This window comes from Trachypithecus francoisi, unplaced genomic scaffold (genome assembly GCF_009764315.1).
Source record: "Trachypithecus francoisi isolate TF-2019V2 unplaced genomic scaffold, Tfra_2.0 Lachesis_group4, whole genome shotgun sequence".
In the NCBI taxonomy this organism is placed as follows: domain Eukaryota; kingdom Metazoa; phylum Chordata; class Mammalia; order Primates; family Cercopithecidae; genus Trachypithecus; species Trachypithecus francoisi.
In genome coordinates this window covers 150,406,865-150,549,432 of record NW_022681469.1, presented here as the reverse complement: position 1 = coordinate 150,549,432, position 142,568 = coordinate 150,406,865, and the positions used below count along the sequence as shown (strand labels likewise).

The following is a 142,568-nucleotide window of genomic DNA, read 5'->3' as shown; positions in this document are numbered from 1 at the left end:
ATAGACACTGAAATTTGAATTTCATTTTTACTTATTATTATTACTTTTGAGACAGGGTCTCATCTCACTCTGTCACCTAGGCTAGAGTGCAATTTCATGGTCGTAGCTCACTGCAGCCTCAAACCCCTGTGCTCAAGCAATCCTTCTGCCTCACCCTCCTGAGTAGCTAGGTCTATAGGCGCATGCCACTACACCTGGCTAATTATAAAAATACTTTTGTAGAGATGGAGTCTTGGTATGTTGCCCAGATAGGTGTTGAACTCCTGGCTTCAAGTAATCCTCCCACCTCAGCCTCCCACAGTGCTAGGATTACAGGCGTGAGCCACTGCAGCCAGCCTGAAATTTGAATTTCATTAGTTTTTACGTGTCAAAAAATATTCTTCTTCTTTTGGTTTTTTTTTTCAACTGTTTAAAATGTAAAAATCAGCTGGGCATGGTGGCTCACAGCTGTAGTCCCAGCTAATCAAGAGGCCAAGATGGAAGGATCACTTGAGCCCAGGAGTTTGAGGCTGCAGTGAGCTATGATGGCACCACTGCACTCCAGCCTGGGTGGCAGAATGAGATCCTGTCTCAAAAAAAGTAAAGTAAAATAAAATGTAAAAATCATTCTTACTTGTGAGCCATACAAAACCAGGTGGCAGGGTGGATTTGGCCTGCAAGCCATAGTTTGCTGACCCCTGACTTAAAAGATTTTTTTCCCCAGGTCAACTTTAAATGGCATTATTCTGCCAACTGCATTGGTTGGAAATCATTTGAGCAGTGGGTTGGTCAGCTGCTTTGAGTCTGTTTTTAACCACAGTCTTTTCTAAATATAGATTACTTACATCATCTGTGTAGCCTTCTATTTGACATATTAGTCTCTGATGGGAGGCTGGTCTAGGCAATCTTGAGGATCCCTTTCGCCCTAAGTCTAGTCCAAAGATTTTATAAAAAATAAAGGCCAGGCATGGGGGTTCATGCCTGTAATCCCAGCACTTTGGGAGACCTAGGTGGGAGGATTGCTTGAGTCCAGGAGTTGAAGACCAGTCTGGGCAACATAGCAAGACCCTCATCTCTTCAAAAAAAAAATTTTTAAATTAGCTAGGCATAGTGGTGTGCACCTGTAGTCCTAGCTACTTGGGAGGCTGAGGCAGGAGGATCGCTTGAGCCCTGGAGTTGGAGGCTGCAGTGAGCCATGATTGTACCACTGCACTCCAGTCTGGGTGACAGAGTGAGAACTTGTCTCAAAAAATAAATAAATAAATAAAAATTCGTTTTGACTCTCTGTCCTCTGCAGCTTGTACAGCAGTATGCTTCCCACAGTTTCTTCCTGTACCTTCACCATTTTCCCCTTCTCTTTCCCAGACTCAAGTCAGGACGTAAAGGTGGTGGTCCTGCAGGCTCTGTCCTTAGAACTCTTCTCTTCTCCCTCTTTCTATTCTCCCTGGACTTTATTTTTATGATTTTTTATTTTCTTGAGACAGGGTCTTACTCTGTGGCCCCATCCTGGTGCAGTGGTGTGATCTTGGCTCACTGCAATCTCCACCTCCCAGGTTTAAGAGATTCTCCTGCCTCAGCCTCCTGAGTAGCTGGGACTACAGGTGCACGCCATCCTGCCCGGCTAATTTTTATTTTTTTTAGTACAGCTGGGGTTTTGCCATGTTGGCCAGGCTGGTCTTGAACTCCTGGCCTCACGTGATCCTCCCGCCTCAGCCTCCCAGAGTGCTGGGATTACAAGTATGAGCCACTATGCCCAGCCTCTCCCTGGACTTTAATCAGACCACGTCTTCAACTAGCACCTCTACATTGGCAATGTTATGTATGTTAAGCTGTTATATTTAGCTCTGATCTTTCTTCTGAGGCTTAAAGCCTTTCCCAGTATCTGGAAGTTAAAGTCTAAACTCCTTAGCCTGGCCCTAGCACCCTCTTAGTCTGAACTCCTAAACAAGCCACGGGATAGCTTCCAGCAGGTCATCTGCTTCCTCCTCCTTGTCTTTGCTCATGCTCCTCCCTCTGCCATCACAAGCCTCTCCCCTTGTCTCTACCTCCCTTCCTCTCCTCCCAGCACTTGCCAAATCGATGCCCTGCCCTTTGACAACCCACTTAGAGGGCCACTTACCTGTCAGATTCAGCTCAAATACCTGTGCCTCCTTGAAGCCGTCTTTTTTTTCCTTTTAGTTAGAATCAGGGTCTTGCTCTGTTGCCCAGGCTGGAGTGCAGTGGCATGATCTCAGCTCACTACAGCTCCACCTCCTGGGTTCAAGTGATTCTTCTGCCTCAGTGTCCCAAGTAGCTGGGATTACAGGCATGTACCACCACGCCCAGCTAATTTTTTGTATTATTATTTTTAGTAGAGACTTGATCTATGTTGCCCACACTGGTCTCGAACTCCTGGCCTCAAGCAATCCTCCTCCTGCCTTAGCCTCCCAAAGTATTGGGATTACAGGGATGAGCCACTGTGCCCAGTCTGAAGCCCTATTTCATAGATAAGGCAAAACATTTTTCCTATGTGCCCACAGAACCTTATGCACACCTCTGCTTTAATGCTTGCTTCCTTGCTACAATTAGGTCAAAATATATATATATATTTATATATATATATGTGTGTGTGTGTGTGTGTGTGTGTATAACTAAAAGAAAAGAAAGAAGGCTTCAAGGAGGCACAGGTATTTGAGCTACTCAGGAGGCTGAGGCACAAGAATCACTTGAACCCGAGAGGTGGAGGTTACAGTAAGCCGAGATCGTACCACTGCCCTCCAGCCTGGACAACAGAGTAAGACTCTACCAAAAAAAAAAAAGAAAGAAGAAATTGGTGTAGTGTGGGAAGTAAACAAAAAGGAAAAACAAATGAATCTGTGAGTATACTCTTTTGTGGCCTGCACTGACTTCGACACAAATTAGATCAGCTTGGTAGGCAAGGTGGGATCTTTTCATAATTGTATTTGATGTCTTTAAATGTATTTATCTTTTAAATACATTTATCTTTTTTTCTTGTAGGAGGAAAATTCTTCCAACAATGGTCTCCCACTCAGAGCTAAGGAAGCTGTTCTACTCAGCAGATGCTGTATGTTTTGATGTTGACAGCACGGTCATCAGAGAAGAAGGAATCGATGAGCTAGCCAAAATCTGTGGCGTTGAGGACGCGGTGTCAGAAATGTAGGGATAGCATTTATCCACTTTATGAAATGATAAAGACTTTCTAAAGAGTGACTGTTTTGGATGAAGTGCTAGACCCTGGCTATGGAACATGAGCACTAGGCTTTTTCTTTCATCCCTTAGAGTTTAATTTGACATATTCATTCGTTTATATAAATATTTATAGCAAACAAACATGGATAAGACATGTTCTTAGCTTGATCAGGGGAATGATGACCACCACTAACCAAAAAAGGTGGCCTGAGGGGCGGGACCCAGGTGTCCAGTGGCTTTGTGTCATGGTTTAAAGTGTGGCCTTAGTGGTTCCCTATAAAGGTTCAGAGTCTCTTGGTGGATCCTGGAGCAGAGCCACTCCCTCCCTCCTGCCCTCCCGCCCTGCAGCTGGGCACCTCCCTCTGCAGTCCCAGTCCCCCAGTCATGCACTATGTCATTTTTTTTTTTCGAGACGGAGTCTCATTCTGTCGCCCAGGCTGGAGTGCAGTGATACAATCTCGGCTCACTGCAACCTCTGCCTCCCGGGTTCCAGCAATTTTCCTGCCTCAGCCTCCCAAGTAGCTGGGATTACGGACGCGCACCCCCAGGCCCGTTGAATTTTTGCATTTTTTTGTTTGTTTGTTTGTTTGTTTGTTTGTTTGAGATGGAGTCTCACTCTGCCACCCAGGCTGGAGTGCAATGGCCGGATCTCAGCTCACTGCAAGCCCCGCCTCCTGGGTTTACGCCATTCTCCTGCCTCAGCCTCCCAAGTAGCTGGGACTACAGGTGCCCGCCACGTCGCCCGGCTAGTTTTTTGTATTTTTTTAGTAGAGATGGGGTTTCACCGTGTTAGCCAGGATGGTCTCGATCTCCTGACCTCGTGATCCGCCCGTCTCGGCCTCCCAAAGTAGCACTTACAGGCTTGAGCCACCGCACCCGGCCGAAGTTTTGCATTTTTTTAGTAGAGATGGGGTTTTGCCATGTTGGCCAGGCTGGTCTCAAGCTCCTGGCTTCAGATGATCTGCCCACCTCAGCTTCCCAAAGTGTTTGGAATTATAGGCATGAGTCACTGCACACTGGCCTCTTAATGTTATTTTCTTTTTCTTTTCTTTTTTTTCTGAGACAGTTTCACTCTTGTTGCCCCGGCTGGAGTGCAGTGGCGTGATCTCGGCTCACCGCAACCTCCACCTCCGGGTTCAAGCGATTCTCCTGCCTCTGCCTCCTGAGTAACTGGGATTACAGGCATGGGCCACCATGCCCGGCTACTTTTGTATTTTTAGTAGACATGGTGTCTCTCCATGTTGGTCTGGCTAGTCTTGAACTTCCACCCTCAGGTGATCCGCCCGCCTCAGCCTCCCAAAGTGCTGGGATTACAGGCGTGAGCCACTGCGCCCAGCCTGTTAATGTTATATTCAAGCAGTCCTTCGAAAATTTATTCCAAGGCCTTGCTCCCATTGCAGCAAAGCCTGTCTGTTGTACAGTGGGGCTCTTCGTAGCATCTTCCTGTTGGTGGATGTTGTGCAGACCTGGAGCAGTAAGGCATGTTAACCTCGAGGACATCGAACCTGGCTGGCCTGACTGTTGGGTCTCCCTCCTAGGACACGGCGAGCCATGGGCGGGGCAGTGCCTTTCAAAGCTGCTCTCACAGAGCGCTTAGCCCTCATCCAGCCCTCCAGGGAGCAGGTGCAGAGACTCATAGCAGAGCACCCCCCACACCTGACCCCCGGCATAAGGTAAGAGGAGCCCCTGCTCCAGGTGTGTTTCAGCACCAGTGTTGGGAGGGGAGGGCAAGTCCTCCTGAGAGCATCTAACTATTGCTTTAGAGCGCCCTCTGGGTGATTTAATTATTTTCATTTTTATTTTTTAATTTTATTATTATTTTTTAAATTTTTATTTATTTATTTTTCAAGATGAAGTCTCACTCTGTCAGTCAGGCTGGAGTGCAGTGGTGCAATCTCAGCTCACTGCAACTTCTGCCTCCCAGGTTCATGCGATTCTCCCACCTCAGCCTCCTGAGTAGCTGGGATTACAGGTCCCTGCCACCACACCTGGGTAATTTTTGTATTTTTAGTAGAGATGGGTTTCGCCAAGTTGGCCATGCTGGTCTTGAACTCTTGACCTCAAGTGATCCACCTGCCTGGGCCTCCCAAAGTGCTGGGATTATACCTGTGAGCCACTGCACCCGGCCTACTATTATTTTTTTTAGAGTCAGCGTCTCATTCTGTTGCCCATGTTGGAGTACAGTCATGGCTCACTGCAGCGTTGAACTCCTGGGGTCAAGTGGCCCTTCCACCTTAGCCTCCTTAATAGTGGGGACTATAGGTGCATGCCACCATGCCCAGCTAATTAAAAAAAAAATTTTTTTTTGAGAGACAGGGTCTCGCTTTGTCACCCAGGCTGGAGTGCAGTGGCATGAACACAGCTCACTGCAGCATCAACCTTCTGGGCTCAAGGGATCCTCCTGCTTCAGCTTCCTAAGTAGCTGGGACTACAGATGTAGACCACCATGCCTAATTATTTTTTAAAAATTTTCTATAGACACAGGGTCTCACTATATTGCCCAGGCTGGTCTTGAACTTGTGGGCTTAAATGATCAATTTTCCCACCTCAGCCTCCCAAAATGTTGGAATTATAGGTTTGAACCACTATACCCAGCCTTTAAAATATTTTTTGTAGAGATGGGGGTCTTGCTATGTTGCCCAGGCTGTTCTCAAGCTCCTGGCCTCAAGTGATTTTCTACTTTGGATTCCCAAATTGCTGGATTTAAAGGGGTAGCCTGTGTGGTTCTTTTGGTACTTACACATGGTCTTGTCTGGCTGGTTGTGTGGTCCTGTCTGTTTCCGCCTTTCCTCTTTCTCCAGGAAAATCTAAGTTTTCCTTGTTTGTCCTCATCTTGTGTTTTCCTGGGTCCATGGACAGAGTAGAGTTCTGGAATGGTTTCCTGAAGTAGCCAAACTCTACCCATTGATTTCTTTTTTTTTTTTTTTTTTTTTGAGACGGAGTCTCGCTGTGTTGCCCAGGCTGGAGTGCAGTGGCTGGATCTCAGCTCACTGCAAGCTCCGCCCCCCGGGTTTACACCATTCTCCTGCCTCAGCCTCCCAAGTAGCTGGGACTACAGGCGCCCGCCACCTCGCCCGGCTAGTTTTTTGTATTTTTTAGTAGAGACTGGGTTTCACCGTATTAGCCAGGATGGTCTCGATCTCCTGACCTCGTGATCCGCCCTCCCAAAGTGCTGGGATTACAGGCTTGAGCCGCCATGCCTGGCCTCTACTCATTGATTTCTAAGTGCATTTAGAAAAACATATATAAGGCCGGACGTGGTGGCTCGTGCATGTAATCCCAGCATTTTGGGAGGCTGAGGCGGGCAGATCACCTGAGGTCAGGAGTTCAAGACCAGCCTGGCCAACATGGTGAAACCCCTTCTCTACTAAAAATGCAAAAAAAGTTGGTCAGGCGTGGTGGCTTGCGCCTGTAATTTCAGCACTTGGGGAGGCCAGGGTGGGCGGACCACAAGGTCAAGAGATGGAGACCATCCTGGCCAACATAGTGAAACCCTGTGTCTACTTAAAATACAAAAATTAGGCCGGGCGCAGTGGCTCAAGCCTGTAATCCCAGCACTTTGGGAGGCCGAGGTGGGCGGATCACAAGGTCAGGAGATCGAGACCATCCTGGCTAACACGGTGAAACCCCGTCTCTACTAAAAAGTACAAAAAACTAGCCGGGCGAGGTGGCGGGCGCCTGTAGTCCCAGCTACTTGGGAGGCTGAGGCAGGAGAATGGCGTGAACCCGGAGGCGGAGCTTGCAGTGAACTGAGATCCGGCCACTGCACTCCAGCTTGGGCGACAGAGCGAGACTCCGTCTCAAAAAAAAAAAAAAAAAATTAGCTGGACATGGTGGCGCGCGTCTGTTGTCCCAGCTACTCGGGAGGCTGATGCAAGAGAATCGCTTGAATCTGGTAGGCGGAGGTTGCAGTGAGCCGAGATCGTGCCACTACACTCCAGCCTGGTGACAGAGCGAGACTCCATCTCAAAAAATAAAATAAAATAAAGTAGCTGGGTGTGGTGGCAGGTGCCTGTAATCCCAGGTACCGTTGAGGCTGAGGGAGGATAATTGCTGGAACCCTGGAGGCAGAGGTTGCTGTAAGCCGAGATCGCATCACTGCACTGCAGCCTGGGCAACAGAGCGAGACTCCATCTCAAAAAGAAAAAAAAAAAAAGAAAAACATATAAAACTAACTACCCAGGCAATATACCTTGTCAAATATGCCTCAGGCAAATGCATTCAGGAGAAGAAAATATATCTTAGTTCCCTCTTCATGTTTCCTTTTTTTTTTCTTTTTGTATTACTCAGTGTTTGGTATTTTGTATTTTATTTTTGCAGGGAGCTGGTAAGTCGCCTACAGGAGCGAAATGTTCAGGTTTTCCTAATATCTGGTGGCTTTAGGAGTATTGTAGAGCATGTTGCTTCAAAGCTCAATATCCCAGGAACCAATATATTTGCCAATAGGCTGAAATTCTACTTTAATGGTAAGACGTTAATGGTAACATATTCCCTTTCTTAGCAGTTCTATTATTCAGTATTCTGGGTAATGTCTGTTGGAATGCAACTTAAACAGTCACATCAGAGTTAAATATTGAGATGAATGGTCCTCTTAATTGATGTCTTTTGCCCTTTGGTACCCTTTGCTCAGCAAAGTAGACTTAGGTTATCACCTGTCCTAGCTTTATTATCTATAACATCACCTGTCTGTACATAAATGTCTGCATTTAGTGAAACATTAATTCCTATGAAGTCCCCTATGACTTACTTTGCTGTATGTTATATTTCAACTTTATGGGCACTTCTATGCATTTGAAGCAATTTAGACTCGAGAAGGAGACTTGGCTGGGCACGGTGGCTCATGCCTGTAATCCCAACACTTTGGGACCCTGAGGCGGGAGGATCACTTGAGGTCAGGAGTTCAAGACCAGCCTGGCCAACATAGTGAAACCCCAACTCTGCTAAAAAAAAAAAAACACAAAAATTAGCTGGGCGTGGTGGCGCATGTCTATAGTCCCAGCTACTTGGGAGGCTGAGGCAGGAGAATCACATGAAGCTGCGTGAGCTGAGATCACGCCACTTCACTCCAGCCTGGTGACAGAGTGAGACTCTGTCTTAAAACAAAAGCAAAAACAACAACAACAACAACAACAAGACAGAGACTTTAAAAGGGAGACTTTTGTTAACGGATTACTGAACTACAGCCCTTGGGGAAGCCTCCTGTCCCCTCTGTTCCATAGCATTGCCACAGAGTTGTTATATTATCTCAGATCTCCAGTTATATCAAGGGGTGACTGATAGTGATATTCTTTTTTTTTTTTGAGACAGAGTCTCATGTTGCTCCAGCTGGAGAGCTGGAGTACAGTGGCTCCATCTCGGCTCACTGCAACCTCTGCCACCTGGGTTCAAGCGATTCTTCTGCCTCAGCCTCCTGAGTAGCTGGGATTACAGGTGCCCACCACCACACCTGGCTAATTTTTGTATTTTTTTTAGTAGAGTCAGGGTTTCACCATGTTGGTCAGGCTGGTCTCAAACTCCTGGCCTCAGATGATCCACCTGCCTCGGCCTCCCAAAGTATTGGGATTATAGGCATGAGCCACCGCATGTAATAGAACATTCTTGAGTGGTCTAGAGATAGAGATCATTGAAAAAAGAAGTCAAGAATGAGTGTGGTAATTACTGTAACAACAGAAATAATTGATCAAAAATAAGCTGGAATTTCCTCTTGGGTGACATAATATATTAACATTTTAAATTTAATATATTAAGACTGGGTGCGGAGGCTCACGCCTGTAATCCCAGAACTTTGGGAGGCCGAGGCAGGCTGATCATCTGTGGTCAGGAGTTCGAGACCAGCCTGGCCAACATGGCAAAACCCCATCTCTACTAAAAACACAAAACTTAGCCAGCATGGTGGCATGCGCCTGTAATCCCAGCTACTTGGGAGGCTGAGACACGAGAATGGTTTGAACCTGGGAGGCGGATATTGCAGTAAGTGGAGATCATGCCATTGCACTCCAGCCTGGGCAACAGAGTGAGACTCTGTCTCAAAAATAAATAAATTATAATTAATTTGATATATTACTATTGTATGGTGTTGTGCTACCTCAACAAAGTTTGAGAATTACTGGAAGCTTAAAGGATACAACAAATTCACCCGTAGGTATTTATGCCCTAATAGAGGCCATCTCTACAATTGATCCTTGTAATTTAAAAGCAAAGGTTGGCTGGGTGTGGTGGCTCACACCTGTAATCCCAGCACTTTGGGAGGCCAAGGCAGGAGAATCACATGAGCCTAGGAGTTCCAGACCAACCCGGGCAACATACCAAGACCCCATTTCTATAATCATAATCACAATCATAAAAGGAAAAAAAGCAAAGCTTGTTTATTCCCAGGAACAGGTGTGGAGCTCGAGGCTGTGCAACTTTACCCAGGGCCATTTTTTGCCTTCTCAGTGACATTTAAGTGAAGATATCATCTATGCAGAAAGCTGTCACTGGTAAGATACTTCTGTGGGTCTTTAACCCTGTTTTTACTGCTCTTTTAAGGTGAATATGCAGGTTTTGATGAGACACAGCCAACAGCTGAATCTGGTGGAAAAGGAAAAGTGATTAAACTTTTAAAGGAAAAATTTCATTTTAAGAAAATAATCATGATTGGAGATGGTGCCACAGACATGGAAGCCTGTCCTCCTGCTGTATGTATTAAGGATGCTAATATTTTTGCAGGTTGTACTTTTTTTTTTTATATATTTATTTATTATTTCTTTATTTTTGTTTTGAGACGGAGTTTCGCCCAGGTTGCCCAGGTTGGAGTGCAGTGGCATGATCTTAGCTCACTGCAATATCTGCCTCCCAGTTCAAACCATTCTGGTATCTCAGCCTCCCAGGTAGCTGGGATTACAGGCACATGCCACCATGCCGGCTAAGTTTTGTATTTTTAGTAGAGACGGGGTTTCGTCACATTGGCCAGGCTGGTCTTGAGCTCCTGACCTCAGAGGTGATCTGCCTACCTTGGCCTCCCAAAGTGCTGGGATTACAGGCATGAGCCACCACGCTCGGCCGTACTTTTGTTTTCACAGCTGATTTATCCTATAATCCCAACACTTTGGGAGGTCAAGGCAGAAAGATCACTTGAGCACAGGAGTTTGAGACCAGCCTGGGCAACATAGTGAGACCTCATCTCTACAAAATAAATAAATAAGATAAAATAAAAACAGCTGATTTAGAACTATGTAAGATTTAAAACAGGAGTTAAACAAAAACAACTCTCATTACAAGATAAAAATGAAATAATAAAAACAAATTCAATCTTGTTTTGTCAACTTTGTGCAAACCCAAGGAAAGTTATGAAGAAGGAACTAAAAACCTTTTCAAGCTTTTAACAATGCCTTATCCCTGTAGTATGGGCAGCATCTTTTAGCCTAGGTGTGTGCTCAGTAGGTTGGTTTCATTTCCCCAAATAATACCATCAACAACTCATAACCGAGATTTTAACGTCATTTTATACTTTATATACTAGTTCCTCATACATTACCTTATTTAATCCTCATACCAGCCCTATGAAGTCAAATTATTATGTTTTGTTTTGTTTTGTTTTTCTTAGACAGAGTCTCACTCTGTCACCCAGGCTGGAGTGCAATGGTGTGCTCTTAGCTCACTGCAACCTCCGCCCTCTGGGTTCAAGTGATTCTCCCACCTTAGCCCCCCAAGTAGCTGGTACCACAGACGCATTCCACCACACCCAGCTAAGATTTTGTGTTTTTGGCGAGGCAGAGTTTCACCATATTGCCCAGGCTGGTCTCGAACTCCTGAGCTCAAGCAATCTCCCCTGCCTTGGCCTCCCAAAGTGCTGATATCACAGGTGTGAACCACCATGCCTAGCCAAATATTGTGTTCTTCTTACTGATAGGGGAACTGAGGCTTGCAGAGATTATATGATTTACCTGTAACATATCAGAGCATTTTATTTTTATTTACTTATTTATTATTTTTTGGAGACAGGGTCTTGCTATGTTGCCCAGGCTGGAGTGCAGTGTTGTGATCATAGCTTATCACAGCCCTGAACTTCTGGGCTCAAAGGATCCTCCCACCTCAGCCTCCTGGGTAGCTGGGATTACAGGTGTGCATCACTGCATCCCACACTACCACAGCATTTTATTCCTCTGAACTAACTTCATTTTCTGAGACTAGCAGAGGTTTTGTTTATTTTTTGGGGTCTTGCTCTGTCACCCAGGTCAGAGTATAGTGGCGCAATCTTTTTTTTTTTTTTTTTGTTGAGACGGAGTCTCGCTCTGTCGCCCAGGCTGGAGTGCAGTGGCCAGATCTCAGCTCACTGCAAGCTCCGCCTCCCGGGTTCACGCCATTCTCCTGCCTCAGCCTCCCGAGCAGCCGGGCGCAATCTTAGCTCATTGCAGCCTCGACCTCCCAGACTCAAGCAATCTTCCCATCTCAGCCTCCTGAGTAGCTGGGACTGCAGGCGCATGCCACCACACCTATCTAATTTTGTTTATATTTTGTAGAGATGAGGTCTCACTATGTTGTCCAGGCTAATCTTGAACTCCTGGCTTAAGTGATCTTCCTGCCTTGGCCTGCCAGAGTGCTGGGATTATAGGTGTGAGCCAACATGCCTGGCCAGGGATTTTATTTCTAAGCATTTTAAAGTCAATGTGCGTGCGCTCTCTCTCTCTCTCTCTCTCTCTCTCTCTCTCTCTCTCTCTCTCTCTCTCCATATATATATATGGAGAGATTTTATATATATATAAAATCAAATGCTATATATAGCAAGTGTCGTAAATATCAAATGGGTCCATTTCACGTAGGGCTTTGCCTTTGTCATGTCATTCTAACGTAAGAAAAACTACACCAAAAATATAGTGTGGCCAGGCGCGGTGGCTCATGCCTGTAATCCCAGCACTCTGGAAGGCTGAGGCAGGCAGATCACCTGAGGCCAGGAGTTTGAGACCGGCCTGGGCAACATGGTGAAACCCCATCTCTACAAAAAATACAAAAAAATTAGCTGGGCGTGGTGATGGGTGCCTATCATTGCAGTTACTCAGGAGGCTGAAGCATGAGAATCACTTGAACCCAGGAGGTGGAGGTTGCAGTGAGCCGAGATTGCATGACTGTGCTCCAGCCTGGATGACAGAGTGAGACTCCATCTTAAAATATATATATATATATAGTGCTGAAGTTTTTTTTTTTTTTTTTTTTTTTTTTGAGACGGAGTCTCGCTCTGTCGCCCGGGCTGGAGTGCAGTGGCCGGATCTCAGCTCACTGCGAGCTCCGCCTCCCGGGTTTACGCCATTCTCCTGCCTCAGCCTCCCGAGTAGCTGGGACTACAGGCGCCCGCCACCTCGCCCGGCTAGTTTTTTGTATTTTTTAGTAGAGACAGGGTTTCACCGTGTTCGCCAGGATGGTCTCGATCTCCTGACCTCGTGATCCACCCGCCTCGGCCTCCCAAAGTGCTGGGATTACAGGCTTGAGCCACCGCGCCCGGCCTAGTGCTGAAGTTTTTACTCCTAGTTTCCTGAGATCTAAAATAGGGATTGTCTAAAAAAAAAAAAAAAAAAAAAATTCATACTCTTTGTGAATGATGAATGAAAAAGGGTTAAAAGGAACCTTTTTGGCCAGGCACGAAGGTGACTCATGCCTGTAATCCCAACCCTTTGGGAGGCAGAGATGGGTGGATCACGTAAGGTCAAGAGTTTGAGACCAGCCTGGCCAGCATGGCAAAACCCTATCTCTACTAAAAATACAAAAATTAGGCCGGGCGCGGTGGCTCAAGCCTGTAATCCCAGCACTTTGGGAGGCCGAGATGGGTGGATCACGAGGTCAGGAGATCGAGACCATCCTGGTCTACACGGTGAAACCCTGTCTCTACTAAAAAATACAAAAAACTAGCCGGGCGAGATGGCGGGCGCCTGTAGTCCCAGCTACTCGGGAGGCTGAGGCAGGAGAATGGCGTAAACCCAGGAGGCGGAGCTTGCAGTGAGCCGAGATCGCGCCACTGCACTCTAGCCTGGGCGTGAGTGAGTGGCCTACTGCCACTCACTCCGTCTCAAAAGTGAGTGAGACTCCGTCTAAAAAAAAAAAAAAAAAATTAGCCAGGCATGTTGGTGGGCGCCTGTCATCGCAGCACTCGTGAGGCTGAGGCAGGAGAATCTCTTGAATCTGGGAGGCGGGAGATTGCAGTCAGCTGAGACCGCGCCACTGTATTCCAGCCTGGGCATGACAGAGCAAGACTCCATCTCAAAAAAAATAAAAATAAAAAGTTCCAGCCAGGCTGGTCTCAAACTCCCAACCTAGGTGATCTGCCCACCTTGGCCTCCCAAAGTGCTGGGATTACAGGCATGAGCCACCGCACATAGCCTTTGAATCTTTTTTTTTTTTTTTTTGACAGCATCTCGCTCTCTCACCCAGGCTGGAGTGAAATGGTGTGATCTTGGCTCACTGCAACCTCCGCCTCCTGGGTTCAAGCAATTATCCTGCCTCAGCCTCCCAAGTAGCTGTGATAACAGACGCCCACCACCATGCCCAGCTAATTTTTTGTATTTTTAGTAGAGACAGGGTTTTACCATGTTGGCCAGGCTGGTGTCGAACTCCTGACCTCAGGTGATCTACCCTTCTCAGCCTCCCAAAGTGCTGGGATTATAGGCATGAGCCACCACACCCAACCACCTTTGAGTATTTTTATTGTTAGCTTAGATAATTTATAACCAATGTTGGGGTTGTCTAAGTAATGAATATTGGGCTACTAGTTTAATGAGGAATACATAAAAGTAAAATGAAGAGATTTCTCAGGGAGCTCCCAATCTCATTTTCAAGAAACAACAAAATCAGCCAGAAGTGGTGGCTCACGCCTGTGATCCCAGCACTTTGGGAGGCTGAGGCGGGAGGATTGCTTAAGCACAGAAGTTCAAAACCAGCTGAGCAACATGGCAAAACTCCGTCTCTAAAAAATTACTCAGGGAGGCCGGGCGCGGTGGCTCAAGCCTGTAATCCCAGCACTTTGGGAGGCCGAGACGGGCGGATCACGAGGTCAGGAGATCCAGACCATCCTGGCTAACACGGTGAAACCCCGCCTCTACTAAAAATACAAAAACTAGCCGGGCGAGGTGGCGGCGCCTGTAGTCCCAGCTACTCGGGAGGCTGAGGCAGGAGAATGGCGTAAACCTGGGAGATGGAGCTTGCAGTGAGCTGAGATCCGGCCACTGCACTCCAGTCCAGGCGACAGAGCGAGACTCCGCCTCAAAAAAAAAAAAAAAAAAAAAAAATTACTCAGGGATTGTGATGTGCACCTGTCATCCCAGCTACTCAGGAAGCTGAAGCAGGAGGATCAGTTGAGCTCAGAAGTTCAAGGGTGCAGTGAGCCATGACTGTACCACTGTACTCCAGCCTGGGTGACAGGGTAAGACCCTGTCTTAAAAAACAAAAAAAGAACAACAAAATTGGATGGGTGCAGTGGAACATAACTGTAATCCCAGCACTTCAGAAGCTGAAGCAGGAGGAGTTTGAGAGCAGTCTGGCAACATAGAACGACCCTACAAAAAAATTTAAAAAGTAGCCCAGTAAGTTGGTGCACACCTGGAGTCTCAGCTACTCAGGAGGCTGAGGCATGAGAATCACCTGAACCCAGGAGGCAGAGGTTGCGATGAGCCGAGGTTGTGCCACTGCACTCCAGCCTGGGCGACAGAGCGAGACTCCAATAAATAAATAAATAAATAAAAATAAGAATCATTTCTCTCTCTTTTCTTCCTTCTTAGGATGCTTTCATTGGATTTGGAGGAAATGTGATCAGGCAACAAGTCAAGGATAACGCCAAATGGTATATCACTGATTTTGTGGAGCTGGTGGGAGAGCTGGAGGAATAACATCCACTGTCACACAGCTCCGAATACCTTCGGATGGATTTTTACAAGTGATACAGGTTGATACTGTTTGCTTACAATTGCCTATTACCACTTGCTATAGAAAGTTGGCACAGATGATCTATACTTTAAGCTACAGTTAGGACTCCTAGAAGATTGCTTTTTTTTTTTTTAACTGTAGTTCCAGTATTAGATGATGACTATTGATTTCCTGTAGAGTTTTGTAATCTGAATTCTTTCTGTATATTCCTAGCTATATGTCATACAAAGTGTTTTAAGGGTGGAGAGTCAAACAAACACTTTTACTCTTAGAAAGATGGATTTGGCAGCCTTCGGTGAATATTGGTTTCCCTTTGGTATATCAATAAAAGTTTATCCATGTGTCAGAATGGATTTGTGGAATTTGCAGTTCTGCATCTCGGATATTGGAATACCCAATATTTCAGGTACTGTGTTGAAGCATAAACAGCCCCAGGCAAGAAACAGGCTTAAGACTCTGCTTAGTGCTGGACACAGAGTCCTCACCCCATGAGCCCACTCCCACTTCCTGAAGCCCTGGGGCCTTGAAAGTCCTTTTTTTACTTCTTGGGATTTGTCATATATGAAATGTTACAAAGGGTTTTTTTTTTTTCCTCCAATATAACAATAGAGTCTTAAACAAAAGTACTGATTAAAAATGGATATTTGGGCTAGGCACGGTGGCTCACGCCTGTAATCCCAGCACTTTGGGAGGCCGAGGTGGGTGGATCACAAGGTCAGGAGATTGAGACCATCCTGAATAACACAGTGAAACCCCGTCTCTACTAAAAATAAATACAAAAACTAAGCCGGGCACGGTGGCGGGCGCCTGTAGTCCCAGCTACTCGGGAGGCTGAGGCAGGAGAATGGCGTGAATCTGGGAGGCGGAGCTTGCAGTGAGCCGAGACCGTGCCACTGCACTCCAGCCTGGGCAACAGAGCGAGACTCTGTCCAAAAGAAAAATGATATTTGGGCTCACGCCTGTAATCTCAGCACTCTGGGAGGACAAGGTAAGAGGATCACTTGAGGACAGGAGTTCGAGACCAGCCTGGGCAACACAGCAAGACCCTGTCTCTACAAAAAATAAAAACATTAGCTGGGTGTGGTAACACACACCTGTAGTCCCAGCTACTTGGTGGGCTGAGATGGGAGGATTCCTTGAACTCAGGAGTTCGAGGCTGCAGTGAGCTGTGACTGCGCCATTGCACTCCAGCCTGGGTGACAGTGAGACCCCGTCTCTTAAAAAAAAAAAAAGGATATTCAAAAATCACATAAAGTAAAAGAAATAAAAACAAGTTTTACCAATCACAAAGGCCAACATTTTCCCCTAAATGAATATTAATAACTTCTATCAGCTTATATAAACTATTTCTTTTTTATAGATGACTTGGAAATACTTGAAAGCCAGGTTTACGTTTGTTTTTAGCAGAGCCAAGCAAGGGAAATTTCAGAACATGCTTTGAATGTGTGAGAGTCTATACCCTCCCTGGAGGAAAAATGGGGGGAGGGGAAAGCCACGGGGTTAGGAAGTGGATACTGTTGGATAATTCAGTAGAAAAAGCCATAAGGTTTTAATATTGAGAATTAGTGGAAAAATTTATCATTCAACCAAATTTGGCCAAATAAATAATTATTCAGCCACATAAGCAAATCAGATGAATCAAATTTCCTTCCAAATCAATTTCTGAAGGAGAGACATGAAATAGGTTTGGCAACATTTAAATGAGATTCCAAACAATGAGGCCGTTGTTCCCAACTGTGAATGCCTCCTGGCCGCTCTCCTAGAAACTGTTTTGTGGTGTTTGCACTTTTCAGTAGTGCCAAGCTCTGGGCAGGACCAGGCATGCCAGGACCTTGAAAAGTGCTGCAAAGGGCGTCAGCCTCTGCACCGCCTGGTGCGCATGGCAGGGACAGGCCACTGGTGGGCGGGTGGGAGGACCGAGCCCCCACTGGTTTTCACTGTCTGACCGTCACAGCTGCTACTGCCCCATGGGTTCTTCTTGCCCGCGGCCCAGATACAGCCCATTTCTCAAGACTGGTGAATTGCAATAGAGACACAGATTAATTCATGCAGAACCAGCCAAACAGGAGGGCGGAGCTTTATTCTTACATCAATCTCCCCAAAAATTCAGAGGTTAGACTTTTTCAAGGATACTTCGGCAGGCCAGGGGATTCGCTTCTGGCTGGGGCCATGGGGTGGGGTGGGGTGAGGTGGCGGGGTGGCGGGGGTGGGGGCAGGAGGTCATCGGGTCCAGGTGGAGCCACTGATGGTCAGAAATGCAAAAACCTGGGCCCGGCATGGTGGCTCATGCCTGTAATTCCAGCACTTTGGGAGGCCGAGGTAGGCAGATCACTTGAGATCAGGAGTTGAAGACCAGCCTGACCAACACGGTGAAACCCTGTCTCTACTAAAAATACAAAAATTAGCAAGGCGTGGTGGAAGACACCTGTAATCCCAGGTACTTGGGTGGCTGAGGCAGGGGAATCACTTGAATCCAGGAGGCAGAGGCTGTAGTGAGTGGAGAGATCATACCACGGCACTCCAGCCTGGGCGACAGAGTGAAACTCTGTCTCAAAAAAAAAGAAATGCGAAAACCTGAAAAGACATCTCAAAAGGCCAATCTTAGGTTCTACAGTCGTGATGTAACCTGCAGGAGTAACGGGGAGTTGCAAATCTTGTGCCTGCCCTCTGGAATAATCACTGGAAACGATGTTTATGTGTACACCTTGGCAGAATTTAGGCTTCTCTCATCCACCTAGCCTGGTGGTCTCTCACTAGCTTTATGAAGGCGGTTGAGTTTTGGGGAAGGGCTACTTTTTTTTTTTTTTTTGAGACGAGTCTCACTCTGTCACCCAGGCCGGTGTGCAGTGGCGCGATCTTGCCTCACTGCAACCTCCGCCTTCTGGGTTCAAGTGATTCTCCTGCCTCAGCCTCCCGAGTAGCTGGGATTACAGGTATGTGCCACAATGCCCGGCTACTTTTTTTCTGTGTTTTCAGTGGAGACGGGGTTTCACCATATTGGTCAAGCTGGTCTCAAACTCCTGACCTCGTGATCCTCCCGCCTCGGCCTCCGAAAGTGCTGGGATTACAAGCGTGAGACGCCGCACCCCACCAAGCTATTATCATTTAAGCTATAAACTAAACGTCTCCCAGGTTAGCTTGGTCCAAGCCCAGCTATATGATTAAGGGCAGTTTGAAGGCTAAAGGCAAGATGGGGGGTGGTTAAATTACATCTCACTTTGTTAGAGTTTTTGCAGACGTGGTTTCATTTGTATGTGTGTGTCTGTTTTTTGATTGATTGTTTGTTTTTGAGACAGAGTCTTGCTCTGTCATCCAGGCTGAAGTGCAGTGGCACGATCTCGGCTCACTGAAACCTCCGCCTCCTGGGTTCTCATTTTTCTTTTCTGGTCCCTCTTTCACAAGCATGCAAAGGTGGTTTCAGAGCACATCCACAGGGCTGTGGGCTGAACATAAGGTGGACATGAATTTGGCTCAGAGGGATCTGATCCTCTGATAAATACTGATGGCCGCGTGGAACCCATTATAGGAGGGGCTGGTCCCACAGGCTGCCCAGCTCTCAGCAAACCGCCCAAAAGCTGCTGTCTCAGACAATCCCTGCTTTGGTGTGTTGGAGGAGTGAGTTTGAAATTATGCAAGAACTGCACTAACCCCTTTCATACTTTTTGAATTCTGGACTCACTGGAAACAGCTACGGAACAGCTCTCCCATGAGTCACGCCCATGCCTACACTAGGATGGACTCAGAAAGGCATGGCTGATTGTCCGTGTGACGCCATTGTTCATTCCGATTATGAACACCGCCTATGTAAACAGAAAGAGCTAAGAATTGGGATCATGAAGCCAAGAGCAGAAATTTGTCAGGGTATTAAGGTGAAACAATAAAAGGCCTTTAAAGCTTTTATATGCTTTAAAAAAAAATGACTTTATGCCCCCGCCCACTCCATTCTCTCCTGATTTAACTGCTGCTTATTTTTTATTTTTATTTTTTTGTTGAGACAGGGTCTTGCTCTGTCGCCCAGGCAGGAGTGCAGTGGTAAGATCATAGCTCACTGCAGCCTGGAACTCCTGGGCTCAAGCGGACCTCCTTCTTTGACCTCCTGAGTAACTGGGACCACAGGTACACACTACCACACCTGGCTAATATTTAAATTTTTTGTGGAGATGGGGGTCTTGCTATGTTGTCCAGGCTGGTCTTGAACCCCTGGCCTCAAACGATCCTCCGTTCTCAGCCTCCAAAAGTGTTGGAATTGTAAGTGTGAGCCACTGCGCCCAGACCTAACTGCTGGTTTAATGATTCTTCCATTTCTCTCTCTTCTACTGGAGACAAGTGTGTCTCCATGGCACCTAGGGAGGCCCACTGGGGCTGCTGCTCCCAAGGGCAAGGCCAGGAGTGAGCCGCAGATTCCAGAGATTGGCCTCAGGAAGCAGTAACACAAAATCTGATGGCTTTTGACCCTACGACCTCAGAATCTTTATGAGCAGCTTCAGAAAACCTAACCATGAGTCACAGTGCTTATTTTCACATTTTGCAAGGTGTTTTCATGTCTCATGTGATTCTCACAGTCCTAAGGTCAGCAGTATAGAAACTGCTGTCTTCTTTATTTTTTTTGAGACGGAGTCTCGCTCTGTCACTCAGGCTGGAGTGCAGTGGTATGATCTGGGCTCACTGCAACCTCTGCCTCCCAGGTTCAAGTGATTCTCTTGCCTTAGCCTCCCAAATAGCTGGGATTACAGGCACCAGCCACCATGCCTGGCTAAGTTTTGTATTTTTTGTAGATACTGGGTTTCACTATGTTGCCCAGGCTGGTCTCAAACTCCTGGCCTCAAGTGATCCACCCACCTCGGCCTCCCAAAGTGCTGGGATTACAGATGTGAGCCACCGCACCTGGCCCTGCTGTCCTCTTTAACAGCTGGGAAATACCCTCACCAGAGTTAATGACAGCTGTGAGATCACATTCAGAGCTGGAACCTGAGGCAATGATTTCCACACCATTCTTTATCTTGTAAGCATTATTAGAGAGAGAGTTAACAATTTAGCAGGCCAGGATTATCTACCCCAAGTGAATACTTAACACTCTGGTCACAAGTGCTGACATATGAATACAATGGAGAAATTTTACTCCTTGAGATGGACGGCCTGTTTTGCAAAAACTTCAAGTGGTTTTCATCTATTTTTTAATTTTTTTGTAGAGATGGGGGGGTCTCATTAGGTTGGGCTCAGGAACTCAAGATCAGCCTTACAATGTAGCAAGACTCATCTCTACAAATACAAAAATTAGATGTTGTGGCTCATGCCTGCTGTCCGAGCTACTCAGGAGGCTGAGGCAGGAGGATGGCTTGAGCCCAGGAGGATGAGGCTGCTGTAATTACACCACTGCACTCCAGCCTGGGTGACAGAGTGAGACCCTGTCTTCAAACAAAAACAAAACCCCAAAACTGATAGTCTCTATACTTTTTCTTCTCCTTTCTTCCCTTCTCTCTCCCTCTCTCCTTTACTTCTTCCCTTTTTGTTGATTCATCTTATTATTGAACATCTATGATGTCCCAGAAAGAAACTGAAAGTATAAATTTAATAAGAAATACATTTATAGAGCAGGGCACGTTGGCTCATGCCTATAACCCCTGCACTTTGGGAGGCCGAGGTGGGCAGATCATGAAGTCAGGAGTTCGAGACCAGCCTGGCCAACATAGTGAAACCCCGTTTCTACTAAAAATACAAAAATTAACCAGACATGGTGGCGCATTCCTGAAGTCCCAGCTACTCGGAAGGCTGAGGCAGAATAATTGCTTGAAGCTGGGAGGAGGAGGTTGCAGTGAGCCAAGATCATGCCACTGCACTCCAGCCTGGGCAATAGAGTGAGACTTCACCTCAAAAAGAAAAAGACATTTGTAGGCCAGGCATGGTGGGCTCATGTCTATAATCCCAGCTCTTTGGGAGGCCAAGGCAGGCAGATCACATGAGGCCTGGAGTTCAAGACCAGCCTGGCCAACATGATGAAACCCAGACTCTCCTAAAAAATGCAAAAATTAGCTGTGCTTGGTGGCGCAGGCCTGTAATCCCAGCTACTCGGGAGGCTGAGGCAGGAGAATTGCTTGAACCCAGGAGGTGGAGCTTGCAGTGAGCCGAGATTCTGCCACTGTACTCTTGGGTGACAGAGTGAGACCCTGTCTCAAAAAATTAAAAAAAATGAAAAAAAATTTTTAGTGAATTATTATTATTTTTTGAGATGGAGTCTTGCTCTGTCGCCCAGGCTGGAGTGTCGTGGTGTGATCTCGGCTCACTGCAAGCTCTGCCTCCCGGGTTCAAGCAATTCTTCTGCCTCAGCCTCCTGAGTAGCTGGGGTCACAGGCGTGCACCACCATGCCCGGCTAATTTTTGTATTTTTAGTAGAGACGGGGTTTCACTATATTGGCCAGGCTGACCTCGAACTCATGACCTCAGGTGATCTGCCTGCCTCAGCCTCCCAAAGTGCTGAGATTACAGGCTTGAGCCACAGCACCCAGTCAACTCGGTCACTCTTGACACTTTCCAGTTCTACTCCCTGACCCCCCAGTTCCTCAGTGTGGTGGATCCAGAAGTCTGCCTTACACGACTGCCCCCTGGTGACCACCTTCCCATGGGACAGTTCCATGCAGTCTGTTCAGGTGGCCCCCTGACCCTCACACCCCACACAGACTAGGCAGATATGCTGCAGTGACCACCATTCAGTCACTGCAAGACCTCCTGGAACTCGTGACTGCTTGCTTTATTTTTTGAGACAGGGTCTATGTTGCCCAGGCTGGGGTGCAGTGGTGCAATCTCAGCGTACTGCAGCCTTGATCTCCCAGGCTCAAGCGATCCTCCTGCCTCAGCCTCCCAAGTAGCTGGGACTACAGGTGCCCACCACCACGCCCAGCTAATTTTTGTATTTTTAGTGGAGACAGGGGTTTCACCATGCTGGCCAGGCTGGTTTCAAACTCCTGACCTCAGGTGATCCATCTGCCTCAGCCTCCCATAGTGCTGGGATTGCCAGCACGAGCCACCTCACCCGGCCAGCTGCTTGCTTTAAACCCACCAATTAAAGTCTCCACGGGGAAACCTGTTTGGGTGGCGCCCAGGACCCCACTAAAGGCGCTGGCCCCAAGTCTCTTTCTGACCGCCTGTGTGTGGCCTCCAGGAGTATTGTGTATCCCTAGGAACTTTAAGTGATAAACTGGTTTTTTGTTTTATTGTTTGTTTGTTTGGTTTTTTGACAGGCTCTGACTTCGTCACCCAGGCTGGAGTACAGTGATACGAACACAGCCCACTGCAGCCTTGATGTCCCAGGCTCAAGGGATCCTCTTGCCTCAGCCTCTCAGGTAGCTGGGACCACAGACACCGACCATCATACCTGGCTAATTTTTAAATTTGTTGTAGACACAGGGTCTACAGAAATTGCCCAGGCTGGTCTCCAACTCCTGTACTCAAGTGATTCTCCTGCCTCGGCCTCCCAAAATGCTGGGACAGGCATCAGCCACCGTGCCTGGCCAAGTGATAAACTCTTTATTTCTATCTTGGGCCTCTCCTAATCATTGGAGGGCTGCTGTCCATCTTAAAGGCCCTAAATTAAAGCAATGGGTGACCAAGCGCAGTGGCTAATGCCTGTAATCTCAACACTTTGGGAGGCCCAGGCAGGAAGGCTGCTTAAGCCCAGGAGTTTGAGACCAGCTTGGGCAACGTAAGGAAACCCTGTGTCTACAGAAAATTAAAACTTAGCCAGGCATGGTGCATGCACTGTAGTCTCAGCTACTCAAGAGGCTGAGGTGGGAGGGTCACCTGAACCTAGGAGGTCGAGGCTGCAGTGAGCTAAGGTCACGCCATTGCACTCCAGCCTGAGTGACAAAGCAAGACTGTCTCTAAAACAAAACAAAACCACTACTTGATATCAGCGGAAGCTTGTCAGGTAAATATCCAAAGAAAGAGAAGAATATCTATCTCTATCTATCTATCTATGTAGTTTTAGTCACCTAGAAATACAAGCCATTCTAAGAATTTTACTTATAGAACACTAAAAGGGCAGGAAAGTAACTGATTATCTTGCGGTATGGGCTGTCCCAGAGGGAGGCTACTGCCTCTGAGACACTGAGTTAAAAATCTTCCTCCTTTTTTTTTTTTTTTTGAGATGGAATCACACTCTGTCCCCCAGGCTGGAGTGCAGTGGCGCAATACCTGCAACCTCTGCCTCCCGGGTTCAAGTGATTATCCTGCCTCAGCCTCCCCAGTGGCTGGGATTACAGGTGTATACCACCACACCCGGCTCATTTTTGAATTTTTAGTAGAGACAGGGTTTTGTTTTGTTGGCCTGGCTGGTCTCGACTTCCTGACACTCATGACACTCTGCTTGCTTGAGTGTCTGCTGAGTTCCCTGGTGGTTTCTTAGTCTTTTTTGCAGGTTCCTCCTCACCTTGATCCTCTCATCTGACTATAGTCACTCGCTTGGTAAGCTCGTCTTTTTTTTCTTTTTTTGAGACAGGGTCTCGCTCTGTCACCCAGGCTGGAGTGCAGTGGTGCAATCTCAGCTCACTGCAACCTCCACCTCCTGGGTTCAAGCGATTCTCCTGCCTCAGCCTCCCAAGTAGCTGGGATTAATAGGTGCCCACCCCCATGCCCAGCTAATTTCTGTATTTTTAGTAGAAACGGGGTTTCACCATGTTGGCCAGGCTCATCTTGAACTCCTGACCTCAGGTGATCCTCCCGCCTCGGCTTCCCAAAGTGCTGGGATTACAGGCGTGAGCCACCACATCTGGCTGCCTCACTTCAACTTATGTGGACAATTTGCAAATGTGCATCTCCAGGCCAGAAGGCTCGCTTAAATTCCAGACTCATAACCAAGACCTACTTGACATCTCCCCCTGGATCTGTGCAGAGATATCTCCAACTCAGCATGAGTAGAATAGAATATCTGATCTTCATTCCCCCAAATCTGTTCCACCTTCCCCAGCCTTCCAAGTGCTCGGGCCAAAAACTAAAATCACTTTTTTCTTTCACTCACACTCCACAATCACTTGTTCAGGAATTCATGTTGGCTCTACAATCAAAATATATTTAGAATCTGGCCATTCTGCCTACTTATTATTATTTTTTGGGATGGAGTTTCACTCTTGTTGCCCAGGCTGGAGTGCAATGGTGCGATCTTGGCTCACTGCAAACTCTGCCTCCCAGGTTCAGGTGATTCTCTTGCCTCAGCCTCCCAAGTAGCTGGGATTACAGGCATGCACCACCACGCCCCGCTAATTTTGTATTTTTAGTGGAGATGGGGTTTCTGCATGTTGGTCAGCCTGGTCTTGAACTGACCTCAGGTGATCTGCCTGCCTTGGCCTCCCAAAGTGCTGGGACTACAGGCATGAGCCACCGTGCCTGGCCCATTCTGTTTACTTTTACTGCTACTCCTTATTGAAGTTACCACTGAAAATACAGGGCTGGGCATGGTGGCTCATGCCTGTAATTTCAGCACTTTGGGAGGCCAAGGCAGGAGGATCATGAGGTCAGGAGATCGAGACCATTCTGGCTAACATGGTAAAACCTTGTCTCTACTAAAAACACCAAAAAATTAGCCAGGTGTGGTGGCATGTGCCTGTAGTCCCAGCTACTTGGAGGCTGAGGCAGGAGAATCGCTTGAACCCAGGAGGCAGAGGTTGCAGTGAGCCGAGATTGTGCCACTGCACTCCAGCCTGGGTGACACAGTGAGACTCTATCTCAAAAAAAAAAAAAAAGGAAAATGTAAGTCAGATCATGCCTTTCCTCTGCTTGAAAGCCTCCAGCGGATCTCATCTCCCATCTCCCTTATAATAAAAGCCAAGGTCTTTTTATTATTTTTTGTTTGCAGATGGAGTCTCGCTGTGTCGCACAGGCTGGAGTGCAGTGGCACATTCTTGGCTCACTGCAATCTCTGCCTCCCAGGTTCAGCAATTCTCCTACCTCAGCCTCCCAAGTAGCTGTGATTATAGGCATGTGCCACCACATCCGGCTAATTTTTGTGTTTTTAGTAGAGATGGGGTTTTCCACGTTGGCTAGGCTGATCTCAAACTCCTGGCCTCAAGTCATCTGCCTGCCTTGGCGTCCCAAAGTGCTGGGATTTGAGGCGTGAGTCACTGTGCCCAGCCTTATTAATTTTTTGAGCAAGGTCTAGCTCTCTTGCCCAGGCTGCAGTGCAGTGGTGTGATCACAGCTCATTACAGCCTCGACCTCCTGGGCTCAAGCAATCCTCCTGCCTCAGCCTCCTGAGTAGCTGGGACTACAGGCACATGCTACCATGCCCAGCTAATTTTTCGATTTTTTGTAGAGATAAGGTTTCATTCATGTTGCCCAGGCTGGTCTCAAACTCCTGCGCTCAAGGGATTCTTGGGCCTCGGCCTCCCAAAGTGTTGGAATTACTTGTGTGAGCCATTGGGCCTGGACTAGGGTCTTTCTAATGGCCTCCAACACTCAAGGGATCCAGCCCTGTGAGCTCTGAGCTCATGTCCCACCACGCTCTCCCTCATGTCTGCTTCCGCCACTGGCTTCTGCTGCCCTCGGCACATACAAGGCATGACCTTGCCCAGGGCCTCATACTTTGTTCCTTTGGAGGGATTTTCCCCAGAAGCCAGCTGACTTCCTCACTTCCTTCAATCCTTTGTGACAAGCTATTTTGCAAGAGTGACAGGGTCATTCACAGCATGTCTGTCATTCTCAGAACAAATTAAAAAAAACAAAATTCCAAACGTGATATGTGAAAATTAAGAGGATTTTATTGACTTTTCTATGTTCTTGGAGAAAATCATTGACATGTAAAAGTCTGACACTGGGTATGAGATTGACTCACACTTCACACAGGCATCCTTGATTGTGGGGCAGACATGATTGTTCATTTCAACAGGACTTTCACATGGTAACAGTCATGAAATTGGCACACCATATTAAACAATGAAATCAAACAGCTAGACAAAAAGGATGCAGCTTTATGCCAATTTAAATCTCAACATGCACCACCCCTCATCCATGATCTCAGAATGATCTGCTGTGAACTTATTAAAATATTAGCCAGAGAGTGTCTGAGGTCACAAACGATCGTTTACAAAATAAAACCTCTTTTCCTAGTGCTACTTGTTTTGTTATAGAAAAATATCACAAATAAAAATTAGTGCTATTCAAGGTGTTCATTTCAAAATCACATATGATACACAAGTTTCAAGCCATTGTTTTTGTGTCTCACACTGAAACATCACGATACATGATGGGAAACTGATTTACTGATTAAATGTACCTTGTCCAGCTTGGAAAACCCATTGTCTACTATGTGGACTGCTTACAAATGAGAGTGAGTTAAAACATTTTCAGTTATTGGGCACACTTGTAATTTGCTCCTCCTCAGAAACTACTCAGAAAAACTGCTTGAGAAACATGACAAAATTTGTATTTCTTCCTGATACAAGAAATTTGTCTAAAAATCTGTAATTATAAAACAGATTTGTTTTTTGTTTTTTAGTAAAGAAATGGCTAATTGTTTTTGTGGTTGGAATCTTATTTTTAAGATGATTCAGAATTCAATGTGGACCCCTCCTGGAGGGTGGGGAGAAGTGGCTAAGTGTTATAAGGTACACTGGACAATACGGGGGTGTTTCAAAGAGGACAACAGGGCACTGTCACAATCAGTCCAACTGTAATTCTTTCCTTTCTTGTGATTATGTAAATTTTAAAGAAAAGAGGTTTCTCACAAGCTATATACAGCAGCTTAAACCTCAGTGTTTCTTTTTTACTTGATATACAATTAAAATTAATTTATGACAAATACTTGTCACAGAAATGTATGTAGGCACATAGAAACTCTACAGCTTTACTGGAGGGGCGAGGTCTTCAGTGGGATCATGATTCTGGATTCCATTTCCTGAATAAGTGGAACTGAAAATAGGATCAGGGTTACTGCACTTGTTCTTTTCTAAACACATTATGGTAAATGACACTAACACAGATTGTGCTGCTTGAAAACAAGAGAATGTCATAATATACAGGATTAACCTCAAGGGCAGAAATATAGAAGTGGGCCCTGTATCAGCTGGCATCCTACAAGATGCTATTAAAATTACAACACATCAGCTGGGCGCGATGGCTCACACCTGCAATCCCAGCACTTTGGGAGGCCAAGGCAGGTGGACCACAAGGTCAGGAAATCCAGACCATCCTGGCCAACAAGGTGAAACCCCGTCTCTACTAAAAATACAAAACTTAGCTGGGTGTGGTGGTGCCTGCCTGTAATCACAGCTATTCAGGAGGCTGAGATAGGAGAAATCGCTTGAACCCAGGACGCAGAGGTTGCAGTGAGCCGAGATCGCGTCACTGCACTCCAGCCTGGTGACAGAACAAGACTCCATCTCAAAAAAAAAAAAGAAAAAAAAAGGAAGAAAAAATTACAACAGATGCTACCTGGAGATTTGTTTTATTTGTAGGAGGTGGGGAAAGTCTGTATTGTCTTATTGTGAGGAAGAATGGTGACTTCTCAAACGTTCTTTGAGTAAGCAGCAAAATCAAATAAAATTATATAATTATAACATGCAATTATACGTTATATAATCTCTTGAACTGAAAGACAAGGTAACATCTACTTTCTAGGACAAATTACTCTTTTATTTTCTTGGTAGAATATGGGCTGAGATATACTTTTTTTTTTTTTTGAGACGGAGTCTTGCTTTGTCATCCAGGCTGGAGTGCAGTGGCACAATCTCCACTTCCCAGGTTCAAGCGATTCTCCTGCCTCAGCCTCTCAAATTGAGACAGGTTTCATCATGTTGGTCAGGCTGGTGTCGAACTCCCGACCTCAGGTGATCTGCCCGCCTCAGCCTCCCAAAGTGCTGGGAATACAGGCGTGAGCCACTGCGCCCGGCCAGAAATATACTTGCCATGCAACATGGCTGGTACTGATTACCTCTACCAATGCCACTGGGTTACATTCAGCCAACTGTTTTCTTATAAAAATCAAGCAAACAGCGTTTCATAATATACTTATGTATGTGCACATGCATGTATTATGTACCCATGTATACATACTGTACATACAGGAAGTTTAATTTATCTAATTTCAAAATCACTCTTTAACTGATATATTAAGTTCTGATTTGGGATACTCACAATTTTGATGGAAAAGGAAAGCTTAGAAAAAATTTTATTTCTGTAATAAGTTTTCAGACAATACAGAAATCTACAAAAAAAGGTAATGATGTACAATTTACAACATCCAAGGGTCTGAAAACTGTAACAGATGATAAACATATTTGAAAGAATGGATATTCTGCTTTATTGAAAAAAGTCATGTAAGTATTAGAGAAAAATTGACTATCTCCCTTCCCCGCCCAACCTGATGACTCACTATCCTAGTAACACACTATTACAAAAGCCACCTATTAGTGTTAGGCTGAAAGAACATGATTGAAACAGTAAGACAAAAAGCGTTATTTCATGGCTGTTAAGAGATTACCTGTGTAATATACCAGTTCCTCCCAGCCATGTTTGTGCCATGCTGCATTCCGTATGTCTTCCCTGGTCTGAAGATCCCTGTAAGCTTAAAAATAACCACACAGAGAAGCAGACTTAAAACATATACCCTGCATTCTACCCATACATACGTTAAGGTCTTGCTTCACAAGGGCATCTAGTTTTCTCAGGGACTACTTCAGGTGTGTAATATACTGGGCTGGGGAAACACTGAGCAAAATTATATTAGGCCATGTGGGAAAAGCACTTTCAGTTTTTTTTTTTTTTTTGAGACAGGGTCATTCTGTCAGCCAGGCTGGAGCCCAGTAGCATGATGATGGTTCACCACGGTCTTGACCTCCTACACTCAAGTGATCCTCCCACCTCAGCCCGCTGAATAGCTGGGACTACAGGAAAGCGCTACTACATTGGCTAATTGTGTATTTTTTTGTGACCAGGCAGACGTCAAACTCCTGGGCTCAAATCATCAAACCACCTCAATCTCCCAATCTCCCAAAGTGGTAGAATTACAGGGGTGAGCCACCACGCCTGGCCCATTCTTAAGTTAAAAAAATTATTTGCTTGTTTGAGATGGGGTCTCACTATGTTGCCCAGGCTGGTCTCAAACACCTGGACTCTAGTGATCCTCCCGACTCAGCCTCCAAAACTGCTGGGATTCGAGGTGTGAGCCACCACATCCGGCCACAATTCCCTCTTAAGCTTTAAAATCTAGTGAATATAAGATATACCTTTATAAACCAAGTGAACTTCTCCAATAACATGTTAAATTCATGACCAGAAACTGTGAGACCACAGATAAGCAACGTCAGATCAATTTTACTCAACATTTATCTCGCACTACACTTATCTGGGTAGCGGGTGTGTTCCATGTGGTGAAGCCCCAGGATAGGAGACAGGCAAGGTCAGCCGTGGAGAGTGCTGTGGCCCATGCAAGGACACGGTGTACAGGGGAGCAGGGCAAGCAATGGGAGAGCTGTGGGAAAGGTGCAAGTTGACCAGGTGGGTGTTGAAGTTGAAAAGGACATCACTGACGTAGGAATGGGAAGAAAGGCGCTTCAGGTGGAGGGGGATCACCTGTGTCGTGGTACAATTCACAGGTATCTCATCCAGATGCCTTCTTTCCTTTTTACTTTCCTTTTATTTTTTTTGAGACGGAGTCTCGCTGTTTCCCGAGCTGGAGTGCAGTAGCACGATCTCAGCTCACTGCAACCTCCACCTCTTGAGTTCAACCGATTCTTCTGCCTCAGCCTCCTGTGTACCTGGGATTACAGGCATGCACCACCATGCCTAATTTTCTGTATTTTTAGTAGAGATGAGGTTTCACCATGTTGGCCAGGCTGGTCTCTTAACTCCTGACCTCAGGTGATCCACCTGTCTTGGCCTCCCAAAGTGCTGGGATTATAGGCATGAGCCACTGTGCCCAGCCAATATCTTCTTAATTACCTTTTTTTTGAGACAGGGTCTTGCTGTATTGCCCAGGCTGGAGTGCAGTGGCACAGTCATAGCTCACCGTTGCCTCAAACTCCTGGTCTCAAGCAATCCTCTTCATCTTGCTGTTGCTCTGTGAAGCCTTGAGGCCTCCCCACAGGGCAGAGACAGGAGGTCTGCCCTGTGTTCCCCACAGCCTCTGTGATAGCTCCGCCATTCACACCCTGGTGCCTGCCTGTTTGCAATTCCAGGATCCTGCATCTGGGAGGCCCTCTGCGAGCAGCTACAGGTGCTGATGTGAATGGAGCATGCACCTGGCTTGACCTCGGCCCAACAGCCAAAGGGATGGAAACTTCCTCCATCCAATCCGGCCCTTCTAGCACCTGTGCTTATTCATAGATGGGGATGCCTGAGAGGGTTGCACACCATACACAGTGCAACAGTAATAACCAGCACCACACAGGGCTCTGGGGGTTCAGGAGGAGTGATGATGTTCACTACTGGGGAGGGGTGACATCTAGGGCAGGACGGGAAAGACACCAAAGATGGTGCCAAACAAAAGTGGGTGGGGCTGGAAAAGGTGAGGGAGTCCATGTCCTGAGACAGTGGAACCACGTCTACAAAGGCAGGCAGTGAGTATGTGCAGGAAGCTGCCGCTCTGGGTAAAATGCAGGCCTGCCTCTGCCAAGGAATTAAGAAGTCAGTCTACAAAGAAAGGCTGGGACCACTCTGTGGAAGGCACTCTGACTTCCCTGGCCTCCTTCTTCCAGGGGTGCTTGCTTCACCCTTTATTCCTTTCCCCATCATCCCCACTCACTTTCAGCTCACTAACACCATCAATCTATGGACTTGTACTGTGGACCTCGCTAGTTCCGAACAGCCCCGTACAGACTGTCCCTGTGTGACGTCTGGAGTTGCTGTAGTGGTTAAGGTTACTGACTCAAGATGTGCTCTACTGCCCAGTACAACTTAGTAATGAACTCTTAAAACCCAGTAACTCAAAAAGGAAAAAACAGATACCCCAAAGATGGTGCACCATGTACAGCTGCCCAATCTGAGAGAAGAATCCTCCAACGGCTTCATTACCATCCTGTCTGAAGCGGATCGCACGAGCCCTGTAAGAGTGAGGTGATGTTTGTTTAAGACACTGAATTAGATACACCAACGAGAATCAGTAGACTAAATCTTTGCCATACTCAGGGCAGGCTGTTTAAAATGAAGACTTAATTGTTTATCAAATTAGTATCAAGTTATCTAACGCAAATCAAAAGTTATTTACTTTATTATTATTTGAGATGGAATCTCATTCTGTCACCCAAGCTGGAGTGCAGTGACACAATCTCAGCTCACTGCAACCTCCACCTCCTGGGTTCAAGCGATTCTCTTGCCTCAGCCTCCTGAGTAGCTGGGATTACAGGCGCCCGCCACCACACCCGGCTAATTTTTGTGTTTTTAGTAGAGATGGGGTTTCATCATGCTGGCCAGGCTGGTCTCGAACTCCTGACCTCAGGTTATCTGCCCACCTCAGCCTCCCAAAGTGCTGGGATTACAGGCGTGAGCCACTGCACCTGGCCTATTTTTGAGATAGAGTCTTGCTCTATCACCCAGGTTGGAGTGCACTGGTGGGATCTCAGCTCACTGCAACCTCTACCTCTCGGGTTCAAGTCATCCTCCTGCCTCAACCTCCTGAGTATCTGGAATTACAGGCACCCACCATCATGCCCAGCTAATTTTTGTAATTTCAGTAGAGACAAGATTTCCCTATGTTGACCAGGCTTGTCTCAAACTCCTGACTTCAAGTAATCTGCCCGCCTCAGCCTCCCAAAGTGCTGGGATTATAGGCGTGAGCCACCACACCTGGTCTAAAAGTCATTTTAATGTATATGAAATGTAAGCGTACTTTTCTATAGCTATACTAATTTTTGTGAGAAAATGTATAGTATTTAATGATAATTATTAAAAATAAAAACAGCAATCTAAGAATGTATATATAGTTGCACTGGTGATTCTTGAAATAAAATCTAGAACTGGCAGAGGATGGGACCCGTCAACTTAAAAAGCATTGTTTCTCCAGAACACCGAGAGGGGAAGCAAGGCAAACCTGGAACTAGAGCACCCAAGGTGCCACACGGCACTGTACCCAAGGGAGACAGGGACCACCCTGGGGCAGGGCGTTAAAACACAGGTGAAGGAAGCACACCTTCAAAGCAGCTGATGACTCTGAGATCCTGAGAAACACCCCTGCTCTCTGAACCACACAAGGCACTCTGCAACTTCTTGGATGCCAGAGGGAGGAACCATGGGAATGAAGCTTTTTGGTGGTACAACCTCGCTGCCATCACTAGTGCAGGCAAAGCTGCCTCTTGCTTTTTTTTCTTTCTTACCAGAGCAAACCATTCAGAAAATGAGTACCAAAGGCATTCATTATGTACAAAATATGGAAGAAAGTACTAATATACATTGTGCCTCCATGGACAACATCACATTGTGATCAGTTAAAAATTGGCATTTGGCTTAAAACTTTCAAGAATTTCCCACTGCAAAAGGTATCAGCTCTTGAATTTTTTTGAAACAGAGTCTTCCTCTGTCTCCCAGGCTGGAGTGCAATGGTGCGATCTCAGCTCACTGCAATCTCCATCTCCTAGGTTCAGGCTATTCTCGTGCCTCAGCGTCCTGAGTACTTGGGGTTACGGGCATGTGCAACCATGCCCGGCTTTTTTTTTTTTTTAGATGGAGTCTCGCTCTGTTGCCCAGGTTGGAGTGCAGTGGTGCAATCTTGGCTCACTGCAACCTCCACCTTCTGGGTTCAAGAGATTCTCCTGCTCAACCTCCTGGGTAGGTGGGATTACAGGCGCCCACCATGACATCTGGCTAATTTTTTGTTTTTGGTAGGCATGAGGTTTCACCATGTTGGCCAGGCTGGTCTCGATCTGCCCCGCCTTGGCCTCCCAAAGTGCTGGGATTACAGGCATGAGCCACCAGGCCAGTCTACAGCCCTTTATTTTTTTTAGATGGAGTCTTCCTCTGCCATCCAGGAGTGCAGTGGCGGGATCTCGGCTTATTGCAACCTCTGCCTCCCAGTTTCAAGCTATTCTCCTGCCTCTGCTTCCTGTATAGCTGGGATTAGAGGTGTGCACCACCACGCCCAGCTAATTTTTGTATTTTCAGTAGAGATGGGATTTCACCACATTGGCCAGGCTGGTCTTGAACTCCTGACCTCAAGTGATCTGTCCACTCCAGCCTACCTAAGTGCTGGGATTACAGGTGTGAGCCACTGCACCCAGCTCAGAGTCCTTTAATTTAAGCACCTTTCATACTTGCACCAGACACTTTAAAAAAATATTTAGTGATGCATCTGAATTCCTAAAAATGTTTTAAAATGTGCCTATTTTTTCAAAAGCAGTCTTCTGGAATCAAAGGTGAAAAGGAAGGGGCTTCAAATGATGTAGGGAGGTCAGCAGAAGATGCACAGTTAAGGTCTATCAGGAGATGACACACCATGTGCTACCCAGTAAATCCATACCACACCGCCCAGGCTCTAGCCTGAAGTCTCAGTCACATCAGGTTCCCACAGTTGACAAGACTTGGGAAGACAGATTCATTCTAATTCATTCAAAAGAGCTGGCAGCATACAAACAAGGATAGCAACCTACTAATAGTGACAGTGAAAGATGTCACACTCAAGGCACAAGATGCTTGAGTTGGCTTGGCTGAGCATTCTCTTCCTGGAGGCAAACCTCATATATACTGAATGATAACTCAAAAGGGGGAAAAAATCCAAGAAAGAGTGATTTCCTGTGAGTGATGAAGCCAGTCTCCTTTTTTAAGACTGAGACTCTGTCACCCAGGTTGGAGTACAGTGGCATGATCTTAGCTGACTGCAGCCTGCAACTCTTGGGCTCGAGGGAGCCTCCTGCCCCAGCCTCCTGAGTAGCTGGAACTACAGGCTTGCGCCACTAAGCACAGCCAATTTTTTTTTTTTTTTTTAGAGACGGGGCCTTGCTATGTTGCTTGGGCTGGTTTCAAACTCCTGGGCTCAAGCAATCCAGTGTCCTTAAACTCACTCTGCACCTCTGCTCTAATCCACCATGGTCTCAATGCCACGATGGGGACCTTACCCAAGTGCTTGGGTTTCTTTATGGTGAAAAAGGGACTTCTTGCTATTGCCCCCATGGATTATCCACAAATAAGGTGACATCTTTAATCTTTACATTGAGAATAAAGTGATCAATATCTTCACAGAAATTACAAATCTGATTATTGAAATTAAGCAAATCACTTCAACGTGCACTCTAACTCTATTTGGAAGAAAAAAAACCTGGCTTTTATTGATAGTGGTAAATATTCCAGATTACTCATTTCATTCTGAATTTTTGTAATTTAGTTATGGTAGGCAAAGAAAACATACTTGCCTGAGCCTGGTAACAATCAGAAGCCTGTACAGACGAGGTGGTCACCATCTTAGTTACCTATGTGCCAAAATATAAATTGAATGCTAAACTGGCTTTAGAAATAATTTTTTTTTTTTTTTTTTTTTTTTTTTGAGACGGAGTTTCACTCTTGTTGCCCAGGGTGGATTACAATGGTACGATCTTGGCTCACTGCAACCTCCGCCTCCCAGGTTCAAGCAATTCTCCTGCCTCAGCCTCCCAAGTAGCTGGAATTACAGGCATGTGCCACCACACCCGGCTAATTTTTGTATTTTTAGTAGAGATGGGGTTTCTCCATGTTGGTCAGGCTGGTCTCGAACTTCTGACCTCAGGTGATCTGCCCATTTTGGCCTTCCAATGTGCTGGGATTACAGGTGTGAGCCACTGCGCCCAGCCAAATAATTTTTTAAATAACTGAATAACCCCAGTATGTCCCTGTGGATTCCACAGCAAGCGAGTCTTGATCAGTAATGTGCAAAAATTGAACTAGTGAGTGATCCTATTCTGTGAATAGCTACATGATTAACAGCAATAGTCCAAAAACAAAAGAGCAAAAATTGTATATAATAGCAGCATACAACCAAATATGTATTTCTTAGTTTTCAAATGAAAAGAAATTCTAACTTGCATTATTTAGACTTTGATGATCTGAGGAGGAAAGATTCATTAGAAATAAAGATCATAGAACTATCTGTTGGAGCTAGAAGGGATCTTAGAAATTATTTCATGCACAGCAGGAAATTTCTTTTTTTTTTTTTTTGAGACGGAGTCTTGCCCTGTCGCCCAGGCTGGAGTGCAGTGGCAGGATCTCAGCTCACTGCAAGCTCCGCCTCCCGGGTTCACGCCATTCTCCTGCCTCAGCCTCCCGAGTAGCTGGGACTACAGGCGCCCGCCACCACCACGCCCAGCTAGTTTACGCCCGGCTAGTTTTTTGTATTTTTTAGTAGAGACGGGGTTTCACCGTGTTAGCCAGGATGGTCTCGATCTCCTGACCTCATGATCCACCCGTCTCGGCCTCCCAAAGTGCTGGGATTACAGGCTTGAGCCACCGCGCCCGGCCACAGCAGTAAATTTCATAACCGAAAAAAGAGAAAAACGGGGACCGAGCGCGGTGGCTCACGCCTGTAATCTCAGCACTTTGGGAGGCTGAGGCAGGCAGATCACTTGAAGTCAGGAGTTCCAGATTAGCCTGGCCAACATGGCGAAACCCTGTCTCTACTAAAAACAAAAAAATAGCCGGGTGTGGCAGTGCACGCCTGTAATCCCAACTACTTGGGAGGTTGAGGCAGGCGAATCACTTGAACCCAGGAGGCAGAGATTGGAGTAAGCCGAGACTGCGCCACTGCACTCCAGCCTGGGCGACAGAGCAAGACTCTGTCTCAAAAAAAAAAAAAAAAAAAAGAAAGAAAGAAAGAAAGAAAAAGAAAAAGGAAAAGAAAGAAGCTATAAATTGAAGTTAAAAAAAAGAAAAAGGCACAAAGGTACAAGTCCTCTTTTAAAGGTGAGAGTTGTCAAGTAACTCAAACCCAGAGCTTTTTCTCAGCACCATGTGGCCTCCCCTTTGTGGGTAAATAGTTATGAAATGCCAGCTTAGGAAACAGAAATAGCAAGTTGCCAAAGAAAAGTAAGAGTTCACGTAATTACTTAAAAGAAATACACACAAACACCTCCCCCCGAAAAAGAAAAGAAGGCCGAGCACAGTGACTCACACCTGTAATCCCAGCACTTTGGGAGGCCGAGGCGGGTGGATCACGAGGTCAGGAGATCAAGACCATCCTGGCTGACACGGTGAAATCCCATCTCTACTAGAAAAAAAAAAAAATTAGCTGGGCATGATGGCGGGTGCCCGTAGTCCCAGCTACTCAGGAGACGGAGGCAGGAGAAACACGAGAACCCGGCAGGCGGAGCTTGCAGTGAGCCGAGTTCGCGCCACTGCACTCCAGCCTGGGTGACAGAGCAAGACTCCGTCTCAAAAAAAAAAAGAAAGAAAAACAGCAAAACTTAAGGTACAGAAATACGTCATTTCAAAGAAAAAAATGCTCAAAATATTTTTGTTTAATTAGATATAGATGTATGCTTCAGATTATTTTAGGAAACTATCCCAATGTTTCAAAATTACATATATATATTTTGAGATGGAGTCTCACTCTGTCGCCCAGGCTGGAGTGCAGCAGTGCCATTTTGGCTCACTGCAGCCTTCATCTCCTGAGTAGCTGGGACTACAGGTGCCCGCCACCATATCCAGCTAATTTTTTTTTTCTTTTTTGTATTTTTAGTAGACAGGGCTTCACCATGTTGTCCAGGCTGGTCTCGAACTCCTGACCTCAAGTGATCTGTCTGCCTCAGCCTTCCAAAGTGCTGGGATTACAGGCGTGAGCCACCATGCCCAGGCAATATTTTTAGCTTCCAAAGAAATCCCATAATGAAGAAAGTATGGAAACTGGTAAAAAGAAAACACCAACAATCTCACCATCACAGAACCCTAAATGTCACTAGCATTTTTCTTTCCATTTCCTGTCCCAAGCACTAACCAGCTAACCAATGGCCAATAATTTATTCTTGCATCCCTCTTAATTATTCAGGCTTTTCTGAGACAAGGTCTTGCTCTGTTGCCCAGGCTGGAGTGGCATGATCATGGCTCACTGCAGCCTCAACAGCAAGGGCTCAAGTGATCTTCCTGCTCAGCCTCCAGAGTAGCTGGGACTACAGGCAGGAGCACCACCACACCTGGCTAATTTAGTATTTTTTGTAGACATGAGTTTTCACCATGTTGCCAAGGTTGGTCTTGAACTCCTGGACTCAGGGGATCCTCCCACCTCAGCCGCCCAAAGTGTTGGGAGTAGAGGTGTGAGCCACAGCACCCAGCCTATTGAGGCTTTGTATGTCTCTGTCTTTTCTCATAATAGTCAGGATTTCCAAAAACAGTATTAAATCATAATGGTGAAAGGTGGTATTTTGTTATAATTGTAATCAGCATGCTTCTTGTGTGTCGTGTTTGAATTTAAGGTAGCTGCTGGGAGGACACGGAGAGCTTTATCATTTAAATCAGGGCTAGTAAACTGGCCCTCTGGCTAATCCCACCCTCTGTTGATGGACAAAGTTGTTTCTACTTGCAGGATATTATAAAACATGCTGCTATGGTCACTTATGTAAGTGTTTACATGGATGTTTGCTTTCTAACTTGCATTATTTAGCCTTTGATGATCCGAGAAGGAAAAATTCACTTATACACATATGTGTAAGTGTTTATGTGGATGATATCTTTTGGGTAGACACCCAGGAATGAAATTGTTGGGTCATATGTAATTTTTTTTTTCTTTTTTTGAGATGGAGTCTTGCTCTGTCACCCGGGCTGGAGTGCAGAGGCACGATCTTGGCTCACTGCAACCTCCACCTCCTGGGTTCAAGCGATTCTCCTGCCTCAGCCTCCTGAGTAGCTGGGATTACAGGTGCCCATCACCATGCCCGGCTACATTTTTGGTATTTTTTTTTTTTTTCTGAGACGGAGTCTCACTCTGTCACCCAGGCTGGAGTGCTGTGGCCGGATCTCAGCTCACTGCAAGCTCCGCCTCCCGGGTTCATGCCATTCTCCTGCCTCAGCCTCCTGGGTAGCTGGGACTACAGGCGCCCACCACCTCGCCCGGCGAGTTTTCTGTAGCTTTTTTAGTAGAGACGGGGTTTCACCGTGTTAGCCAGGATGGTCTCGATCTCCTGACCTCGTGATCCGCCCGTCTCGGCCTCTCAAAGTGCTGGGATTACAGGCTTGAGCCACTGCGCCCAGCCCGTTTTTGGTATTTTTTAGCACAGATGGGGTCTTGTCACATTGGTCAGGCTGGTCTCGAATTCCTGACCTCAGGTGATCCGCCCCCTCAGCCTCGTGAAGTGCTAGAATTACAGGCGTGAGCCACTGCGTCTGGCCCACACGTAATTTCATGTTTACCATTTTGAGGGACTACTAGACTGTTTCCAAAGTGACCGCACCATTTCACATTCCCATCGGCAATATCGGAAGGGTCCACTTTTTCCTCACCTCACTAACACATGTTATTATCTCTTTTAAGTTATAGCTGTCCCACTGGGCAGGAACTGGTATCTCATTGTAGTTTCACTTTGCATTTCCATAATGACTAAGGAGGTTGAGTCCCTTTTCATAAGCTTATGGGCATTCATGTATTTTCTTTGGTGAAATCCTTTGCCTGTTAAACATTTTTTAAATTTATTTTATGATTTTTTTTTTTTTTTGATACAGGGTCTGTAGCCCAGGCTGAAGTGCGGTGGCACAATCTCAGCTCACTGCAACCTCTGCCTTCCAGGTTCGTGATTCTCGTGCCTCAGCCTCCCGAGCAGCTGAAATTACAGGCATGTACCACGAGACCTGGTTAATTTTTGTATTTTTTGTGGAGACAGGGTTTCACCATGTTGCCCAGGCTGGTCTCAAACTTCTGATCGCAGGTGATCTGCCCACCTCAGCCTCCCAAAGTAGCTGTGAGCCACCTGGCCTAAAAATTTTTTAAACATATTTTTTATCGTGGTAAAAAACACATAACATTGAATTTACCATCTTACCCATTTTTATGTAGTGTCCAGTATATTTACACTGTTACACCACACATCTCCAAAACATTTTGTAAAACTGAAACTCTATACTCACTAAACACCAATTCTGTACTCCCTCTCTGCCTAGCTCCTGGCAACCACCTTTCCACTTTCTGTTTCTATGATTTTGACGACACTAGATACTTCGCATAAGGAGAATGATAGACTACTTGTCCTCTTATTTCACTTAGCATTACATCCTCCTCAAGGTTCACCATATTGCAGCACATGACAGGACTTCCTTGTTTTTTTGCGGGGATGGAGTCACCAGGTTGGAGTGCAGTGGCATGATCTCGGCTCACTGCAACCTCCGCCTCCCGGGTTCAAGTGATTCTCTTGTCTCAGCCTGCCAAGTAGCTGGGACTATAGGCACACGCTACCAGGCCCAGCTAATTTTTGTATTTTAATAGAGACGGGGGTTTCACCACATTGGCCAGGATGGTCTCGATCTCTTGACCTTGTGATCTGCCCGCCCTGGCTTCCTAACGTACTGGGATTACAGGCGTGAGCCACTGCGCCCGATCTAAGACTTCCTTCTTTTTTAAGGATGTGTAATATTCTATGTACAGACCACACTTCCTTTTTATTTTTTTTTTGAGACAGGGTTTCTCTGTCACCCAGGCTGGAGTACAGTGGCATGATCTCAGCTTGCTGCAACCTCTGCCTCCCAGGTTCAAGCGATTCTCCTGCCTCAGCCTCTCAAGTAGCTGGGAATACAGGCACATGCCACCAGACCCGGCTCATTTTTTAATTTTTAGTAGAGATGGGGTTTTACCATGTTGGCCAGGCTGGTCTCAAACTCCTGAGCTTGCGTGATCAGCCCACCTCGGCCTCCCAAAGTGCTGGGATTACAGGTGTAAAGTGCTGGGATTACAGGAGCCATCGCATCCAGCCCACAATTTCTTTATCATCTATTGATAGATATGTCGGTTGCTTGCACCTCTTGGCTACTGCAAATAAAGCTATGATAAACATGGGTATGCAAATCTTTTTGAGATCTGCTTTGAATTCGTTTAGATATATACCCAGAAGTGGGACTGCTGAATCACACTGAATTCCATTTTCAATTTATTTATTTTTATTATTTTATTTTATTTTATTTTATTTATCTCCTTTGAGACGGAGTCTCGCTCTGTCGCCCAGGCTGGAGTGCAGTAGCGTGATCTCAGCTCACTGCAAGCTCTGCCTCCTGGGTTCACACCATTCTCCTACCTCAGCCTCCCGAGTAGCTGGGACTACAGGTGCCTGCCACCACGCCCGACTAATTTTTTTTTTGTATTTTTAGTAGAGACGGGGTTTCACCATGTTAGCCAGGATGGTCTCAACTCAATCTCCTGACCTTGTGATCCGCCCACCTCTGCCTCCCAAGGTGCTGAGACTACAGGCGTGAGCCAGCACGCCTGGTTCTATTTTCAATTTATTTATGTATTTATTTTTGTGAGATAGGGTCTCACTGGGAGTGCGGTGGCATGATCATGGCTCACTGCAGTCTCCACCTTCCCAGGCTCAAGCAATCCTCCAACCTCAGCCTCCTGAATAGCTGAGACTATAGGCATGTGCCACCACCACGCCCGACAAGTTTTTTTTTTTTTTTTTTTTTTTGACAGGGTTTTGCCATGTTGCCCAGGCTGGTCACCAACTCCCAGGATCAAGAGATCCTCCTGCCTTGGTCTCCCAAAGTGCTAGGATTACAGGTGTGAGCCACCACACTCAGCCACTGTCTTTTCAAGTTCTTTACCCATTTTTAATTGGGTTATCTATATTCTTATTATTGAGTTGTAAGAATTCTTTATATATTCTGAATTTAATTTGCTTATCAGATATATGATTTGCAAATATTTTATTCCAGTATATGACTTGTCTTTTTTTTTTTTTTTTTTTTTTTTTGAGATGGAGTCTTGGTCTGTCACCCAGGCTGGAGCACAGTGGCATGATCTCGGCTCACTGCAAGCTCTGCCTCCCGGGTTCACACCATTTTCCCGCCTCAGCCTCCCAAGTAACTGGGATTACAGGCACCCACCACCACGCCCAGCTTATTTTTTAGTAGAGATGGGGTTTCCACTGTGTTAGCCAGGATGGTCTTGATCTCCTGACCTTGTGATCCACCTGCCTTGGCCTCCCAAAGTGCTGGGATTACAGGTGTGAGCCACCATGCCTCGCCTGTGTTTTTAATTAAAAAAAATTTTTTTTGTATCACTGAGAGTAAGGCATTTTTTGTTTTGTGCTGTTTTGAGACAGTCTTGCTGTCACCCAGGCGATATAGTGCAATGGGGTGATCTTGGCTCACTACAACCTGTGTCTCCCAGGTTCAAGTGATTCTCCTGCCTCAGCCTCCTGAGTAGCTGGAACTACAGGTGCACACCACCATACCTGGCTAATTTTTGTATTTTTAGTAGAGACAGGGTTTCACCAAGTTGGTCAGGCTGGTCTCAACCTCCTGATCTCAAGTGATCTTTCCACCTTGGCCTCCCAAACTGCTGGGATTACAGGTGTAAGCCACCATCCCTGCCTTAATTTTTTATTTTTTTTGAGACAGAGTCTTATTCTCTCCCTGCTGGAAAGTACTAGCACAATTATGGCTCACTGCAGCCTTGACCTTTCAGGCTCAGGTGATCCTTCCACCTCAGCCTCCTGAGGAGCTGGGACTGCAAGTGTGCGCCACCACGCCTGGTTACTTTTTGTATTTTTTTTGTAGAGTCAGGGTTTTGTCATGTTGTCCAGGCTGGTCTCAAAGTCTCAAACATCTGGGCTGAAGCAATCCTCCTCCCTCAGTCTCCCCAAAGTGCTGGAATTACAGGCATGAGCCATCATGCCCAGCCTTTTTAGTTTTATGTTTTTGAAAAAGAGTCTCACTCTGCCACCTAGGCTGGAACACAGTAGTGCGATCTTAGTTCACTGCAACCCTGCCTCCTGGGTTCAAGCAATTCTCCTGCCTCAGCCTCCCAAGTAGCTGGGATTACAGGAGTGCACTGCCATGCTCGGCTAATTTTTGTATTTTTAGTAGAGATGGGGTTTCGCAATGTTGGTGAGGCTGGTCTCGAACTCCTAACTTCAGGTGATCTGCCCACCTCAGCCTCCCAATGTGCTGACATTACAGGTGTGAGCCAACATGCCTGGATTATTATTATTATTCTTTTTTGAGACAGGGTCTCACTCTGTTGTCCAGGTTGGAGTGCAGTGGTGCAATCTTGGCTCACTGCAAACTCCATCTTCTGGGCTTAAGCAATTCTCCCACTCAGCCTCCCAAATAGCTAGGACCTCAGGCATGTGGCATCACACCTGGCTAGTTTAATTAATTTATTTATTTATTTTGGTAGAGGCGGTGGGGTCTTGCTATGTTGCCCAGGATTGTCTTGAACTCCTGGACTCAAGTGATTCTCCTGCCTTGGCTTCCCAAAGTGCTGGGATTACAGGCATGAGCCACACTGCACCTGACTAGTCTTTTGCATTTCTAAAGCCTGCTGGGACTTTGATAGGGATTCTGTTGAATCTACAGATCGACTTGTGGAAAAATTGCTATTTTTCTACTCAAACTAGCAAGGAAAAAGAAGAAACTATTACTGATGTGGTATGTATTTGTGACAAAAGTAATGTTTCAGAAAAGATGATATCCAATAAGTATGTAAACTAACTTTATGCAATATTGGTTTTGCTTTTAAAAAAAGGTGCTTACCTTTTAGAAATATATACAGTACTGAAATATTTATGAATGAAACAGAATGCTGTCTGGGATTTAATTCCAAACAATCTGGGTTGAAGGAGTTAGGCCTAAACGAGATTGGCCATGTGTTAACTACTGAAGCTAAGCAATGGATGTGGAAGGGGAGCTCCACTATTCTCTCTTGTTTTGTATGTTTGAAAAATCGCATAATAAAAACATCCAACAAAACATTAGTGTAGTGTCAAGTTATGGTATCATCCTCAGATTTTTTTCCCTAGAATTAACACTATGGCCTAAACTAATCTATTCACAAGACTTAAAAAGTCACCATTCAGTAATATACTCACCAGTAATTGCCCCATTCAATCATGGTTCCTGGCTGAAAACAGATTTAGATTTGGTTTGTTAGTTCTTCTGTGAACAAAAAATACAGAAATAGCAAACCGCAGTAGAAAAAACATTAAGTGACAAAACTAACTTCAAAACCTCTTTTTTTTTTTTTTTTGAGACAGAATCTTGCTCTGTTGCCCAGGCTGGAGTGCAGTGGCTCAGTCTCAGCTCCTGCAACCTCCACCTCCTAGGTTCAAGCAATTCTCCTGCCTCAGCCTCCCGAGTAGCTGAGATTACAGGCACCCGTCACCAGGCCTGGCTAATTTTTTGTATTTTTAGTAAGAGATGGGGTTTCACCATGTTGGCCAGGCTAGTCTCAAATTCCTGACTTCAGGTCACCCATCTGCCTTGACTTCCCAAAGTGCTGGGATTACAGGCGTGAGCCACCGCACCCAGCCAAACCTTTACTTTTTAATTTAACAGAGACAGGGTCTCACTATGTTGTTCAGGCTGGTCTCAAACTTCCTGGCTCAAGCGATCCTCCAACCTTGGCCTCCCAAAGTGCTGGGATTACAGGCGTTAGCCACTTTAATAATGCTGCTACCTGAGGCTTTCCTTCCAGCTCTCAGTACGAAAATTTCTAGAAAGTGTTATAAAATATTATTGCCTTTTACTCTTATCATGTTGTATAATTTGTTCAACAGTCACAGTGTTTATTAGCTGCTCTCATTTAACCACAATAGATGTTACATATTGTACCTTATCCTGCACTTTAGGTCCTTCTTTTTTTTTTTTTTTTTTTGAGACAGAGTCTTGCTCATTGCCCAGGCTGGAGTATAATGGCGCAATCTCGGTTCACTGCAAGCTCCGCCTCCCGGGTTCACGCCATTCTCCTGCCTCAGCCTCCCGGGTAGCTGGGACTACAGGTGCTCGCCACCACGCCCGGCTAATTTTTTGTATTTTTAGTAGAGACGGGTTTCACCTTGTTAGCCAGGATGGTCTCGATCTCCTGACCTCGTGATCCGCCCGCCTCGGCCTCCCAAAGTGCTGGGATTACAGGTGTGAGCCACGGCACCCGGCCAGTTCTTCTTAAAAACAGAAATGTTATTTAGAAAAATCTCAAATAATAAGCATTATGTGTAAGGCCATAAAAAGCAAAAGAGCTTAGCCTTGGTAACAGTGTGAGACTCAGTCTTAAAAAAAAAATATATATATAGAATGCTAAACACACATCACAGAATGTACACACAAGTTCTGTTGTCAGCCTTACAAAGTGCTTGTGCTTCTTCACAGAAAAGCAAAAGGAAAAACTTCTATTTGTGTACTTACTCGGAGTTGGTAAGACCTGAGTTCATATATATTAGGGCCTGATCGTGGGACAGGCTCATTCCAGAAACTGAACTCCAACAGGAGCTGATTCTTCCTGGAGAGAAGCATGTCACTTCTTGCCTTACGAAATTCCAAAAATTCCTTTGAGTGAAAAAAATATGCTCATGAAATCTTCTGATACTTACGTTAAGTCCATTTCAGTAACATTTATGTTCCTACAGAATACTATAATAGGGTAATCAACAAGTCCCAGATGGCCTGAGACAGTCCCAGTTTATATCTGTTGAACTTGCATAATCATTAACAGCATTCCTTTTCATTCTCAAAAGTGTCCAGGTTTAGATGACAAATTACTTGGTCATCCTAATGATTTAGGTGGCAATGCAAACAAATTTAACTTGCTATTTTTAGATTCTTCTAACAGTGTTTGATGGCACATCAATAGAAGTGGCATGCAGACTACAAAAGAGCAGATAATTCAAAAGCTATTTATATTTGTCTGGGAATCTATACAAAAGATTTTCTTTCTTAATGATGTGTGGCTTTTAAATTTCTCCCTACTGACAAGCACCTGCTAGTGAAGGGTGGGTGGAAAGCAAAGTCAGTCCAAGATAAACTCTATGTGTGTGACAGACAGTTCCTGAAGTAGACAGTTTTAGGTCATCCAGGGCTAATTGTGTCTCCCATGCTGACTGATACACCAGTTACCAGTTTTTTTGTTTTTTTGAGGCAGATTCTCACTCTGTTGCCTAGGCTGTAGTGCAGTGGTGTGATCTCGGCTCACTGCAACCTGTGCCTCCTGGGTTCAAGCAATTCTTGTGCCTCAGCCTCCCGAGTGGCTGGGATTACAGGTGTGCACCACCACGCTTGGCTAATTTTTGTATTTTTAGTAGAGATAAGGTTTTGCCATGTTGTCCAGGCTGGTCTCGAACTCCTGGCTTCAACTGATATGCCTGCCTTGGCCTCCCAAAGGGCTGGGATTACAGGCGTGAGCTACCGCACCCAGCCCAGTCACCAGTTTCAAAGTACCACCTTATCAGTTTCAAAGTATAATTGACTTTTATAATAAGAACAATAAGTTTTCTTTTTTTTTTTTTTTTTTTGAGACGGAGTCTCACTCCGTCGCCCAGGCTGGAGTGCAGTGGCTCAATCTCGGCTGACTGCAAGCTCTGCCTCCCGGGTTCACGCCATTCTCCTGCCTCAGCCTCCTGAGTAGCTGGGACCACAGGCACCCACCATCATGCCCGGCTAATTTTTTTGTATTTTTTCAGTAGAGACGGAGTTTCACTGTGTTAGCCAGGATGGTCTCCATCTCCTGATCTTGTGATCTGCCTGCCTTGGCCTCCCAAAGTGTTGGGATTACAGACGTGGGCCAGCGCGCCCAGCCAGAATTATTATTTGAACAGTATTACAACTGTTTATGTTTAAATACAACTTCAGGAGTCCAAACAATAAAATTTCTGTTACAAAAAGTTTATTAACAAAAACTGAAGACAGAAAAGTCATTTAATTCCATACTAACATCTATATATCATTAGTCTGTAAACATTTTTCAAAATCATTACCTTATTTTCTCTGAGTTTACTCATGACTTCTGTGAGGGCTGGATAGCCTCCTTCATACCTCCAGAGGTGGACTGAAATGCATTTTAAAAGATAGTATACATTTAGAATTTCATGATACTACTTGAAAATGTTCTAGATAGGTATAATGTTAACACAGCACAGAACTGTAGGCTGGGTGCAGTGGCTCACACCTGTAATCCCAGCACTTTGGGAGGCTGAGGCAGGCAGATCCCTTGAGGTCAGAAGTTCCAGACCAGCCTGGCCAACAAGGTGAAACCCTGTCTCTACTAAAAATACAAAAATTAGCTGGGTGTGGTAGTGGGCACCTGTAATTCCAGCTACTTGGGAGGCTAAGGCAGGAGAATCGTTTAAACCCAGGAGGGAGAGGTTGCAGTGAGCCTAGATACATATTACTGCGTTCCAGCCTGGGCAACAGAGCGAGACTCCATCTCAAAAAACAAAAAAACCAAAAAAACTGTAATACCCCATGTTTGGCCTATGAGTTACATCATAATGATTCAATAATAGATTCAAACATTAAAAACAATTTTAAAACTGTTTTTGCAATGAATTGTTGAAGAAACTACTTTAATCATAAAATTAGACTGAGACTTGGAAAGCTTTGATGATAAGAACAAGCATTAAATTAGAAAATTACTTAAGTGTTACATAAGGCTTAAGGAAGAAGTGTTTATTCCAAAGACTTCGCTTCCTACCAGCTTGGTCCTGCTCGCCATACCACGTGTTCCAAGTCCCCACCAAAGTACAAGGGTAGTGTTTATCTTCGTGAATCTTTGGCAACACCTCTTGACTTAAAGAGAAGAAACAGCAACACTAATTAAACAACCAGCAAAATTTGAACAGGTGGACAGCACCTGATCAGTAACAGGAAAAAGACCACCTACTCTGTGTTCTAACAACTGACCTTAGCACATCCTCATGATAAAACGGCATGTGGAATTAACCTTTTGGCTGAATTCTGTTGTACTCCAACACCCTGCTGATCAGAAGCTTAGGTTTCTGATACCCCAACTATCTAGAAGAGTTGCTGAACCAGTATAAAGATGATAAAGAAAAACCAAAGGTCCCAGGATTTTGGGAGTTACGTGGCTACTATTTTCCATTTGAGGGGGAGAAAAAAACAACATCACTAAAAAACATTCTGTTGGTTCCAAAGACAGGAAGAATGAGAGGGAAATAGTAGAAAAGAACACGGAAGAAATAAGAAAGATGGAAAGGGAAGAAAGTAATGTTCAAGACAGAGGCAGACAACACAAGCAGCATCAGCAGGCAGAGGTAACAAGAGCAGAAAACAAGCTGTCCTTCAGGAAGGAGCAAGAAGACAGAGCTGGAACACAACAGTCTGGAAGCGACCCTAACCTCCAACAGTCCCCAAGGGCATCAACATGGCAGAAGAATAAAAATTAAAGATACAACGCGAAGCATAAATTACGTTCTGCTCAATTCAATGGGCCAAGGAGATGGGTGGAGTGTCACGTAGTCTCGCACCAAACACACGAACTCATTCCCACTCATTGTGCAGGGACGGGGCAAAGCCATGACAGGTCACGGCAGTGTATGAATTTAACAAGGGTATCAGAGTGGAGCTTGGTTCCACAGAAGCTTTCTTATGGTATAGACTCCAATGTACAGGGAAAGGCAAAGGGAAGAGTGTAACTGATTTATACCAAGAGAAAAGCTAAAACCTGCACACTTTTTGAATAGAAAAATTATGATGAAAAAGTATCACACAAATTCAACAATGGATGCAAAAGGGGATCAAGGGCAAGAAATGGAACCTGTTCACATTACATGCTGACACTGATATTTAGCTAGTGATCACCACCAGACGCTGGGGCTACAGGACTGAGAGTATATAAGTACCACGTGCTAACCGACTGCGCCACTAGACCTCCGTAGGACCAGGGATATATAAATGGTTAACAGAGAAAAGTTCCAAATGGTCTACGTCTAACTAACTGAAAACCCATACATCTTTATGACCCAGTATAGTGACCACATCATGTGTACTTTTGGAAGAGTAGCATTTTACTTTTTAAATTAGGATCTGATATTAAATGTATCTGATGCATGACTCATGAATGTTCAGAAATAACATGGGATCGGCCGGGCACGATGGCTCACGCCTGTAATCCCAGCACTTTCGGAGGCTGAGGCGGGCGGATCACGAGGTCAGGAGATCGAGACCATCCTGGCTAACATGGTGAAACCCTGTCTCTATTAAAAATACAAAAAGAAATTAGCCGGGCGTGGTGGCGGGTGCCTGTAGTCCCAGCTACACGGGAGGCTGAGGCAGGAGAATGGTGTGAACCTGGGAGGCAGAGCTTGCAATGAGCTGAGATTGCGCCACTGCACTCCAGCCTGGGCGACAGAGCGAGACTCCGTCTCAAAGAAAAAAAAAAAAAAAAAAAGAAATAACATGGGATCCATGAAAATCGAAGACAGGGAAAGAGGGATTCTGCTAGGGCAATGTACGTCCAACATTTCCCTTTGGTCGCATGACATGAGCAGGAAGAGACAACCCTGCATTGGAGGCAGTGCCCAGGAAGGAAGCCCAGTACACATGACTCAGGTGGGGTCTAGAGAGGGGTCTGGCAACGGGGCCTAGGTTTTTCACCAACACAAAGTTACACATGGATTTGAAGCCACTCCTCTTTGCTGGGGACCCCAAACCTGCTCTTGGGAGTCCTGGCCTTACCTGAATGGAGATGTAAGGCAGGCAGTACTTGTACCCAGAACTGGATGGGTTGGGCAGAATCCCATTATTGGGACCCCTAAAAACCAGGCAGGAGTTAAGTCTTTATGTTCTGGAAACAGGGAGCTGCTGAAAGTTTCAGAGAAAAAAAAAATGTGATGAAAAAAGAAAGCGGAACTCAAGCAGATCAATCTGACAAACTTTGGGGTAACGTATTGCAGGGCAGCGAAGAGATATAGGTATAGCTTGGAGCCCAGAAAGGTAGTCAGAAAAAAGGCACTTGAGAATGGGGCTCGAGAGGCTTGGAGAGGGAGATGGAGAAGGAAACAAGAGAACCAAAATACATGTCCGATGAAGAATGCACGGCTCTAGGTGACAGACTCAACACAGAGAACTAAGGAACGGGCTGAGTAAAACAAGGTGAGTGGCACGGACAGGGAAGTTGGAAAAGCAAGATGATTCCACGTGCTGAGTGTGAAGTGAGAGCACGACATCAAATAGAAATATGAACAGACAGCCAGAAATCCAAGACAGGAGATGAAGTGATAAAACAGCACAGAAAAGGTAAAATCCAGGAAAACATCAGCATAGGGAAAAATTCCATTTTATGAGAAGAGACTTAGAAATAAACATCTGCTTTAAGGGTATTTTTTAATAAAGAGGTGCTGGAATGAGTAAGAAATTCAATACTATTATTACATTTCATAAGCTATCTTCAAAAACAAAACAATAAACAACAAAAGGTTTTTCTTCTAAAAAGTATGCTAATTATAGGGACAAAATTGTTTGCTTTCTTATCAAAGTAGTAGATATTAAAGGTTAAAAAAAAAAAACCAAAAAACCTTTTTCTTCACATTTGCTCCCAATGGATCATTAAAATACTATTTCTGTTAACTTAAAAGCCAGTAAGCTTAGTTCTCCCTTTCGTCTTAAGTTTACAAATTCTGTAAGCAGGTTTAGATCTCAAATCATAGGAGAATCAGCAGAAGGGACTTGGATCCTGGAGAACAGAGGAGTTGGGAAGAAATGGCAGCTATGTTCAAATACACACAGTACTCTCACAGGGCAGTTTTACTAATGGGAATCAATGAAGGACTCAGAGATGTGAATTCTTATCCCTAACACTCAGAGCTGTCCAGAGATGGAACTTACTTTAGGACAGGCAGTGAGGAAGGTCTGTGGAAAGGACTCCAGCATTGGATAAGTAGATGGACTAGACAGCCTAGCAAAGTTCCTTCAAACATAAGAGTCTGGTAACATTCTAAAGTCTGACAGCCTATGTGATGATTTAGCTGTGTGAGTGCTTAAAATCAAAATGCCTTTGGCAATCCCACACGAAGCTCAGTTTAAGAGCCTCTGAATGTTCAACTTCAAAAGAGAGAGATGAAAAGATCTCTCTCTATGCTATCAATGTTAGTGGAATTAACTCACAAATAAAGTCATTATTTTCCCCAAGGAAAGGAGAGTTTGGTATACACACCAAATTTTGTTGTATGCTTCTAGGCATTCCGGTTTAACATTGTGAACTGAAACAAAAGAAAATTCGACGATAAACTTAGGAACAAACGGAAAAAAAAGTCAACTATGAAGATAGCAAACCTGTCACTCACACTGTAATTTGTATAGATTGCTTGTTTCCTTTTTGGCTAGGAGATTGGAGTGGGCATCTTTTCTTGGATCAACTTTCCGGACAAATAAGGATTTTAGCCAGCTGTCTTCTCGAGATCTATTGCTGGAAGATGTCCACGTCCTATGGAATAACAAAAGTGTTGTCACACAGTACACTGTTTTCATATATCCATCAGTTCACCTGGCAAACACACGGTGAGCAGCTATTCTAGGCACTGTTCCAGAACCTGGGCTACCACAGAATGTCTGCTTTCCATGACAACAGCATGCACTCTGAGAAGCAGAAGCAAAGAAAAATGTAAAATTTGTGGCATTCCTGTAAGAGAGCCCACATTTATCTTTGCAATCTGTGCTATGTGTTTTTCAAAGCAATTTTTGACATAGAAAAAATATACGTGGATACCTAAAGTAGATAAAACCACAGAGACAGAAAGCAGAATGGAGGTTGCCAGGAGGTGAAGAAAGGGGAGGTTGGGGTAAGGAGTTTCAGTTTGGGAAGATGAAGAAATTCTCAAGATGAATGGTAGTGATGTTTTCCCAAAATGTGAATACACTTAATGCCACTGAACTGTATGCTTAAAAATGGTTAAAATGGTTAGTTTTATGTTATGCACATTTTGCCATAATTTGAAAAATATTGCTTGATTTGGAAACAGATAGTGGTGATGATTGTACAACATTGTGAATATAATGCCACTGAATTATGCACTTAAGATGGTTTAAATGGCAAATTTTATGTATATTTTTACATGTTTTACCACAATAAAAATATTAAAAAATACAGGGAAAATGAAATAACTTCTTTAAAAAAATTTTACTCCTCAAGTAAATTAAAAATCAAGATTTGTAAAAATTAACTTTAAAAATCAAGATTTTTTTTAGCTGCCCCCATAAACCTCAGAATACCAACTTTATTAACACATAATTTGCTATTTTTCATCTTATAATTAAATTTCTATTGTGAATGCTTTCAGAAAGTGAGGATAAATTTGACTCAAGTCACAAACTATACTTTACTCATGAATTTTTTTCTTTCTTTTTTTGAGACTGGGTCTCATCCTGTCACCCAGGCTGGAGTGTGGTGGTGCGAGAGCTCACGGTAGCCTCAAATTCCTGGGCTCAAGTGATTGTCCCACCTCAGCCTCCTAAGAAGCTGGGACTAGAGGCATACATCATCTTGCATGGTTAAGTTTTTAAAATTTTTTGTAGAGATGGAGTCTTGCTATGTTGCCTAAGTTGGTCTGAAACTCCTGGCCTCAAGCAATGCTCCCACTTCAGCCTCTCAAAGTGCTGGGATTATAGGTGTAAGCCACTGCAACTGGCCCTACTCACAAATTTCTATGTGCATGTTGAACTCCCATATGCCAGCTAACAGGAATACAAATTTGTTGACCTCCCTAGAGGGCAGTATGGCATCATCCATATCAAAATGGAAACCATGTATAACTTCAGCCCAATAATGACACTTGCGGTTATGTCCTATGGCCAGCTATATTTAGACAGGTGCACACAGTTGAATGCACACAAATATTCATTGCTGTCGTTTCCAGTTTTCTCCTGGCATAGGCCATTCGAATAGCCATTAACGCAGATTGCTCACATAAATTAGGAAATACTCCACGTCAGAAAATATGCACTCAATAAAAAGAATGAGGTAGATTTACATGCACTGATGTGCTGACATCTCCGAGATAAATTCTGTAAAAAAGCCGGCACAGAACAGCACTATATATATGTATACAGAGGGAGCGGTTAAAGAGTGATGACATCTGGGGAACATGACTGGGCCTGGGTGGGAGTAAAGGTTTTTTCTTTTCATTGTATAACCTTCTGAACTATCTGAACAATTTCTACACACACACACTTTTTTGAGAAAGTCTCACTCTGTCGTGCAGTCTGGAGTGCAGTGGCACCATTTCGGCTGACTGCAACCTCCACCTCCCAGGTTCAAGTGACTCTCCTGCCTCAGCCTCCTGAGTAGCTGGGACTACACGGTGTGCCACTATGCATGGTTAATTTTTGTATTTTTAGTAGAGACAGGGTTTCGCCATGTTGGCCAGGCTGGTCTTGAACCCCTGACCTCAAGTGATCTGCCCACCTTGGCCTCCCAAAGTACTGGGATTACAGGTGTGAGCACTGCGCCTGGCCTATTTTTATATTTGAAAAACAGCCAAAATATCTAAAAGTGCATGTTTTACTATCCCTCTACAGGTAAGGTAATTCCCTATAACCACTGAAAATAAGATTTTAAAGAACAGAACCTGGTGAGACTCATCCTCTTCTCAACTTTTTTTTTTTGAGACGGAGCCTCACTGTGTTGCCCAGGCTGGAGTTTAGTGGTGCAATCCCGGCTCACTGCAACCTCTGCCTTCTGGGTTCAAGCAATTCTCCTGCCTCAGCCTCTCTAGTAGCTGAGACAACAGGCGCACACCACAACACCCAGCTAATTTTTTGTATTTTTAGTAGAGATGAGGTTTCACCATGTTGGCCAGGCTGGTTTTGAATTCCTGACCTCAAGTGATTTGCCTGCCTTGGTCTCCCAAAGTGGTGGGATTATAGGTGTGAGCCATTGCGCTCAGCCCTCTTCTGAACTTTATGTAACCATTATCAAATGACAAACTGTATTTCCTTCATCTTCTTGGTTTTTGTTCACATCTACGTACAATAAAATGTACTTTTTTGGCAGAAAGTACTATGAGTTTTGATAAATGCCTAAAGTCATGTAACCACCACCACAACAGTTTCTTCACCCCTTGAAGTTCCTCCTTTTATAATCAACCGCTCTCCCCACCTCTAGCAACCACTGCTGTGTTCCTTGTCCCTCAGTTTTGCCTTTTCTAGAACATCGTATGTATGGAATCATACAGAAGGTAGCCTTTTGAATTCCTGCCCCTTCTTTCTGCACAATCCCTTTTATAACTGGTTATCTTACCTCTGGCCAGTTCTATCACAGCATACCCTTTATACTTTTGTTCTCTTTTTATTTTTGAGACAGGGACTCACTCTGTTGCCCAGGCTGGAGAGCTCATGGTAGCCTCAAATTCACCACTCACTGCAGCCTTGACCCCCAGAACTCTAACGATTCCCCCACCTCAGCCTCCAGATTAGCTGGGACCACATATGCACACCACCATAACTGGTTAATTTTTGTATTTTCTGCAGAGAATAGGTTTTGCCATGTTGCCCAGGCTGGCCTTGAACCCCTGGCCTCAAGTGATCCTCCCGCCTTGGCCTCATGAAGTGCTGAGATTTCTTTTTTTTTTTTTTTGAGACGGAGTCTCGCTCTGTGGCCCAGGCTGGAGTGCAGTGGCGCGATCTCGGCTCACTGCAAGCTCAGCCTCCCGGGTTCACGTCATTCTCCTGCCTCAGCCTCCGAGTAGCTGGGACTACAGGCACCCGCCACCACGCTCGGCTAATTTTTTGTATTTTTAGTAGAGATGGGGTTTCACCGTGTTAGCCAGGATGGTCTCGACCTCCTGACCTCCTGATCCGCCCGCCTCAGCCTCCCAAAGTGCTGGGATTACAAGCGTGAGCCACTGTGCCCGGCCAGTGCTGAGATTTCAAGCGTGAGCCACCGTGCCCAGCTACTTTTGCTCTCTAACTGATCTACACATAGATCTTTTTTGCCTTCTCTGAGATCAGTAATGTGCTGGGATTCCAAATGGCTAGCATAAATGCCCAGAATCTTAGTGCTTCTGGACATAAAGGTCCAGATGCTGATGGGCTAGTATGAACCTATTCTTGGGGATCTCTTTAGAAAAACTAGATGATTTCCTACAACAGTATTTCTAATCTGCTTGGCAGACTTGCTTAAGGACCCAGATACCACCAGGTAAACATTAAGAGGAAAACAGAGAGCAACTCCAAGTATTAAAAGGGGGGACCAGGAATTTAAACAAGGGACAAGAGAAACTCTCATGAGAGCAAATTCCCCAGTACTTCATGAAATGAACATATGGATTTCATAATACAATAATACAAACTCCTATCCTTATGCAGCAACAGTATTTTAGAAGTAGGGCTCTAAATCTCACATGATACTGGCAGCCTTTTTCTTTTCTTTTTTTTTTGCTTAAAAAAATCAGTTTGCTGCTTTACTTGTTTATTTTTGAGGCAGGGTCTCACGGCATTTGCTGGAGTGCAGTGGTGCAATCTCGGCTCACTGCAACCTCTGCCTCCCAGGTTCCAGCGATTCTCCCACCTCGGCCTCCTGAGCATCTGGGACTACAGCTGCACGACACCATATCCGGCTAATCTTTGTATTTTTAGTAGAGACGGGGTTTCGTCATGTTGGCCAGGTTGGTCTTGAACTCCTGGCCTTAAGTGATCCGCCAGCTTCAGCCTCCCAGAGTGCTGAGACTGCAGGCGTGAGCTGCTGCGCCCAGTCTAGTTTGCTGCTTTCTTGAACAAACATTACAGAACAATTTTCTCCCCAATATGATTTTTTTTAAATTTAAAAACCAATTCATAGGATATGATCTCAAATAGGTAGAAACCGGATATAAAGATTTTTGAATGATGTGAACTTACAAACATAAAAAATACAAATATATTGGCCAGGAGTGGTGGCTCATGCCTGTAAATCCCAACTCTCTGGAAGGCCGAGGCAGGCGGATCATCTGAGTTCAGGAGTTCAAGACCAGCCTGGCCAACTTGGGGAAACCATGTCTCTACTAACAATACAAAAAAAAAAAAAAAAAAGCTGGGTGTGGTGGCACATGCCTGTGATCCCAGCTCCTCAGGAGGCTGAGGCAGGAGAATCGCTTGAACCCAGGAGGTGGAGATTGCAGTGAGCCAAGATCACGCCACTCTACTCCAGCCTGGGCAACACAGCAAGACTCAGTCTCAAAAAAAAAAAAAAGAAAGAAAAAGAAAAAGAAATTAATAAAGCATACTCTATAATGATAAAGAAACATAAAAGCACTTTTTCACATCCTTCAAAGATTAAAAAGAAGCAAACTCACTCTAAACAAGAAAAATAACAATACCAGTAAATGCAATTTTCCTTGAAAGTGCATAAGATAAAAACATATAGTATTAAGTGGCATTTGCAGATGTAAGTTGAAGATGCTTCCATTTTGCGTTTACTATATAATAAAATTCCTAAAAATTAAGAAAGCATTAATAGTGGTTTCCCTAAGACAATGATAGAGGGTTTAAAGGGATAGAGGGGAAAGACACACAGCTTTCTCCATATAATGTCTATATTGTGCTTTTCTCTTCTGTATTTTTTTTTTCTTGAGACAGGGCCTCACTTTGTCACCCAGGCTGGAGTGCAGTGGCGTGATCTTGGCTCACTGTAGCCTCGACCTCCTGGGTTCAAGCTATGCTCCTGTCTCAACCCCTCCCAAGTAGCTGGGACTACAGGTGCCCAGCACCACACCCTACTAATTTTTGTGTTTTTTTGTAGAGACAAGGTTTCACCATGCTGCCCAGGTTGGTCTTGAACTTCTGAGCTCAAGTGATCTGCCTGCCTCAGCCTCCCAAAGTCCTGCGATTACAGGCGTGAACCACCACACCCAGCCACATTTCAATAAAAATGAAAGCACATTTCGTCAGTTTGAAGTGTTTTACATATACTACATTTAGAGTTATCTGTTTAACAATATCATGGGCTGGGCACAGTGGCTCACGCCTGTAATCCCAGCACTTTGGGAGGCCGAGGTGGGTGGATCACCTGAGGTCAGGAGTTTGAGACCAGCCTGACCAACATGGAGAAACCCTGTCTCCACTAAAAATATAAAATTAGCCAGCTGTGGTGGCGCATGCCTGTAATGCCAGCTACTCAGGAGGCTGAGGCAGGAGAATCGCTTGAACCTGGGAGGTGGAGGTTGTGGTGAGCCAAGATCATGCCACTGCACTCCAGCCTGGGCAACAAGAGCGAAACTCTGTCTCAAAGAAGAAAAAAGAAACTTACCCATTACTTTAAGGCAATCATATAAAATCAGTGATACACTAAGTAGAAAGTTTTAAGATTTGTTTATGGGACTATGTATAATTTCTGCGTGTTCTTTTTTTTTTTTTTGAGACAGAGTCTTGCTCCATTGCCCAGGCTGGAGTGTAATAATGGCACAATCTCAGCTCACTGCAACCTCCACCTACTGGGTTCAAGCGATTCTCCTGCCTCAGCTTCCTAAGCAGTTGGGAGTACCAGCGCCCACCAGCACACCCCGCTAATTTTTGTATTTTTAGTAGAGGTAGGTTTTCACCATGTTGGCCAGGCTGGTCTTGAACCCCTGACCTCAGGTGATCTGCCTGCCTCAGCCTCCCAAAGTGCTGGAATTACAGGCGTAAGCCACTCACTGTGCCCAGTCAATTCCTGTGTTTATTTTAGATTTTAAGTTCATTAAACAGAAATTGTGTCTACAATTTTTTTTGTTAAATAAATTGTAAAAGCTTAGGAATAATAATTATGAACAATTAAGAAAGGGATATAATAAAAAGTTTCTAAAACTACTGACTAGGGAGTTTCATTTAAAATAAGAAATACTAAAGCAATGACTACTAATAGTTTTAATTATATCCTTCCAGAAATACAGAAGCAAACATAATTATGTATATTTATAGACAGACAGATAATATTTTCAATAATAAAGGATGCCTTTGAAATAGAAATCTCCCCAGTTGAGCATTTATCTCATATTTCAGTAACACCAAAGTCAGCCTGGGAAGCACAGCAAGACCCTGTCTCTACAAAAAGAAAAAGAAAAAGAGTGGCTGGGCATGGTGGCTCATGCCTGTAGTCCTAGCTACTCAGGAGCCTGAGGCAGGAGGATTGCTTGAGCCCATGAGTTCAGTGCTGCAGTGAGCTATGATCGTGCACTGTACTCCAGCCTGGGCAACAGAGCAAGACCCTGCCTCTAAAATAAACAAACAAATAATAATACCAAAGGGGAGATTCCCCTTTGGGTGGGTACAACGAGGTAACGGATGTGAAAATGCTTTGTAATAGAAAAATGCAGAGTAGGGGTGAGACTAAATCAACACAGCACACACACGAGAACCTCTGAGTGGCATCTGCTTGTGAACTTGGGCAGCAATCGTCTTGACAAATGAAAAACAAGCCGGCCCAGAACTACTCCAACCATCAAACTGAAATCTTTGAGTGTCAGGTGATCAAAGCTGCCTAATACACCCAGCCCATCTAGTCTTTCGAGTTGCAGCTATGCCAGCGGCTGCCCAAATGATAAGATCTGGCTTGGGGCTGGGTTCTTAACTGACAGTGACCATCGCCAAGATGTTAGGGGGCACTTTCCAGAGGATAAGGAAGGATGCACTATGCAAAACACTCGACTTGAAATCGAGTCAGCATTCTATGCCGGGCTCTACGGATACAAAGATAAACCAGACGCCAAGCCTGTTCAGTCTCACAGGAAAAACCTATCGGTAAACAGTCAGAGTGGCCACGGATGCTGTAAACTTAAAAATACAATGCAGGAGCTCAAGTGAACCCACCATCAGCTTGGCCTGGGAGGTGCTGGAGGGACTCCAGTAGGGGCATTCTGGCTCTGTTTAGAGGGCAAGCAAGACAGGTGGACAAGGCAGGTGCTAATTCCAGTCAATGGGAACAACATGTACAGGGACATGGAGTCATGATACTGAATGGCACGTCTGGAATGGCAAGTTGTTTAGCAAGGCAGAAGGGCGTGTGGGAGGACAGCGAGATACAACTGGAGGCCACACAAGGGCAACTTTATCCCATGCGGGGTGAGATGCTGTCAAGTTCTCAAAAAAAATCTAAGTTTTGGATGAGCGCAGTGCCTCATGCCTGTAATCCCAGCACTTTGAGAGGCTGAGGCAGGCAGATCATCTGAGGTCAGGAGTTCAAGACCAGCCTGGACAAAATGGCCAAGCCCTGTCTCTACTAAAAAAATACAAAAAAATTGGCCGGGTGTGGTGGTGGACATCCTATAGTCCCAGCTACTTGGGAGGCTGAGGCAGGAGAATCACTTGAACCCGGGAGGTGGAGGTTGCAGTGAGCCAAGATCACGCCACTGCACTCCAGCCTGGGCAACAGTGCGAGATTCTGTCTCAAAAAAAAAAAAAAAAAAATCTAAGTGTCAAAAGCAGCCTGGCAGGGGCGTGGTATATGGCTGCAGCAACAAAGGCCAGGAACATGCTTCCTGGGTGCCCTGGCTGCCATGGCCAGCAGCACCAGGTATGCAGAAGGCACTCAATAAACACTCACTGGATGGTGTGGGGGTTAAGATGGCACTAGGGATGAAGAGAAAGGAACGTATTCAAAAGAAGCTCGTGGGTACCAATCAGGCAGGGAAGAGGAAACTGAAGAAGGGAAAGGACTTAATGCTGAGACCACAGGATGAGGCAGCAGGAGCACGCTGTGCTTCATTCATACGATCATTGTTATTTACAGACTGTGCACTACACCTGTCAGCTACTGATGATGCACAGATGAACCTGGCCCTGACTTCACAGGAGCTCAGTTTGCTGGTGAGGGCAGACAGACAAACACGAACGATCACAATCCAAACAGAGACAAACTCTTCAATGGTGACACAAGGTAGTAGGTAGCTGTTGTGGCAGGGGTAAGGGCAGCCTGGCGACCAGTACTAACGAAGTATGAGTTCAGTGGAAGACTGGAAAGAAGAGGAACAGATGGTCAGGTGGATACCCATGGAAGAAAGGAGATTCTAAGCAGAACCAGTGACCACAAAAGCCACAAGTGTACAAATAGCACCAGCATTTGGAAGCACAGGCCTGGGGGAGAAAGGAGGTTGACAGACCCATGCCAAGAAGAGTCCTGCCTTAAAGCAGCAGCTCCCTGACTCCCCTCCCCACCACCACACTCCCTCCAGCCCTAGTACCCCTGTCTTCCACACTGCTGCTCCAGAGACCTGTTCCCACACCTTTCATTTCCAGAAACTTCAAACCCAGAGTTTAACCACGACAATGAAGACTTTTCTGCCCTGCATCTAGATTTTAAAAATGAACATTTTACCATTAAAACTTTTTTTTTCTCTCTGTCTCTCTCTATATATTTGCTTTTTAATTTCTTTCTTTTTTATTTTTTTTTTCAGACAGGGCATTGTTCTCTCGCATCAACTGGAGTGCAGTGGCGTGATCTTGGCTCACTTCAGCCTCCATCTCGTGGGCTCAAGCAATTCTCTTGCTTCAGCCACCTGTAGAGCTGAGACTACAGCCCTGCACCATCACGCCCAGCTAAATTTTGTAGTTGTAGAAAAGACAGGGTTTCACCATGTTGTCCACGCTGGTCTTGAGCTTCTGGCCTCATGTGATCCGTCAGTCTTGGCCTCCCACAGTGCTGCGATTACAGGTGTGAACCACCGCACCCGGCCCTATATTTGGTTTTAATTTCTACTGAACCAACTGAAAGTAGAGTTTTAGGCCAGTCACAGTGGCTCACGCCTGTAATCCCAGCACTTTGGGAGGCCAAGGCGGGCAGATCACGAGGTCAGGAGATCAAGACCATCCTGGCCAACATGGTGAAACCCCATCTCTATTAAAAATACAAAAAAATTAGCTGGTTGTGGTGGCACACACCTGTAGTCCCAGCTACTCAGGAGGCTGAGACAGGAGAATCACTTGAACCCGAGGGCAGAGGTTGCAGTGAGCTGAGATCGCCCAGCCCGGATGACAGAGTAAGACTCTGTCTCAGGAAAAAAACAAAAAACAAAAAAGTAGAGTTTGGACATAATGATACTTCTCCCATAAATCCTTCAGCATGCATCTCCAAAACACAATGACAGAACCACAATGCTATCATCACATCTGAGAAAAACAATTATTCCATCATATCTAATATCCACTCCCTATTAAAATGTCCCCAGTTCTCCCCAAAATGTCTTTCATTGTTCTTTTGGGTAGGGGAATGGGGGCAAACAGGGAGGGATTAGGATCCAGTCAAGGTCTGTGTTACAGAGCTCTTTCTATTAAGAAAATGAAGACAATGATAGAATTCTTTAGACATGTGACTGGGCACAATGGCTCACACCTATAATCCCAGCACTTTGGGAGGCGGAGTGTGGGAGGACTGCTTGAGGCCAGGAGTTCAAAACTAGCCTGGAGAACAGAGCAAGACCTCCCCACTACAAAAAACTTAGCCAGGTGTGGTGATTCATCCCTCTAATGCCAGCACTTTGGGAGGCTGAGGTGAGAGGATCACTTGAGGTCAGGAATTTGAGACCAGCCTGGGCAACACGGAGAAACCCCATCTCTACTAAAAATGCAAAAATTATCCAGACATGGTGGTGCACACCTGTAAGTCCCAGCTACTCGGGTGGCTGAGGCAGGAGAACTGCTTGAACCTAGGAGGTGGAGGCTGCAGTGAGCCGAGATCACACCACTGCACTCCAGCCAGGGCAACAGACTGACACTGTCTCAAATAAATAAATAAATAAATAATAGCTGGGCATGGTGGTGTGGGCCTGTAGTCCCTGCTACTTGGGAGGCTGAAGTGGGAAGATCCCTTGAGCCTAGAAGGTCAAGGCTGCAGTGAGCCATGATCATGCCATTAAACTCCAACCTTGGCAAAGGGCAAGACTCTACATCTAAGGAAAAAAAAATTCTTTAGTCGTCCCCTTCACTAACAGGTCCGAGCCCACATTCTTCGTAGGAATCCAGACGTGTATTGCTGAGGGTTGAGCTAGGGCAGTGGCGATGGAGAGGGTGGATTCAAGACATACTAGAGGCAGAACTGACAGATTTGGTAAATGATAGATGGGGGGGAAAAAGATGGATGGGCTTGGGGAAGAGAGTCTGGTTTCCGGCCTGGGCCACCACATGGAAAATGTTTCATGACTGAAGAAAAAGTATCCAAGAGAAGCAGACTTCGTGGAAGGAAGAGGAGTTAAATCCTGGGTACAGTAGTGTTCTGAGCACCTGTGAGACATTCAATGTCCAGGAAGCGGCTAGGGATTCCAAGTTTGCTGCTAAGCAGCGCTAAGTGAAATATGCTGGCTCATGTACAGGCAGGGATGAGGCTCCTGGTAGGACGCCCCTCTTGCTTGCTGAAACTGATCCGGCAAGGTCACCCACAACACCCCTGTTGGCAAATTCTGTTTTCTTCCATCATTTTACCTAACCTTTTGGCAGCAGATGGCACTCCCTCCCTCCTCCTGGCCACTGTCACATAACAATGACCTAGCCAGTTCCCCCTCCTACATTCAACCTGTATATGTTGCACGTCCCAGGGCTTGCTTTGCAGCCCTTCACTCGCCACATTCACACCTCAAGCAATCTCACACATTCTGATGGTTTTTTATTTTATTTTAGAGACGGTCTGGCTCTGTCACCTAGGCTGGAATGCAGTGGCATGATCAGCTCACTGCAACCTCCACCTCCTAGGTTCAAGCTATACTCCCACCTCAGCCTCCCAAGTAGCTGGGACTACAGGCGCGTGCCACCATGCCAGGCTAATTTTTGTATTTTTTGTAGAGATGTGTTTTGTCATGTTGCCAGGGATGGTGTCGAACTCCTGAGCTCAAGCGATCAGTCCAGTTCGGCCTCCCAAAGTGCTGGGATTACAGCCTGAGCCACTGCACCTGACTTCCTATAGTTTAAAAAAAGTTTCATTATACAAATTTTTATTTATGTACTTATTTATTATTAGGGACAGAGTTCCACTATGTTGCCCAGGCTGGTCTCAAACTCCTGGGCTCAAGCAATCCTCCTGCCTCAACCTCCCAAAGTGCTGGGATTACAAGTGTGAGTCACTGCACCCAGCCTTTATTGTGAAAAATGCAAACCAAATATGAAACAGTATAATGAAATCCATGTGTCTATTAATATTTAGCATTCCTATATACTGACAACTCCCAAATGTAACCTGTAGCCCAGACACCTCCTTTGAGGAGTCATACAGCCAACTGTCTGTTTGCTTTTCCACTTGAATAGCACACAGCCTTCACAAACTTTACCAGGTCCTAAACTGCTCTGAATTCTTCTTCCCCAGCGCTCCTGAATTACTAGTAAGCTCCCGGATGGTCTTGCACGCCTTATTCACTGACGTCTCTCAACAGTCAACAGTGCCTGGCACATGGCAGGCACTCATATTTTGGCAGAACAAACAACTCCTAGCAAACTCTCAACTCTCAGTGCCAGCGTCCATTCAGCGGGCCACGACCCTTAATTCTGTCTGCCCCCTCTCCCACGTCAGACTCATCATTTAAAAAAGATCAGGCTGGGCATGGTGACTCACGACTGTAATCCCAGCACTTTGGGAGGCCGTGACAGGTGGATCACCTGAGGCCATAAGTTCGAGACTAGCCTGACCAACATGGTGAAATCCCGTCTCTACTAAATATACAAAAATTAGCCGGCTGTGGTGGTGCATGCTACTTGGGAGGCCGAGGCAGGAGTATCACTTGAACCCGGCGGAGGTTGCAGAGAGACAAGACCGTGCCATTGCACTCCAGCCTGGGCAACAAGAGCAAAACTCTGTCTCAAAAAAAAAAATAAACCATGTTATTGAAAGCTCCCTGGCCCATGGCAAGTTTAACACACAGTTCCTCTGGTAATTTAAACTACCCAAAGCAATGAATATGAGAAAGCAACTCTGGGTAAGTTAGGATAGGCTTTGCTGTTTGAATGTGGAAAACAGCACACGCAAACGTCAAGGTGATGAATTTGGACAACCAAACGTCCAATCCCCTGAAGTTAGGAAAAAAAGAAAGTTTACACAAGAGCCCCACGCCTGAACACTCAGTGCTGGTAACTCTAAGTACTTTTAGATCCACGGCCGGCTTTAAATTTCAAGTCAAAGACCTGAGTGCTTTGACCTCCTCCAAGCGTTGACTTCCCCCACCCTCCGCGTAGGGCTGGCCCGGGACGATGCTTTAAGCTTTTATTTCCTACTCACAGCACCTCAGAGGCCAGGGTCACCAACGTCCTCAGCAGAGGCGGTCACCCAGGCTTGGAGCAGCCTCCGGCGGGGACCCAGCAGGCGGCGTCTGGGGCCTGCGGCCTCAGGCGCGCCTTGTCCCTGTCCCCGGCCCCGGGTTGCGCCGGTCAGGGCCCTGCAGGCCAGACCAGCGCCGCGGGGAGGATGTGGCCTCCGCGCCGAGCCTCGGGCGCCTTCTCGGGCGAGGGCGGAGCCGCAGCGCGGCCCGTCCCCGCCGTGACCTTGAGCCCGAGGGCGCCCCGACCCGGCCCTAGGTCTGGCCCCACCGCCCCGAGACCGGGCGGCCACCCGCGGTGGGGACAGGTCCGGGGCGGAGACCCGCGCCGGGGAACCCCGCGCCCTCCGCCTCCCGGCGGCCCCTCCCCGACAGCTCCCGGAAAGGGCGGCGCTGCTCACCGGAGCCTGGGCAGGAGGCTGCAGGGGGCCGCCCGCCGTAGGAGGCCACCGGCCCAGGCCGCTCCGCGAGCGCGCAGCACTCGCACCGCCATCTTGCTCGGCGCCTCGGCTCCCACCACCCGGGCGCCGCCGCTGACGCCGCCGCCGCGCGACCCCTCCCCCGTCCGGGCCCCGACGCGGCCACTGCAGTGCGGGGCGCGGCCGCCAGGGGGAGCAGGGCGCCCGGCCGCGGGGGTCGGTTGGTTGTCCCGGCGCCAAGGTTCGGCCACTGCGGGAAAGCGCGAAGCCCAAGCGTAGTCAGTGCAAGCCGATCACTTCCAGCGAGAGGAGCTCGGTGCCCAGAAGCGCGGGTGCAGAAGGGACAAGGGCATAGCTTCAATGATCAGGGAAAACTCCATAAGGAAAGAGTAACACTGTGCCTAGGGGAATCCAGGTCCTGGGGCGGGGCAAGGGCAGTGGAATTCCCCCCCACACCACCCCGCCAATATCTTTTAAATTTTGTAGTATATGAATATGTTGTCATTTCAAAAAGCCCCACAACGCTCCAGCGTGAGCAACACAGGGACATCCTGTCACAAAAAAAAAAAAAAAAAAAGAGCGAGAGAGAGAAAGACAGAAGGAAGGGAGGGAAGGAAGGAAGGAAAGGGAAGGAGAAAGCAAAAAGAAAAGAAAGTGTAGCAGGAGGAGCCACAGACAAAGCTCCTTAGACACCAGATTAAAGAAGGAAGAGGTTTTTTAATCGGCCGGGAACCTCGGCAGACTCACGTCTTAAGAGGGGAGCTCCCCGAAAAAGAAATACTTGGCCTTTTTAAAGGCTTACAACTTTAAGGGGTCTATATGAAAGGGTCGTGATAAATAGAGCAAGCGTGGAAAACGTAACTGGGGCCTACATGAATCAGCTAACAACAAAAAGTTTTACAATGCTTTTTTCATACAGTGTCTGGAATTTACAGATAACACAAGTAGTTTAGGTCAGGGGCTGATGTTATTAGTATTACTTTTTTTAACTCCTAGGGCTGGGTGGTGATGTCAAGGTTGTCTGGCTATTTATCTTACTTTTTTTTCTTTCTCTCTTTCCTCCTGTCTTGTGAACTAGGCAAGGTGGGGGGAGGAGGGCAGCAGCAGCAGTAGTGGTCTCCTTCCTTAAAGTGAGGAAAAAATTTAAAAACCACCACACACATACACACAAAAAAAAATTAAAGAGAAAGGACTGGGAGGGTTCTCTTTAGATCTTGGGACGGCATCATTCCCATTCATTTCAGCACCGTTGGGCACTGGCCATGGGAGTCCTTGGTACCTACCCTCAAGGCCGTCCGGGTCTAGTGGTGACAGAATGACAATGATGATTGGACCGAGTGTGTTGTAAGTATCAAGATGGACAGGTTCATGAGACGTGAAAGAGGCACGGAAAGAGAGCATGTAACTGGGGGTGGCTGTGAATTAGAGGATAGACGGGGAAAAGGAAAAGTTCCCCAAGGAGCTGGCAGGACATATCAGTCCCAGGGAAAGAAGGGAGGGCATCCCTGGCTGAGGAAATAACTTAAGCAAATGTGTGGATCTGGGTGGCTGACACTGTAGAGGGAAAAATGTATCCTCCAGGAAGACAAAAAAAAACAAAACAAAAAGCTACAAATGTAGCCGGGCCCGGTGGCTCATGTCTGTAATCCCAGCACCTTGGGTGCTTGGGTCGAGGAGGCAGGCGGATCACCTGAGGTCAGGAGTTTGAGACCAGCCTGGCCAACACGGTGAAATCCCATCTCTACAAAAATACAAAAATTAGGCATGATGTCAGGTGCCTGTAATCCCAGCTACTCAGGTGGCTGAAGTGGGAGAATCGCTTGAACCTGGGAGGTGGAGGGTGCAGTGAGCCGAGATCGCGCCACTGCACTCCATCCTGGGCCACAGAGTGAGACTCCATCTCAAAAAAGAAAAAGAAAAAGAAAAAGAAGAAAGCCACAAATATAACCATGAATACTGCAACCAAGGCGAGGGCAGGAGGAAGGGAGCTGGACCCTGGGGGTGGGGGAGAACCAGGAGGAATAGGGGTCTGGCCACCAAAGGGAGCCATTTCCAGGCCCGTGCAGGGCTGCAGAGGCAGAGAGGAAAGTGCCCTCAGGACTGGGTTGTTTGGAGGTCATAAGGTGGGTAGAAAGTGGGAGGTTCCCTGAAGCTGGTAATCTTGGGGGCCAAGGGAGCATCAGGGTTCAAGGGGTGCAGTTTTCTGACTGGGGTAGAATTTGAACATGTCAATATGGTCAGGAGCCACCAGGGAGGACAGAGGTGGACCCTGTGGATGTAGGAGGGCTTTGTCCCAGAGCAGGGAGAGGCACCTGTCCCTTGGAGGCCAGTGGGATGGAGGCCAAGGAACACAAGGATAGGAGGCCAGAGGCTGTGTGGCTGAGGACCTCCTGGCCTCAACTAGTGTATGGTTAGTAGAACGGTGGAGAACCCTGTAAGAAGTACTTTTTTTTTTTTTTTTTTTTTTTTGAGACGGAATCTCGCTCTGTCGCCCGGGCTGGAGTGCAGTGGCCAGATCTCAACTCACTGCAAGCTCCGCCTTCCGGGTTTACGCCATTCTCCTGCCTCAGCCTCCCGAGTAGCTGGGACTACAGGCGCCCGCCACCTCGCCCGGCTAGTTTTTTGTATTTTTTAGTAGAGACGGGGTTTCACCGTGTTAGCCAGGATGGTCTCGATCTCCTGACCTCGTGATCCGCCCGTCTCGGCCTCCCAAAGTGCTGGGATTACAGGCTTGAGCCACGGCGCCCGGCGTAAGAAGTACTTTTTAAGTGGTCCATTTTCAAAAAACAGGCGGACAAGTCTGGGCAGCTCCCTTTCGGATGTGACGAGCCTCACGGTACAGACATCTGGGAAGAGTAATAAAACTCACAGAAGTCAGAGGGGAGGGAGAAAAGTGGCGGGGGTGGCTAATCCATAAAAGGAAAGAAAGCTTCGCCACTGGGAAATCGAAACTTCAAGTAGGGAAGGGGACAAGATATAACCTAATAAGGGGATAATGAAACTTAGGTGATGTCCAGGAAGACTGCAACCCCATATTACTCAGCCTGTGAGGAACCGGGGGCGGGACCTGTGCTATAGGGGATAAATTGCTTGTTGAAACTGCACTGGGTGGGCCTGCCCATCACACATCCAGTCTGGCAGGACCCTTAATAAAAAGTCTCACTTTTGTCCAGGTGCGGCGGCTCTTGCCCATAATCCCAGCATTTTGGGGGACCGAGGCGGGTGCATCACCTGGGGCCAGAACTTCAAGACCAGCCTGGCCAACATGGTGAAACCCCATCTCTACTAAAAATACAAAAATCAGGGGGCGTGGTGGCGCATGCCTATAATCCTAGCTACTCGGGAGGCTGAGGCGGGAGAATCACTTGAACCTGGGAGGCGGAGGTTGCAGTGAGCTGAGATCGCACCGTTGCACTCCATGCAGCCTCAGTGACAGATCAAGACTAAGTCTCAAAAAAAAAAGGCTCAGCCAGGCGCGGTGGCTCACGCCTGTAATCCCAGCACTTTGGGAGGCGGAGGCGGGTAGATCACCTGAGGTCGGGAAGTTCAAGACAAGCCTGACCAACGTGGAGAAACCCCGTCTCTACTAAAAATACAAAATTAGCCAGGCGTGATAGCGCATGCCTGTAGTCCCAGCTACTTGGGAGGCTGAGGCAGGGCAATTGCTTGAACCCGGGAGGCAGAAGTTGCAGTAAGCTGAGATCGTGCCATTGCACTCCTGCCTGGGCAACAAGAAGGAAACTCCGTCTCAAAAAAAAAAAAAAGTCTCACTTTCACTGTTCTTCATGCCTCTAAGTCCATTCTTTGGGTTTGGATGGGTGAGTGTGTTCCTCACACTCCAAGGAGAGGCAGAAGTGAGCTCTCTCCAGGGTATCAAGGACTTGGCCCAGCCCTACAGAGCAGGAGGCCAGGCCTCTTTAAGGGTGGATGAGCTCCTGTGACTGTCACACATGCCCCCATTTTCTCAGCTCTGTTTCGTGAGACACCTGCTTTTAAATTTATTCTGAAATATAGTGTAGCTAGACACTTCTTTGCTGACCTTGCTTTTGTGTTTAGTATTAGGCTGCTTAGGCTGCATTGCTTTTCTCCACTATCATTTTGCTGTGGAGTTCCATTCATTCAGGACTTTTCACTGGGGAAAAGGAGGGTACTCCAATTTCACAGCTGTGTGGCTTCAGATATTTGAAGCCATAGAATAAACATAGCAAGTCTTCCTGGAGCATAAGTTTTATACAAAGACTCTCAGGAAAAAGTTTATGTTAAAATATAAACAAGTATCCTTTATATGTTAACACTTCAATGGTACTTAAGTATCATTTCTATTTTAATACTTCAATGACACTTAGGTATCACTTATATTTTAATGCTTCAATGGTACTATTTTAATACTTCAATGGTGCTTATACATCATTTATATTTTATTTTATTTTAATTTTTATTTTTTTGAGACCGAGTCTCGCTCTGTCACCCAGGCTAGAGTGCAGTGGTGCGATCTCGGCTGACTGCAACTTCTGCCTCCCAGGTTCAAGCGATTTTCCTGCCTCAGTCTCCTGAGTAGCTGGGATTACATGCGTGTACCACCATGCCCAGCTAACTTTTGTATTTTTAGTAGAAACGGGGTTTCACCATGTTAGTTAGGCTGGTCTCCGACTCCTGACCTTATGATCCACCCGCCTCGGCCTCCCAAAGTGCTGAGATTACAGGCGTGAGCCACCACACCCGGCCTTTTTTTTTTTTTTTGCCCAGGCTGGAGTGCAATGCTCACTGCAACCTCCACCTCCCAGGTTCAAGTGATTCTCCTGCCTCAGCCTCCAGAGTAGCTGGGATTACAGGCGCCCACCACCATGCCTAGCTAATTTTTGTATTTTTAGTCGAGACGGGATTTCACCATGTTGATCAGGCTGGTCTTGAACTCCTGACCTTATGACCTGCTCGCCTCGGCCTCCCAAAGTGCTGGGACTACAGGCATGAGCCACCGTGCCCAGCCAAACTCATTCTTTTTTGTGGGAGATACCTGATACTTTCCTATACCCTTCCAGGCTAAGCAGTCCCACAGCCCCATCTGCTGGAGATCTGGACAGTCTAAGATGCTTCCCTTTCACTCACCTACCCTGGCACCAGTTCTACCTTGGAACCTGTTATTCAGTCCCTCACTGCTGTTATTCAGTCCTTCCCTGCACAACTCAGTTTGGGTCTTAGGACCAGTCTTTGAACTGCAGCCTCCCCATCTCTAACATGTCCCCTTCCAGTCCGTTCTCTACAATCATGCACTTTTATTAAAATGCAAATGCAATTTTATCACTCTTTAAAACGTTCAACCACTATTACTTACAGTTCCTTTCACCTATTTCTGAGTTCCACCACTGCTGAAAATGTCGTAGCAATTATCTGCTTCCAGAAGCCCTGGTTATACTTTCAGTCACTTTGTGGATTTTACATTCCCTTTCCTCTGCCTCAAATGCCCTTTCCACCCCATCATCTCTGTCCTGCAGACTCTTGCTTCAACGCTTACTTCCAGCACCAACTCATCTCTCCTGGGAAGTGACCTTCAATTCACCCTCACCCATATCCTGTTTGCCATGGAGGCACCTGTGCATACTTCCCCAACTAGATTGATCCCTGAGGCGGGCAAGGCCTGTGATTATCCTGGAAACCCTGTGCTGACACAATACATGTATCAAGACTGGGCACGGTGGCTCACGCCTGTAATCTCAGCACTTTGGCAGGTTGAGGCGGACGATCACCTGAGGTCAGGAGTTTATCACGCCTGTAATCCCAGCACTTTGGCAGGCTGAGGCGGACAGATCACTTGAGGTCAGGAGTTTAAGACCAGCCTGTCCAACATGCTGAAACCCCATCCCTACTAAAAATACAAAATGAGCTGGGCATGGTGGCAGGTGGCTGTAATCCCAGCTACTTGGGAGGCTGAGGCAGGAGAAGCGCTTGAACCCGGGAGGCAGAGGTTGCAGTGAGCTGAGATCATGCCATTGTGCTCCGGCCTGGGCAACAGAGTGAAGACTCCATCTCAAAACAAACAAACATGTATCAGCTAAGATTTAAATATTCCCCTTTTGGCCGGTCGCAGCAGCTCATGCCTGTAATCCCAACACTTTGGGAGGCTGAGTTGGGCAGATCACCTGAGGTCAAGAGTTCGAGACCAGCCTGGCCAATATGGTGAACCCTCGTTTCTACTAAAAATACAAAAAAAATTAGCTGGGCGTGGTGGTGCACTCCTATAGTCCCAGCTACTTGAGAAGGCTGAGGCAGAACTGCTTGAACCCAGGAGGCGGAGGTTGCAGTGAGCCAAGATTGTGCCACTGTACTCCAGCCTGGGCAACAGAGATTCCACCTCAAAAAAAAAAAAAAAGAAAGAAAGAAAGAAATATACTGCTCAATGCTTCCTTAAGTCAAAATGTAAGTTATCGCGGTGTATTAATGAATAGCAACAAAACTCACTCTCCATCTCAAATGCATGTGGGAGAAGTCCTACAACTTAATGTGTCAGACTTTAAGAATTTATACCTATTAAATCTAGCGTAGGATATAAGAAAAGTGACACAGAATTGTAAAATTTTATTTTCCACACATCAACATTCTTACTAACACAGCTTGATTGAAAGAATTCTGGGCCGGGTGCGGTGGCTCAAGCCTGTAATCCCAGCACTTTGGGAGGCCGAGACGGGCGGATCACGAGGTCAGGAGATCGAGACCATCCTGGCTAACACGGTGAAACCCCGTCTCTACTAAAAATACAAAAACTAGCCGGGCGAGGTGGTGGGCGCCTGTAGTCTCAGCTACTCGGGAGGCTGAGGCAGGAGAATGGCGTGAACCCGGGAGGCGGAGCTTGCAGTGAGCTGAGCTGAGATCTGGCCACTGCACTCCAGTCCCGGCGACAGAGCGAGACTCCACCTCAAAAAAAAAAAAAAAAAAAGAAAGAATTCTGACCATAAGCATGTTATTTCTCTTTGGAACTGGTGAAATCAGAAAAATAAAATATTTATTTTGCCTACATAGGATCAACAATATTCACTTAATGTGGTCTTATCTGTTTATATCAAGAGGCTTTCTTCTGGCCGGGTGCAGTGGCTCATGCCTGTAGTCCCAGAACTTTGAGGCCCAAGGCAGGTGGATCACCTGAGGTTGGGAATTCAAGACCCGCCTGACCAACATGGAGAAACTCCGTCTCTACCAAAAATACAAAATTAGCCAGGCACGGTGGCACATGCCTGTAATCCCAGCACGTGCCTGTAATCCCAGAATTACTTGAACCTGGGAGGCGGAGATTGTGGTGGGCCAAGATCATGCCACTGCACTCCAGCCTGGGCAACAACAGCAAAACTCCATCTCAAACAAACAAACAAACTTTCTTCCTTCCTTCCTTCAAAATAAAGGTTCTAAGATAAATTCAAAATTCTTTTGAATGAAAATAAGGAAACCGGCTGGGCACACTGGCTCAGCCCTGTAATCTCAGCACTTTTGTAGGCCAAGATGGGCAGATCGCTCCCAGGGGTCCAAGACCAGCCTGGGCAACACAGGGAGACCTTGTCTCTACAAAATTTACAAAAAATCAGCCAGGTGTAATGGCATGCTCCTGTGTTCCCAGCTACTCAGAAGGCTGGGGTAGAACGATGCTGGAGCCAGGGAGGTCGAGGCTGCAGTGAGCCAAGATCATACCACTGTACTCCAGACCGGGCAACAAAGCGAGACCCTGTCTCAAAAAACAAAAACAAAACCTTCTATAACAGTGAGCTCACAAAATGCAACAGACTGCTAGGCACACTTAGTGTAATGTGGAAGTATGTTCACTGAAATGAAAATTTGAAACATGACCATAAACTTTTATGAAAAACCATAATATGCCCTTTACTTCCTTTGCTTTTAGCTATTTCACGAACACCACAGAGAAAATGGACACAGTTTGTGATGAAACTTAGAAAAATTTCTTTTTCCATAACATAAACATGTTAATTTTTCCCTTTAGCTCCTTCCTTCCACTCCCGCTTCACTGTGCTGAAGAGATATTGAGTTCTTCCAGATTTTTGCTTAGCTGGGTGGTTTCCGAACTCAACGGACTCTCCAGGTAGGTAGTTCCTGCACAGGGCTTTCCTGTCACTGGATCTATGACTTTTCCAACTTTGAAAACGATCTCGGCCAGTTCATGTTTCACATGCTTTGCTCGTGGAACAGGTAAAGCTCTGAGAAGCACAATATCCCCAACAGTGCACTGCTGAAGGGCATCATGAGCAAAGTAGGTTTTCCGCTTATTAAAATACTGTTGAGAGAGGGAGAGAAGCAAATCAGTAGTTCCCATCTGTGACCTGGTAATGTAATATGTAATATGAAAAAGTAATGCACAGAAAACAAGCCAGGACTTAGGAAAAGATAAGATACTTAAGGAGTCTTCTAGTGTAAAAATTAGAACCTGAGTGATACAGTGACACCCCTTCTCTACCAAAAAAAAAAAAAAAAACTGCCAGGCATGGTGACATGCCTCTAGCACCGGCCTCCTAGGAGGCTGACGGGAGGACCGCTTGAGCCCAGGAGTTTGGGGATGCAGTGAGCTAGAATCATGCCACTGTACTCCAGCCTGGGTGACAGTTATCCTGTGTCAAAAACAAACCCCACAAAATTAGCTGCTTAATTTTTGGAAAACATTTGGAAAATGTTATGCTTAATGCTTAATTTTGGAAAACATTGACATTTCCAGAGTTGATCTCACTAAGCACTCCAGGTCATTCCCTTCAGTACCCTTGCTCTATCAGTTACCATCTCTTCCTATATTGTTTATATTCTTCCTTCCCACTGGAGCCTTCCCTCTAGCCTATAAGCATGCTACCCTCACCACTAGCTGTGAGTCACTTAACCACTCCAAGCTCAGTGTTTTCCACAATAAAATGAGGCTCTAATACCTGTACCTCTAAAGTTATCAAGACAATTCAATGTTATAATATACATCAAGCACTTAGCTCTATGCTTAGCTCAAAGTATTGCAAATAAACTACAAATGGTAACTAGAATCACCTATTATATTGATTGACTGATTCATTGACAGAGTTTTGCTCTTGTTGCCCAGGCTGGAGTGCAATGGCACGATCTCGGCTCACTGCAACCTCCGCCTCCCAGGTTCATGAGATTCTCCTGCCTCAGCCTCCCAAGTAGCTAGAATTACAGGTGCCTGCCACCATGCCCAGCTAATTTTTTGTATTTTTTTTTTTTAGTAGAGATGGGGTTTCACCATGTTGGCCAGGCTGGTCCCTAACCCCTGACCTCAGGTGATCCACCTGCCTCGGCCTCCTGAAGTGCTGGGATTACAGGCGTGAGCCACTGCGCCCGGCCTAGAATCACCTATTCTTTATAACAACCCTGCTGCAGCAGGTATTCCCATTTTACATACGAGGAAAACAAGTTCAGGGAGGTTAAGCAATGTGTGTAGCTGGTAAACAAGAGTCAGTATTCAAACTAAGGTCTCCCAAAGGTCAAGGATCATGCAGTCATTCTTCAGCTTACTCCTGTGTTTCTAATCCTTGATAATGAACAGCATTTCTATCCACCTGTGTGCCGAACTTTGGGTGTGAAACCATCCTCGGCACCTATTCGCCCCCTGGCACAGCAAACAAATCAATGACTCTGTCCTTTCTTCCTGAAATATTTTTTCCACTCCATCCCCACTACATCAACTTTAGTTCAGGTCCTTATTTCCATCCTAGACTTTTGCAGCAGCCTCTTTGCCCATTCCCTTTCCTCCAGTCTTCATCCCTACCCGTGTTTCCAAGTCTGTCTTTCTTTGGGTTCAAGCAGGGATCCCCAACCCCCAGGACAGCAGACTGATACCATTCAGTGGCCTGTGAGGAACAGGGCCGCACAGCAGGAGGTGAGCAGCGTTGAGCCAGCATGAGTATTACCACCTGCGCTCCGCCTCCTGTCGGATCAGCAGCAGCATTACATTCCCATAGGAGCACAAACCCTATTGGGAACTGTGCATGGGAGGGGTCTAGGTTGTGCACTCCTTATGAGAATCTAACTAACTCCTGATGATCTGAGGTGGAACAGTTTCATCCTCCCCTCACCCTGCCTCTGTGGAAAAACTGTCTTCCATGAAACTGGTCCCTGGTGCCAAAAAGGTTGAGGACTGCTGGCTTAAAGGATGAAATCTAGCTACTCAGGAAGCTGATGCATAAGAATTGGTTGAACCAGGAAGTTGCAGTGAGCTGAGATGGCACCACTGAACTCCAGCCTGGGTGACAGAGCAAGACCCCGTCTCAAGAAAAAAATAAGGATAAAATCTAAAACACAAAAGACCCTTCATAGTCTAGCCCAACTGTCATTGTCATTCATTTAAGAATGCCTACTAAATGCCAAGCTCTAGGCTCAATGTTGCCAAACCACTATGTTCCCGTAGAATGTCATGCCCTATCATGGCTAAATGAACTTCCACAAACCACTCATCATAGCTGAAATGACTTCCCCCCACTCAGTCCTTTGGATGAAATCTTTTTTTTTTTTTTTTGAGATGGAGTTTCACTCCTGTCACCCAGGCTGGAGTGCAATAGCATGATCTCAGCTCACTGCAACCTCTGCCTCCCAAGTTCAAGTGATTCTCCTGCCTCGGCCTCCTGAGTAGCTGGGATTACAGGCACCTCGTACCACGTCAGGCTATTTTTTATATTTTTAGTAGAGACAGGGTTTTGCCATGTTGGACAGGCTGCCAGGCTGGTCTTGAACTCCTGACCTCAGGTGATCTGCCTGCCTTAGCCTCCCAAAGTGCTGGGATTAGAAGTGTGAGCCACTGCCCGGCTGGATAAAATCGTTTTTTAGATTCAGCTAAAATGTCCCTTAATCAAGGTTGCTTTCCTACAGCACTCATAGAAGAACGAGATGCTCTGTTCTCTGCTCCCACAGTACTGTTTTTTTTTTTTTTAAGGTGGAGTTTCGCTCTTGTCCAGGATGGAGTGCAATGGTACAATCATGGCTCACTGAAATCTCGGCCTCCTGGGTTCAAGCGATTCTCCTGCCTAAGCCTCCAGAGTAGCTGGGATTACAGGTGTGCTCCACCATGCCCAGCTAATTTTTGTATTTTTAGTAGAGATGGGGTTTCACCATGTTGGCCAGGCTGGTCTCGAACTCGTGATCTCAGGTGATCCACCTGCGTCAGCCTCCCAAAGTGCTGGGATTACAGGTGTGAGTCACCTCATCTGGCCAGTACTTTGCATAGAGAATGACTACAACAGTTAGAGTGGATTGACATTACCTCTGTTTTCTTGGAATGTGTGAACCATGTTATACCCACAGACCAGCAGAATGCCTAGCTCAAAGCAGATGAGAGACAAGACATCTTTAGTGAGAGAGAAAAGTTTTTTTGCTCAGGACCAAGGACATATTGGTGATTTACCAAAGCCATCCGGAAACAAGAATGTTTCTCACCTTTAATAAATAGGGATCCAGAACAAGCCTGGTCACTCTCACTTTGGCAGTCTTTTGCATTTTTGTCCCAATTACCTTCCCCACAATCCATTTGGCATGGACGGATGAACGAACTACAGACATTACTGTGGCTTTGGTCACCTGAAAAGCAAATTCCAAAGGCTCATATTCTGGTGGTTATGATGCCAAATGAATTTTGTCACAAGAACTGTCGAAGTTAGTCCAGAAACTGTTTTTTTCTTTTTTGTTCCCCCCTCCACCCAGAAACAGCTTTTTTCTTAGCGTTCTTGAATCACCATTTTATTATTTCATTTTTATTGAGATGGAGTTTCGTTCTTTCGCCCAGGATGGAGTGAAGTGGCCGGATCTCGGCTCACTGCAACCTCCGCCTTCCGAGTTCAAGGGATTCTCCTCCGTCAGCCTCCCGAGTAGCCGGGACTACAGGCCTGCGCCACCACGCCCGGCTAATTTTTGTATTTTTAGTAAAGACCGGGTTTCGCCATGTTGGCCAGATTGGTCTCGAACTCCTGACCTCAGGTGATCCGCCCGCCTCAGCCTCCCAAAGTGCTGGGGTTAAGAGGTGTGAGCCACCGCGCCCGGCTTGAATCACCATTTTAGAGACGCTTACATGTTCCCCACTACCCAACCTCTCGTCTTTACAGCGCTTACAAAGCGGTAACTTCGCGAAGCCTCACGTTCCCCTTTTGCAAAATGGGCGGGCCTATTTCGCAGGAGTGCTTTGAGAATTTTGACCCACAGAACGCTCAATACCACGGATAAACGCTGGCCGTTACTGGTCCCTTATCTCTCTCCACCCCGCTGGGCCTCCTCTCCCGACAGGCTCACTGTCCGGGTAGCACTCGGAGTAGCCGCCCCGGTATCCCTCTCCCCGCCCCAGCGATGGATGACTTGGGCTGCTTTTGGGATCAGTTCATAATGAGTCCATTCCACCGGGCTTCGGAAAGGTTGGGGTGATTCATCCCTTCGCCCCAGACAACCCGGAGGTCAGACGACGCCATTCCCTCTCAGGGCTCTCACGCGAGGGTGCCTCGGGTCCCCAGCAACTCCTCCCCCAGCAGCAACACCCCGGATCCCCAGCAGCAATACCCCGGATACCCAGCTCACCTCAGCCACTACTATGCAGCCACCTGCCCTGGATAGCGCCGGTCGCAGCGGGATGGCGTCACGCCGTACGCATTGGCTCCGCCCCACACCGCCCCTCTCATAGGCCGTGCGTCTCCTTAGCGGCGGACGGAGTTAAAGGCAGGACCCGCCCCTCCGGAACTCTCCCTAAGACCCGGGGCGGTAGCTGTGCGGGCGGGGCTCGTTGACCTCTCATTTTCTAACGCGCCTATCGAGCGGACAGTGGAGCAGGAGGTTTCGGACTTTTCTTTTTCATTCTTTTGTTTTCTCTTTCTTTCTTAATTTTCTTTCTTTTTCTCTTTCTTTTTTTTATTTTTGAGACGGAGTCTCGCTCTGTCGCCCAGGTCGGTGTGCAGTGGGGCCATCTCTGCTCACTGCACCCTCCGCCTCCCGGGTTCAAGCGATTCGCCTGCCTCAGCCTCCCAAGTAGCTGGGATTACAGATTACAGGCACGCGCCACCACGCCCAGCTAATTTTTGTATTTTTAGTAGGGACGGGGTTCCGCCTTGTTGGCCAGGCTGGTCTCGAACTCCTGAGCTCAGGTGATCCGCCCGACTCTCCCCGCAAAGTGCTGGGATTACAGGCTGAGCCACCACGCCTGGCCTCATTTTTTTTTTTTTTTCGTTGTTGTTGTTAAGATAGTGTCTTGCCCGGTTGCCCAGGCTGGAGTGCAGTGGCAGCGTGATCGTGGCTTACTGCAACTTGACCTCCTGGACTCAAGCGATCCTTCTACCTCAGCCTCCCGAGTATCTGGGACCATAGGCGCGCCACCATGTCTGGCCAGTATTTGCATTTTTTGTAGATAGGGTCTGGCTATGTTCTCCAGGATGGTCTGTACTCCCGATTTCAAGTGATCTGTCTGTCTTGGCCTCCCAAAGTGCTGGGATTACAGGTGTGAGCCACCCTGCCCAGCCAGTGCAGATAAATTTCTATCTTACCTTCCTTTCCTGCCTCCTTTCTCCTTTCCGTCCTTTAATTTATTGTCTCTCCTCTCTTCTCTATTGTATTCTGTAATTATTTCATTCTGGAAATCTTTTTTAAAATTTTATATTATTATTATTATTATTATTATTATTTTGAGGAGCTGGGATTATAGGTGTGGGTCACCATGCCCAGCTAATTTTTGCATTTTTAGTAGAAATGGGATTTTACCATGTTGGCCAGGCGGGTCTCGAACTCCTGGCCTCAAGCAGTCCACCCCACTTCGGACTCCCGAAGTGCTGGGATTACAGGCAGGAGCCACTGTGCCCAGCTGTTTATTTTATTTTCTATGGATGATGTCTTTGAATGAAAAATTTTGTTCCCTTTTTTATTAAAATGTTTAGCTCTACTTTGGGAGGCTGAGGTGAGTGGATTGCTTGAGCTCAGGAGTTCCATACCAACCTGGGCAACATGGTGAAACATATACAAAAGTATAAAAATTAGGCCAGGCGCAGTGGCTCACGCCTGTGATCCCAGCACTTTGGAGGCTGAGGTGGGTGGATCACCTGAGGACAGGAGTTCGAGACCAGCCTGGCCAACATGGCGAGACCCTGTCTCTACTAAAAAAAAATGCAAAAATTAGCCAGGCATGGTGGTGTGCGCCTGTAGTCCCAGCTACTCGGGTGACTGAGGCAGGAGAATCTTTTGAACCAGGACAGGAGGCAGAGGTTGTAGCGAGCCGAGATTGCACCACTGCACTCCAGCCTGGGCGACAGAGTGAGACTCCATTTTAACCACAAAAAAGAAAAAAAAAATTATCCAGGGTTGGTGGTGGCACATGCCTGTAGTTTCAGCTACTCAGGAGGCTGAGGTAGGAGGATCGCTTGAGCCCAGAAGGCTGAGGCTGCAGTGAGCACCATGCTCATGCCACTGCACTCCAGCCTGGGTAACACAGTGAGACTCTGTCTCAAAAAATAAAAAAATGTTGGGCCAGGTGCAGTGGCTAACACCTGTAATCTCAACATTTTGGGAGGCCGAGGCAGATGGATCACGAGGTCAGGAGATTGAGAGCATCCTGGCTAATACGGTGAAACCCCGTCTCTACTAAAAGTACAAAAAAATTAGCTGGGCGTGGTGGCAGGCGCCTGTAGTCCCAGCTACTCGGGAGGCTGAGGCTGGAGAATGGCGTGAACCCGGGAGGCGGAGCTTGCAGTGAGCCGAGATCGTGCCACTGCACTCCAGCTTGGGCCACAGAGCTAGACTCGTCTCAAAAAAAAGAAAAAAAAAGTTTTGTTTTCACATTTCTCCCTAGCTGAAATGTTAGAATTATGTAATGTAGGTAGGTGTTCACCTAATTATCTGATCCTGAATATAAAAGTACCACACACTGACCTAAGAAATATCCATCTTTATTAGCATACTGGGAGGTTGAGATCTATCTGGAAACATTTTGGTACTCATTGGCAGATATTATTATTGTGTGTGTGTGTTTTTTTTGAGTCTCAGGCTGTCACCCAGGCTGAACTGCAGTGGTGCGATCCTAGCTCACCTCAACCTCCACCTTACGGGTTCAAGCAATTGTCCTGTCTCAGCCTCCCTAGTGGCTGGAGTTACAGGCGCCTGCCACCACATCCGGCTAATTTTTGTATTTTTAGTAGAGATGGAGTTTTACCACATTGACCAGGCTGATAGCGAACTCCTGACCTCAGGTGATCTGCCCGCCTCGGCTTCCCAAAGTGTTGGGATTACAGGTGAGAGCCACCGTACCTGGCCTATTATTATTATTATTATTTTTATTTTTTGAAACGGAGTTTTGCTCTTGTTGCCCAGGCTGGAGTGCAATGGCGCGATCTCGGTTCACTGCAACCTCTGCCTCCCTGGTTCAAGGGATTCTCCTGCCTCAGCCTCCCGAGTAGCTGGGATTACAGGCATGGACCACCTTGCCTGGCTAATTTCTGTACTTTTAGTAGAGATGAGGTTTCTCCATGTTGGTCAGGTTGGTCTGGAACTCCCGACCTCAGGTGATCCGCCCGCCTCAGCCTCCGAAAGTGTTGGGATTACAGGCGTAAGCCACTGCACCTGGCCTATTATTAAGATGGAGTTTTTGCTTTGTTGCCCAGGCTGGAGTGCAATGGTACACTCTCAGCTCACTGCAACCTCTGCCTCCCGGGTTCAAGCCATTCTCCTGCCTCAGCCTCCTGAGTAGCTGGGATTACAGGCGTGTGCTCCCATACCCGGCTAATTTTTGTATTTTTAGTAGAGATGGGGTTTCAACTTGTTGGCCAGGCTGGTCTTGAACTCCTGTCCTCAGGTGATTGCCCTGGGTGCTGGGATTACAGGTGTGAGCTACCGCACCCAGCCTCATTCATTATTGGCCTAAAAAATATCTATTTTTTCTTACTAGGTACGAGCATATGTACACACACACATATATGTATGTGTATATAGATTTGTTCCTGTTTAATTAGGAAATAATAAACATAGGGGTGCTAGGCAAGTCCAGTGATCTTGGAAAAAGTTACTTCAACAAAGTAGAAAGATGTTCTAACGGTTAAAATAGTTACTTCAATAAAGTAGAAAGAGGATCGAACAGTTAATCAGCTCTAATGATTACATACAATAACAACCAAGGAGAAGCAGGATTCAACAGTGTGTTTCAAAATGATTAAGCAGCCAAATGTTCTACAATGAAAAGCTGACTACAAAAACTGCATTCTTCAGGAAGAAGGAGCTGGATGGCCTTTTAATTATACAAATGAGGAATATAAAGGCTTTGGAATAATGCTAGCTAGAAATATCATTATGTCCTGTCATAAAAATGACCGGACAATGGCTAGATGCTTTTGGGAAAGTTCAAGTCTCAAAAATTTAAAGTTTATACAAAAGGTCTTAAAATGTCCCACAACATTACAAGTGACATTTTGTTACAAAATGAGACCAAAGAAGAGTTATTTCATCCATACAAGGTCTTATGACGACGTGACCAAGGATGAGGCATTGCTAATGCATATGCTACAATTTAGTTTGAGAGAGTATAATTATTTTGGGTCTGGTAAGATTGGCAGGCCGATCACAAGGTCGGGAGTTGGAGACCAGCCTGGCCAATATGGTGAAACTCCATCTCTACTAAAAAAAAAAAAAAAAAAAAAAAAAATTAGCCGGGCTTGGTGGTGCATGCCTATAATCCCAGCTACTAGGGAGGCTGAGGCAGGAGAATTGCTTGAACCTAGGAGGCGGAGGTTGCAGTGAGTTGAGATCACGCCACTGCACTCCAGCCTGGGCAACAGAGCAAGACTCTGTCTCAAAAAAAAAAAAAAAAAAAAAAAAAGGTCGGATGCAGTGGTTCATGCCTGTAATCCCAGCACTTTGGGAGGCCGAAGCAGGTGGATCACCTGAGGTCAAGAGTTCGAGACCAGCCTGGCCAACAATGGTGAGACCCCCATCTGTACTAAAAATACACAAAATTAGCTGGGCATGGTGGTGGGCACCTGTAATCCCAGCTCCTTGGGAGCCTGAGGCAGGAGAATTGCTCGAACCCAGGAGGTGGAGATTGCAGTGAGCCGAGATCACACCATTGCACTCCAGCCTGGGCAACAGAGCGAGACTCTGTCAAAAAAAAAAAACAAAGAAGAACATAAACCTAGAAATATATGGAAAACTGGAACCCTGGTAAAGTGTTCAAATAAAGGTAAGAAAAAAAATGAAATCTACACAGTTAACATTTTTATAACTGGTTTTGGTATAATGATTGTGACATTCTGGTTGTATCTTTTCTGTTTCTTAAAGTGTTTAAAGCATTTAATAGAATCTGACAGTTTAGGTTTGGATATAATGAAACATTAAGATCTGTTTAAATCTGAAGTTAATGTTTAAAAGAGTGGGCATATCTAATTTTAGAAATTCTTAATTTTTTATTTATTAGTTGCAAATGTCCAAATAAGTAGAGGAATGCTGACTGTTTAAAGAATGTCAATTGGTTTCTTAAATAAATACACGGGGTTAGGTGTCATACCTCATGCGTGTAATCCCAGCACTTTGGGAGGCTGAGGCAGGAGGATCACTTGAGCCTAGGAGTTCAAGACCAGCCTGGGCATGAGACTCTGTCTTTAAAAAAAAAAAGAACAAAAAAGGCCAGGTGTGGTGGCTCATGCCTGTAATCCCAGCATTTTGGGAGGCTGAGGCAGGAGGATCACTTGAGCCTAGGAGTTCAAGACCAGCCTGGGCATGAGACTCTGTCTCTAAAAAAAAAAAAAGAACAAAACAGGCCAGGTGCGGTGGCTCATGCCTGTAATCCCAGCACTTTGGGACGCTAAGACAGGTGGATCACGAGGTCAGGAGATCGAGACCATCCTGGCTAACACCCTCGTCTCTACTAAATATACAAAAAATTAGCCGGATGTGGTGGTGGGCGCCTGTAGTCACAGCTACTTGGGAGGCTGAGGCACGAGAATACCGTGAACCCGGGAGGGGAGGTGGAGCCTGCAGTGAGCTGAGATTGTGCCACTGCATTCCAGCCTGGGCGACAGAGTGACACTCTTGTCTAAAAAAAAAATACATCAAACATTAATCAAAATACAAATTCTAATGAGTATTTGTATTAGTCTGTTTTCACACTGCTATAAAGAAATACCCAAGATTGGGTAATTTATAAAGGAAAGAGGTTTAATTGACTCACAGTTACACATGGCTGGGGAGGCCTCGGGAAACTTACAATCATGGCAAAAGGGGAAGCAGGCATGTCTTACATGGCAGCAGGCAAGAGAGAGTGTGAGTGAGCAAAGCGGGAAGAGTCCCTTATAAAACCATCAGATCTCATGAGAACTCACTCACTATCACAAGAACAACATGGGGGAAAATGCCCAGGCTGGCATTTACAATTTGAGATGAGATTTGGGTGGGGACACAAAGCCAAATCATATCAGTATTTTTCTCCATGCTAACAAGCTCTTTGGACATAAAAGAACCAATCAACAGGACAATTCTTTACTAATACTCTGAGGTTATGAGAACTAGTCACACAGATTTTGGTGTTGAGCAGCAATCTTTCCTTTTATTAAAGTTCATATATTTACCAAATGTTTTCAGAGTGTTATAAAAGACTGTTCCAGGCACTGTTTGTATCTACAGGATTAGGAGTAAAATGACTGATGTTACAGTGACATTTCAGTCAGAGAAACCCTGAATAATAAGTCATCTACTACTATGTGTAGCTTAAGTATTTCTTCTCATAGAAAAAGGACAACAACACTTGGTTGGATAGACCAAAGAAACTAATACATGTGAAACGGTAATATATTACTCTCCTAGATAGAAACAAGTCATAACAAACAAGTACTGGAATGTGTACACCTCTGGTTCCAGTATACTGGGAGTACCAGTATTCATATTTAGGCTTTACTCCTTAACTTGGAACATTTTGAAGAGAACAAAGGACAACATGAGAATGAATCTGCACCAAGTTTACTGTATAATTAACATAAACAGAATCATTTATGACCCTAAGGAATATATAATAGGATTCTAATGAACAATTCCTATGTATGAAGAATTGGTGAAAGTCCTTGGCCAACTGTGGTTGGGTTCAGTCCAGACACGTTTTTTTCTGGGATGTCCAAGTTCTGCTCATCCTCTACTGAGAATTCCATCTTGTTCTTGTTTTTCACCTGTGCTGTGATACAGATACACTGCCTTGTACTGGAGCCTTTAGAACTCTTTGCAAAAAAATTTTTTTTTCCTGGTTTCAAAAGTAAACCTTTTTTTTTTTTTTTTGAGACGGAGTCTCACTCTGTCACCCAAGCTGGAGTGCAGTGGCATGATCTTGGCTCACTGCAACCTCCGCCTCCCGGGTTCAAGTGATTCTTCTGCCTCAGCCTCCCCAGTAGCTGAGACTACAGGTGTGTGCCACCACACCTAGCTAATTTTTGTATTTTTAGTAGAGACAGTTTCACCATACTGGCAAGGCTGGTCTCGAACTCCTCACCTCATGATCTGCCCGCCTTGGCCTCCCAAAGTGCTGGGATTACAGGCATGAGTCACTGCGCCCAGCCACAAAATTAAGCTTTGATCAAAGATTTTACCAAGAGTAATTAACCTTTTTTGTTTTGAGACTCGCTCTGTTGCCCAGGCTGGAGTGCAGTGGGGTAATCTCAGTTCACTGCAAGCTCCGCCTCCCAGGTTCACGCCATTCTCCTGCCTCAGCCTCCCAAGTAGCTGGGACTACAGGCGCCCGCCACCACGCCTGGCTAATTTTTTGTGTTTTTAGTAGAAACAGGGTTTCACCATGTTAGCCAGGATGGTCTCCATCTCCTGACCTCGTGATCTGCCTGCCTCGGCCTCCCAAAGTGCTGGGATTACAGGCATGAGCCACCACACCCGGCCTTAACCATTACTTTATTTTTTATTTTTAGTTTTGAGATGGAGTCTTACTCTGTGGCCCAGGCTGGAGTGCAGTGGCATGATTTCGGCTCACTGCAAGCTCCGCCTCTTGGGTCCACGCCATTCTCCTGCCTCAGCCTCCCGAGTAGCTGGGACTACAGGCGCCCACCACCACGCCCGGGTAATTTTTTGTATTTTTAGTAGAGACAGGGTTTCACCAAATTAGCCAGGATGGTCTCGATCTCCTGACCTCGTGATCCACCCGCCTCAGCCTCCCAAAGTGCTGGGATGACAGGCATGATTACTTTTAAAAAGAACATACGTGGCTGGGCACTTTGGCTCACGCCTGTAATCTCAGCACTTTGGGAGGCCGAGGGCAGGCAGATCATGAGGTCAGGAGTTTGAGACCAGCCTGGCCAACATAGTGAAATCCCGTCATTACTAAAAACACAAAAAATTAGCCGGGTGTGGTGGCAGGTGCCTGTAATCCCAGCTACTCAGGAGGTTGAGGCAGGGGAATGGCTTGAACCCAGGAGGCGGAGATTGCGGTGAACCAAGATAGTGCCATTGCATTCCAGCTCAGGAGACAGTGCGAGACTCAGTCTCAAAAAAAAAAAAAAAAGTATATACCTCTGCTGAGACTTCACCTTTGCTCACTCTCTCCCTTCCTGAAATCTGAGTGCCTTATATCCTGCCTCATTATGGCAAATGAATGTTAAATGTGGCTTTTTTGGGGCGAGGATGCTTCCAGAATTGAGTTGCCCTGAAAATGCATTGCCACTGCACAGATGTTTGGACAAAATACTATTAGAAAGCCTCCCTGACTACAACAACTCAAGGTTTCATTAACTATTTCATACCTACTGTTGCATGGGACAAAAATGCTTTTGAAAAGTTTAATTTCTACAATGAAATGAGGTTTTTGGGGGGTTCAGTGTTTTCGTTTTTTTTTTTTTTTTTTTTTTTTTTTGAGACGGAGTCTCGCTCTGTCGCCCAGGCTGGAGTGCAGTGGCCGGATCTCAGCTCATTGCAAGCTCCGCCTCCGGGTTTACGCCATTCTCTCGCCTCAGCCTCCCGAGTAGCTGGGACTACAGGCGCCCGCCATCTCGCCCGGCTAATTTTTTGTATTTTTTTTTTTAGTAGAGACGGGGTTTCACAGTGTTAGCCAGGATGGTCTCGATCTCCTGACCTCGTGATCCACCCGTCTCGGCCTCCCAAAGTGCTGGGATTACAGGCTTGAGCCACCGCGCCCGGCCTTTTTTTTTTTTTTTTTTTTGAGACGGAGTCTCGCTCTGTCGCCCAGGCTGGAGTGCAGTGGCCGGATCTCAGCTCACTGCAAGCTCCGCCTCCCGGGTTTACGCCATTCTCCTGCCTCAGCCTCCCGAGTAGCTGGGACTACAGACGCCCACCACCTCGCCCGGCTAGTTTTTTGTATTTTTTAGTAGAGACGGGGTTTCACCGTGTTAGCCAGGATGGTCTCGATCTCCTGACCTCATGATCCGCCCGTCTCGGCCTCCCAAAGTGCTGGGATTACAGGCTTGAGCCACCGCACCCGGCCAGTGTTTTCATTTTTTAAAGTCTTTAAATCATTTCAGCTTTGATTCAGGGCCTATAAAATCTAGTCCTTTCTTGGAGAGAAGAAATCAGGGAAGTCTTGAGCCAGGCTCAAGTTAGAAGAAAGGTGAGAAAGCAAGCAGACTGCACTCCTGCCTTAACCTTATGGTTTTTTCAACCATGCCTGAGAAGACAGAGGAAACCTGAAAACCAGGAAACTGAAGTGTCCCTATACTTGCACTCATTCATGGTTTATGACCGTTCACATTTTCAATGCTTTAAAACATCAAATGTGGGGCTGGGCGCAGTGGCTCACGCCTGTAATCTCAACTCTTTGGGAGGCTGAGGCGGGTGGATCACCTGACATTAAATGTTCGAGACCAGCCTGACCAATACAGTGAAACCCTGTCTCTACTATAAATACAAAAATTAGCCGGATGTGGTGATGCGCACCTGTAATCCCAGATACTTGGGAGACTGAACGAAATCGCCTTAAATTCTGATATATTATACTTTGGATATTTGTCCCTTCCAATCTCAGGTTGAAATGTGATCCCCAATGCTGGAGGTGGGGCCTGGTGGGAGGTGTTTGGGGCACGGGGGTGGATCCCCCATGAATGGCTTGGTGTCCTCCCTGTGTTATTGAATGAGTTCTCACTCTGGTAGTTCATGTGAGAGCTGAGTGTTTAAGAGCTTGCAACCTCCCTCATCTCTCTTGACCCCTCTCTTGTCAGGTAATATGCTGGCTCCCATTGACCTTCCGCCATAATTGGAAGTGTTCTGAGGCCGTCAACAGAAGCAGACACCAGCACCATACTTCCTGGACAGCCTGAAGAACTATAAGCCAAATAAAGCTTCTTTTCTTTATAAACTACCCAGTTTCAGGTATTCCTTTATAGCAATGCAAACAAACTAATAGGAATTATTTTTGGAAAAAAGTGTTACAGATACATATTTTCTTTTTCTTTTTCTTTTTCTTTTTTGAGATGGAGTCTCGCTCTATTGCCCAGGCTGGAGTGCAGTGGCACAATCTCGGCTCACTGCAACCTCCGCCTCCCAGGTCCAAGCAATTCTCCTGCCTCAGCCTCCCAACTGGCTGGGGTTACAGGTGCACACCATCACACCCAGCTAATTTTTGTATTGTTAGTAGAGACTCGGTTTTACCATGTTGGCCAGGCTGGTCTTGAACACCTAACCTCAAGTGATCCACCTGCCTCAGCCTCCCAAAGTGCTGCGATTAGAGACGTAAGCCACTGCGCCCGGCCCAGATATATATTTCAATAAATAAAATAAATGATTAAGCCAATTAGACTACTTCTTTAGGTGTTTATATAAGCCACTGCAGCTCTCCCCTGATTCCCACCCTTAACATGGCACCAGGGCTCACCCGCAGATACAGTTCCTCACTTCTGCATCTTCCACAGTGATACAGGGTGGCATGGGATTCTTAGCCTCTGGTCATTATTTTACAAAAACCCAAAACTTTTATCCTACAAATACAGCAGAAATAATTTTTTTTTTTTTTTTTTTTTTTTTGAGACGGAGTCTCACTCTGTCGCCCAGGCTGGAGTGCGGTGGCCAGATCTCAGCTCACTGCAAGCTCCGCCTCCCGGGTTCACGCCATTCTCCTGCCTCAGCCTCCCGAGTAGCTGGGACTACAGACGCCCACCACCTCGCCTGGCTAGTTTTTTGTATTTTTTAGTAGAGACGGGGTTTCACCGTGTTAGCCAGGATAGTCTCGATCTCCTGACCTCGTGATCCGCCCGTCTCGGCCTCCCAAAGTGCTGGGATTACAGGCTTGAGCCACCGCGCCCGGCAGAAATAATTTTAACTGAAAAAATCTAGACTTGCCACAGAGAAATTTAAAGCTAAAACAAAATAGAAAAGCAGACTTCTCTGAATCAGTATTTCAAAGTTCATCAATAGCACCCTCAAGTCTCCCTCAAGGCTCTTCTCAAAGTGTTCCTAGGATTCATTTGATGAAAATAATGTCAAGATTGCAAAAAGAATCATCACAGGATATTGCCACAAACTATCACACTGTTTCTCAAACAATGGCACACAAGATTTTGGGTGGTACATCAATGAATATTTTTAATTTCAAGGTTATATATCTATTTTGATGAAGAGTAGAATAAATTTAATTAGCATATAAAACTAGCATATAACTTATTAGTTTTATATGCTAAATAGTATTTCCTAAGAGAAGGCTAAAAATTTTGCATCCCTTTATAAAGAATATTAGGTAAATAGTAGATATGGTAAAAACTGTAAAGAGAGCATACAAATAACTGATGTTTGTGAAATACTGCTCTTTTATGTTTATTTCAAGTTAATGTGACTGGTTGCACTACAGCATTGCCTTTATTTTTAAATTTTACTTTTTTTTTTTGAGACAGAGTCTCACTGTCGCCCAGGCTGGAGTACACTGGCGTGATCTTGGCTCACTGCAACCTCCGCCTACCAGGTTCAAGCAATTCTCCTGCCTCAGCCTCCCAAGCTGCTGGGAGGTGGTGCAAGTGTACACCACCACACCCAGCTAATTTTTGTATTTTTAGTAGAGATGGGGTTTTTACTATGTTGGCCAGGCTGGTCTCAAACTCCTGACCTTAGGTGATCACCCCACCTCGGCCTCCCAAAGTGCTGGGATTATAGGCATGAACCACCGCCCCCAGCCAGCACTGTCTTTAATTAATCAAAATTTCAGATTTAAAAGTTTTATACCATAAACTGCCAGGTGTGGTGGCTCACGCCTGTAATCCCAGCAGTTTGGGAGGCCGAGGCAGGTGGATCACAAAGTCAGGAGTTCGAGACCAGCCTAGTCAATATGATGAAACCCTGTCTCTACTAAAAATTAGAAAAAAATGTCAGCCGGGCATGGTGGCACGCACCTGTAAGGCTGAAGAAGGAGAATCACTGGAAGCTGGGAGGCGGAGGTTGCAGTGAGCCAAGATTGGGCCATTGCACTCCAGCCTGGGTGACAGAGCAAGATTCCGTCTCACAAAAAAAAAAAAAAAAAAAAAAGATTTATACCATAAAACTTACAGGTGAGTAATTACAAGTTGTTGCCTATAGGATTTCTTTCTTTCTTTCTTTTTTTTTAAACAGAGTCTTGCTCTGTTGCCCAGGCTGGAGTGCAGTGGCATGATCTCAGCTCACTGCAACCTTCACCTCCCATGTTCAAGTCATTCTCATGCCTCAGTCTCCAGAGTAGCTGGGAATGCAGTTGTGCACCACCATGCCTGGATAAGGAATTCTGATTTTTAAAAAAGTTTTATATCAGATTTGGAACATGACTCCAAATATAATCCCATTTGTAAAATAAATTATTTTTCCTTTTTATAACCCCTCCTGGGAATGTAATATGCTGCTCGTTTAAGGTTTAAATTAATTTGGTTTCTATGCATTGAAAGTTTATGGCCGGGTGCAGTGGCTCACGCCTGTAATTCCAGCACTTTGGGAGGCTGAGGTGGGTAGATCACCTGAGGTTAGGAGTTCGAGACCAGCCTGGCCAACACGGCGAAACCCCGTCTCTACTAAAAATACAAAAACTTAGCTGGGTGTGGTGGTGCGTACCTGTCGTCCCAGCTACTCAGGAGGCTGAGGCAGGAGAATTGCTTGAACCCAGGAGGTGGAGGTTGCAGTGAGCTGAGATTGCACCACTGCACTTCAGCCTGGGTGACAGAGTGAGACTCTGTCTCAAAAAAAAAAAGAAAGAAAAGAAAGAAAGAAAGAGAGAGAAAGAGAGAGAGAGAGGGGGGAGAGAGAGAGAGAGAGAGAGAGAGAGAGAGAGAGAAAGAAAGAAAGAAAGAAAGTTTATGTATAAGCTTTCTCTTCACTATGAATAATTTGATATTGAATGGGATAAAAAGGTCTAACCAAAAAATCTCCTGCATTTATTTATTTATCTATTTCCCCCACCACAAGTTATGTGCTGCTAAGTGAAGGACTGTGGCAAACTGTTTGCTCACATTTATATTCACATAATTTCTCCCGAGTATGGATTTTCCTGTGTTGATTAAGGTGCGCGCTCTGGCTAAAGGCTTTCCCGCATTCATTACATTTATAGGGTTTCTCTCCTGTATGAGTTCTTTCATGTTGATTCAGATGTGTCCTCTGACTGAAGGCTTTACCACAGAAACCACATTCGTAAGGTTTCTCTCCAGTATGAAGTCTATGATGCTCAGTAAGGGATGTGATGCGGCTAAAAGCTTTACCACATTGATTACATTTATAGGGCTTTTCTCCAGTATGAATCCTCAGATGCTGAGTAAAGGATGAATGCTGACGGAAGGCTTTCCCACATCCATTGCATATAAAAGGCTTTTCTCCCGTGTGAATTCTCTGATGTTGAATGAGATGTATCCTCTGGCTGAATCTTTTTCCACATTCATCACACTTATAGGGTTTCTCTCCTGTAAGCACCATCTGAGGCTGGGTAAAAGATGAGTTGTGGCTGGGTTTCTCTGTGGTATGAATATGATCAGTAAGAAGAATACGTTGATTGAAGATTTTTCCACACTCACTGTATTCATAGGGTGTCTCTCTTACATAATTTCCCTGATAGTAAACCAAGTCTGAATTATGTTTGATGCTGTTTCCCTGTGTGTCAGAATTCAGGGGTATTTTAATAGAAGGAATTCTCTGATGCATAAGGTTTGAGTTCAGATTACAGTTTTCTGCAAATTTATTACACTCAAGGCTTCTCTCCTGTGTGATCTTTCTGTGGGTCAAAGTTACTTGTCCTAAATATCTCTTGTGGTTTTCTTGGTTAAACTCTGGATGGTAATCAAAATCCCAGAGTCCTCCTAGGATGGAGTACCAGAAGCAGTCTCCAGAGAGTCTCTCCATTATCATCTCATGGGTTTGATTTTCATCAGAAATATTCTGGCTTGTGGTTGACTTTTTGATTTCCGGCCTGTTTTCTCCATCTAAAAGAAATTCAGAACATACAAATACTTTCCGATATTCTCATGTTATCTATGATTGGAAGAAGAAATTATTGCACAGCAAATTACCAAATAAAACTGACAGTAATGTGTACAAGGCATACGTGGCATTGAAAGTTTTCCAATGTCGCCACATCACAAAGGGAAAGACTATGAGAAGTCACAAGAAGCAAGGAGCAGAGGGAATTTTTAAACATGTGCAGTAATCATAGAAAGAAGAGATCATCCAGGAGTATCCATGCTTGAAAGCAGATGGACACAAGAATAAGGTGTATCAGGGAAAAGTCTCTGATCAGTGGTGGGAGACAGAGGAATGATTAATTAGAGAAGGCTGATCTGAGGCCAGGCCTTTATAAATCTCATATGCAGATGAACTTGATTGTAATGCCAGCTACTTGTTCATTTAAACAGTATTTCTTCCTATTTTTATCTTTTGTTTAAAATGATAAAACTAATACTTGCTGATAGACACATATTCAAATAATGTGAGAATGTGTAAAGTGTAAAGAAAGAATCTCATCCATTAAAGGAAATCCTTGTTAATAGTTCGGAGCCTGTCTTGTCAGACTTTCCCTATGTTCACACAGGTATATATGAAAACCATATTTTGGACAAGCATGACCTATGGATTATGATTTTTAAATTTCATTTTAGTCTCCCACAACTTCTTTAAACTTTACTTAGTGGAGGTATTCTTCCTCTGCTTCTAGATGAAGACTTCAACAGGTCCCATGGCTTTCCCTTCCTTTTTTTTTGAGATGGAGTCTCACTCTATCACCCAGGCTGGAGTGTAGGGGTGCGATCTTGGCTCACCACAACTTCCACCTCCTGGGTTCAAGCAATTCTCCTGCCTCAGCCTCCCGAGGAGCTGGGATTACAGGCGTGCACCACCACGCCCAGCTAATTTTTGTATTTTTAGTAGAGACGGGGTTTCACCATGTTGGCCAGGCCGATCTCGAACTCTTGACCTCAGATGATCTGACTGCCTCAGCCTCCCAAAGTGCTGGGATTACAGGCATGAGCCACCGCACCCGGCCTCTTAATTCTTATTTTTTGAGGAAGTATCTCACTCTGTCACCTAGGCTGGAGTGTAGTGGCATGATCATAGCTCCCTGCAGCCACGTCCTGGGCTCAAGCAATACTCCCACCTCAGCTTCCCAAGTAGCTAGGACTACAGGTGTGTGTCACCATGCCTGACTAATATTTTGATTTTTTTTTTTTTTTTTTTTTAGAGACAGGGTCTCACTATGTTTCCCAGGCTGGTCTGGAACTCTTGGCCTCAAGCAATCCTCCTGCCTGGGCTTCCCCAAGTATTGGGATTACAGGTGTGAGCCACTGCTGCTAGCCTCCCCTTAATTCTTAGGTAACAGATGTTCCTACTGTTACACTGTCACAAACACAGTATCTACGCAATAATTAAAATGATCAGTCCTGGGTAATAGTCAAAACCCCAAAAGTAATTCCTTTCCCTTCCCCTGGATGGGTTATAGAAAGGGTCATGTTCTATCTTTCTCCCTACTTGAGTTGCTCCCCCACTCTACCATCTCTCCATGAGTCTCTTTGCCTTTACTCTCTTGCTTCTTTCCCCACTTTACTACTTCCCTGCTCACCCCTGTCCTCACTCTCTCACTGTAGTTTTTTAAATTTAAATTTTAATTTTCTTTGGAGACAGTCTTGCTCTGTGGCCAGGCTGGAGTGCAGTGGTGTGCTATAGGCTCCCTGCAACCTCTGCCTTCTGGGTTCAAACGATTCTCGTGCCTCAGCCTCCCAAGTAGCTGGGACCACAGGCATGCACCACCACACCTGGTTAATCTTTCATATTTTTAGTAGAGACAAGGTTTTGTCACGTTGGTCAGGCTGGTCTCGAATTCCCAAGCTCAGGTAATCTGCCCGCCTTGGCCTCCCCAAGTGCTGGGATTACAAGCATGAGCCACCGCACTCAGCCCACTCACTGTAGTTTAGTTTCTAACAAGAGTTAGGGATTAGGGACTGTGTGGAGGGAGAAGAGATTAAGAGAATGGTTTGTTTTTGTATGGCTGAGTGGCTTCACATTCTCAGCTTGGCAGATGGTTAAAATGGCTTCATTTTGGAGAAGTTTTACCACTTTTGGGAGGCTCTTGCTAGACACCTTCCCCTCACTCCTTGTCATTTCCATAACCTAGATAAATAGATCTCTACTTTGGGCATGTACCCTACTTGACAAGATCCAAGACCACGCTGGCTGACCCACAGGAAACACTGATGATACCTTGCCCCAACAGAGCTGGGCAGTACAGACTCATCCCAATTCAGCAGCTTCTCCTGGCTAACCCACAAAGGCCATTTAAGTCATCTCTTCCTGGTCTTGGACTTTCTGAGCGGGTCAGCTTCAGCTTTCTTAGACATGAGGTCCACACCAGTCTTCACCTTCTAACCATAGAGAACAGACATTACAGCTGCCAGAGTGGTCCCCTTGAACCTGGGTAACCAGATAATTGTTGTCTTAATTGGGACACTTGATGGCAGTATCATCACTAGTTCTGCAGGAACTGTCATGGGAAACTGGGTAGGGAAAATTCTAACCATTCCACCTTGGCTCAACCCTTAATATGCATCCTTCTACCTCTTCCCTCAAAAGGGGGTTAGGGACTCACAACATGGTTTTCTGCTCTTTACCCAGTCTCCTCACAGAAGTTCCTCTCAGATCTTTTTTTTTTTTTTTTTTTTTTGAGACAGAGCCTCACTTTGTTGCCCAGGCTGGAGTGCAGTGGTGTGATCTCAGCTCACTGCAACCTCTGCCTCCCGGGTTCAAGTGATTCTCCCACCTCAGCCTCCCGAGTAGCTGGGACTACAGGTCCACACCATCATGCCTGGCTAATTTTTATATTTTTAGTAGAGACAGGGTTTCACCATGTTGGCCAATTTGGTCTTGAGCTCCTGACCTTAAATGATCTGTCTGCCTCGTCCTCCCAAAGTGCTGGGATTACAAGTGTGAGCGACCATGCCTGGCCTCTCTCAGATCTTTCTTTTTTTTTTTTTTTTTTTGAGACGGAGTCTCGCTCTGTCGCCCAAGCTGGAGTGCAGTGGCGCAATCTCGGCTCACTGCAAGCTCCGCCTCCCGGGTTCACGCCATTCTCCTGCCTCAGCCTCCCGAGTAGCTGGGACTACAGGCGCCCGTCATCTCGCCCGGCTAGTTTTTTGTATTTTTTAGTAGAGACGGGGTTTCACCGTGTAGGCCAGGATGGTCTCGATCTCCTGACCTCGTGATCCACCCGTCTCGGCCTCCCAAAGTGCTGGGATTACAGGCTTGAGCCACCGCGCCCAGCCTCAGATCTTTCTTATAGCCTTGCTCTGGCTGGCCGAGGGAATGAGGTTCATGAAGTCATTTACTATGCTCATGGAGATGTGGGTGAGGGTTCCTACACCTACTTTGGTACGCAGGTATCTTCTATCAACTCTCAGGGAGGAAGAGTCTCTTCTAACACACACATATATATGAGTAACTATGTGTATGTATTTATACATACATAGTTTTAATTTATTTTTAAACCAAAACAGGATAATGTATGTATTGCCTATGTAACTTTGTTACTCAACAATATTCTTTCTAAATGAGTGTGTGTATATATATGTGTGTGTGTGTGTGTGTGTGTGTGTATATATATATCTACTTCATTCTTTTTAAAGGGCATATCCTACTTTTAAAAACTCTTTTCTCCTGCTGTTAAGTTTTACGTTTCCAATTTTCTTTGCTATTTCATACAGTAATACAATGAACATCCTTACACAAACATCTTATGGACCTAAGTTAGTATCTCAATATGACAGACAATATGCAATGCCAGGCCAGGTGCAGTGGCTCATGCCTGTAATCCCAGCACTTTGGGAGGCCGAGGCAGGTGGATCGCAAGGTCAGGAGTTCAAGACCAGTCTTGCCAACATGGTGAAACCCCACCTCTACTAAAAAAATACAAAAATTAGGCTGGGCGTGGTCACTCATGCCTGTAATCCCAGCACTTTGGGAGGCCGAGACGGGCGGATCACGAGGTCAGGAGATTGAGAACATCCTGGTTAACACAGTGAAACCCTGTCTGTACAAAAAATACAAAAAAAAAAAAAATTAGCCGGGCATAGGGGCTGGCATCTGTAGTCATAGCTACTCAGGAGACTAAGGCAGGAGAACGGCGTGAACCTGGGAGGCGGAGCTTGCAGTGAGCCGAGATCGTGCCACTGCACTCCAGCCTGGGCGACAGAGCGAGACTCCATCTCAAAAAACAAACAAACAAAAAATTAGCCAGGTGTGGTGGTGTATATCTGTAATCCCAGCTACTCGGGAGGCTGAGGCAGGAGAATCACTTGAACCTGGGAGGCGGAGGTTGCAGTGAGCCAAGATCGCGCCACTGCACTCCAGTCTGGGCAACAGAGCAAGACTCCATCTCAGAAAAAAAAAAAGCAATGCTAGATCATAGGGTTTGCACAGTATACATTTTTATAAATTCTGTCAAATTGTTCTCTTAAAAGTCTCTACCATGACTGGGTACAGGGGCTCACGCCTGTAATCCTAGCATTTTGGGAGGCCAAAGCAGGCAGATTGCTTGAGGCCAGGAGTTCGAGACCAACCTGGACAACACAGCGAAATCGTGTCTACAAAAAATACAAAAAACATAGCCAGGTGTGGTGGCATGCACTTGCCATCCTAGCTACTAGGGAGGCTGAGGTGAGAGGACCACTGAGCCCAGGGAGGCTAGAGCTGCAACGAGTCATGATTGTGCCACTGCACCTGAGCCTGGGTGACCAAACACACATAAGGCTCTACCAAATGTACCTAACAGTGTGAAATGTAACTCATTTCACCCACATCATTCCCAACATAGGATGTGATAACATTTTGATTTTGCCAATTTGATGGGTGAAAAATGGTACCTCATCCATGCTTTAATTTTTATTTATTTCATTATGTTAGCTTGAACATTTCCCCATATATTTATGGGCTGGTTTATTTATTTTGTGAATGTTTTGGTGGTACTGGGGATCTGTAGACCTGCTAAAATTGAACACAAAGTTTTGTGGGCAAGTACCTACAAATATTTTTCTAGAGTGAGAACCATAACTTTCATTAGATTTTCAAAGGGGTTCAAGATTCAAAAAAAGTTTAAGAGCCTCTGTTTTAAGGATATCCTAGTCTCTTTGCCAACAGTCTTTCCTCCTATTTCATTATTCAGCATAATAAAACCAAATTATTCTTCCTAAGTCATTGATTTCATCATGTTCACCCACACAAAATCTGGTAGCCCCAACCCTTTTAAATTATCCTTAACAAAAAATTAGGCTCAGTAAAGTGGCTCTTTCCTGTAAACCCAGCACTCTGGGAGGCCAAGGTGGGCAAATGCTTGAGCCCAGGAGCTCAAAACCAGCCTGGGCAACATGGCAAAACCCTGTCTCTACAAAAAGATGCAAAAATTATCCAGGTGTGGTGGTGCGCACCTATAGCCCCAGCTACTGGGGAGGCTGAGGTGGGAGAATTGCTTGGGCCTGGGAGGCAGAAGTTGCCGTGAGCTGTGATTGTGCCACTGCACTTCAGCCTGGGTGACAAAGTGAGACCCTGTCTCACAAACAACAATGACAAAAACAAAACAAAACAAAAATTAGATTATGCATGGCCAACAAATTATTCCTACTCATTTAATACAGTAAAGTCAAATAAGTAAATTCAAGCATAAAATTATAGTAAGAGGCCGGGCGCAGTGGCTCATGCCTGTAATCCCAAGCACTTTGGGGGGCTGAGGCGGGCAGATCACCTGAGGTGTTTGAGACCAGCCTGGCCAACACTGTGAAACCCTGTCTCTACTAAAATTACAAAAAATTAGCCAAGAATCCCAGCTACTCAGGAGGCTGAGGCAGGAGAATCACTTGAACTCAGGAGGTGGAGGCTGCAGTGAGCCAAGATCGTGCCATTGCACTCCAGCCTGGGCAAAAAGAGTGAAACTCTATCACAAACAAACAAACAAACAAAAATTATAGGAGTAAAAGTAGAACTTAAGATCTTATGTGTGAATTTTTTTTTTTTTTTTGAGACAGGGTCTTACTCTTTCACCCAGGCTGGAGTGCAGTGGTGCAATCTCAGCTCATTGCGACCTCTGTCTCCCAAGTAGCTGGTATTACAGGCGCTTGCCACCACATCCAGCTAATTTCCTGTATTTTTAGTAGGGATGGGGTTTCACCATGTTAGTCAGGCTGGTCTTGAACTCCTGACCTTGTGATTCGCCCGCCTCGACCTCCCAAAGTGCTGGGATTATAGGCGTGAGCCACCGTGCGCCGTCAGTACCAAAGTATTTTTAACCGATTCACATTTAGGTTGTAGTTTCTTGTTATTACAAATAGCACAGCAAGAGTAGTTAGTTGGCCAAACATATATTAGATTTGTTTTTTGTTTTTTTTTTGAGGCAGGGTCTTGCTTTGTCACCCAGGCTGGAGTGCAGTGATGTGATCATAGCTCACATCAGCTTTGACTTCCTGGGCTCAAGTGATCCTTTTGCCTCAGCCTCCAGAGTAGGTAGGACCACAGGCACGTGCCATAATACCCAGCTTTTTTTTTTTTTTTTTTGGTAGAGACGAAGTCTCCCTATGTTGCCCAGGTTGGTCTCAAACTCCTGAGCTCAAGTGATCCTTCTGCCTTGGCCTCCCAAAGTGCTAGGATTACAGGTGTGAACCACTGTGCCTGGCCACAAATTTTTAAAAGAAAAAAAAAAAGTCCAAGTCAAAAAGTTATGGAAAACAGATTAATAGATGTACAAAATATATACAAATGACTATGGTCTAGGATTAAATTACATGTGGAAAAATTAAAAGTACATGTGATTACAGTTACACCTGATTGAGAAGATTAATTTTAAACCAATGTATTATTTCAACCAAACTATCAACTGGAACACTTTCTTTTCAGCCAAAAGGCTTGTTTGCACATGGACTTTGACTCCCGAGTGTTTGAAATGATGGCTGGAGCTCTACAGACTGCCTCTCATGGTCTCTTAGCACTGAATCTGTAGCCTGTGGACCTGGCTCCTGAACCCACAGGGAGGTATGGTCCTCTAGGCTCCTACTGCCCAGGAGCCTGGAGTTCAAGGCATTCATTGCCTAAGCTCTAGCTTCCAGAACTTTAGTTTATCTCTGGAAACATGGCAGCTGTATCACCATGATCATGGCCACTTTTGCCGATTTCCTTCCTTCCACATCTTGCCTCTGTGAGGGAAATGGAAAAACTCCTGCAGCTGCCTGACACACTTGCTATCTACTGATACCAGGAGAGCCTGTGCATGCACTGTAGAGATGCTGATCACTCACTGAGGACGGTCCCAAGGCATACTCACATCTTTTTTTTTTTTTTTTTTTTGAGGCGGAGTCTCGCTCTGTCGCCCGGACTGGAGTGCAGTGGCCGGATCTCAGCTCACTGCAAGCTCCGCCTCCCGGGTTCACGCCATTCTCCTGCCTCAGCCTCCCGAGTAGCTGGGACTACAGGCGCCCGCCACCTCGCCCAGCTAGTTTTTGTATTTTTAGTAGAGACGGGGTTTCACCGTGTTAGCCAGGATGGTCTCGAACTCCTGACCTCGTGATCCGCCCGTCTCGGCCTCCCAAAGTGCTGGGATTACAGGCTTGAGCCACCGCGCCCGGCAATACTCACATCTTTAATCAAAGGGCGGCCCATCTACATCCCAGCACCAAATTGCAGATTGAGGCAAAGACTGCCTTGGGCTTTTAGGCAGCTTTGAGGAACAAACTGTATTCTATTTGCCCCAGTTCTTCAGCTAATCTAGGTCCCCTGTGTTAGCAGATATGATTATAACTGCTTTCAAAAGGAAGGTGGGCATTGAGGAGGATAAAGCCCCCACCAACCCATGCATAAGGGAGCATGCAGAAATACTGGTCACTCATTATCCACTGTCTACTTCCTTCCTGGTTTGGCCTCACCTGGCTAGAGGCCCAATCATTCACTGAAACCTCCAAGCCCTTCTTTGTACTTTCACCTAAGTCTGCTATCAGATCTCATGCTACCTACCTGCCTGTTGTCCAGACAAAGTGCTCTTTGGGAAGAAACTGTTTTCAGACGTGGAAGCAGAGGAGCTTCCCTTGCCCACAGTGAGAATGACATGAAATCTAACTTGTGTCCACATCCCAAGTTAAGTGATTGTAAGACCTCGGGCATAGCTACAGACTAAGGCCCTCTGGCTTATGGCAGGTGTTCATCGGGCTTCCATTAATCTTGCCTGAGGGCTCTTTATAAAAAAATAACAAAAAACTGGGGATTGGCACAGACTACTATAGTCTCAATGTCTCTACTATTTTTGCCCGTTATCTGTCCCCACTGACTCTATATTCCCTGGATCCACTTTAGGGGTATGAGTCTTTAGTAAAATCAGATGTCTGGGGCACCTATGACCTCCTTTGTATCTAAGAATGGATACCTTCTAGACAGGCCTGTGGTCAGTATGAGCATGCTGTGATGCCACTGGGCAACCTGAAGAACATCTTGCAGGGCCTCCGCACCAGGGCATGCCTTGCTGAGCAGATGTTTTCCCTGCTCAGGCCCATCCATGCCTTTTGAACTAAATTGTTTAGGAAACAGGAAGGAAGGAAACAAGGAAGTAAGAAGGGAAAGAAGGAGGGAGAGAAGGAGAGAGGGAAAGGAAGGAGAGAATTAGGGAGAAAGGGAAGGGGGAAAACAATTTTTTTGAAAAAATATTAATCCTTTTTACATGTAAAGCATCATCATATTTTTGGTTCTCTTTTATTAATTTAAAAATGTGTCACAATTTATAGTGGGCTATGACTTTAGTAAATTCAAATTAGAAACAAAAAGAATATGCTAAAAAAGGACAGAAAATGTTAGCGTTCATCAGACACAGTGATAAGGATAAATACTGTTGGGTAACACTTCTGTTTCAATTTTTTTTTTTGAGACAGAGTTTTGCTCTTGTTGCCCAGGCTGGAGTGCAATGGCGCCATCTTGGCTCACTGCAACCTTCACCTCTCAGGTTCAAGTGATTCCCTGCCTCAGCCTCCCAAGTAGCTGGGATTACAGGTGCCTGCCACCACGCCCAGCTAATTTTTGTATTTTTAGTAGAGACAGGGTTTCATCATGTTGGTCAGGCTAGTTTCAAACTCCTGACCTCAGGTGATCCACCTGCCTCATCTCCCAAAGTGCTGGGATTACAAGCATGCATCACTGCGCCAGGCCTCGATTTCATAGATTATACAGATCTTATGGATGGCAAGAAAAATTTTTTTTTTTTTTTTTTTTTTGAGAGGGAATCTCGCTCTGTCGCCCAGGCTGGAATGCAGTGGCCGGATCTCAGCTCACTGCAAGCTCCGCCTCCCAGGTTTATGCCATTCTCCTGCCTCAGCCTCCCGAGTAGCTGGGACTACAGGCGCCCACCACCTCGCCCGGCTAGTTTTTTGTATTTTTTAATAGAGACGGGGTTTCACCGTGTTAGCCAGGATGGTCTCGATCTCCTGACCTCGTGATCCACCCATCTCGGCCTCCCAAAGTGCTGGGATTACAGGCTTGAGCCACCACGCCCGGCCCTGAACATTTTTTCATATGTTAAATGTATTTGAATTCCTTTAAGAACTGTTCATAACCCAGGAGGCAGAGGTTGCAGTGAGCGGAGATCATGTCACTGCACTCCAGCTTGGGCAACAGAGTGAGACTCCGTCTCAAAAAAAGAAAAATAACTGTTCATATTATTTTTATTGGGCTGTTGGCCTCTTATTAATTTAGAGGAGCCTTTTATAACATTAATGGATGATCAGCTCTTTTGACATTAGTTGAAAATATTTTCCTCCATTGTTATCTTTTTACTTAGTTTATTATTACCTCATGCAGAATTATTATTTTATACCATGCAGAATTTTTGGATTTGTGTGTATTGAATATATATGAATCTCCTCTTTAATGGCTTCTGGATTTTAAATCATAGACAGAAAAAACTCCCCCATTTCAAGGTTATAAAAGATTTCTCCCATGTTTTCTTCCAGGTCTCTCTCTTTTTTTTTGAGAGAGAGTCTTGTTCTCTTACCCGGGCTGGAGTGCAGTGGCACAGTCTCAGTTCACTGTGACCTCCATCTTCCAGGCTAAAGTGGTTCTCATGCCTTAGCCTCCTGAATAGCTGGGACTACAGGTGTGCGCCACTGCACCCAGCCTCTTCCAGATCTCCTATAGTTTCAAGTTTTATGTGTAAAATCTGTTTCCTTTGGAGCTTATCTTGGCTCAAGGGGTAAGCTATAGATCCAATTTTGTCTCTCTCTAGATGGCTACCTACCATATATGAAGAGGTGCACATTTCAAAAGCATAAGTTGTCTCAACACTTTACTACAATGCCCACTTTTCACCTCCTAATTTGAAATGATGCCATTATTTAAAATAATGCCTTTTTATTAAATGCCCACAAGTATTTGGGTTTACTTCTGACTTGTCTATTCTGTTCAGTTGGTCTGACTTCATTAATGAAATTTTACTGTATATTTTAAATATCTAGTAGGAATAATCTCCCTTACTGATTTTCCTTTTCAGAATTTTCTTAATAATTTTTGTGCTTTGGATTTTCCACATGAACTTTAGATAAGCTTACCTAGCTTTCCTCTCAAACTCTTGTAGGCATGTTTATTTTTGAGATGGACTCATGCTGTTGCCCAGGCTGGAGTGCAGTGGTGCAATCATAGCTCACTGCAGCCTCGACCTCCAGGGCTCAGTTGATCCTCCTGCCTCAGCCTTTTGAGTAGCTGGGACTACCAGCGTGCGTTACCACACCTGGCTAATTTTTTTTTTTTTTTTTGGTAGAAATGGGCTCTCAACCTTGTTGCCCAGGCTGGTCTCAAACTCTTGGACTCAAGCAATCCACCTGCCTCGGTCTCCCAAAGTGCTGGGATTACAGGTGTGAACCCTAGCACATAGCCTGCAGGCACTTTTTATGGAATTGTATTACATGTATAGTAGGGACACTGCCATCTTGGCATGCCTACTTATTCAAGTTTATTTTTGTGTCTGTCAGAAGTATTTAAGTTTCTTCTATGAAGGTATTGCCTATCTCTTGTTGAAGTTTATTCCCAGGTGTTTTTTCAGTTGCTCTTACATGGGTGCTTCTCTTCCATCTTGTAATCTTTTTTTTTTTGAGACAGAGTCTCGCTCTGTCGCCCAGGCTGGAGTGCAGTGGCCGGATCTCAGCTCACTGCAAGCTCTGCCTCCCGGGTTTACGCCATTCTCCTGCCTCAGCCTCCGGGTAGCTGGGACTACGGGTGCCCGCCACCGCGCCCGGCTAGTTTTTTGTATGTTTTTAGTAGAGACGGGGTTTCACCGTGTTAGCCAGGATGGTCTCGATCTCCTGACCTCGTGATCCGCCCGTCTCGGCCTCCCAAAGTGCTGGGATTACAGGTTTGAGCCACCGCGCCCAGCCCCCATTTTGTAATCTAACTGGTAGTTGTTTGGGCCTTCACCTTTGTTCCACCTTCAACAGTCTACTTATATGGCAATACATTCATATTGTGGACCTTGCCTGCTCCATGTAAGAAATATCCAACTCATTGTAACACTCTCCTGTCTTACTCACATTCTGCCTCTTTCTGACCTCTTCTACATCTCCATTTCTTTGACTCTCTTGGTCTTCTAGAGACCAAGAGTTCTCTAGAACTCTAGAACCAAGTCTCTCCGTCTCTTCTAGAACCTTGCTCCATCTCTTGTAGCTTTTTTTTTTTTTGAGACAGAGTCTTGCTCTGTCACCCAGGCTGGAGTACAGTGGTGCAATCTTGGGTCACTGCAACCTCTGTCTCCCAGGTTCAAGTGATTTGAGTGCCTCAGCTTCCCGAGTAGCTGGGATTACAGGTACACACCACCACATGCAGCTAATTTTTGTACCTGTAGTAGAGACGGGGTTTCACCATGTTGGCCAGGCTGGTCTTGAACTCCTGACCTCAAGTGATCTGTCCATCTTGGCCTCCCAAAGTGCTGGGATTACAGGTGTGAGCCATCGCACCCAGCTGTATCTATTTTTAACTTATCTTCTCTACTGGTTCCTTCCCGTCAGCATTATAAACAAGTAAAATTGTTCCTTAGAACAATTCTTGTGTTTTTTCCAGACAAGGTCTCGCTCTATTGCCCAGGCTAGAGTACAGTGATGCCATCATAACTTACTGCAGCCTCGACCTCCTAGGCTCATGATCCTCCCACCTCAGCCTCCCAAGTAGTGGAGACTACAGGTTCATACCTCTACATCCCGCTAACTTTTAAATTTTTTGTAGAGACAGGGGTCTCATTATGTTGTCCAGCCTGGTCTTGAACTCCTGGGCTCAAGGGATCCTTCCACAGTCTCCCAAAGTGCTAGGCATGAGCCACTGAGCCTGGCCTAGAACAATCCTGTTTTGACACTACCTTTTATTCTGGCTGTTAATACCCTCTTTATTATTTCCCCTTCCTACTCCTCACTCTAGCTAGCTGCTGCTGCTTTTTTGTTTGTTTGTTTGAGACAGAGTCTAACTATGTCACCCAAGCTGGAGTGCAGTGGCGCAATCTCAGCTAACTGCAACCTCTGCCTCCCAGGTTCAAGAGATTCTTCAGCCTCCGCCTCCCAAGTAGCTGTGATTACAGGCACCTACCACCACGCCTGGCTAAGTTTTATATTTTTAGTACAGATGGGGTTTCACCATGTTGGTGAACCTCAGACTGGTCTCAAACTCCTGACCTTGTGATCCATGTGCTTTGGCTTCCCAAAGTGCTGGGATTATAGGTGTGAGCCATGAGCCACTGTGCCCAGCTCTCACTCTAGCTGCTTATAAGAATATTACACACTTGCTAGCTCTAATTTTTTCTTTTTAAACCTCCCCCTGTTGTTCATGCAACAATGTACAAACTGACTGTTCTTCTAATCATACCCCGTCACTTCTCTCAATAATATAATTCCCAATCTTCTTGCTGCTAAATCTACCGGGTATTTTCCAGGTCTCAGCTTAAGAAAAGATTTTAGATAAATAAGCACCAGCAAATGTCAATAACATTGAGGCATGCAGTACCCTAGTGGGCGTGCAGAATTAGGCTGCATAAGCTCTGTCATTCTCTTAGCCTCCTGACAAACAAATGTTTTACTACATCTTCTCAGGGGAACCACTGACTTTGTTTCACAGGATACTGAAGAAATGCAAGCAGTCTCTTTAGAGAAGAGGTTAGGCAGCCTGTCCCTAATAAGAGATGTGAAAAAAAAAAACACTTGCTCAAGCTTATCTGTGAACCAAGAGCCTTGGGCATCCACATATAGGTGCACAGTGAAATTTCGAAGTTTTCTGCTTATTTGTTTGGAGACAGAGTCTCACTCTGTTGTCCAGGCGGGAGTGCAGTGGCACAATCTTGGCTCACTGCAACCTCTGCCTCCCAGATTCAAACGATTTTCCTACCTCCATCTCCTGAGTAGCTGGGATTCCAGGCACATGCCACCACATGTGCCTAATTTTTGTATTTTTAGTAGAGATGGGGTTTCACTATATTGGCCAGGCTTGTCTTGAACTCCTGATCTCAAGTGATGGTCCATCTCGGCCTCCCAAAGTGCTGGGATTATAGCCATGAGCCACTGCGCCTGGCCAAAATCTGGAAGTTTTCCTAAGTTAGCAATCATTTTTTCGAGTTAGGGGTCTGTGGAGAGGGACACAATAGGAGATAGTGTGGGTCCTACCGATGACAGCATATGTGCCTGGGGGAAGGAATAGCTCTGCTCTCTGCTGTAGGTCCCTGCCCTGGAAATTTACCTGAAAAGGGAGTTCTCTAATTTGTTCCTTTAGTTTCCTACTCCCCAGGTTTGGGGATGTGGAAGGCTGTAGAAATATGTCTCAGCATTGTCAGGGAAGGTGCCCGGGCTTCTTGACAAAATGTCTTAATTACCAGTTCTATTCATGGAATATGAGCACTGGTTAGGTGAAAATTCTGGTTCAGTGGGGCTGAGAGATCTCAGAGAGGGTGAAACAGGAACAAGGTTTTCTTTTCTTTTTCTTTTTTTTTTGAGATGGAGTCTCACTCTGTTGCCAGGCTGGAGTTCAGTGGTGCAATCTCGGCTCACTGCAACCTCTGCCTCCTGGGTTCAAGCGATTATCTTGCCTCGGCCTCCTAAGTAGGTGGGACTACAGGCACACATCACCATGCCCAGCTAATTTTTGTATTTTTAGTAGAGATGGGGTTTCACCATGTTGGCCAGGATGGTCTCAATCTCTTGACCTCATGATCTGCCCGCCTCGGCCTCCCAAAGTGTTGAGATTACAGGCGTGAGCCACTGTGCCCAGCCAGAAACAAGGTTTTCTACCTAAGATCACTTAGAGCATTAAAAGCAAGAAGGACAGCCAAGTCAAAGTCAACTCGGAAAAGCCAAAGAATTTGAATGACAGAAAACCAAGTCCAAATGATGAAGCCAGATACCAGAGCAAAGAGCCAGAGTGGGAACTCACAGAGATGGGGTAGGTTCACCTGGTGTCATGGACCAGAGTAGAAACTACCTAACTCAGCATCTCGTGTACAGTCAGCAGTCCACTCCTTGTTAAAACAGTCAAGCAGAACATTGTAGGTGGTATGCCAGCAATAAGAAACTAACGTGGTTGGGATTTTTTTTTTTTTTTTTGGTCAAGAAATCCCATATTTAAGGGAATGATTTAAAGAAGACAGTATAAAGCCAACAGATCCAGGTTTTGAAATATTTAAGTAGGCTGGGCACGGTGGCTCACACCTGTAATCCCAGCACTTTGGGAGGCCGAGGTGGGCGGATCACGAGGTCAGGAGATCGAGATCATCCTGGCTAACACGGCGAAACCCCGTCTCTACTAAAAATACAAAAAATTAGCTGGGTGTGGTGGCCAGCGCCTGTAGTCCCAGCTACTTAGGAGGCTGAGGCAAGAGAATGGTGTGAACCCAGGAGGTGGAGCTTGCAGTGAGCCAATATCACGCCACTGCATTCCACCCCGGGCGACAGAGTGAGACTCCATCTCAGGAAAAAAAAAACAAAAAAAGAAATATTTAAGTAAAATGACAGCATGACACTAATAAACAAAAATATAATCTAAATTGTTTTTTATTTTTGAGATGGAGACTTGCTCTGTTACCCAGGCTGGAGTGCAGTGGCACGATCTTGGCTCACTGCAACCTCCGCTTCCAGGTTTAAGCAATTCTCTTGCCTCAGCCTCCCGAGTAGCTGGGCCTACAGGCGAGGCCACCACACCTGGCTAATTTTTGTGTTTTTAGTAGAGAGTGGGTTTCACCATGTTGGCCAGGCTGGTCTCGTACTCCTGACCTCAGGTGATCTATCTGCCTAGGCCTCCCAAAGTGCTAGGATTACAGGCATGAGCCACCGCGCCCAGTCATAATCTCAATTCTGACAGGAGAATGTGGATGAAATACTGGGACTAGAAATGGAGAAATGGAAAAATGATACAAAAGGGCTACTTAAAAGCATTTTACTGCAGAGTGGAAGAGCCAGTCCATAGGGATACATATCTTTAGGAGAGTGAGGAGGAAGAAAATGCAGAAAAGGGGCAGGGGGAGATACAGAGAGAGGCTGGAAGAGACACGAATCGTGTGCATCACAAGCCAGGGTGGAAGAACATTTCAAGAAGGGAAAGTCAACACAATTCTAACTGGCTTTGTAGCCACTGGATTTGACTGGAAGGAAATTAGTGGTAATCTCCAAGAAAACAATGGTAGTAGCAGAGGTAGGAATCGGGGTAGTATCACAAAGGAGAGCAAGAGAATTAGAAATTAGGCTGTGGGTTATAGACAAGTGTCAAGAGTTTGATGATAAAAGGAAAAAGAAAAGATGAAAAATAGATTAAAATGGCAGAAGATTTTTGACATGGAAAAGAAAGATTTTTTAAAAAATTTATTCTCGGATTACTTCTCATAGAAAAGAAAGATTTAAAGAATACTGAGAGGGGATGTGTAAATAAAAAATATGAAGAAAGTGCTGTGTGGATATCTGCAATATCAAAAAAAATATGAAAAAAGTGCTGTGTGGATACCTGCAATATCAAGGTATTTATGGGTGTTTAAATGGATACCTTCAAAATAACCTCTGTTTTGTGTGCATTTTTAAAACAATAAGTATATATTATCTGTTCAATGAGAAAAAATAAGGCAGCCATTTCAACTTCAGAAAAATATCAAATATGAACTGATTCTTTTCAAAAGGCTTAGTATTCCTTAAATCCCAGGGGAGATTTTTGGAGCACTCCACTGAGTGGTTCAGAAGTGGCTGTTTTCCCTTATTAAGCAGCAGTGCCCAAGAGCTTACCTGGATGAGTGTCCAGCAGGCTGTCTCTTTCTATCACCCACTCTTCCTCTAGCTCCAACTGTGCGATTACCTCTGGCTTATAAAGCTGATACCCTATTCATGGGAGTAACATACATCTTATAAGTTTGTACTGGGAACAAAATTCTCTCTCAGACACATTCCCAACCTTTTCAGTCTTTAGAGCCTCTGGAGGGGAGACTTCAGAGGCAGCAAAATAAAGCTACCCATCTCAAACTCAATCAAGACATTCCATCAGAGGAGAAAGAGCAGAAAACAAAGGTCTCTGACTCCAAAACTGTTTAGTGTTCTTCTGTCCCAGCCCAAACTATATTCACAAAAGCTTTGGAGGCTTCCACTAGTTCAGGAAATAAACCCACGTGAATGACTTCCAGTTTCACAGGGATGCCATCCTCACCCAGTGCAACCAGATTCCTGTAGTTCTCCAGCATCACGTCTCGATAGAGGTTCTTTTGGGCAGGGTACAGCTGGTCCCACTCCTCTTTGGTGAAGTCCACGGCCACATCCTGAAACGTCAGTGATTCCTGAAACATCAAGCACATCCCTGCTCAGGCAAAAACGGTTCTTACAGGGACCCTCGGGGAGAGGGTGAAAGTGTAGCACCAGGATATCTAAGCTGTTGTGCTGATAGTCTTCAGGACTCTGAGTCATTCAAGTCAAAACTTTTCTTTTAAAAAAATTAGGGCCGGGCACGGTGGCTCACGCCTGTAATCCTAGCACTTTGGGAGGCCAAGGCGGGCGGATCACAAGGTCAGGAGATCGAGACCATCCTGGAGAACACGGTGAAACCCCATCTCTACTAAAAAAAAAAAAACAAAAAAAAAAACAAAAAGTTAGCTGGGCGTGGAGGCAGGTGCCTGTAATCCCAGCTACTTGGGAGGCTGAGGCAGAAGAATGGCATGAACCAGGGAGGCAGGGCTTGCAGTGAGCTGAGATCATGCCACTGCCCTCCAGCCTGGGCGACAGAGCAAGACTCCGTCTCAAAAACAAACAAACAAAAAGACTTGAAAGTCAAAATTACTCCTTGATCTGTGGGCTGCAGAATGGTTGGTGTGTTAGTGGGCATGAAAACAGCATTAGTCTTCTTGTATATCTCCAGTAGAGCTCCTGGGTAACCAGGTGCATTGTCAATGAGCAGTAATTTTTAAAGGGATTTTTTTTTTTTTTTCCCTGAGCAGTGGTTCTTAACGGTGGGTTTAAAATATTCAGTAAACCATGCAGTAAACAGATTTGCTGTCATGCAGGCTTTGTTGATCCATTTCTAGCACACAGGCAAAGTAGACTTAGCATAATTCTTAAGGAACCTAGGATTTTTAGAATAGTATGAACATTGGCTCCATCTTAAAGTCACCAGGTGCATTATCCCTTAACAAGAGTCAGCCTGTCTTTTGAAGCCATGCATTGACTTCTCCTTCTAGCTCTTAAAATCCTAGATTGGGCTGGGCACAGTGGCTCATGCCTGTAATCCCAGCACTATGGGAGGCACAGGCAGGAGGATCACTTGAGGTCAGGAGTTCGAGACCAACCTAGCCAACACAGTGAAACCCCGTCTCTACTAATAAATAAAAGGAATGAATAAATAAATAAATAAAGTCCTAGATGGCATCTTCTTCCAATATAGGGCTATTTCATCTGCACTGAAACTCTGTTGTTTAGTATAGCCACCTTCATCAGTGATCCTAGCTAGGTCTTCTGGATAACTTGCCGCAGCTACTATATCAGCACTTGCTGCTTCACTTAGCACTTTTATGTTACTGAGACAGCTTCTTTCCTTAAACCTCTTATAGCTTCCAACTCTTCTTCTGCAGCTTCCTCACCTCTTTCAGCCTTCAGAGAATTGAAGAGAGGTAGGGCCTTGTTCTGGATTAGGCTTTGGCTTAAGGGAATGTTGTGGCTGGTTTGATCTTCTATCCAATCCATTAAAACTTTCTCCATATCTGCAACACAGCTGTTTTGCTTTCTTATCATTCACGTGTTCACTGGAGTAGCAATTTTAATTTTCTTCAATAGCTTTTCCTTTGTACACATGACTTGGCTGTTTGGCCCAAGAGGTCAAGCTTTTGGCCTATTTCAAATACATTTGACATGCTCTTCTCATTAATCTTAATCATTTTCAGCTTTTGACTGTCATTCCAACAATGTCCAAAGCATCTTCACCAGGAGTAGATTCCATCTCAAGAAACCACTTTCTTTGCTCATCCATAACTGGCAAAAAATCCCTGGTTCCTTTTAGTGAAGAATGTGATTCTTCCTTTCACTTGAATGCTCAGAGGCTATTGTAGGGTTATTACTTGGCCTAATTTCAATATTGCTGTGTCTCAGGGAATAGGAAAGCTGGGGGAGAGGGAGATGGAGGAACAGACGGATGGTGGAGCAGTCAGAACACACAACATTTATCAATTAAGGTTGCTGTTTTATATGAGTGCTGTTCATAGCATGTGTACCCGTGTAACAAACTTGCACCTTCTGTACACATACCCCAGAACTTAAAGTATAATTAACTATAGTTAAAAAAAAATAATAATAATACACTTGAGGAGAGAACACACAGAAGGATCTTCTGGGATACTGGTAATGTTCTGTTTCTTGATCTGGATGAAGATTGCACGGATGAATTCACTTGGTGATAATTGAGTTTTTAACACATAGTATGTGTATTTTTGTATGTTCCTTTACTTCAATAAAAAGTGTAAAAAATTTTTTTAAAAATTGGCCAGGCATGGTGGCACACACCTATAGTCCCTCCTACTTGGGAGGCTGCGGCAGGAGAATTGCTTGAACTCAGGAGGTGGAGGTTGTAGTGAGCCAAGATCGAGCCACTGCACTCTAGCCTGCGCAACAGAGCAAGATTCCATCTCAAAAAAACAAAACAGAACAAAACAAAACAAAAACCAAACTGGAGTGTTTACCAATTTATAATCCAGCTACACTACAATACAAATACCACACCCATAAATTTCTTTGAGATCAGCCATTCTCTCCTTTGGGTTCCCTGTGAGACTGCAGTGGCACGTCACCTTAACCATTCTTAGAAACCTTGTGTTTAAGAGAGGACAGGTCCTCTGAGGCACTGCCCTGGATCCTTCTGAAGTTGTGACACAGGGTGTTATAGTCCACCCTGGATTAGATCTTTGGTGTGAATCCCTTTCTGAATTTGGTTATTATTTGCTGCTTGGACAGATGTGAATGAGAAAGTTTTCTTTCCAAACTCAGAAGTTCATTGTTCACTTATATTTACCAGTTCTTCATTGAGTTTATCTTTTTTCCTCACATTTTACTTCAGGCAGCCAGAAACTGCCAGTTGGCACTTTCAATCTTCTACTTGAGAATCTCCTTAGTAGATCATTGAGTTCATTAACTATATTCTCTATTTTCCTTTTTTTTTTTTTTTTTTGAGGCAGAGTTTCTGTCTGTCACCCAGGCTGGAGTGCAGTGGTGCAATCTTGGCTCACTGCAACCTCTGCCTCCCAGGTTCAGGTGATTCTCCTGTCTCAGCTTCCCGAGTAGCTGGGATTACAGGTGCAAGCCACCATGCCCGGCTAATTTTTGTATTTTTAGTAGAGACGGGGTTTCACGGTGTCGGCCAGGCTAGTCTCAAACTCCTGACCTCAAGCGATCCACCCGCCTTAGCCTCCCAAAGTGCTGGGATGACAGGTGTGAGCCACCGTGCCTGGCCTCTATTTTCCTTGTTACGGAAGGTAACAATGTTATCCAACGTTTCTTCTTTGAGGGTCTTCTATCCTCCAGCTTCTAATAACATTCTCCTTACTATCCTTTGAGTTTTGACAAAGGCCCTTCGGGCTTCCATTAACTCTCCTTGAGGCCCTTTATGATTCCACTCGTTTTTTACCTTCTGCCCAGTGCTCAGTTCCAAAGCTAGTGGCCCTATGGTTTAGGTTTTTGTTTTTGCAGCACTCCACTTTCAGGTACTAAAATCCCTAACAATTATCTTGCTGCATACCAAACCATCCGAAAACTTGGGGGATTAAAATAGCAAGTATCATTTACTTTACTCATAAATCTGCAATTTGGGCAGGACCAGGTGGGAAGGTTTGACTGGGGACTGGAGGATTCACTTTCAAGATGGCTTACTCACAAGGCTGGCAAATTGGTGCTGGCTTTCAGCTGGGAGCTCAGCTAGGGCTGTAGGCCTTGGCTTCTCTCCATATGGGCTTCTCCATGGGCTGTCCGGGTTTCCTCCTAACAAGGTGGCCAGGTTTAGAGTAAACATCCCAACACAATGAGGTAGAAGTCTTACTGCCATTTATGATCTGCCTTGAAAGTCACAAAGCTTTGCATCTTCCAGTCATAGCCTTGCTGAGATCCAATGGAGGGCACACAGACCTCCATATCTATAATGGGATGAGTGTCAAAGTCACTTGCAAAGAAAGCATTTGGGATGGGAGGTATTTTGGCCATTTTTCTGAAAATGCAATCGGTCACATTCACACCAGCAGTGTAAGAGTGTCTGTTTCCCCCACAGCTTTGCTAACAGAATATGTTACGCTTGCGGAAAATATGAAACTCATGGCAAATATCAAGCCTGACGATAAAATATCCAGCTTTCTCTAGTTTTAATACAAATTTCCTCTTGTTTTCAGTACAGATGAACACTTTTCCAGTGTTTAAGATCCATTTGAACTTTATTTGCTGTGAACAAAATTTTTTCTTTTTTTTTTTTTTGAGACAGGGTCTCACTGTCACCCAGGCTGGAGTGCAGCGGTACAAACACGGCTCACTGCAACCTTCACCTCCTGGGTTCAAGTATCTTCTGACCTCAGCCTACTGTGTAGCTGAGACTACAGGCACACACCACCACTAGTCTCCAGCTAATTTTTGTATTTTTGGTAGAGATGAAGTTTCACCATGTTGGTCAGACTTGTCTCAAACTCCTGACCTTAAGTGATCAGCCCACCTCAGCCTCCCAAAGTGCTGGGATTACAGGCATGAGCCACTGTCCCTGGCCTTTTGTACCTTTTTCTGTTGGACTCCTAATCTCTTGCTGATTTAGAGAAGTATTTTATATATTAGAAAGATTAGACCACTGTGATTTGAGTGGCAAAATATTTTTTTCAATTTGACATGTGTTTTTACTTTGCTTATAGTTTTTAAATTTTTTTCCATGCAGATGCTTTTTTTTTTTTTTTAGACGGAGTCTCACTCTGTCACCCAGGCTGGAGTGCAGTGGTGTGATCTCGGCTCACTGCAAGCTCCGCCTCCCGGGTTCACGCCATTCTCCTGCCTCAGCCTCCCAAGTAGCTGGGACTACAGGCGCCTGCCACCACGCATGGCTATTTTTTATATTTTTAGTAGAGAAGGGGTTTCACTGTGTTAGCCAGGATGGTCTTGATCTCCTGACCTTGTGATCCGTCCGCCTCGGGCTCCCAAAGTGCTGGGATTACAGACATGAGCCATCGCACCCGGCCACTTTTGGTGTTTTTAATTATGGCTTCTGGATTCTCAGTTGTAATTAGAAAGTTTTTCTTTGGTGAAAGTTATAAAGGAATTCTTCCATTTTTTTCTTGCATAATTTTTTGTGGTTTCATTTTTCATATTTAAATCTTTGATCCATTTGAAGACTATTCTGATGTAAAGTATGAGGTAGAGATCCAACTTTATCTTTTTCCAGATGTTTCCCCAGAAATCCCAACATCAATTATTGAACAAAGCAGCTTTTTATCACTGGTTTGAGATGTTACCTTTATCATATGCTAAATTCCCCATGTGTTTAATGAATGGTTATTCAGTGCTTCCTATATATATGCCAGGCATGGTGCTTGGGATGTACCAGTGAACAAAAGAGACAAAAACTCCCTGCCTTTATGAAGCTTATATACTAGAAAAGAAAGTAGACGGCCGGGCGCGGTGGCTCAAGCCTGTAATCCCAGCACTTTGGGAGGCCGAGTCGGGTGGATCACGAGGTCAGGAGATCGAGACCATCCTGGCTACCACGGTGAAACCCCGTCTCTACTAAAAAATACAAAAAACTAGCCGGGCGAGGTGGTGGGCGCCTGTAGTCCCAGCTGCTCGGGAGGCTGAGGCAGGAGAATGGCGTGAACCCGGGAGGCGGAGCTTGCAGTGAGCCGAGATCCGGCCACAGCACTCCAGCCTGGGCAACAGAGAGAGACTCCGTCTCAAAAAAAAAAAAAAGAAAAGAAAGTAGACAACAAACAGCATAACTGGGTAAATTACATAGTATGTCAGAAGATAAAAGTAAAGTAGGGTAACGGTTTGAGAATGTGGGTATGGGGCAGTTACAAATTTAAATAGGGTGGTCAGGAAAGATGGCACTGCAGAGGTGACATTTGAGAAAGAAGCTTGACAGGTTAACAGTGCAAAGGCCCCAGGGCCACGTTTAAGGAAGAAGAATGAGGCCAGGATGGCCAGAATGGAGTAAGGGGAAGAAAAGTAAATGATGAAATTCGACAGGTAACAGGGCCAGATTCTACAGGACTGTTTAGGCCATCATAAGGACTTTGGGTTTTACTCTGAGTGAAATGGGAGCCATGTGCTTTAAGCAGAGGAATGACATGATCTGATTTACCATTACCAATAGTGCCATTTCCTGGGTTCCATTCTTAGAAGTCATCTTTTTTCTTCCTTTGTTTTTACCCCTTAGCTAACCTCTGCTGTTTCTAAAGGAAAGCACTCAAATCTCCCTCCTTTCCTCCAATGACTATACTATTTTCTATCATTGAGAATGCTACAGTAGCTTAACTGGTTTTTCCCCTTTCAACTTCTGCCTCTCACAAATTCAGTTAAGATATATAGCACCAGGATGATTTTTAATGTAGAACTGGATTACTTATTATGTTATCTTTCTGCTTAAATTCCCCCAAAGGCTTTCCAGTGCACTCAGAGTAAAAGTCAGATCTGTTTTCATGGCCACAGGCTTTGTGTATTTAAGCCCTGCTCACTTCTCCAAGCTCACTTCAAGTCATTCTCTCCCTCCTTCCACGCCAACCACAGTGGCCTTCTTTTAATTTCTCAAATATACCCATGTTTTTTGCAGGTGATTTTTAGCATATGTCCAAAATGCTCTTTTCCACTTACTTTTTGTAGGTTCTATGTATCTTTTCTTTCTCATCTTAAATTTCACTTCCCCACAGTTTTTCCCTGATTCCCTAATGTGTATTCATAGCACCTTGTTTTCATTTTGTTTAAAAAACATCTCTTTTGCAATTTATTAGTATAGTTGCTAAATGTCTTTCAATAAGCTCCGTGGGTTTGGGGTCAGGTCTCTTTTTCTCAGTGATGTCTACCTGCCAAAAAGCGTAATTTTTGTCACATATGAAATAACCAGTAGACCATAAGAAGAAAAAAGGAAAAGAAAAAAAATTTCTGTTACATACTAGCTGCTCAAAAAATATTCATTGAATGAATCATCTTCCTTCTAAACATAATAAATGGTTTCAGAAAATTAAAACTAACTCCTTGGGCTAGAATATGGAAAAGCAGACATACCACCTTAGTTCTAAATGTCTTTCTATTCCTGTCTTTGGGGAGTCTTACAGTTAATTAAGAATAAACCAAATGGGCCAGGTGCGGTGGCTCATGCCTGTAATCCCAATACTTTGGGAGGCTGAGGTGGGTGGACCAGCCTGGTCAACATGGCGAAACCCCCTCTCTACTAAAATACAAAAATTAGCTGGGCGTGGTCGCGTGTGCCTGTAATCCCAGCTACTTGGGAGGCTGAGGCAGGAGAATCACTTGAACCTGGGAGGCAGAGGTTGCAGTGAGCCAAGATTGTGCCACTGCACTCTAGCCTCGGTGACACAGTAAGTCTCTGTCTCAAAAAAAAAAAAAAAAAAAAAAAAGAATAAACCAAATGAATCTATCCCTTGAAACCCAAAGACCCCAAAGCACTAATATACACCAAATAAAAGCTCAGCTCTAGCTGGCAGTCTCCTTATTGTCCCTGCTCTCGCTCAAGTTTTATTTCCTGTCTGCAGTGGTACCCCATTTTCTCTAATCTTCAAACCCTACCTGCTGGTATTGGCACAAATTCAAACTCTGCCTTTTTCATGAAGTCTTCCCTCATCCCTACAGTCTCAATCAGACTTCTCCCTTCTCCCAGCACCTGTTGTATTTGTTTTCTTTTGCATTCACAGCAGCATCCAACATCATGCATTTCTGAGTATTAGTTGTATGATGTGGGTTTTAACAAGCCCCGCCATGCTGCGTGTGGCGGCTCACACCTGCAATTCCAGCACTTCGGCAGGGAGAGGTATGAGGATGGCCTGAGCCCAGGAGTTTAAGAGCAGCTTGGGCAACATAGTGAAAGCTTGTCTCTACAAAAAACAAAAAACAAACCAAAAAAATCCCCTTCAATGAGTTTATTGGCTACATAAGAATAATGATATCACACATTATTGGAATGATAGAAATCCTATCTGAAGCAATTGAGACTGGTATCTGATGTGTTAATTTAAAAAGATGGCTAAATTAGCAATCCATAAAATAGATCTTAAACATTTTATTTTAATTTAAAACATATAAATGTGCATTCATTTTCTCAAAATCTTTGGAAATAAAACTAAGTCTTTTTTTTTTTTTTTTTTTTGAGATGGAGTCTTGCTCTGTTGCCCAGGCTAGAGTGCAGTGGCATGATCTCAGCTCACTGCAACCTCTGCCTCCCGGGTTCAAGCGGTTCTCCTGCCTCAGCCTCCCGAGTAGCTGGGACGACAGGCACTCACCACCATGCCTGGCTAATTTTTGTATTTTTAGTAGAGATGGGGGTTTCACCATATTAGGCTGGTCTTGGAACTCCTGACCTTGTGATCTGCCTGCTGCGGGCTCCCAAAGTGCTGGGATTACAGGCATGAGCCACTGCACTCAGTCAACTAAGCCTTTTCTATGCGTGATTTTAAAGACTGGGTACTCATATCTATAAAGAAACAGTTTGTTTCATGAAGTTGGAATAAGCAACTGACACATGGGAAATGATACTTGTGGAGGAATCCTGAGAGTTTTATGATTTTTCTTCAGTGATGTAGTATTGCTAACACCTAATTTGAAAGCAATTTTTCAAAAGTGACAGCATTTATCAACTCCTTCCAAAGCATTAGACTAATTTTCACAGAAACAATTCTTGTTGCACTCATACTCATCAGTTTACATAATACCCAATCAGATTATAGAATCATAACAGATTTAGGCCCGGCGTGGTGGCTCACGCCTGTAACCCCAGCTCTTTGGGAGGCTGAGGTGGGTGGATAATGAGGTCAGGAGATCGAGACCATCCTGGCTAACTCAGTGAAAGCCCACCTCTACTAAAAATACAAAAAATTAGCCGGGTGTAGCGGCGGGCGCCTGTAGTCCCAGCTACTTGGGAGGCTGAGGCAGGAGAATCATTTAAACCCAGGAGGCGGAGGTTGCAGTGAGCCAAGATCACGCCACTGCACTCTAGCCTGGGCAACAGAGTGAGACTTTGTCTCAAAAAAAAAAAAAAAAACAGGAATCATAACAGACTTAAACAGGTTTTGGAAGAGATACAACAGAGGCTTGAGAAACATTAATTTGTGATTGATGTTACCCTCAGGCATACTTATTAATCCCATTAGCTCCAAGCAGTCCTAGGGGCCTGGGCATCAGTCACTGTGTTTACAGAGAGAATGCAAGCATTGTTTAAATTTTAGTGAGCTATTTAACGATGATTAAAAGACAGTCCATTGTTTTCTTCACAACGTCCAGCACAGGCACGAATCCATGAAATGGAGTCTGGTGAAAATGCTGGAAGGAGGGAAGAGCTAGAAAGAGCTACACAGGTGAATGGAAAACGTGCTGTGGAGAGTGTATCATCTGTCACATGAATCTCCTGGGCTCTGGATTTTTGGGACGCAGTACTTCTGAGAAGTGAAAAAGTAAAAGTGCCCACATTCTGAGAACTGCAATGGCATTTCAGAGGAGAGGAAAACCGAACTTACCTGGGATCTCACCATCTGTGAGCCATCATTCATTTCTTTCTCCTCCATGTTCCCCTCCTGAGAAAAAACAGCATTCTGAGAAGGCATAACCAAGAAAAAAAAGAAGCATCTTGTTAATACATGACATGAAGGCTAAATGGAATCCTGGAGATTCTGCTTTGTGTAGGTATGGCAGACAGTACTGAGAAGCCCTCTAAGACATAAGCCTAAAGGCTGTGACGTCTCTACTTCTCTATGACATTGGGGAATTCAATGCAGAACTGTCTCTCTTCTGGGGTGCAACTCCTCGTGTTGTGGCATAGGGGAGCTCAGGGGCTTTCAGCCCTGGCTAAATACTGGTGGCAACTTGAAAAGAAGCCCTACACTCAGAGATATGGATTTAATTGATCTAGGGTGGGTCTGAGCAACAGCATTTTAAATTGTAAAGTCTCCAAGTGACTCTAAGTGTATATGAGAACTAGTAGGATGAGGTGATGGAGAGGTCATGGGTGAGGGCCCATTCTTACTCTTTACCCCCACAAGGAATGAATTCACCCCAAAGCGAACACTCCAGAGATCTGCCTCTCCTCTCCCCTAAGGTGATCCTTCCAATATACAAAGGAGACGTCACTATTCTCATTTTTCCACGTGTTTACCTTCCTTTTTGAGTCTCTGGATTCAGTCTTCCACTGGGATTACACCTCTCTGCAGTTCTTATGTTGTAAAGTCGCCAAAGCTCTGCTATCTTCTACATGACAGTCAGGAGACGCACCAGGACCAGTAGCTTCAGCAGCTGGGGCTGCTCTTGAAAGTTGATTTCCAGTACCTTATGGGGAACAGCCACTCCCTGGTACTAAAGGTGCCCCATCTCTGATGAGAGCCTCAGGAGCCAATGGATAGCCACAAGAATGATTTCTGCTTCCAGGGGTGGCCACTCTCAGAATCTTGCCTTGTTTATGCCGAGTTGAGATGTAGGGGCTCTTGAAGGTTTTTCCCCTCCCTAAAGGTAGGGGCTCTTACCGTTTTTCCCCCTCCCTAAAGGCATCACTTCCTCATGTACAGACTTCACTATGGTATTCAAATCTGTATCCTGGCAGAGATCTTGCAAGATAGAATTTTGGGTTGAAGACCTGTAATGAGATGCACCAGGGTCAGCAGAAGAAATCCAGCAGTCTCAGCCACCTAGGGGCTTACAGAGTCTGTAAAGAGATATACAAACTATTCTTCACACAGACAGAGCACAGTTAGGTGTGGCATTCTTTAATCAAAAAGCACTTTTAGAATTTCTCAGATTCACACATTACAAAAGGCAGAGATGTGTACATGTGTCAATGACAACAAATTCAGCCTCAGTCCTTTTTCCTAACCTTTTCCAGAACAGAGAACACATGCTCCTTGCCTTGAAAAACAGTGACTGTTTTCTTTAGAAAGATGGAAAATCATGTGTTTCAACAACAGAGTAAGATTGTATTATTATTTGCTAATAATCATGAAGGAATCATTCTTTTTCTGTTCACAAAGGCTGACCTGAGAAATCTGTTTTAAAATGTTGAGTGATGGAAATAAAGAAAGAAGCCATTCTGAGGAGCAATGTTTTAAAAGAGAAAACTGCAGTTCCAGTGAAATGGTCCTGTGAGATGAGGCAGCCATTCATGGCCCAAGCATGGCAGGAATCTAACATTTCAAAACCCCTTCATTAAGAGGCAGACCTTTCAGGAGTGATTTAAAAGCACTTTAAGAAATAGGTTCTTCATTCCCCAAGCATAAGCTTGGAAGAAGTCCCACAGTCAGGAGAAGCAGACGGGTTTTTCCCCAAGATGGGCGACTAGAGATGGCAGAGCCAGTTGTCTGTAGAAAGAACCAAAGTTACAGGTGAGAACGACTGTGGCTGGAGGGGAAGGCCGAGGGAAGAGTGCTGGAACCTGTCAGAGAACCCATGGGTAGAATCTGGGGCACAGTGGAGCCAGGCGTGGTGGCTCATGCCTGTAATCCCAGCACTTTGGGAGGCCGAGGCAGGCAGATCACGTGAGGCCAGGAGTTTGAGACCAGCTAGGGCAACATGATGAAGCCCTGTCTCTACAAAAAATACAAAAATTAGCTGGGTGTGGTGGTTTGCACCTGTAGTCCCAGCTACTTGGGAGGCTGAGGTGGGAGGACGCTTGAGCCTGTGAGGCAGAGGTTGCAGTGAACCAAGATCATGCCACTGTACTGAAGCCTGGGCGACAGAGTAAGACCCTGTCTTAAAAAACAAAAACAAAACTGAAAAACCCTCAACAAACCAGGCATCAAAGGAACATACCTCAAAATAATAAAAGCCATATATGACAAACCCACAGCCAACATCATATTGAATGGGGAAAAGTTGAAAGCATTCCCCTAAGAACTGGAACAAGACAAGGATGCACATTCTCACCACTCCTATTCAACATAGTAATGGAAGTCCTGGCCACAGCTATCAGGCAAGAGAAAGAAATAAAGGACATTCACACTGGAAAAGAGTAAGTTAAATGATCTCTGTTTGCTGATGACATGATCTTATACCTAGAAAACCCTAAAGATTTGATAAATGACTTCAGTAGAAGTTTCAAGATACAAATGAGTGTACAGTGGCTCATGCCTATAATCCCAGCATTTTGGGAGGCTGAGGTGGGAGGATAGCTTGAGCCTGGGAGTTCAAGACCAGCTTGGGCAACATGACGACACCCTGTCTCTGTTTAAAAAAATACATACACATATATACACACATACATATATATATTTGAAAAATGAGAAAAAAATTAATGTAAAAAAATCAGTAATATTTCAATATACTTATAACGTTCAAGCTGAGAACCAAACCAAGAAGGCAATCCCATTTACAATAGCCACACAAAATTACCTAGGAATACATTTAACCAAAGATGTGAAAGATCTCTATAAGGAGAATTACAAAACACTGATGAAAGAAATGGTAGATGACACAAACAAATGAAAAAACATTCTATGCTCATGGATTTGAAGAATCAGTATCATTAAAATGGCCACACTGTTCAAAGCAATCTACAGATTCAACACAATTCCTATCGAATTACTGATGTCATTTTTCACAGAATTAGAAAAAACAATCCTAAAATTCATAGGGAACCAAAAAAGAACCTGAATAATCAAAGCAATCGTAAGCAAAAAGAACAAAGTTAGAGGCATCACATTATGTGACTTCAAATTATACTACAAGGCTACAGTAAACAAAGTAGCACGGTACTGGTTCAAAAATAGACACACAGATCAACAGAAAAGAATAGATAATCCATAAGTAAACCACGTACCTACAATCAACTGGTCTTTGACAAAGTTAACAAAAATATACATGGGGAAAGGACATCCTATTCAATAAATGGTGCGGGAAAACTCGGATATCCACATGTAGAAGAATGATACTGGATCCCTATCTTTTTTTTTTTTTTTTTTCCTAAGACGGAGTCTTGCTCTGTTGACCAGGCTGAAGTGCAGTGGCGTGATCTCGGCTCACTGCAACCTCCGACTCCCTGGTTCAAGCGATTTATCCTGCCTCAGCCTCCCAAGTAACTGGAATTACAGGCACATGCCACCATGCCCAGCTAATTTTTTTGTATTTTTTAGTAGAGACAAGGTTTCACCATGTTGGCCAGGATGGTCTCGATCTCCTGACCTCGTGATCTACCTGCCTCAGCCTCCCAAAATGCTGGGATTACAGGCATGCGCCATCGCGCCAGCCAGGACCCCTATCTTTTACCATCTACAAAAATTAACTCAAGATGTATTACATTAAGACCTAAGCATAAGACCTGAAACTATAAGAAACCTGGAAGAAAACCTAGGAAAAACTCTTCTGGACATTGGCCCAGGCAAAGAATTTATGACTAAGACCTCAAAAGCAAATGCAACAAAAGCAAAGATAAAGAACTGGGACTTAAATTAAGAAGCTTCTGCACTGCAAAAGAAATTTTCAACACAATAAACAACAGGAGAAAACATTTGCAAACCATGCATCTGACAAAGGACTAATATCTAGAATCTACAAGAAACTCAACAAGAAAAAAAAAACAATCGCATCAAAAAGTGGGACATACAAGCAGCCAACAAACATATGAGACAATGCTTAACATCACTCATCAACAGCGAAATGCAAATTCAAACCACAAGGAGATACTATCTCACACCAGTCAGAATGGCTATGATTAAAAAGTCAAAAAACAACAGATGTTGGCCGGGCATGGTGGCTCACGCCTGTAATCCTAGCACTTTGGGAGGCCAAGGCAGGTGGATCATGAGGTCAGGAGTTCGAGACCAGCCTGACCAACATGGTGAAACCCTGTCTCTACTAAAAATACAAAAATTAGCCAGGCATGGCGGCGCATGCCTGTAATCCCAGCTATTCAGGAGGCTGAGACAGGAGAATTGCTTGAACCTGGGAGATGGAGGTTGCAGTGAGCTGAGACTGCAATACTGTACTCCAGCCTTGACGACATAGAGAGACTCCGTTTCAAAAAAAAAGGATGTTGGTGAGGATGGAGAGAAGTGGGAACATGTACACACTGCTGGTGGGAATGTAAATTAGTACAACCTCAATGAAAAACAGCACAGAGATTTCTCAAAGAACTAAAAATAGAATTACCATTCAACCCAGCAATCCCACTATTGGGTACCTATCCAAATATACATAAATTATTATATAAAAAAAGACACCTGTACTTGTATGTTTATCACAGCACCATTCACAACAGCAAAGTCATGGAATCAACCTCAGTGTCCATCAATGGATGATTCAATGAAGAAAATGTAATATATATACAACATGGAATACTAGGCAGTCATAAAAAATAATGAAATCATGCCTTTTGCAGCAACATGGGTGGAGCTGGAGACCATTATCCTAGGTGAAATAACGCAGAAACACAAAATCAAAGACTGCACATTCTCACTTGTAAGTAGGAGCTAAACAACGGGTGCATGTGGACATACAGAGGGGAACAACAGACACTGGGGACTCCAAAAGGAGGGAGGATGGGACAGGGGTTAGCGTTGAAAGATTACCTACCAGGTGCAATGTTCACTACTGGAATGATGCGTACATCAGAAACCCAGACCTCATCGCTATGCAACATGTCTATGTAACAAACCTGCACGTGGAATACCATACAGCCACAAAAAACAATGAAATCATATCTTCTGCAGAAACATGAATGAACTGACTTCAGGATGAAGCCCTTTAATGAACACAGGACAAAGAAAGTATCTGCAGTTTCCAGGGCCTAATATTTAAATACATGAAAGGCAGGCACAACTGGAAGGCAGTACACCTAGATATTTAAAAATCAAAAATCTCACTTCTATATTTAATCCCCAGTCTCCAAAAAGAAGGAAACACCACAATACCAGGCTATGCAATGCATCCACAGTGCTCCTTGCTACAAACGCTTTCAAACCAATGAAGTTTTACACTTTTCTCAGCAAAAATGCCAACATAGGAAGCAAACAGGGAAAGAACATATTTAAAAAGGGCTGGCTAAAAAAATTCCCAGAAACAGGATCTAAAAGAGAAAAAAAGTGGAGAAGATTTCCTTGCTCCAGAAAACGTGATAACCTAAATATAGGCTTTTAATTAAGCTGATTTCTGACTACAGAGCTCTAACATAAAAAGCCTTTCCAAATCTCTTACCAGATTTCAGCCGGGACAAACCTAAAATAGGTCTCCTCTTCAGGTTGTCTGGTTCTAAAACCAGCTTTTCCCCCCTAATTGCGCATGCAAATGAATTACTTTACATTTCAAAGGACCCCGTTTTGGCTACTGCTGCTTACGACCACCGCGTGTTAGGTGGGTCCACTTTCCCAGATATTTACAAGAGGATGCCCCATAAGTGTCATACACAAACCCAGCTGGTGATGGTCACAAATGTAAAACCAAGTCCCAATCCCCAAAAATAAAACACAGCTGCAATCTTAAAAGCATGCTCTATAAAATGAGACCATAGGTGCCACACTGCCAATCCCTTACCCTAACCTCCTGTCCCGAGGCAGAGGCAGAAAAACTTTGACCCAAACTTTCTGCTGTGACAGAAGCAGAAAAAAAAGAAGGCAGTTCTCTGCAGATATCTTGACCTGAATCTCCTGTCCAAAGACAGAGACCGAAGCCCTCACTCTTAAGGAAAAGGGAAGATTTGAAAAACAGCCCAAATAATGTCTACAACTTCACCCAAATAGTGGGAGGTCTGAATTCAGGAGAACTTACCAAAAATACCTGGTGGGACTGCTGAAGACGGGGAGTTCATGCTGGTGCCAAGCGCCACTTTCAAAGAGAAACACCAGTGGTGGGTGAGAGTCACTCTCAATCCTGCCTCCTTACACCAGGTATGTTGACCTAAAAGGAAGAAGTTGAGGCAAAGTTAATCTAAGTAGAGAGCTTATTTGGGCCAAGCTTGAGGACTTCAACTTGGGAGCACAGATTCAAGTTGCCATGAAAATACACTCTGATTAACAGCAGTTATAAGTGGATGATTTTTTTTTTTTTTTTTTTTTTTTGGAGACGGAGTCCCGCTCTGTCGCCCAGGCTGGAATGCAGTGCGATCTCGGCTCATTGCAACCTCTGCCTCCCAGGTTCAAGCGATTTTTCTGCCTCAGCCTCTTGAATAGCAGGGACTACAGGTATGCACCACCGCGCCTGGCTAATTTTTGTATTTTTAGTAGAGACGGGGTTTCATCATATTGGCCAGGATGGTCTTGAACTCCTGACCTGGTGATCCGCCTGTCCCAGACTCCCAAAGTGCTGGGATTACAGGCATGAGCCACAGCGCCCGGCCCTAAGTGGATTTTTAAAGGAAAATAACGAGCAGTTCCTGAGTTGTTTACCAAAAATCTACATCAAAATCACATAAGGTATTGATTGGCTATACATTGTTTTTGCATCATAAATTCCAGGAATGTGAAGATAATGGGTGAGTTTGGAACAAAATGACTCTAAACAAGTGCGCCCTGCATGGGTGCAGTGGGGCGATGTTCTGCACCCAGGGTGCAGAACAGCTCAGATTGATCCATTTTTCTTTTCAGTACAAACTGAAGAGGGCTCCAGAGATTACCTAATTGTAGTTTTCCCAAAGCGTGCTAAATTAGTATTTTATATCTGTTACATTGGTTCCAGAACCCCCATGGATACCAAAATCCATGCCTAAGGAATACCAGTGAAGCTCACTGCCTGTGCAGTAGTTCTGTCTGAGCTGTGGGTTAAACACACTTGCAGTGATTTTAAAATACACAGATGTAAATACATAGACGTCCAGGTTCCACCCAAGAGCTCTTAAGTCAGAATCTGCAGAGGTGAAATCTGCCATCTACATATTTTTTAAATGCCCCACAAGTGATTTTGATCCAAGCCAGAGTTCAGAACAACTACTGGAGCCTTTCATTTCCTTGACTTCCTCAACCTCAATGTTTTTCACTATCTTTCTACTTCAGTCACCCACTTCGGAGGTCATGCCCCTTCTGAAATCTTTCTTACCTTAGAAAGCACTAGACAGTGGGATCTAGACTGGATAGGGAAGAAAGAAGACAAGAGTGGCTTAAAAGGAAAGAAATTAGGCTGGGCGCGGTGCCTCACACCTGTAATCCAGGACTTTGGGAGGATGAGATGGGCGGATCATTGAGGTCAGTTCAAGATCGGCCTGATCAACATGGTGAAACCCCGTCCCTACTAAAAGTACAAAAATTAGCCAGGTATGGTGGTGCATACCTGTAATCCCAGCTACTCAGGAGGCTGAGGCACAAGAAATGCTTGAGCTGAGGGGGTGGAGATTGCAGTGAGCAGAGATCAAGCCACTGCACCCCAGCCTGGGTGACAGAGTGAGACCCTGTCTCAAAATAATAATAATTTAATCTCTCCAACATTAAAAACTCACTGGCCACACACCCCTTTTGCAACTACCATCCTCTCTTTTTTTCAAGGTCACAACTCTTCAAAAAATTGTCAATACTTTTTCTACTTCCTCATCACCCATTTCTCAGTTCTCTATAATCTGGCTTTTGTTCTGCCCTCAGTACTCTGCTGAAACTGCTCTGGTTATGACCACCAAAAACCTTTATGTTGTTCATGCAATGGACCTCATTACTTCTTTCTCTCTTTCTCTCTCTCTCTCTTTCTCCCCTTCCTCCCTCCCTCTCTCTCTCTCTTTCTCTCTTTCTTTCTTTCTTTGAGTCTGGCTCTGTCGTCCTGCCTAGGGTGCAGTGGTGTGATCTTACCTCGCTGCAACCTCTGCCTCAACCTCTGCCTCCTGGACCCAAGCCATCCTCCCACTTCAGCCTCCCAAGTAGCTGGGACTACAGGTATATGCTACCACACCTGGCTAATTTTAGTAGAGGTGAGTTTTCATCATGTTGCCAAGGCTGGTCTCAAACTCCTCAGCTCAAGTGATCCACCCACCTCAGCCTGGTGCTGGGATTACAGGTGTGAGCCACCAGGCCTGGCCTGACCTCATTACTGCTTCCAGGACAGTATCTGATACTGGTGACTGGTGACTCTTGCTTTACTTTCACCGTCTCTCTCAGGGAGCTGTGATCTAATCTCTTTTCCTTTGCCTGCCTTTTCCGTGTTGCTGCTTCTTAGGTTTTCCCAAGATCTACTCGTTTCTCTGTAGTTGACTTACAGGGATCTTAGAAAGACAAAAACCTGATTGTATCAGTCCCACAACTTAAAATTATTCAGGGCATCCTGCCACTCTTAGGTTGGAGTAGGAAGCCATAAAGAATCCTATGACTTTCTGTTCTTGTGATAGTTTGCTAAGAATGATGGTTTCCAGCTGCATCCATGTCCCTACAAAGGACGCAAACTCATCCTTTTTTATGGCTGCATAGTATTCCATGGTGTATATGTGCCACATTTTCTTAATCCAGTCTGTCACAGATGGACATTTGGGTTGATTCCAAGTCTTTGCTATTGTGAATAGTGCCGCAATAAACATACGTGTGCATTTGTCTTTGTAGTAGAATAATTTATAATCCTTTGGGTATATACCCAGTAGTGGGATGGCTGGGTAAAAAAAAAAAAAAAAAAGAATCCTATGACTGACTGCTTCCTGCTCTCTGCAGTCACTCTCCTGTTTGCTCGAGGCTTCATTCACACTGACCCCTTTCAGGTGCTGAAATGTGCCATGCGCCCTCCCTCCACCCCCATGACAACATCTACTTCTTTTTCAGGTCTCAGGGAAGATTTTGACATCATAGACCAGGTGAGGTTGCTCATTTACATCTTCCTTTTCCAGGTAGCATTTTTTTCCTCTCTCTCTTTTTTTAGACACAGTCCGGCTCTGTTGCCCAGGCTGGTGTGCAGGGGTGCAATCTCAGCTCACTACAACCTCTGCCTCTAGGTTCAAACAATTATCCTGCCTCAGCCTCCCGAGCAGCTGGGATTACAAGTGTGTGCCACACCTGGCTAATTTTTATATTTTTAGCAGAGACAGGGTTTCACCATATTGGTCAGTCTGGTCTTGAACTCCTGACCTCAAGTGATTCTCCCGCCTTGGCCTCCCAAAGTGCTAGGATTACAGGTGTGAGCCACCACACCTGGCCATGGGTAGCATTTTTTTTCATCGCTGTAATTATTTGTCTAATAACCCATCTTTATACCTCACCACTGTGTTTTGTTAATCCCCATGACGGTAGGAACCTGGTCTATCTGGTTAACTATTCTATTAATATTTTCAGTGTCCAGTGCCTGGCACATAAAAGGCACTTAATAAATATTTGCTACATTTGTAAATGAAAGGATTCTGGTGTTTCCTTTTCTTTTTTTAATTTTTTAAAAACTTTAAATTTTAAACCCATTTTAGACTTACAGGAAAGTTGCAAAATAGTGGAGTTCCTGTATACCACTCACTCTGCTTGTACTAATGTTAACAGTTTACAAAACCATAGTATAATGTGCAAAACCAGGAAATTAACACTGGAACTTTGTTTTTTTTTTGAGATGGAGTTTTGCTCTTGTTGTCCAGGCTGGAATGCAACAGCACGGTCTTGGCTCACTGTAATCTCCATCTCCCTGGTTCAAGAGATTCTCCTGCCTCAGCCTTCCAAGTAGCTGGGATTACAGGCACCCACCACACCTGGCTACGGGTACAACATTATTAACTGAAATTATTCACATTTCACTAATGTTCTTTCTCCACTAATGTTCTTTCTCTGATCTAGAATACACACTGCATTCAGTTTTATTTTTCCTTAGTTTCCTCCAATCTGTAATAGTTTCTTAGGCTGTCTTTCATGAGCTTGACACTTTTTAAAAAGATTGAAAAGCATTTTATGATGTTACATATATTTAAGAGATAGGGCAAAAATGGAGAGATATAGGTTATATGCCTGAGCATCAAGCCTGAGAGACCACCTCCCTGTTCAGGCCCAGGCTCTGGAGTTCATTCCCATCAATGCCATTTTGATTGTGTAGTAAGATGAAAATTTGTCTATAGTTGGGGTGACAAGAGAAATTCACACACTTATGTATCAAATAGCAAGGTGATGAAGTAAATTATAACAGCATGACAATGCAGGAGCAAGTAACCAATAGATTAACATTACACTTTGTCTATTAAATGCTTCAGTGCCCTTGTATACTTACCAATGATTTAAATGGTTTAATAAACACCTAGTTTTACTACACTTTGTACTAGAATAATCTCAAAGATACAATATAATGTATTTTAGCAAAAGAGTAAAATCCTATCAGTTTTCTATTCCTTTTTATATATTGACATTCTTATTTTATTCTTATTTTTTTGAGATGGAGTCTCACTCTGTCACCCAGGCTAGAGTGCAGTGGTGCAACCTCAGCTCACTGCAACCTCTGCCTCCCGGGTTCGAGTGATTTTCCTGCCTCAGCCTCCTGAGCAGCTGGGATTACAGGCACACGTCACCAAGCCTGGCTAATTTTTGTATTTTTAGTAGAGACGAGGTTTTGCCACGTTGACCAGGCTGGTCTCAAACTCCTGACCTCAGGTGATCTGCCTGCCTTGGCCTCCCAAAGTGCTGGGATTACAGGCATGAGCCACTGTGCTCAGTCATATTGACATTCATAATTGTCATGTCAGTTGATGCAGCAAACTACATGTCATGTGTTAGTAAGTGATACAAAGGTTTGCTTTGTAGATAATAAGCTGCACCATGGCTGCAGTAAAATCATAATATGTGATCTGTTTAATGAAGGTTAAATCCCTTGTGTTCACTTAACTCAGGAGCAGCCAAATGTAAGAGGTAAATTGGGCAAGGGGTGGAGGGTTGGTGGGTGCAGAGTTTCCATGCCCTCTCTGGGCATGGCAACCTCCAGACCTGTATGTGTTCACCAATCTGGAAGTTCTCCAGACTCCTTTTTTTAGTGTTTCTATGGAGGCTGCATTATATAGTCAAGATTGATTAAACTACTGGACATTGGTAACTTTAATATTTTTTAAAATTTCTAATTGACAAATAGTAATTGTATATATTTATAGAGTACAATGTGATGCATTAATATATATTTACATTGTTGATGTGGTTTGGCTGTGTCCCCACCCAAATCTCATCTTGAATTCCCACATGTTGTGGGAGGGACCCAGTGGGAGGTAACTGAATCATGGGGGCAGGTCTTTTCCATACTGTTCTCATGATAGTGAATAAGTCTCATGAGATCTTATGGCTTTACAAGCTAGAGTTTCTCTGCATAAGCGCTCTCTCTCTCTCCTCTCTCTCTCTCTCTCTCTCTCTCTCTCTCTCTCTCTCGCCTGCTGCCATCCATATAAGATGTGACTTGCTCCTCCTTGCCTTCCACCATGATTGTGAGTCCTCCCCAGTCACTTGGAACTGTAAATCCATTAAACCTCTTTCTTTTGTAAACTGCCCAGTCTTGGGTATGTCTTTATCAGCAGCGTGAAAACAGACTAATACAAATTGTGGAACAGCCAATTATCATATCTGTCACCTCATATACTTTTCAATTATTTGTGGTGAAAACATTTAAAATCTACTCTTTTAGTAATTTTGAAATATACAATGCATTATCAGCCAGACGCAGTGGCTCAGGCCTGTAATCCCAGCACTTTGGGAGGCCGAGGTGGGTGGATCACTTGAGGTCAGGAGTTTGAGACCAGCCTGGGCAACATGTTGAAACCCCATCTCAAAGAGAAAAGAAAAGAAAAGAAAGAAAAGAAAAGAAAACAAAACAAAACAAAAGAAAAGAGAAAAGAAAACAATGCATTGTTATTTTATTATTTTAGTCATCACTCTGTGGAATAGATCACTAAAGCTTATCCCTTCTGTCTCACTGAAACTTTGTACCCTTTGGTCAACATCTCTCTAGCCCCCTACCACACAGCCCCAGATTCTAGTAACAACCATTCCACTCTATACAAGTTCAACATTCTTAGAGTCCACGTTTTAAGTAAGATCATGCAGTTTCTGTTTTTCTGTGCTTGGTTTATTTCACTTAATACAATGTCCTCTAGGTTCATCTATGTTGTCACGAATAATATAATTTCCCTCTTTTTGAAGACTGAATAGTATTCCATTGTGTATATATACCACATTTTTTTTTTTTTTGAGACAGAGTCTTGCTCTGTTGCCCAGGCTGGAGTGCAGTGGTTCGATCTCGGCTCACTGCAACCTCCACCTCCCAGGTTCAAGCAATTCTCCTGCCTCAACCTCCTGAGTAGCAGGGATTACTGACACGTGCTGCCATGCCCAGTTAATTTTTGTATTTTTAGTAAAGACGGGGTTTCACCATGTTAGTCAGGTTGATCTCAAACTCCTGACCTCGTGATCCACCCACCTCGGCTTCCCAAAGTGCTTGGATTATAGATAGGGCTAAGTCACCGTGCCTGGTGACCACATTTTTTTTTTTTTTTTTTTTTTTGAGACGTAGTCTCGCTCTGTCGCCCAGGCTGGAGTGCAGTGGCCGGATCTCAGCTCACTGCAAGCTCTGCCTCCCAGGTTCACGCCATTCTCCTGCCTCAGCCTCCCGAGTAGCTGGGACTACAGGCGCCCGCCACCTCGCCAGCTAGTTTTTTGTATTTTTTAGTAGACACAGGGTTTCACCGGGTTAGCCAGGATGGTCATGATCTCCTGACCTCGTGATCCGCCTGTCTCGGCCTCCCAAAGTGCTGGGATTACAGGGTTGAGCCATCGCACCCAGCCAGTGACCACATTTTTTAAATCCATTCATCCAGTGGACATCTAGGTTGCTTCCATATCTTGACTACAGTGAATAATGTTGCAATAAACATAGGAGTACAGATATCTCTTTGGCATACCCATTTCAATTCCTTTGAATATATACTCAGGTCCTGGTGTGGTGGCTCACACCTGTAATCCCAGCACTTTGGGAGGCTGAGGTGGGGTGGATCATCTGAGATCAGGAGTTCAAGACCAGCCTGGCCAACATGGTGAAGCCCTATCCCTAATATAAACACAAAAATTGGCTGTTGTGGTGTGGTGCATGTCTGCAATTCCAGGTGCTTGAGAGGCTGAGGCACAAGAATCACTTGAACCTGGGAGGCAGAGGTTGCAGTGAGCTGAAATCGTGCCACTGCACTCCAGGCTGGCTGATGGAATGATACTCCGTCTCAAAAAAAATAAAAAATAAAAAAACCCAGAAGTGGAACTGCTGGATCATATGGTAGTTTGATTATTTTTATTTTTATTTTTATTTGAGATGGAGTCTCGCTCTGTCACCCAGGCGGGAGTGCAGTGGCGCCATCTCGGCTCACTGCAACCTCCACCACCTGGTTCAAGCAATTCTGCATCTCAGCCTCTGATTTTTTGTTTTTTGAGGAACTCCTGTAGTTTGCTGTGATGGCTGTATTAATTTACATTCCCACAAACAGTGTATAAGTGTTCCCTTTTCTCCACACTCTCACCAATACTTGTTATCTTCTGTCTTTTTGATAATAAGCCATTCTAAAAGGGGCAAGTGCTCTCTTATTGTGGTTTTAATCTGCATTTCCATCATGATCAGTCATAAGCATTTTTTCATATCTCGGATGGCCATTTGTATGTTGTTGTTTTTTAGAAATAAATGGGAAAATCTGAATTTAATTTTCTGTGAATGAGAATGTCTATTCAGGACATTTGTCCATCTTAAAATTGGGTTACTTGTTTTCTCGTTATTGAGTTCCTTATATATTTTGGATATTAGTCCCTGATATGGCTTGGATTTGTGTCCCCCACCCAAATCTCATGTTGAATTGGAAGGCGACTGGATCACAGGGTGGATTTCCCTCTTGCTGTTCTCGTGATGAGTGAATTCTCATGAGATCTGATGGTTTAAAAGCATGTGGCACTTTGCACTCTCTCCTCCCGCCACATGAAGAAGGTCCTTGCTTCCCCTTGGCCTTCTGCCATGCTTGTAAGTTTCCTGAGGCCTCCCAGTCATGCTTACTGTACAGCCTGTGGAACTGTGAGTCAATTAAACCTCTTTTCTTCATAAATTACTCAGTCTCAGGTAGTTCTTTATTAGCAGTGTGAGAACAGACTAATACAGTCCCTTATCAGATGTATCATTTGCAAACATTTTCTCCCAATCTTCGGTTTTTCTCTTCATTTATTGATTGTTTCCTTTGCTGTGTAAAGCTTTTTAGGTTGACGCAAACCTATTTGTTTACTTTTGCATTTGTAGTCATATCCGCAAGAAATCTGTGTCTAGACAAATGTCATGAAGCATTTTCCTCTCTGGTAGTTTTATAGCTTCAGGTCTTCTGTTTAAGTCCTTAATGAGTTGATTGTCCATTGATGATTAACTCTATTTTTCAACCCCTTTCTTCTCCTCAGAGGTGGGGTGGGGTTTGGGGTTGGGACTTAAAGTTCAACCCTCTAATTACAAGGTAGGTTCCTTTAGCCACTAGCCTCCATCCTGAAGCTACGTAGGAACTTGGAGTCACCAGTCATTTCATTGGTTATGAATAGCAAAAGATGCTTCTATCATCCCTATCACTCAGAAAATGATGAGGGTTTTAGGAGCTCTGTGGCAGGAACTGGACAGGAAGATCTACTCTATACGATGTCAATATGTCTACGATGTTTACAATGTCAACATGTTCACAATATCAGTATGTCTCATTAATGGTAATATGGCTCATTAATGGCAGTATGTCTCATTAACGGTAATATTTACCATTATCACTTGGTCAAGGTGGTGTCTACTAGGTTTCTCTATGGTAAAAGTTACTATCTTTCCTTTTGTTGCTAATAAAGATCCTGGGGAAGATACTTTAAGGCTACCTATAGGACGGACGGCTCATGCCTGTAATTCTAACACTTTGGGAGGTGGAAGTGGGAGGATGGCTTGAGCCTAGGAGTTTGAGACCAGCCTAGGCAACATAGTGAGACCTTCATTATGAAAAAAAAAAGAAAAAAATAGCTGGGTTTGGTGGTGAGTGTCTGTAGTCCCAGCTATTTGGGAGGCTGAGGTGAGAGGGTTGCTTGAGCCTGGAAGGTGGAGGCTACAGTGAGCTGTGATCATGCCACTGAACTCTAGCGAGCCATGATCACGTCACTGCATTCCACCCTCGGTGAAAGAGTGAGACCCTGTCTCAAAAAAAAAAAAAAAAGAAAGAAAAAAGATTATGTGTACATCTTGCTTCTCAAACCCATTAATTACATCATCAGTGTATCTCATCATCTGCAACAATTATTAATGTGGTGTTTACCTAATGGTGTTCTTCTATTTCCCTCTTACTAATTTAGTATTGGAATTTTTCCATAAGGAAAAGCTGCTTCTTATCCCCTATTCATTTGTTTATTAGATTATTTGTTTATATCTATAGAGACTCATGAATATTTATTATATTCTATAAGTTAAAAGTCAAATACTTTTATTATTTATTTTATTGCACAAATTCTTCCAGCTTTGGCCATTACGAGACTCCTGTGTTATTTCAACCAGGCTTTCTCCTTTCTTAAGCACTTTCTCATTTCCTGGCAATGTAAGATGTTTCAGGCTCTTGCATTTTTCCTGCCCAGCCCTGGAATCAACCGTTTCTCCAAAGTGCCCTGGTTCCTTTTACTGGAGAAGAGGACTTAGAAACAAAGATTTGGGTGCTAGGTGTGCTTATTGCTGCTGGGGCATCATTGCTTCTAGGCTCTCTTAGCAGACATAGCTAGGAAATATATAATATATATATATACACACACACGCACATACTAACCATGTATATACACACATCGATTACATGTGTGTTTATGTGTATATATGTGTATATATACACATACATATATATTAAATACCATGAGTTTATACTGATATCTGATTCCAATCTAATACCACAAGGTTCACTTTAGTCTTCCCTTTTTCCTTACTGGTAACTTCCTTCTTCAACAGTAAAAAATTGGTGGCTCTCATTATCTACTTATTTGTTCAATTGTGATATACATATAACATAGTTTTATAATAGAGTTGCTAACTCATACCCTTGTGAGAAACACAATTACTGACTTGATTACAGCATTTATGTGGAATTCTTTTCATCTTTAGCCTTACAGTACCCAGTTAAGATACTGTTTCCTAAAGTTATTTAAGGCTAGTTCTTTTCTTCCTCACCTCTTTCAGTGTGGTTACATCCTTCCTTTGTAATGTAGTTAGGTCCATTTATTAGTGTTTAATAGTCTCCTCTATTTTTTATTGTATTTATTCTCAGGTGGTTTCTCTCATTGCCTTGGTTTCACTGCTCATCCTTTCTGAGCTACAGAAAAACATACAAATGTAACCACCCTCCTGGACAACCCCAGTAGATGTCCCTCATATTTCTCAAGCCTAACATATCCAAAACTCATTCTCTCTCAAGTCTCTTGCCATTAATGTGCCATGCAGTAAGGCAGGTCAGAATGATGACTCCACACCAAACCAAATGGGTTTGATTCCCAGCTCCATGACTTTAGCTGTATGAGTCTGGTTGGGTAAATTACTCAACCTCTCCAGCCTTCCATTTCCTCATCTATAAAACTAGGAATAATAGTATCTACCCGTGGGTTTGTTGTGAGGATTAAGGAAGAGCGAAATGGGTAAATATTTAGAATATAACAGAACAGGCCAGGCGCAATGGTTCACACCTGTAATCCCAGCACTTTGGGAGACCAAGGCAGGTGGATCACCTGAGGTCGGGAGTTCGAGACCAGCCTCACCAACATGGAGAAATCCCGTCTCTACTAAAAATACAAAATTAGCCAGGTGTGGTGGTGCATGCCTGTAATCCCAGCTACTCAGAAGGCTGAGGCAGGAGAATCGCTTGAACCCAGTAGGTGGAGGTTACAGTGAGCCAAGGCCATGCCAATGCACTCCAGCCCGGGCAATAAGAGCAAAACTGTCTCAAAAAAAAAAAAAAAAAAAAGAATATAACACCACATAATAAGCAGTAGATAGAGAGATATATCTTAATTCTAACTCTTCTATCATATTCCCCATCTCAGTGAATAGCAACACCAAGCCTGAAACCTGAATGGCATCCTGAGCTCCCTCGTTCTTCCTTAGGCTCTCTGTCTAATCAATGTCACATTCTGGTATATGTATTCCCTTCAGTATCTCGTGAACATTCACGAGATAAGATTAAGAACATTCTGGTCTTAATCTTCATGTCTAGTACGTTGGTTCAGCCGCCATCATCTCTCACTTTGATTACTGCCATTCCCATCTAAGTTGTCTCCTTGACTTTAGTCTAACCTTTTCTTCATACTGCAGCCAGAGTGATCTTTCCTATACCCCTCTCTATCATGGAAATACCCTCATTTTACTCTTTGGCAAATATTAAAACACAAATTTCAGTAAATATTAAAAAAAATGAAAATCACCTATAATATCTCCTAGAGATAATCAGTTACCTTATTTTCAGGATTTATCCTTTCAGGCTTTTTCCATATATACACACACAAGGATACACATGCATATATTATTAAATGTATAATTTTCTTTTTAGAAATCTACATTTTAATTGACAATATTGTGATCTCACTTCACGACAGAAAACAAAAGTCAAAACATTAATTTTCTTAATAGATTCATAATATATTTCTTTGCATGGAATAACCAAAATTTATTTCATTATTAACAGACCTTTAGGTTGTTTTCTTGCTTGCTTGCTTTTATAGACAATAGCAAACACTTGTTAGACATAGAGTTTTTGAATGATTTTGCCTGATTAGTTCCTTAGGAAAAGTGTCATTGTAGGGTCAAAGAAAAGGCAAAGCACTGTCCAGGAAGGTTGTATCAATTTATATACTCATCACTGATATATGAGACCATTAACCATGTCAGGCTTTGTTCTTTTGAAATTCATAAACATATTTACACTGAGACAGAAATGTTTATATTTTTAGCTTTATTTTTTAAATGTATTAGCCTTTCGTGTCATCTGTCCATTTTTCCACTATTGTCTTTTTCTTACTGATTTGCAAGAGGTCTTTAGACAGAAGATAGCATGAAGTCAGGGGATTAACTCAGCAGAACTGGATGGTCCAAAACCTGAACACTTCAAGGAAAGGTACCCTGGCCTGCCTCCTTGTGAGACAACCTCTAAAGCCTTGGAATATCCTACCAGTTAAGGGTGTCTTTGTTTGCCTGAGGCCATGGGACATGTCCAGATGTTAATGTTAACAAACAGACCCTGTTATGTTGAGACCCGCAGGCCGTGTGGTAGCTCCTCCTCTGAAAGGGCTAGAGAGTGCAGATCAGCCACAAGGGTGGTCAGCCAAGCCTATATGACTGGCGTTGGGGCTCAGAAAATGATATTGCAAATTAAAGGCCTCAAAAGCACAAATTTCTCTCTGGCCTTCTCCTGCCCTCCTTTCTGTCACCCCTCATTCTCCCCCAAGACTAGGTTTAGAAACTAGAATACCCCTTCCCCAAGGCAGGTCATAGAAACAACAACCCTTGGTCAAGCGTGGTGGCTCATGCCTGTAATCTCAGCAATTTGGGAGGCCAAGGTAGGCAGATCATTTGAGGTCAGGAGTTTGAGACCAGCCTGGCCAACATGGTGAAACCCTGTCTCTACCAAAAATACAAAAATTAGTCAGGTGTGGTGGCAGGTGCCTGTAATCCCAGCTACTCGGGAGGCTGAGGCACGAAAATGGCTTGAACATGGGAGGCGGAGGTTGCAGTGAGCCGAGATCGTGACACTGCACTCCAGCCTTGGCAACCAGCAAAACTCAGTCTCAAAACAAACAAACAAAAAACAAAACGAAACAACAACAACAAAAAACAGGAACGCTTTTTCTCCAAAGCCAGTCATAAAACCTAAAAATATTACCCTAATTCCCTGCTTTCTGTATCATAACTGGCTATAAATAAATTATCTGACCTACTTTGTTTCATTGTAGGTCATAAGACCCTCATTCCAGAGTGGTCCTACCGCACACTGGGTAGGAAGGAATACTTCCCAAAGAGAACAAGAAGAATCTGAACAGCCAGGCCTGGCTGCATTTCCCCATTCAACCTATAGCATGAGATCATACCCTTTTTGTCCAATCATATTTCTACACAGACCTAAACATAAACTGTATGTTTATGTTTCCCCGTACCTTTGGGTCTTCAGTCTGAAGGCTCCCATGTCACATAAAACTATGATCAAAGAGTCCAGGCACGGTGGCTCACACCTGTAATCCCAGCACTTTGGGAGGCCAAGGCGGGCAGATCACGAGGTCGGGAGATCAAGACCATCCTGGCTAACACAGTGAAATCCCGCCTCTACTAAAACTACAAAAAATTAGCCGGGCGTGGTGGCAGGCACCTGTAGTCTAAGCTACTAGGGAGGCTGAGGCAGAAGAATGGCGTGAACCCAGGAGGCGGAGCTTGTAGTGAACCGAGATCGCGGCACTGCACTCCAGCCTGGGTGACACAGCAAGACTGCGTCTCAAAAAACAAACAAACAAACAAAAAAACTCTATAATCAAATAAACTTGTATGCCTTGTCTCCTATTACTCTGCTTTTTTTTTTTTAAACAGTGTCACTCTTGTTGCCCAGAATGGCGTGCAATGGCGTGATCTGGCTCACCGCAACCTCACCTCCCAGGTTCAAGCAATTCTACTGCCTCAGCCTCCGAGTAGCTGGGATTATAGGCTCCCTCCACCACACCCAGATAATTTTGTATCTTCAGGAGAGATGGGGTTTCTCTATGTTGATCAGGCTGGTCTCAAACTCCCGACCTCAGGTGATCCGCTCACCTCAGCCTCCCAAAGTGCTAGGATTACAGGCGTGAGCCGCCGTGCCCAGCCTATTCTGCTTTTGTGTGTGTGCGTATATGTCAGTGCTTTTCAGCAAACCTTCAGAGGGCAAAGGGGAAGTTATAAAACTATTATCAAATAAACTTGTTATGCTTTTCTCTTGTTAACCTGTGTTTTGTTACAGGGTTTTCTGTCATGACCCTTATGATAGGGAGAAAAGGGATCACCCCTACACCAGCCCCCAAGTAAAACCCTGAACACCAAGCTAGAGTGAGCTTCCCTGGTTCTGTATGGCACGAACACAAATCTATCACACATTGTTCCTGGGAGATTTTTTCTTTTCTTTCCTTTTTTCTTTTTTGAGACAGAGTTTTGCCCTCGTTGCCCAGGCTGGAGTGCAATGGTGTGAACTCGGCTCACCGCAACCCATGCCTCCTGGGTTCAAGCGATTCTCCTGCCTCAGCCTCCCGAGCAGCTGGGATTACAGGCATGCGCCACCGCGCTCGGCTAATGTTGCATTTTCAGTAGAGACAGGGTTTCTCCATGTTGGTCAGGCTGGTCCCAAACTCCCGACCTCAGGCGATCCACCCGCCTCGGCTTCCCAAAGTGCCACTGCGCCCGGCCTGTTCCTGGGAGATTTAAAGGTTATCAGTAAAATGCCACAGAGAGAGAGGGCAATGGGAAGCCTGCACTTGGTCTCTCCTGGACCGTGGAGCTTGCTCTATGTGCTTTTTTCTGTTGCTGTTTTCTTTTTTGAGATTGAGTCTCACTCTGTTGCCCAGGCTGGAGTGCAGTAGCAGAATCTCAGCTCACTGCAAGCTCCACCTCCTGGGTTCAAGCGATTCTCGTGCCTCAGCCTCCCAAGTAGCTGGGATTACAGGCACCTGCCACCATGGCCAGCTAATTTTTGTATTTTTAGTAGAGATGGGGTTTCGCAATGTTGACCAGGCTAGTCTTGATCTCCTGACCTCAGGTGATCCACCCACTTCGGCCTCCCAAAGTGCTGGGATTATAGGCGTAAGCCACCACGCTCAGCATGTTGCTGGCTTTTAATCTGCATCCTTTCACTCTAACACTCTACCATAAATGCAACACAGTATTTGCTGAATTCTAGGAGTTCTAGCAAATCTCTGAACCAGAGGGTGGGTGGTATTGGGGACCCAAGAACACAGACAGTAACCAACGACTCCCTTGTCAAACACACATACACATATAGTCTCCATTCCACCATTTGTCTTTTATTTTTGCTGCTTTCTAAAAGGAGTTAATTTGTAAAAAGTCTGCATTGTAAAATTTGTTTTTCCTCTCTGTAGAGGTCCTAAGCGTGCGTGAGGGTTTTCTTCTTTTATTCTTTATATACGTTAAACACATTATTTTTTAAACTCAAGTTCCACACATTTTTTATATAAACTCACAAGGGAAAAAACTTGGGAATATATGGAGTAAAATGTGAGGGCCCTTCAACTCCTCTTTTTGTTTTGTTTTGTTTTTGAGACAGAATATCGCTCTTGTGCCCAGGCTGGAGTGCAATGGCGCGATCTCTGCTCACTGCAACCTCCATCTCCCAGGTTCAAGCGATTCTCCTGCCTCAGCCTCCCAAGTAGCTGGGATTACAGTCATAAGCCACCACATCCAGCCTCTCCTTAATATTTGATTCTCCTGTGTATCTGTGATACCAGGACAATTCTTAGATCTTTATACAGAATTCCCTTAAGGGATACATTTTTTTCTTGTAATAATGATTTGAGGCAGTTTTAATCTTACAGAAGATTAGAATTTTCAACTCATTTTGATATTGTAACTGTTATGGACTAAATTATATTCCATATAATATATTCCCCCAAATTAATATGTTGAAGTCCTAACCCCCAATGTGACTTTATTTGGAAATAGGGCCTTAAAGGTTGTATTCTTTTTTGGAGACAGAGTCTCGTTCTCTTGCCCAGACTGGAGTGCAATGGCGTAATCTCAGCTAACTGCAACCTCTACCTCATGAGTTCAAGCAATTCTCCTGCCTCAGCTTCCCAAGTTGCTGGGATTACAGGCACCCACCACCACACCCGGCTAATTTTTTTTTTCGAGACAGAGTCTCGCTCTGTCGCCCAGGCTGCAGTGCAGTGGCGTGATCTCGGCTTACTGCAAGCTCCGCCTCCTGGGTTCACGCCACTCTCCTGCCTCAGCCTCCTGAGTAGTTGGGACTACAGGTACCCACCACCATGCCTGGCTGAATTTTTTTTTTTTTTTTGTAGAGACGGGGTTTCACCATGTTAGCCAGGATGGTCTCCATCTCCTGACCTTATGATCCGCCCGCCTCGGCCTCCCAAAGTGCTGCACACCCTGCTAATTTTTGTATTTTTAGTAGAGATGGGGTTTCACCATGTTGGCCAGGTTGGTCTCAAACTCCTGACTTCAGGTGATCCACCTGTCTTGGCCTCCCAAAGTGCTGGGATTACAGGCGTGAGCCTGTAATTAAAGTTAAATAAGGTCATAAAGGTGGGGTCTTAATCCAATAGCAATAGTGTCCTCATAAGAAGACGAAGAGACACCAAGAGTGCATGCACACAGTGCAAAGGCCAGCAGAAGAGGACACAGAGAAAAGCCAGTTCCTTCTGCAAGCCAAGAAGAGAGGTTCACTGGAAACCAACAGGGCACACACTTTGATTTTGAACTTACCACCTTTAGAACTGTGAGATACCACATTTCTGTGTTTGCACTCAGTCTGCAGTATTGTATAGCAGACTAAGCAGGCTACGACAGTCAGTCACCCAAGATGCATACTCTAAGGTAAAAATTAAAAGCATGCTCTTCACAGCTGATATTTCCAATCAGATGAAAATGACACCAACATATTACAAGAACTATAACTCATACAGATTTATACAGTCCTCTTTTCTAATGAAATTCACATACAAATCTGCACTCAAGTTAAACTGTTTTTTTGGGGTAAAAAAAAGTGCAAGGGTGTAAGGCAAAGCCAGATGCAATATCAAGATCATAAAGGGCTTTGAGGGCATCACTGAGGAACTAGAACATTTTCCTGATGGCAGCAGGGAGCCACGTGCAAGTTTTCAGCAACAGAGTGACTTTCAACCAACATTCATCACTGAATAGCTATCTATTTAGAACCTACTAATTGCTACAACCTACTAAGTGCTACAACTTGCCTTTTAAAAAATTATTATTATTATTATTATTTTACTTTTCTGTATCTTTCAAATGCCTCACAATTTAAGTTAAAAGAAATAGATCAGGGCGGGCACGGTGGCTCAAGCCTAGTAATCCCAGCACTTTGGAGGCTGAGGTGGGCGGATCACCTGAGGTCAGGAGTTTGAGACCAGCCTGACCAATATGATAAAACTCCGTCTCTACTAAAAATACAAAAATTAGCTAGGTGTGGTGGCATGTGCCTGTAATCCCAGCTAATCAGGAAGCTGAGACAGGAGAATCATTTGAACCCAGGAGGCAGAGGTTGCGGTGAGCGGAGATCACACCATTGCACTCCAGCATGGGCAACAGGAGCAAAACTCCGTCTAAAAAAATAAATCATTATATGAAAGGACATAATTAAGCGGGATTTGCTTAAAACATTTATTTTTTGAGACAAGGTCTGGTTCTATCGCCCAGGCCGGAGTGCAGTGCTGGCTCACTGCAACCTTCATCTCCTGGGCCAAAGACATCTTCCCACCTCAGCCTCCTGAGTAACTGGGGACTACAGGCACACACCACCAAGTCGGGTTAATGTTTCTAGCTCCTTTGTAGCAACAGGCTCTTGATATATTTCCCAGGTTGGTCTCGAACTCATGAGCTCAAGTGATCCTCCTGCCTTTGCCTCCCAAAGTGCTGCAATTACAGGCGTGAGTCACCGCAACCGGCCTAAACATTTTAAATGAAAAAATGTATGTATGTATGTATATATGGATATATATTCAGTGCAGAAACTGTCAGGGCAGTGAAAGAATCTAGAAACATCTGACCGAACGCCGTGGCTCACGCCTGGAATCCCAGCACTTTGAGAGGCCAAGCTGGGAGATCACTTGCGCTCAGGAGTCCGAGATCAGCCTGAGAAACATGGTGAGACCTGGTCGCTAACAACAACAACAAAGAGCCGCGCGTGGTGGTGCGCACCTGTGGTCCCAGCTACTGGGGAGGCTGAGGCAGGTGGAGCTCTTGAGTCCAGGCGTTTGAGGCTGCAGTGTGCCATGATCGTGTCACTGCACGGCAGCCTGGGTGATAAAGTGAGATCCTGTCTCAAAACAAAAACATAAATAAACAGAAACACATTTGAGTACACACACACCTGCAAAATGTAATAAAAGTGTCATCGCAATTCCGTGGAAAAGTGACTCAACGGATAACGGCAAGGCAATGAGAGAAAAAGGTAAATCCCTAACTAACCCCTTACCACAAATATCATACTCAATGAAATACAGATAAAAAGGAGAAAAAGAAAATATTTTTTCAATTCTTTAAACGTATTAGAAGAAAATAAAGGCGAACGTTTGCATAATCCTGAGATGAGGAAAAACTTTCCCCCAAAATGACACCTATAGACGCTTGTCCAAAAATAAATTGCAGATTTTTTTTCAGCCTCAGAGGCATTCGCAGATAGTAGAGGACAATGTGTTTATAATATTGGAACGGGTAAGACCGTCCTATAAAAGACCAAAAATCCGAAAGGGACACGGGGCGGGTGAAAGAAACGGGAACAGCGGGGACAGCGGCCGCCCCTCCCCCGCCCTCCGCCCGCCGCCCGTCGCCCGTCGCCTCCCACCTCCCGCCTCCGCCTCCTCCCGGCGCGCACTCACCTCCAGAGACAAAGGGCGCTCCGGCAGGCTCCGCCCCTTGACGCCGCCGCCGCCGCCAGGGTGGACCCGGGCGGGAGAAGGTGCCGAGGGCCCCACCGCCTGAGCCAATGACGCCCGGTGACTGGGCTCCTGGGGCCGGTCCAGCTGCCCGCGCGCCAGGCCAGCTCTGACGACAGCCTCCCCGCAATGGCGGCGCAAGGCACTGGCCTCAGATCCCCAATACGCATGCGCCGGCGGCGCCCGGAGCCTCCTTCCCTCATCGCCGCCCTCATCGCCCGGGGTCCTGACTCCCGCTAGCTTCCCCGGGTCTGCTTTTCATCCGGGCTGTGCCGACCCTGCGCCCTCGAGCCTTCCCAGGATTTTCCGGTCCGAGAGGGTCGAGGGGGACGGGCCGAGGACCCGTCCCTTGGTCCCTGCCAATCAGAAGCGTTGGACTGTCCGTCTCCATGGTGACGACACAAGCCTTGCTCTCAGTCTTGGAACCACTCCTCCTGCCCATCAATTTCATACTGATAAAACTCAAAATATAATGATGATGATATTGGCCGGGCGCGGTGGTTCACGCGTGTAATCCCAGCACTTTAGGAGGCTGAGTTTGGTGGATCACTTGAGGTTCGAGACCAGCCTGGCCAACATGGTGAAATCCCCTTCTCTAATATACATACAAATATTAGCTGGGCGTGGTGACGGGCGCCTGTAATCCCAGCTATTCGGGAGGCTGAGGCAGAAGAATCGCTTGAACCTGGGAAGGGGAGGTTGCAGTGAGCGGAGATCACATCATTGCACTCCAGCCTGGGCAACAGAATAAGACTCCATCTCAAAAAAAAAAAAAAAAAAAAATGATATCATTATATCATTATATAGTAATGCTACTGATGCAAAGAATGGAATTTTTCTTTTTTTAGGCTTAACATTTTGCTTAATTGGAATTGAGAGTTAGTGAGTTTTTTTTTTTTTTTGTTTTGTTTTTCAGACAGGACCCTGTCCTGTCGCCCAGGCTGGAGGACAGTAGTGCCATCATGGCTCGCTGCAGCCTTGAACTCCTGGGCTCAAGCATCCTCCCGCCTCAGCCTCCTCGGTAGTGAGGACTACAGCAACCCTGAGCCACTGTGCCCCGCTAGTTTTTAAAACATTTTTGTAAAGATGGGGATCTCACTATGTTGTCCAGGCTGGTCTAGAACTCCTGGGCTCAAGGGATTCTTACTCCTCAGGCCCCCCAAGGTGCTGGGATTACAGTCGTGAGCACTGTGCTAGGCCCCAGAGTTAGTGTTCTTCAGCATCAAAATTGTGTACATCTGTTTATACCAGTTATAATGAGATTTTACATATTTCATCTTTGAAAATGTTTTTAAGATAGATACATACTGCCAAATACTGATCATCCATGAACATATGATTTAACTTGAGTATATTCATTGCTTGGAAGACAATTATAGAGTTCTGTTATATTCTTCTCTTGAAATTTGCACTTTAGCATGTCATTATATGGCAGATTAATCACTT

General features: G+C 45.0%; 4 protein-coding genes across 17 annotated transcripts in view; 1 reads left to right on the top strand and 3 right to left on the bottom strand.

Annotated features, from left to right (window-relative positions):
• Positions 1-15,406, top strand: part of PSPH (phosphoserine phosphatase) — a 45,513-nt gene extending 30,107 nt beyond the window's left edge. For 4 of the 6 annotated variants that reach the window (XM_033194543.1, XM_033194548.1, XM_033194547.1 and 1 more), the window contains 5 exons: positions 2,977-3,135; positions 4,707-4,841; positions 7,489-7,634; positions 9,697-9,845; positions 14,913-15,406. In XM_033194543.1, coding sequence (XP_033050434.1) covers positions 2,977-3,135; positions 4,707-4,841; positions 7,489-7,634; positions 9,697-9,845; positions 14,913-15,020 — 697 coding nt within the window. In that variant the 3' untranslated portion in view covers positions 15,021-15,406. Of the gene's footprint in view, positions 1-2,976; positions 3,136-4,706; positions 4,842-7,488; positions 7,635-9,696; positions 9,877-14,912 lie in introns of all 6 variants that reach the window. The other 2 variants (XM_033194544.1, XM_033194545.1) reach the window with 2 other exon arrangements.
• Positions 15,407-25,780: 10,374 nt separating this feature from the next.
• On the bottom strand, positions 25,781-63,802 carry NIPSNAP2 (nipsnap homolog 2). 5 transcript variants are annotated; one of them, XR_004433263.1, is made up of 12 exons: positions 63,500-63,802; positions 50,205-50,344; positions 50,075-50,120; positions 48,598-48,723; positions 46,595-46,689; positions 45,879-45,949; positions 44,314-44,454; positions 43,002-43,033; positions 34,380-34,436; positions 30,988-31,082; positions 28,523-28,606; positions 25,781-26,952 (listed from the first exon to the last, which is right to left on the bottom strand). XR_004433263.1 is itself a non-coding variant. In XM_033194539.1 (11 exons), exons 1-11 carry the CDS (start codon positions 63,589-63,591, stop codon positions 26,888-26,890), a joined length of 987 nt encoding a protein of 328 aa, XP_033050430.1. In that variant the 5' UTR covers positions 63,592-63,802; the 3' UTR covers positions 25,781-26,887. The 5 variants fall into 5 exon arrangements, 4 of the variants coding, with proteins under 4 accessions (XP_033050430.1, XP_033050431.1, XP_033050433.1 ...); XM_033194539.1 differs by lacking the exon at positions 34,380-34,436; XM_033194540.1 differs by lacking the exons at positions 34,380-34,436; positions 48,598-48,723.
• Positions 63,803-71,359: 7,557 nt separating this feature from the next.
• MRPS17 (mitochondrial ribosomal protein S17) lies at positions 71,360-76,206 on the bottom strand. 2 transcript variants are annotated; one of them, XM_033194536.1, is made up of 3 exons: positions 76,064-76,206; positions 74,939-75,079; positions 71,360-71,789 (listed from the first exon to the last, which is right to left on the bottom strand). In XM_033194536.1, exons 2-3 carry the CDS (start codon positions 75,059-75,061, stop codon positions 71,520-71,522), a joined length of 393 nt encoding a protein of 130 aa, XP_033050427.1. In that variant the 5' UTR covers positions 75,062-75,079; positions 76,064-76,206; the 3' UTR covers positions 71,360-71,519. The 2 variants fall into 2 exon arrangements, with proteins under 2 accessions (XP_033050427.1, XP_033050429.1); XM_033194538.1 differs by lacking the exon at positions 76,064-76,206 and adding an exon at positions 75,789-76,030.
• Positions 76,207-88,668: 12,462 nt separating this feature from the next.
• On the bottom strand, positions 88,669-141,499 carry ZNF713 (zinc finger protein 713). 4 transcript variants are annotated; one of them, XM_033194534.1, is made up of 8 exons: positions 141,066-141,499; positions 122,335-122,463; positions 116,744-117,217; positions 116,109-116,183; positions 110,279-110,382; positions 106,580-106,706; positions 106,165-106,257; positions 88,669-89,862 (listed from the first exon to the last, which is right to left on the bottom strand). In XM_033194534.1, exons 6-8 carry the CDS (start codon positions 106,611-106,613, stop codon positions 88,859-88,861), a joined length of 1,131 nt encoding a protein of 376 aa, XP_033050425.1. In that variant the 5' UTR covers positions 106,614-106,706; positions 110,279-110,382; positions 116,109-116,183; positions 116,744-117,217; positions 122,335-122,463; positions 141,066-141,499; the 3' UTR covers positions 88,669-88,858. The 4 variants fall into 4 exon arrangements, with proteins under 4 accessions (XP_033050425.1, XP_033050426.1, XP_033050423.1 ...); XM_033194535.1 differs by having other exon boundaries at positions 116,109-116,165; XM_033194532.1 differs by lacking the exon at positions 110,279-110,382 and having other exon boundaries at positions 88,671-89,862.
• Positions 141,500-142,568: the final 1,069 nt, after the last annotated feature.

What these genes read in the sequence shown, in the direction of transcription:
- ZNF713 (XM_033194532.1), bottom strand. Translation starts at nt 116,156, where the DNA reads ATGGAGGAGAAAGAAATGAATGATGGCTCACAGATGGTGAGATCCCAG. An exon ending in CAGGAATCTGGTTGCACTGG is followed by an intron (nt 106,258 to 106,579) that starts GTGAGGATGGCA and finishes TCCCATGAATAG; the next exon opens with GGTATCAGCTTTATAAGCCA. An exon ending in CCTGCTGGACACTCATCCAG is followed by an intron (nt 89,863 to 106,164) that starts GTAAGCTCTTGG and finishes AATTTCTTTTAG; the next exon opens with ATGGAGAAAACAGGCCGGAA.
- MRPS17 (XM_033194536.1), bottom strand. Translation starts at nt 75,061, where the DNA reads ATGTCTGTAGTTCGTTCATCCGTCCATGCCAAATGGATTGTGGGGAAG. An exon ending in TGGATCCCTATTTATTAAAG is followed by an intron (nt 71,790 to 74,938) that starts GTGAGAAACATT and finishes CTCTCTCAACAG; the next exon opens with TATTTTAATAAGCGGAAAAC.
- NIPSNAP2 (XM_033194539.1), bottom strand. Translation starts at nt 63,591, where the DNA reads ATGGCGGTGCGAGTGCTGCGCGCTCGCGGAGCGGCCTGGGCCGGTGGC. An exon ending in CAATCTATACAAATTACAGT is followed by an intron (nt 50,121 to 50,204) that starts GTGAGTGACAGG and finishes CTTTTGTTTCAG; the next exon opens with TTCACAATGTTAAACCGGAA. An exon ending in GTAAACTCAGAGAAAATAAG is followed by an intron (nt 44,455 to 45,878) that starts GTAATGATTTTG and finishes TTTCACTCAAAG; the next exon opens with GAATTTTTGGAATTTCGTAA.